Here is a 144,179-nt window from a genome sequence, read left to right on the forward strand (position 1 = left end):
GACTCTCTGGACTCTCTGGACCCTCTGGATTCTCTGGATTCTCTGGACTCTCTGGATTCTCTGGACTCACTGGACTCTCTGGACCCTCTGGACCCTCTGGACCTTCTGGACCCTCTGGACTCTCTGGATTCTCTGGACTCTCTGGACTCTTTGGATTCCCTGGACTCTCTGGACTCTCTGGATTCTCTGGACCCTCTGGACCCTCTGGACTCTCTGGATTCTCTGGACTCTCTGGACTCTGTGGACTCTCTGGACCCTCTGGACTCTCTGGACTCTCTGGATTCTCTGGACTCTCTGGTCTCTCTGGACTCTCTGGGTTCTCTGGACTCTCTGTATTCTCTGGACCCTCTGGGCTCTCTGGGCTCTCTGAATCCATTGGACTCTCTGGACTCTCTGGACTCTCTGGGTTCTCTGGACCCTCTGGACCCTCTGGACTCTCTGGACTCTCTGGATTCTCTGGACTCTCTGGTCTCTCTGGACTCTCTGGATACTCTGGATTCTCTGGACTCTCTGGAACCTCTGGACCCTCTGGATTCTCTGGACTCTCTGGATTCTCTGGACTCTGGGTTCTCTGGACTCTCTGGACTCTCTGGACCCTCTTGATTCTCTGGATTCTCTGGACCCTCTGGACTCTCTGGACTCTCTGGATTCTCTGGACCCTCTGGACTCTCTGGATTCTCTGGACTCTCTGCATTCTCTGGACTCTCTGGACTCTCTGGGTTCTCCAGACTCTCTGGACTCTCTGGATTCTCTGGACTCTCTGGATTCTCTGGACTCTCTGGACCCTCTGGACCCTCTGGACCCTCTGGACTCTCTGGACTCTTTGGATTCTCTGGACTCTCTGGACTCTCTTGATTCTCTAGACCCTCTGGACCCTCTGGACTCTCTGGTTTCTCTGGACTCTCTGGACTCTGTGGACTCTCTGGACCCTTTGGACTCTCTGGACTCTCTGGATTCTCTGGATTCTCTGGATTCTCTGGATTCTCTGGGCTCTCTGGACTCTCTGGACTCTCTGGACTCTCTGAACTCTCTGGACTCTCTGGACTCTCTGGACCCTCTGGACCCTCTGGACTCTCTGGATTCTCTGGACTCTCTGGACTCTCTGGACTCTCTGGACCCTCTGGACCCTCTGGACCTTCTGGACCCTCTGGACTCTCTGGACCCTCTGGATTCTCTGGACTCTCTGGACTCTTTGGATTCCCTGGACTCTCTGGATTCTCTGGACCCTCTGGACCCTCTGGACTCTCTGGATTCTCTGGACTCTCTGGACCCTGTGGACTCTCTGGACCCTCTGGATTCTCTGGACTCTCTGGATTCTCTGGACTCTCTGGTCTCTCTGGACTCTCTGGGTTCTCTGGACTCTCTGTATTCTCTGGACCCTCTGGGCTCTCTGGGCTCTCTGGACCCATTGGACTCTCTGGACTCTCTGGACTCTCTGGGTTCTCTGGACCCTCTGGACTCTCTGGACTCTCTGGACCCTCTTGATTCTCTGTATTCTCTGGACCCTCTGGACTCTCTGGACTCTCTGGATTCTCTGGACCCTCTGGACTCTCTGGATTCTCTGGACTCTCTGCATTCTCTGGACTCTCTGGACTCTCTGGTTCTCCAGACTCTCTGGATTCTCTGGACTCTCTGGACCCTCTGGACCCTCTGGACCCTCTGGACTCTCTGGACCCTCTGGATTCCCTGGAATCTCTGGACTCTCTGGACTCTTTGGATTCTCTGGATTCTCTGGACTCTCTGGACTCTGTGGACTCTCTGGACCCTCTGGACTCTCTGGACTCTCTGGATTCTCTGGACTCTCTGGACTCTCTGGATTCTCTGGACTCTCTGGTCTCTCTGGACTCTCTGGGTTCTCTGGACTCTCTGTATTCTCTGGACCCTCTGGGCTCTCTGGGCTCTCTGGACCCATTGGACTCTCTGGACTCTCTGGGTTCTCTGGACCCTCTGGACCCTCTGGATTCTCTGGAATCTCTGGACTCTCTGGACCCTCTGGACTCTCTGGACTCTCTGGATTCTCTGGACCCTCTGGACTCTCTGGATTCTCTGGACTCTCATGATTCTCTGGACTCTCTGGACTCTCTGGGTTCTACAGACTCTCTGGACTCGCTGGACCCTCTGGACTCTCTGGATTCTCTGGACTCTCTGGATTCTCTGGACTCTCTGGACCCTCTGGACCCTCTGGACCCTCTGGACCCTCTGGACTGTCTGGACTCTCTGGACCCTCTGGACTCTCTGGACTCTCTGGATTCTCTGGACTCTCTGGATTCTCTGGACTCTCTGGACCCTCTGGACCCTCTGGACCCTCTGGACTCTCTGGACTCTCTGGACCCTCTGGACTCTCTGGACCCTCTGGACTCTCTGGACTCTCTGGTCTCTCTGGACTCTCTGGGTTCTCTGGACTCTCTGTATTCTCTGGACCCTCTGGGCTCTCTGGGCTCTCTGGACACCTTGGACTCTCTGGACTCTCTGGACGCTCTGGGTTCTCTGGACCCTCTGGATTCTCTGGACCCTCTGGACTCTCTGGACTCTCTGGACCCTCTGGATTCTCTGGACCCTCTGGGCTCTCTGGGCTCTCTGGACCCATTGGACTCTCTGGACTCTCTGGGTTCTCTGGACCCTCTGGACCCTCTGGATTCTCTGGACTCTCTGGATTCACTGGACCCTCTTGACTATCTGGACTCTCTGGATTCTCTGGACTATCTGGACTCTCTGGATTCTCTGGACCCTCTGGATTCTCTGGACTCTCTGGGTTCTCTAGACTCTCTGGATTCTCTGGACTCTCTGGACTCTCTGGATTCTCTGGACTCTCTGGACTCTCTGGATTCTCTAGACTCTCTGTATTCTCTGGACTCTCTGGACTCTCTGGACTCTCTGGATTCTCTGGACTCTCTAGACTCTCTGGATTCTCTGGACTCTCTGGACTCTCTGGATTCTCTGGACTCTCTGGATTCTCTGGACCCTCTGTACTCTCTGGACTCTCTGGATTCTCTGGACCCTCTGGACCCACTGGACCCTCTGGATTCTCTGGACTCTCTGGACTCTCTGGATTCTCTGGATTCTCTGGACTCTCTGGATTCTCTGGACTCTCTGGACTCTCTGGATTCTCTGGATTCTCTGGACTCTCTGGAACCTCTGGACCCTCTGGATTCTCTGGACTCTCTGGATTCTCTGGACTCTGGGTTCTCTGGACTCTCTGGACTCTCTGGACCCTCTGGATTCTCTGGATTCTCTGGACTCTCTGGATTCTCTGGACTCACTGGACTCTCTGGACCCTCTGGACCCTCTGGACCTTCTGGACCCTCTGGACTCTCTGGATTCTCTGGACTCTCTGGACTCTTTGGATTCCCTGGACTCTCTGGACTCTCTGGATTCTCTGGACCCTCTGGACCCTCTGGACTCTCTGGATTCTCTGGACTCTCTGGACTCTGTGGACTCTCTGGACCCTCTGGACTCTCTGGACTCTCTGGATTCTCTGGACTCTCTGGTCTCTCTGGACTCTCTGGGTTCTCTGGACTCTCTGTATTCTCTGGACCCTCTGGGCTCTCTGGGCTCTCTGAATCCATTGGACTCTCTGGACTCTCTGGACTCTCTGGGTTCTCTGGACCCTCTGGACTCTCTGGACTCTCTGGACCCTCTTGATTCTCTGGATTCTCTGGACCCTCTGGACTCTCTGGACTCTCTGGATTCTCTGGACCCTCTGGACCCTCTGGACTCTCTGGATTCTCTGGACTCTCTGCATTCTCTGGACTCTCTGGACTCTCTGGGTTCTCCAGACTCTCTGGACTCTCTGGATTCTCTGGACTCTCTGGATTCTCTGGACTCTCTGGACCCTCTGGACCCTCTGGACCCTCTGGACCCTCTGGACTCTCTGGACCCTCTGGATTCCCTGGAATCTCTGGACTCTCTGGACTCTTTGGATTCTCTGGACTCTCTGGACTCTCTGGACTCTCTGGATTCTCTAGACCCTCTGGACCCTCTGGACTCTCTGGTTTCTCTGGACTCTCTGGACTCTCTGGACCCTTTGGACTCTCTGGACTCTCTGGACTCTCTGGAACCTCTGGACCCTCTGGATTCTCTGGACTCTCTGGATTCTCTGGACTCTGGGTTCTCTGGACTCTCTGGACTCTCTGGACCCTCTGGATTCTCTGGATTCTCTGGACTCTCTGGATTCTCTGGACTCTCTGGACTCTCTGGACCCTCTGGACCCTCTGGACCTTCTGGACCCTCTGGACTCTCTGGATTCTCTGGACTCTCTGGACTCTTTGGATTCCCTGGACTCTCTGGACTCTCTGGATTCTCTGGACCCTCTGGACCCTCTGGACTCTCTGGATTCTCTGGACTCTCTGGACTCTCTGGACTCTCTGGACCCTCTGGACCCTCTGGACCTTCTGGACCCTCTGGACTCTCTGGACCCTCTGGATTCTCTGGACTCTCTGGACTCTTTGGATTCCCTGGACTCTCTGGACTCTCTGGATTCTCTGGACCCTCTGGACCCTCTGGACTCTCTGGATTCTCTGGACTCTCTGGACTCTGTGGACTCTCTGGACCCTCTGGACTCTCTGGACTCTCTGGATTCTCTGGACTCTCTGGTCTCTCTGGACTCTCTGGATTCTCTGGACCCTCTGGACCCTCTGGATTCTCTGGACTCTCTGGACTCTCTGAATTCTCTAGACTCTCTGTATTCTCTGGACTCTCTGGACTCTCTGGACTCTCTGGATTCTCTGGACTCTCTGGACTCTCTGGATTCTCTGGACTCTCTGGACTCTCTGGATTCTCTGGACTCTCTGGATTCTCTGGACTTTCTGGACTCCCTGGATTCTCTGGACCCTCTGGACTCTCTGGACTCTCTGGATTCTCTGGACCCTCTGGACTCTCTGGATTCTCTGGATTCTCTGGACTTTCTGGACTCCCTGGATTCTCTGGACCCTCTGGACCCACTGGACCCTCTGGATTCTCTGGACTCTCTGGACTCTCTGGATTCTCTGGATTCTTTGGACTCTCTGGATTCTCTGGACTATCTGGACTCTCTGGATTCTCTGGATTCTCTGGACTCTCTGGAACCTCTGGACCCTCTGGATTCTCTGGACTCTCTGGATTCTCTGGACTCTGGGTTCTCTGGACTCTCTGGACTCTCTGGACCCTCTGGATTCTCTGGATTCTCTGGACTCTCTGGATTCTCTGGACTCTCTGGACTCTCTGGGTTCTCTGGACCCTCTGGACTCTCTGGACTCTCTGGACCCTCTTGATTCTCTGGATTCTCTGGACCCTCTGGACTCTCTGGACTCTCTGGATTCTCTGGACCCTCTGGACTCTCTGGATTCTCTGGACTCTCTGGATTCTCTGGACTCTCTGGACCCTCTGGACCCTCTGGACCCTCTGGACTCTCTGGACTCTTTGGATTCTCTGGACTCTCTGGACTCTCTTGATTCTCTAGACCCTCTGGACCCTCTGGACTCTCTGGTTTCTCTGGACTCTCTGGACTCTGTGGACTCTCTGGACCCTTTGGACTCTCTGGACTCTCTGGATTCTCTGGATTCTCTGGATTCTCTGGATTCTCTGGGCTCTCTGGACTCTCTGGACTCTCTGGACTCTCTGAACTCTCTGGACTCTCTGGACTCTCTGGACCCTCTGGACCCTCTGGACTCTCTGGATTCTCTGGACTCTCTGGACTCTCTGGACCCTCTGGACCCTCTGGACCTTCTGGACCCTCTGGACTCTCTGGACCCTCTGGATTCTCTGGACTCTCTGGACTCTTTGGATTCCCTGGACTCTCTGGATTCTCTGGACCCTCTGGACCCTCTGGACTCTCTGGATTCTCTGGACTCTCTGGACCCTGTGGACTCTCTGGACCCTCTGGATTCTCTGGACTCTCTGGATTCTCTGGACTCTCTGGTCTCTCTGGACTCTCTGGGTTCTCTGGACTCTCTGTATTCTCTGGACCCTCTGGGCTCTCTGGGCTCTCTGGACCCATTGGACTCTCTGGACTCTCTGGACTCTCTGGGTTCTCTGGACCCTCTGGACTCTCTGGACTCTCTGGACCCTCTTGATTCTCTGTATTCTCTGGACCCTCTGGACTCTCTGGACTCTCTGGATTCTCTGGACCCTCTGGACCCTCTGGACCCTCTGGATTCTCTGGAATCTCTGGACTCTCTGGACCCTCTGGACTCTCTGGACTCTCTGGATTCTCTGGACCCTCTGGACTCTCTGTATTCTCTGGACCCTCTGGGCTCTCTGGGCTCTCTGGACCCATTGGACTCTCTGGACTCTCTGGGTTCTCTGGACCCTCTGGACCCTCTGGATTCTCTGGAATCTCTGGACTCTCTGGACCCTCTGGACTCTCTGGACTCTCTGGATTCTCTGGACCCTCTGGACTCTCTGGATTCTCTGGACTCTCATGATTCTCTGGACTCTCTGGACTCTCTGGGTTCTACAGACTCTCTGGACTCGCTGGACCCTCTGGACTCTCTGGATTCTCTGGACTCTCTGGATTCTCTGGACTCTCTGGACCCTCTGGACCCTCTGGACCCTCTGGACCCTCTGGACTGTCTGGACTCTCTGGACCCTCTGGACTCTCTGGACTCTCTGGATTCTCTGGACTCTCTGGATTCTCTGGACTCTCTGGACCCTCTGGACCCTCTGGACCCTCTGGACTCTCTGGACTCTCTGGACCCTCTGGACTCTCTGGACCCTCTGGACTCTCTGGACTCTCTGGTCTCTCTGGACTCTCTGGGTTCTCTGGACTCTCTGTATTCTCTGGACCCTCTGGGCTCTCTGGGCTCTCTGGACACCTTGGACTCTCTGGACTCTCTGGACGCTCTGGGTTCTCTGGACCCTCTGGACCCTCTGGATTCTCTGGACCCTCTGGACTCTCTGGACTCTCTGGACCCTCTGGATTCTCTGGACCCTCTGGGCTCTCTGGGCTCTCTGGACCCATTGGACTCTCTGGACTCTCTGGGTTCTCTGGACCCTCTGGACCCTCTGGATTCTCTGGACTCTCTGGATTCACTGGACCCTCTTGACTATCTGGACTCTCTGGATTCTCTGGACTATCTGGACTCTCTGGATTCTCTGGACCCTCTGGATTCTCTGGACTCTCTGGGTTCTCTAGACTCTCTGGATTCTCTGGACTCTCTGGACTCTCTGGATTCTCTGGACTCTCTGGACTCTCTGGATTCTCTAGACTCTCTGTATTCTCTGGACTCTCTGGACTCTCTGGACTCTCTGGATTCTCTGGACTCTCTAGACTCTCTGGATTCTCTGGACTCTCTAGACTCTCTGGATTCTCTGGACTCTCTGGACTCTCTGGAACCTCTGGACCCTCTGGATTCTCTGGACTCTCTGGATTCTCTGGACTCTGGGTTCTCTGGACTCTCTGGACTCTCTGGACCCTCTGGATTCTCTGGATTCTCTGGACTCTCTGGATTCTCTGGACTCACTGGACTCTCTGGACCCTCTGGACCCTCTGGACCTTCTGGACCCTCTGGACTCTCTGGATTCTCTGGACTCTCTGGACTCTTTGGATTCCCTGGACTCTCTGGACTCTCTGGATTCTCTGGACCCTCTGGACCCTCTGGACTCTCTGGATTCTCTGGACTCTCTGGACTCTGTGGACTCTCTGGACCCTCTGGACTCTCTGGACTCTCTGGATTCTCTGGACTCTCTGGTCTCTCTGGACTCTCTGGGTTCTCTGGACTCTCTGTATTCTCTGGACCCTCTGGGCTCTCTGGGCTCTCTGAATCCATTGGACTCTCTGGACTCTCTGGACTCTCTGGGTTCTCTGGACCCTCTGGACTCTCTGGACTCTCTGGACCCTCTTGATTCTCTGGATTCTCTGGACCCTCTGGACTCTCTGGACTCTCTGGATTCTCTGGACCCTCTGGACCCTCTGGACTCTCTGGATTCTTTGGACTCTCTGCATTCTCTGGACTCTCTGGACTCTCTGGGTTCTCCAGACTCTCTGGACTCTCTGGATTCTCTGGACTCTCTGGATTCTCTGGACTCTCTGGACCCTCTGGACCCTCTGGACCCTCTGGACCCTCTGGACTCTCTGGACCCTCTGGATTCCCTGGAATCTCTGGACTCTCTGGACTCTTTGGATTCTCTGGACTCTCTGGACTCTCTGGACTCTCTGGATTCTCTAGACCCTCTGGACCCTCTGGACTCTCTGGTTTCTCTGGACTCTCTGGAACCTCTGGACCCTCTGGATTCTCTGGACTCTCTGGATTCTCTGGACTCTGGGTTCTCTGGACTCTCTGGACTCTCTGGACCCTCTGGATTCTCTGGATTCTCTGGACTCTCTGGATTCTCTGGACTCTCTGGACTCTCTGGACCCTCTGGACCCTCTGGACCTTCTGGACCCTCTGGACTCTCTGGATTCTCTGGACTCTCTGGACTCTTTGGATTCCCTGGACTCTCTGGACTCTCTGGATTCTCTGGACCCTCTGGACCCTCTGGACTCTCTGGATTCTCTGGACTCTCTGGACTCTCTGGACTCTCTGGACCCTCTGGACCCTCTGGACCTTCTGGACCCTCTGGACTCTCTGGACCCTCTGGATTCTCTGGACTCTCTGGACTCTTTGGATTCCCTGGACTCTCTGGACTCTCTGGATTCTCTGGACCCTCTGGACCCTCTGGACTCTCTGGATTCTCTGGACTCTCTGGACTGTGTGGACTCTCTGGACCCTCTGGACTCTCTGGACTCTCTGGATTCTCTGGACTCTCTGGTCTCTCTGGACTCTCTGGATTCTCTGGACCCTCTGGACCCTCTGGATTCTCTGGACTCTCTGGACTCTCTGAATTCTCTAGACTCTCTGTATTCTCTGGACTCTCTGGACTCTCTGGACTCTCTGGATTCTCTGGACTCTCTGGACTCTCTGGATTCTCTGGACTCTCTGGACTCTCTGGATTCTCTGGACTCTCTGGATTCTCTGGACTTTCTGGACTCCCTGGATTCTCTGGACCCTCTGGACTCTCTGGACTCTCTGGATTCTCTGGACCCTCTGGACTCTCTGGATTCTCTGGATTCTCTGGACTTTCTGGACTCCCTGGATTCTCTGGACCCTCTGGACCCACTGGACCCTCTGGATTCTCTGGACTCTCTGGACTCTCTGGATTCTCTGGATTCTTTGGACTCTCTGGATTCTCTGGACTATCTGGACTCTCTGGATTCTCTGGATTCTCTGGACTCTCTGGAACCTCTGGACCCTCTGGATTCTCTGGACTCTCTGGATTCTCTGGACTCTGGGTTCTCTGGACTCTCTGGACTCTCTGGACCCTCTGGATTCTCTGGATTCTCTGGACTCTCTGGATTCTCTGGACTCTCTGGACTCTCTGGGTTCTCTGGACCCTCTGGACTCTCTGGACTCTCTGGACCCTCTTGATTCTCTGGATTCTCTGGACCCTCTGGACTCTCTGGACTCTCTGGATTCTCTGGACCCTCTGGACTCTCTGGATTCTCTGGACTCTCTGGATTCTCTGGACTCTCTGGACCCTCTGGACCCTCTGGACCCTCTGGACTCTCTGGACTCTTTGGATTCTCTGGACTCTCTGGACTCTCTTGATTCTCTAGACCCTCTGGACCCTCTGGACTCTCTGGTTTCTCTGGACTCTCTGGACTCTGTGGACTCTCTGGACCCTTTGGACTCTCTGGACTCTCTGGATTCTCTGGATTCTCTGGATTCTCTGGATTCTCTGGGCTCTCTGGACTCTCTGGACTCTCTGGACTCTCTGAACTCTCTGGACTCTCTGGACTCTCTGGACCCTCTGGACCCTCTGGACTCTCTGGATTCTCTGGACTCTCTGGACTCTCTGGACCCTCTGGACCCTCTGGACCTTCTGGACCCTCTGGACTCTCTGGACCCTCTGGATTCTCTGGACTCTCTGGACTCTTTGGATTCCCTGGACTCTCTGGATTCTCTGGACCCTCTGGACCCTCTGGACTCTCTGGATTCTCTGGACTCTCTGGACCCTGTGGACTCTCTGGACCCTCTGGATTCTCTGGACTCTCTGGATTCTCTGGACTCTCTGGTCTCTCTGGACTCTCTGGGTTCTCTGGACTCTCTGTATTCTCTGGACCCTCTGGGCTCTCTGGGCTCTCTGGACCCATTGGACTCTCTGGACTCTCTGGACTCTCTGGGTTCTCTGGACCCTCTGGACTCTCTGGACTCTCTGGACCCTCTTGATTCTCTGTATTCTCTGGACCCTCTGGACTCTCTGGACTCTCTGGATTCTCTGGACCCTCTGGACCCTCTGGACCCTCTGGATTCTCTGGAATCTCTGGACTCTCTGGACCCTCTGGACTCTCTGGACTCTCTGGATTCTCTGGACCCTCTGGACTCTCTGGATTCTCTGGACTCTCATGATTCTCTGGACTCTCTGGACTCTCTGGGTTCTACAGACTCTCTGGACTCGCTGGACCCTCTGGACTCTCTGGATTCTCTGGACTCTCTGGATTCTCTGGACTCTCTGGACCCTCTGGACCCTCTGGACCCTCTGGACCCTCTGGACTGTCTGGACTCTCTGGACCCTCTGGACTCTCTGGACTCTCTGGATTCTCTGGACTCTCTGGATTCTCTGGACTCTCTGGACCCTCTGGACCCTCTGGACCCTCTGGACTCTCTGGACTCTCTGGACCCTCTGGACTCTCTGGACCCTCTGGACTCTCTGGACTCTCTGGTCTCTCTGGACTCTCTGGGTTCTCTGGACTCTCTGTATTCTCTGGACCCTCTGGGCTCTCTGGGCTCTCTGGACACCTTGGACTCTCTGGACTCTCTGGACGCTCTGGGTTCTCTGGACCCTCTGGACCCTCTGGATTCTCTGGACCCTCTGGACTCTCTGGACTCTCTGGACCCTCTGGATTCTCTGGACCCTCTGGGCTCTCTGGGCTCTCTGGACCCATTGGACTCTCTGGACTCTCTGGGTTCTCTGGACCCTCTGGACCCTCTGGATTCTCTGGACTCTCTGGATTCACTGGACCCTCTTGACTATCTGGACTCTCTGGATTCTCTGGACTATCTGGACTCTCTGGATTCTCTGGACCCTCTGGATTCTCTGGACTCTCTGGGTTCTCTAGACTCTCTGGATTCTCTGGACTCTCTGGACTCTCTGGATTCTCTGGACTCTCTGGACTCTCTGGATTCTCTAGACTCTCTGTATTCTCTGGACTCTCTGGACTCTCTGGACTCTCTGGATTCTCTGGACTCTCTAGACTCTCTGGATTCTCTGGACTCTCTGGATTCTCTGGACTCTCTGGATTCTCTGGACCCTCTGGACTCTCTGGATTCTCTGGACCCTCTGGACCCACTGGACCCTCTGGATTCTCTGGACTCTCTGGACTCTCTGGATTCTCTGGATTCTCTGGACTCTCTGGATTCTCTGGACTCTCTGGACTCTCTGGATTCTCTGGATTCTCTGGACTCTCTGGAACCTCTGGACCCTCTGGATTCTCTGGACTCTCTGGATTCTCTGGACTCTGGGTTCTCTGGACTCTCTGGACTCTCTGGACCCTCTGGATTCTCTGGATTCTCTGGACTCTCTGGATTCTCTGGACTCACTGGACTCTCTGGACCCTCTGGACCCTCTGGACCTTCTGGACCCTCTGGACTCTCTGGATTCTCTGGACTCTCTGGACTCTTTGGATTCCCTGGACTCTCTGGACTCTCTGGATTCTCTGGACCCTCTGGACCCTCTGGACTCTCTGGATTCTCTGGACTCTCTGGACTCTGTGGACTCTCTGGACCCTCTGGACTCTCTGGACTCTCTGGATTCTCTGGACTCTCTGGTCTCTCTGGACTCTCTGGGTTCTCTGGACTCTCTGTATTCTCTGGACCCTCTGGGCTCTCTGGGCTCTCTGAATCCATTGGACTCTCTGGACTCTCTGGACTCTCTGGGTTCTCTGGACCCTCTGGACCCTCTGGACTCTCTGGACTCTCTGGATTCTCTGGACTCTCTGGTCTCTCTGGACTCTCTGGATTCTCTGGATTCTCTGGACTCTCTGGAACCTCTGGACCCTCTGGATTCTCTGGACTCTCTGGATTCTCTGGACTCTGGGTTCTCTGGACTCTCTGGACTCTCTGGACCCTCTGGATTCTCTGGATTCTCTGGACTCTCTGGATTCTCTGGACTCTCTGGACTCTCTGGGTTCTCTGGACCCTCTGGACTCTCTGGACTCTCTGGACCCTCTTGATTCTCTGGATTCTCTGGACCCTCTGGACTCTCTGGACTCTCTGGATTCTCTGGACCCTCTGGACTCTCTGGATTCTCTGGACTCTCTGCATTCTCTGGACTCTCTGGACTCTCTGGGTTCTCCAGACTCTCTGGACTCTCTGGATTCTCTGGACTCTCTGGATTCTCTGGACTCTCTGGACCCTCTGGACCCTCTGGACCCTCTGGACTCTCTGGACTCTTTGGATTCTCTGGACTCTCTGGACTCTCTTGATTCTCTAGACCCTCTGGACCCTCTGGACTCTCTGGTTTCTCTGGACTCTCTGGACTCTGTGGACTCTCTGGACCCTTTGGACTCTCTGGACTCTCTGGATTCTCTGGATTCTCTGGATTCTCTGGATTCTCTGGGCTCTCTGGACTCTCTGGACTCTCTGGACTCTCTGAACTCTCTGGACTCTCTGGACTCTCTGGACCCTCTGGACCCTCTGGACTCTCTGGATTCTCTGGACTCTCTGGACTCTCTGGACTCTCTGGACCCTCTGGACCCTCTGGACCTTCTGGACCCTCTGGACTCTCTGGACCCTCTGGATTCTCTGGACTCTCTGGACTCTTTGGATTCCCTGGACTCTCTGGATTCTCTGGACCCTCTGGACCCTCTGGACTCTCTGGATTCTCTGGACTCTCTGGACCCTGTGGACTCTCTGGACCCTCTGGATTCTCTGGACTCTCTGGATTCTCTGGACTCTCTGGACTCTCTGGACCCACTGGACCCTCTGGATTCTCTGGACTCTCTGGACTCTCTGGATTCTCTGGATTCTCTGGACTCTCTGGATTCTCTGGACTCTCTGGACTCTCTGGATTCTCTGGATTATCTGGACTCTCTGGAACCTCTGGACCCTCTGGATTCTCTGGACTCTCTGGATTCTCTGGACTCTGGGTTCTCTGGACTCTCTGGACTCTCTGGACCCTCTGGATTCTCTGGATTCTCTGGACTCTCTGGATTCTCTGGACTCACTGGACTCTCTGGACCCTCTGGACCCTCTGGACCTTCTGGACCCTCTGGACTCTCTGGATTCTCTGGACTCTCTGGACTCTTTGGATTCCCTGGACTCTCTGGACTCTCTGGATTCTCTGGACCCTCTGGACCCTCTGGACTCTCTGGATTCTCTGGACTCTCTGGACTCTGTGGACTCTCTGGACCCTCTGGACTCTCTGGACTCTCTGGATTCTCTGGACTCTCTGGTCTCTCTGGACTCTCTGGGTTCTCTGGACTCTCTGTATTCTCTGGACCCTCTGGGCTCTCTGGGCTCTCTGAATCCATTGGACTCTCTGGACTCTCTGGACTCTCTGGGTTCTCTGGACCCTCTGGACCCTCTGGACTCTCTGGACTCTCTGGATTCTCTGGACTCTCTGGTCTCTCTGGACTCTCTGGATTCTCTGGATTCTCTGGACTCTCTGGAACCTCTGGACCCTCTGGATTCTCTGGACTCTCTGGATTCTCTGGACTCTGGGTTCTCTGGACTCTCTGGACTCTCTGGACCCTCTGGATTCTCTGGATTCTCTGGACTCTCTGGATTCTCTGGACTCTCTGGACTCTCTGGGTTCTCTGGACCCTCTGGACTCTCTGGACTCTCTGGACCCTCTTGATTCTCTGGATTCTCTGGACCCTCTGGACTCTCTGGACTCTCTGGATTCTCTGGACCCTCTGGACTCTCTGGATTCTCTGGACTCTCTGCATTCTCTGGACTCTCTGGACTCTCTGGGTTCTCCAGACTCTCTGGACTCTCTGGATTCTCTGGACTCTCTGGATTCTCTGGACTCTCTGGACCCTCTGGACCCTCTGGACCCTCTGGACTCTCTGGACTCTTTGGATTCTCTGGACTCTCTGGACTCTCTTGATTCTCTAGACCCTCTGGACCCTCTGGACTCTCTGGTTTCTCTGGACTCTCTGGACTCTGTGGACTCTCTGGACCCTTTGGACTCTCTGGACTCTCTGGATTCTCTGGATTCTCTGGATTCTCTGGATTCTCTGGGCTCTCTGGACTCTCTGGACTCTCTGGACTCTCTGAACTCTCTGGACTCTCTGGACTCTCTGGACCCTCTGGACCCTCTGGACTCTCTGGATTCTCTGGACTCTCTGGACTCTCTGGACTCTCTGGACCCTCTGGACCCTCTGGACCTTCTGGACCCTCTGGACTCTCTGGACCCTCTGGATTCTCTGGACTCTCTGGACTCTTTGGATTCCCTGGACTCTCTGGATTCTCTGGACCCTCTGGACCCTCTGGACTCTCTGGATTCTCTGGACTCTCTGGACCCTGTGGACTCTCTGGACCCTCTGGATTCTCTGGACTCTCTGGATTCTCTGGACTCTCTGGTCTCTCTGGACTCTCTGGGTTCTCTGGACTCTCTGTATTCTCTGGACCCTCTGGGCTCTCTGGGCTCTCTGGACCCATTGGACTCTCTGGACTCTCTGGACTCTCTGGGTTCTCTGGACCCTCTGGACTCTCTGGACTCTCTGGACCCTCTTGATTCTCTGTATTCTCTGGACCCTCTGGACTCTCTGGACTCTCTGGATTCTCTGGACCCTCTGGACTCTCTGGATTCTCTGGACTCTCTGCATTCTCTGGACTCTCTGGACTCTCTGGGTTCTCCAGACTCTCTGGATTCTCTGGACTCTCTGGACCCTCTGGACCCTCTGGACCCTCTGGACCCTCTGGACTCTCTGGACCCTCTGGATTCCCTGGAATCTCTGGACTCTCTGGACTCTTTGGATTCTCTGGATTCTCTGGACTCTCTGGACTCTGTGGACTCTCTGGACCCTCTGGACTCTCTGGACTCTCTGGATTCTCTGGACTCTCTGGACTCTCTGGATTCTCTGGACTCTCTGGTCTCTCTGGACTCTCTGGGTTCTCTGGACTCTCTGTATTCTCTGGACCCTCTGGGCTCTCTGGGCTCTCTGGACCCATTGGACTCTCTGGACTCTCTGGGTTCTCTGGACCCTCTGGACCCTCTGGATTCTCTGGAATCTCTGGACTCTCTGGACCCTCTGGACTCTCTGGACTCTCTGGATTCTCTGGACCCTCTGGACTCTCTGGATTCTCTGGACTCTCATGATTCTCTGGACTCTCTGGACTCTCTGGGTTCTACAGACTCTCTGGACTCGCTGGACCCTCTGGACTCTCTGGATTCTCTGGACTCTCTGGATTCTCTGGACTCTCTGGACCCTCTGGACCCTCTGGACCCTCTGGACCCTCTGGACTGTCTGGACTCTCTGGACCCTCTGGACTCTCTGGACTCTCTGGATTCTCTGGACTCTCTGGATTCTCTGGACTCTCTGGACCCTCTGGACCCTCTGGACCCTCTGGACTCTCTGGACTCTCTGGACCCTCTGGACTCTCTGGACCCTCTGGACTCTCTGGACTCTCTGGTCTCTCTGGACTCTCTGGGTTCTCTGGACTCTCTGTATTCTCTGGACCCTCTGGGCTCTCTGGGCTCTCTGGACACCTTGGACTCTCTGGACTCTCTGGACGCTCTGGGTTCTCTGGACCCTCTGGACCCTCTGGATTCTCTGGACCCTCTGGACTCTCTGGACTCTCTGGACCCTCTGGATTCTCTGGACCCTCTGGGCTCTCTGGGCTCTCTGGACCCATTGGACTCTCTGGACTCTCTGGGTTCTCTGGACCCTCTGGACCCTCTGGATTCTCTGGACTCTCTGGATTCACTGGACCCTCTTGACTATCTGGACTCTCTGGATTCTCTGGACTATCTGGACTCTCTGGATTCTCTGGACCCTCTGGATTCTCTGGACTCTCTGGGTTCTCTAGACTCTCTGGATTCTCTGGATTCTCTGGACTCTCTGGATTCTCTGGACTCTCTGGACTCTCTGGATTCTCTAGACTCTCTGTATTCTCTGGACTCTCTTGACTCTCTGGACTCTCTGGATTCTCTGGACTCTCTAGACTCTCTGGATTCTCTGGACTCTCTGGACTCTCTGGATTCTCTGGACTCTCTGGATTCTCTGGACCCTCTGGACTCTCTGGACTCTCTGGATTCTCTGGACCCTCTGGACCCACTGGACCCTCTGGATTCTCTGGACTCTCTGGACTCTCTGGATTCTCTGGATTCTCTGGACTCTCTGGATTCTCTGGACTCTCTGGACTCTCTGGATTCTCTGGATTCTCTGGACTCTCTGGAACCTCTGGACCCTCTGGATTCTCTGGACTCTCTGGATTCTCTGGACTCTGGGTTCTCTGGACTCTCTGGACTCTCTGGACCCTCTGGATTCTCTGGATTCTCTGGACTCTCTGGATTCTCTGGACTCACTGGACTCTCTGGACCCTCTGGACCCTCTGGACCTTCTGGACCCTCTGGACTCTCTGGATTCTCTGGACTCTCTGGACTCTTTGGATTCCCTGGACTCTCTGGACTCTCTGGATTCTCTGGACCCTCTGGACCCTCTGGACTCTCTGGATTCTCTGGACTCTCTGGTCTCTCTGGACTCTCTGGGTTCTCTGGACTCTCTGTATTCTCTGGACCCTCTGGGCTCTCTGGGCTCTCTGAATCCATTGGACTCTCTGGACTCTCTGGACTCTCTGGGTTCTCTGGACCCTCTGGACTCTCTGGACTCTCTGGACCCTCTTGATTCTCTGGATTCTCTGGACCCTCTGGACTCTCTGGACTCTCTGGATTCTCTGGACCCTCTGGACCCTCTGGACTCTCTGGATTCTCTGGACTCTCTGCATTCTCTGGACTCTCTGGACTCTCTGGGTTCTCCAGACTCTCTGGACTCTCTGGATTCTCTGGACTCTCTGGATTCTCTGGACTCTCTGGACCCTCTGGACCCTCTGGACCCTCTGGACCCTCTGGACTCTCTGGACCCTCTGGATTCCCTGGAATCTCTGGACTCTCTGGACTCTCTGGACTCTCTGGATTCTCTAGACCCTCTGGACCCTCTGGACTCTCTGGTTTCTCTGGACTCTCTGGACTCTCTGGACCCTTTGGACTCTCTGGACTCTCTGGACTCTCTGGATTCTCTGGATTCTCTGGACTCTCTGGAACCTCTGGACCCTCTGGATTCTCTGGACTCTCTGGATTCTCTGGACTCTGGGTTCTCTGGACTCTCTGGACTCTCTGGACCCTCTGGATTCTCTGGATTCTCTGGACTCTCTGGATTCTCTGGACTCTCTGGACTCTCTGGACCCTCTGGACCCTCTGGACCTTCTGGACCCTCTGGACTCTCTGGATTCTCTGGACTCTCTGGACTCTTTGGATTCCCTGGACTCTCTGGACTCTCTGGATTCTCTGGACCCTCTGGACCCTCTGGACTCTCTGGATTCTCTGGACTCTCTGGACTCTCTGGACTCTCTGGACCCTCTGGACCCTCTGGACCTTCTGGACCCTCTGGACTCTCTGGACCCTCTGGATTCTCTGGACTCTCTGGACTCTTTGGATTCCCTGGACTCTCTGGACTCTCTGGATTCTCTGGACCCTCTGGACCCTCTGGACTCTCTGGATTCTCTGGACTCTCTGGACTCTGTGGACTCTCTGGACCCTCTGGACTCTCTGGACTCTCTGGATTCTCTGGACTCTCTGGTCTCTCTGGACTCTCTGGATTCTCTGGACCCTCTGGACCCTCTGGATTCTCTGGACTCTCTGGACTCTCTGAATTCTCTAGACTCTCTGTATTCTCTGGACTCTCTGGACTCTCTGGACTCTCTGGATTCTCTGGACTCTCTGGATTCTCTGGACTCTCTGGACTCTCTGGATTCTCTGGACTCTCTGGATTCTCTGGACTTTCTGGACTCCCTGGATTCTCTGGACCCTCTGGACTCTCTGGACTCTCTGGATTCTCTGGACCCTCTGGACCCACTGGACCCTCTGGATTCTCTGGACTCTCTGGACTCTCTGGATTCTCTGGATTCTCTGGACTCTCTGGATTCTCTGGACTCTCTGGACTCTCTGGATTCTCTGGACTCTCTGGAACCTCTGGACCCTCTGGATTCTCTGGACTCTCTGGATTCTCTGGACTCTGGGTTCTCTGGACTCTCTGGACTCTCTGGACCCTCTGGATTCTCTGGATTCTCTGGACTCTCTGGATTCTCTGGACTCTCTGGACTCTCTGGACCCTCTGGACCCTCTGGACCTTCTGGACCCTCTGGACTCTCTGGATTCTCTGGACTCTCTGGACTCTTTGGATTCCCTGGACTCTCTGGACTCTCTGGATTCTCTGGACCATCTGGACCCTCTGGACTCTCTGGATTCTCTGGACTCTCTGGACTCTGTGGACTCTCTGGACCCTCTGGACTCTCTGGACTCTCTGGATTCTCTGGACTCTCTGGTCTCTCTGGACTCTCTGGGTTCTCTGGACTCTCTGTATTCTCTGGACCCTCTGGGCTCTCTGGGCTCTCTGGATCCATTGGACTCTCTGGACTCTCTGGACTCTCTGGGTTCTCTGGACCCTCTGGACTCTCTGGACTCTCTGGACCCTCTTGATTCTCTGGATTCTCTGGACCCTCTGGACTCTCTGGACTCTCTGGATTCTCTGGACCCTCTGGACCCTCTGGACTCTCTGGATTCTCTGGACTCTCTGCATTCTCTGGACTCTCTGGACTCTCTGGGTTCTCCAGACTCTCTGGACTCTCTGGATTCTCTGGACTCTCTGGATTCTCTGGACTCTCTGGACCCTCTGGACCCTCTGGACCCTCTGGACCCTCTGGACTCTCTGGACCCTCTGGATTCCCTGGAATCTCTGGACTCTCTGGACTCTTTGGATTCTCTGGACTCTCTGGACTCTCTGGATTCTCTAGACCCTCTGGACCCTCTGGACTCTCTGGTTTCTCTGGACTCTCTGGACTCTGTGGACTCTCTGGACCCTTTGGACTCTCTGGACTCTCTGGATTCTCTGGATTCTCTGGATTCTCTGGATTCTCTGGGCTCTCTGGACTCTCTGGACTCTCTGAACTCTCTGGACTCTCTGGACTCTCTGGACCCTCTGGACTCTCTGGATTCTCTGGACTCTCTGGACTCTCTGGACTCTCTGGACCCTCTGGACCCTCTGGACCTTCTGGACCCTCTGGACTCTCTGGACCCTCTGGACTCTCTGGATTTTCTGGACCCTCTGGACCCTCTGGACTCTCTGGATTCTCTGGACTCTCTGGACTCTGTGGACTCTCTGGACCCTCTGGACTCTCTGGGCTCTCTGGATTCTCTGGACTCTCTGGTCTCTCTGGACTCTCTGGGTTCTCTGGACTCTCTGTATTCTCTGGACCCTCTGGGCTCTCTGGGCTCTCTGGACCCATTGGACTCTCTGGACTCTCTGGACTCTCTGGGTTCTCTGGACCCTCTGGACTCTCTGGACTCTCTGGACCCTCTTGATTCTCTGTATTCTCTGGACCCTCTGGACTCTCTGGACTCTCTGGATTCTCTGGACCCTCTGGACTCTCTGGACTCTCTGGACTCTCTGCATTCTCTGGACTCTCTGGACTCTCTGGGTTCTCCAGACTCTCTGGATTCTCTGGACTCTCTGGACCCTCTGGACCCTCTGGACCCTCTGGACCCTCTGGACCCTCTGGACTCTCTGGACCCTCTGGATTCCCTGGAATCTCTGGACTCTCTGGACTCTTTGGATTCTCTGGATTCTCTGGACTCTCTGGACTCTGTGGACTCTCTGGACCCTCTGGACTCTCTGGACTCTCTGGATTCTCTGGACTCTCTGGACTCTCTGGATTCTCTGGACTCTCTGGTCTCTCTGGACTCTCTGGGTTCTCTGGACTCTCTGTATTCTCTGGACCCTCTGGGCTCTCTGGGCTCTCTGGACCCATTGGACTCTCTGGACTCTCTGGGTTCTCTGGACCCTCTGGACCCTCTGGATTCTCTGGACCCTCTGGACTCTCTGGACTCTCTGGACTCTCTGGACCCTCTGGATTCTCTGGAATCTCTGGACTCTCTGGACCCTCTGGACTCTCTGGACTCTCTGGATTCTCTGGACCCTCTGGACCCTCTGGACTCTCTGGATTCTCTGGACTCTCTGGACTCTCTGGGTTCTACAGACTCTCTGGACTCGCTGGACCCTCTGGACTCTCTGGATTCTCTGGACTCTCTGGACTCTCTGGATTCTCTGGACTCTCTGGACCCTCTGGACCCTCTGGACCCTCTGGACCCTCTGGACTCTCTGGACTCTCTGGACCCTCTGGACTCTCTGGACTCTCTGGATTCTCTGGACTCTCTGGATTCTCTGGACTCTCTGGACCCTCTGGACCCTCTGGACCCTCTGGACTCTCTGGACTCTCTGGACCCTCTGTACTCTCTGGACCCTCTGGACTCTCTGGACTCTCTGGTCTCTCTGGACTCTCTGGGTTCTCTGGACTCTCTGTATTCTCTGGACCCTCTGGGCTCTCTGGGCTCTCTGGACACCTTGGACTCTCTGGACTCTCTGGACGCTCTGGGTTCTCTGGACCCTCTGGACCCTCTGGATTCTCTGGACCCTCTGGACTCTCTGGACTCTCTGGACCCTCTGGATTCTCTGGAATCTCTGGACTCTCTGGATTCTCTGGATTCTCTGGACCCTCTGGACCCTCTGGATTCTCTGGACTCTCTGGACTCTCTGGATTCTCTGGACTATCTGGACTCTCTGGATTCTCTGGACCCTCTGGACTCTCTGGATTCTCTGGACTCTCTGGACTCTCTGGATTCTCTGGACTCTCTGGATTCACTGGACCCTCTTGACTATCTGGACTCTCTGGATTCTCTGGACTATCTGGACTCTCTGGATTCTCTGGACCCTCTGGATTCTCTGGACTCTCTGGGTTCTCTAGACTCTCTGGATTCTCTGGACTCTCTGGACTCTCTGGATTCTCTGGACTCTCTGGACTCTCTGGATTCTCTAGACTCTCTGTATTCTCTGGACTCTATGGACTCTCTGGATTCTCTGGACTCTCTGGACTCTCTGGATTCTCTGGACTCTCTGGACTCTCTGGATTCTCTGGACTCTCTGGATTCTCTGGACTTTCTGGACTCCCTGGATTCTCTGGACCCTCTGGACTCTCTGGACTCTCTGGATTCTCTGGACCCTCTGGACCCACTGGACCCTCTGGATTCTCTGGACTCTCTGGACTCTCTGGATTCTCTGGATTCTCTGGACTCTCTGGATTCTCTGGACTCTCTGGACTCTCTGGATTCTCTGGATTCTCTGGACTCTCTGGACCCTCTGGATTCTCTGGACTCTCTGGATTCTCTGGACTCTGGGTTCTCTGGACTCTCTGGACTCTCTGGACCCTCTGGATTCTCTGGATTCTCTGGACTCTCTGGATTCTCTGGACTCTCTGGACTCTCTGGACCCTCTGGACCCTCTGGACCTTCTGGACCCTCTGGACTCTCTGGATTCTCTGGACTCTCTGGACTCTTTGGATTCCCTGGACTCTCTGGACTCTCTGGATTCTCTGGACCCTCTGGACCCTCTGGACTCTCTGGATTCTCTGGACTCTGTGGACTCTCTGGACCCTCTGGACTCTCTGGACTCTCTGGATTCTCTGGACTCTCTGGACTCTCTGGTCTCTCTGGACTCTCTGGGTTCTCTGGACTCTCTGTATTCTCTGGACCCTCTGGGCTCTCTGGGCTCTCTGGACCCATTGGACTCTCTGGACTTTCTGGACTCTCTGGGTTCTCTGGACCCTCTGGACTCTCTGGACCCTCTTGATTCTCTGGATTCTCTGGACCCTCTGGACTCTCTGGACTCTCTGGATTCTCTGGACTCTTTGGATTCCCTGGACTCTCTGGACTCTCTGGATTCTCTGGACCCTCTGGACCCTCTGGACTCTCTGGATTCTCTGGACTCTGTGGACTCTCTGGACCCTCTGGACTCTCTGCATTCTCTGGACTCTCTGGACTCTCTGGGTTCTCCAGACTCTCTGGACTCTCTGGATTCTCTGGACTCTCTGGATTCTCTGGACTCTCTGGACCCTCTGGACCCTCTGGACCCTCTGGACCCTCTGGACTCTCTGGACCCTCTGGATTCCCTGGAATCTCTGGACTCTCTGGACTCTTTGGATTCTCTGGACTCTCTGGACTCTCTGGATTCTCTAGACCCTCTGGACCCTCTGGACTCTCTGGTTTCTCTGGACTCTCTGGACTCTGTGGACTCTCTGGACCCTCTGGACTCTCTGGACTCTCTGGATTCTCTGGACTCTCTGGACTCTCTGGATTCTCTGGATTCTCCGGACTCTCTGGACTCTCTGGACTCTCTGGACCCTCTGGACTCTCTGGATTTTCTGGACTCTCTGGACTCTCTGGACTCTCTGGACCCTCTGGATTCTCTGGACTCTCTGGATTCTCTGGACTCTCTGGACTCTCTGAGTTCTCTGAGTTCTCTGGACTCTCTGGACCCTCTGGATTCTCTGGACTCTCTGGATTCTCTGGACTCTCTGGGTTCTCTGAGTTCTCTGGACTCTCTGGATTCTCTGGACCCTTTGGACTCTCTGGACTCTCTGGACTCTCTGGATTCTCTGGATTCTCTGGATTATCTGGGCTCTCTGGACTCTCTGGACTCTCTGAACTCTCTGGACTCTCTGGACTCTCTGGACTCTCTGGACCCTCTGGACCTTCTGGACCCTCTGGACTCTCTGGACCCTCTGGATTCTCTGGACTCTCTGGACTCTTTGGATTCCCTGGACTCTCTGGACTCTCTGGATTCTCTGGACCCTCTGGACCCTCTGGACTCTCTGGATTCTCTGGACTCTGTGGACTCTCTGGACCCTCTGGACTCTCTGGACTCTCTGGATTCTCTGGGTTCTCTGGACTCTCTGTATTCTCTGGACCCTCTGGGCTCTCTGGGCTCTCTGGACCCATTGGACTCTCTGGACTCTCTGGACTCTCTGGGTTCTCTGAACCCTCTGGACCCTCTGGACTCTCTGGACTCTCTGGACCCTCTTGATTCTCTGGATTCTCTGGACCCTCTGGACTCTCTGGACTCTCTGGACGCTCTGGACCCTCTGGACTCTCTGGATTCTCTGGACTCTCTGCATTCTCTGGACTCTCTGGACTCTCTGGGTTCTCCAGACTCTCTGGACTCTCTGGACCCTCTGGACTCTCTGGATTCTCTGGACTCTCTGGATTCTCTGGACTCTCTGGACCCTCTGGACCCTCTGGACCCTCTGGACTCTCTGGATTCTCTGGACTCTCTGGACTCTCTGGATTCTCTGGACTCTCTAGATTCACTGGACCCTCTTGACTATCTGGACTCTCTGGATTCTCTGGACTATCTGGACTCTCTGGATTCTCTGGACCCTCTGGATTCTCTGGACTCTCTGGGTTCTCTAGACTCTCTGGATTCTCTGGACTCTCTGGACTCTCTGGATTCTCTGGACTCTCTGGACTCTCTGGATTCTCTAGACTCTCTGTATTCTCTGGACTCTCTGGACTCTCTGGACTCTCTGGATTCTCTGGACTCTCTGGACTCTCTGGATTCTCTGGACTCTCTGGACTCTCTGGATTCTCTGGACTCTCTGGATTCTCTGGACTTTCTGGACTCCCTGGATTCTCTGGACCCTCTGGACTCTCTGGACTCTCTGGATTCTCTGGACCCTCTGGACCCACTGGACCCTCTGGATTCTCTGGACTCTCTGGACTCTCTGGATTCTCTGGATTCTCTGGACTCTCTGGATTCTCTGGACTCTCTGGACTCTCTGGATTCTCTGGATTCTCTGGACTCTCTGGAACCTCTGGACCCTCTGGATTCTCTGGACTCTCTGGATTCTCTGGACTCTGGGTTCTCTGGACTCTCTGGACTCTCTGGATTCTCTGGACTCTCTGGACTCTCTGGGTTCTCTGGACCCTCTGGACTCTCTGGACTCTCTGGACCCTCTTGATTCTCTGGATTCTCTGGACCCTCTGGATTCTCTGGACCCTCTGGACCCACTGGACCCTCTGGATTCTCTGGACTCTCTGGACTCTCTGGATTCTCTGGATTCTTTGGACTCTCTGGATTCTCTGGACTCTCTGGACTCTCTGGATTCTCTGGACCCTCTGGACTCTCTGGACTCTCTGGACCCTCTTGATTCTCTGTATTCTCTGGACCCTCTGGACTCTCTGGACTCTCTGGATTCTCTGGACCCTCTGGACTCTCTGGATTCTCTGGACTCTCTGCATTCTCTGGACTCTCTGGACTCTCTGGGTTCTCCAGACTCTCTGGATTCTCTGGACTCTCTGGACCCTCTGGACCCTCTGGACCCTCTGGACCCTCTGGACTCTCTGGACCCTCTGGATTCCCTGGAATCTCTGGACTCTCTGGACTCTTTGGATTCTCTGGATTCTCTGGACTCTCTGGACTCTGTGGACTCTCTGGACCCTCTGGACTCTCTGGACTCTCTGGATTCTCTGGACTCTCTGGACTCTCTGGATTCTCTGGACTCTCTGGTCTCTCTGGACTCTCTGGGTTCTCTGGACTCTCTGTATTCTCTGGACCCTCTGGGCTCTCTGGGCTCTCTGGACCCATTGGACTCTCTGGACTCTCTGGGTTCTCTGGACCCTCTGGACCCTCTGGATTCTCTGGAATCTCTGGACTCTCTGGACCCTCTGGACTCTCTGGACTCTCTGGATTCTCTGGACCCTCTGGACTCTCTGGATTCTCTGGACTCTCATGATTCTCTGGACTCTCTGGACTCTCTGGGTTCTACAGACTCTCTGGACTCGCTGGACCCTCTGGACTCTCTGGATTCTCTGGACTCTCTGGATTCTCTGGACTCTCTGGACCCTCTGGACCCTCTGGACCCTCTGGACCCTCTGGACTGTCTGGACTCTCTGGACCCTCTGGACTCTCTGGACTCTCTGGATTCTCTGGACTCTCTGGATTCTCTGGACTCTCTGGACCCTCTGGACCCTCTGGACCCTCTGGACTCTCTGGACTCTCTGGACCCTCTGGACTCTCTGGACCCTCTGGACTCTCTGGACTCTCTGGTCTCTCTGGACTCTCTGGGTTCTCTGGACTCTCTGTATTCTCTGGACCCTCTGGGCTCTCTGGGCTCTCTGGACACCTTGGACTCTCTGGACTCTCTGGACGCTCTGGGTTCTCAGGACCCTCTGGACCCTCTGGATTCTCTGGACCCTCTGGACTCTCTGGACTCTCTGGACCCTCTGGATTCTCTGGACCCTCTGGGCTCTCTGGGCTCTCTGGACCCATTGGACTCTCTGGACTCTCTGGGTTCTCTGGACCCTCTGGACCCTCTGGATTCTCTGGACTCTCTGGATTCACTGGACCCTCTTGACTATCTGGACTCTCTGGATTCTCTGGACTATCTGGACTCTCTGGATTCTCTGGACCCTCTGGATTCTCTGGACTCTCTGGGTTCTCTAGACTCTCTGGATTCTCTGGACTCTCTGGACTCTCTGGATTCTCTGGACTCTCTGGACTCTCTGGATTCTCTAGACTCTCTGTATTCTCTGGACTCTCTGGACTCTCTGGACTCTCTGGATTCTCTGGACTCTCTAGACTCTCTGGATTCTCTGGACTCTCTGGATTCTCTGGACTCTCTGGATTCTCTGGACCCTCTGGACTCTCTGGACTCTCTGGATTCTCTGGACCCTCTGGACCCACTGGACCCTCTGGATTCTCTGGACTCTCTGGACTCTCTGGATTCTCTGGATTCTCTGGACTCTCTGGATTCTCTGGACTCTCTGGACTCTCTGGATTCTCTGGATTCTCTGGACTCTCTGGAACCTCTGGACCCTCTGGATTCTCTGGACTCTCTGGATTCTCTGGACTCTGGGTTCTCTGGACTCTCTGGACTCTCTGGACCCTCTGGATTCTCTGGATTCTCTGGACTCTCTGGATTCTCTGGACTCACTGGACTCTCTGGACCCTCTGGACCCTCTGGACCTTCTGGACCCTCTGGACTCTCTGGATTCTCTGGACTCTCTGGACTCTTTGGATTCCCTGGACTCTCTGGACTCTCTGGATTCTCTGGACCCTCTGGACCCTCTGGACTCTCTGGATTCTCTGGACTCTCTGGACTCTGTGGACTCTCTGGACCCTCTGGACTCTCTGGACTCTCTGGATTCTCTGGACTCTCTGGTCTCTCTGGACTCTCTGGGTTCTCTGGACTCTCTGTATTCTCTGGACCCTCTGGGCTCTCTGGGCTCTCTGAATCCATTGGACTCTCTGGACTCTCTGGACTCTCTGGGTTCTCTGGACCCTCTGGACCCTCTGGACTCTCTGGACTCTCTGGATTCTCTGGACTCTCTGGTCTCTCTGGACTCTCTGGATTCTCTGGATTCTCTGGACTCTCTGGAACCTCTGGACCCTCTGGATTCTCTGGACTCTCTGGATTCTCTGGACTCTGGGTTCTCTGGACTCTCTGGACTCTCTGGACCCTCTGGATTCTCTGGATTCTCTGGACTCTCTGGATTCTCTGGACTCTCTGGACTCTCTGGGTTCTCTGGACCCTCTGGACTCTCTGGACTCTCTGGACCCTCTTGATTCTCTGGATTCTCTGGACCCTCTGGACTCTCTGGACTCTCTGGATTCTCTGGACCCTCTGGACTCTCTGGATTCTCTGGACTCTCTGCATTCTCTGGACTCTCTGGACTCTCTGGGTTCTCCAGACTCTCTGGACTCTCTGGATTCTCTGGACTCTCTGGATTCTCTGGACTCTCTGGACCCTCTGGACCCTCTGGACCCTCTGGACTCTCTGGACTCTTTGGATTCTCTGGACTCTCTGGACTCTCTTGATTCTCTAGACCCTCTGGACCCTCTGGACTCTCTGGTTTCTCTGGACTCTGTGGACTCTCTGGACCCTTTGGACTCTCTGGACTCTCTGGATTCTCTGGATTCTCTGGATTCTCTGGATTCTCTGGGCTCTCTGGACTCTCTGGACTCTCTGGACTCTCTGAACTCTCTGGACTCTCTGGACTCTCTGGACCCTCTGGACCCTCTGGACTCTCTGGATTCTCTGGACTCTCTGGACTCTCTGGACTCTCTGGACCCTCTGGACCCTCTGGACCTTCTGGACCCTCTGGACTCTCTGGACCCTCTGGATTCTCTGGACTCTCTGGACTCTTTGGATTCCCTGGACTCTCTGGATTCTCTGGACCCTCTGGACCCTCTGGACTCTCTGGATTCTCTGGACTCTCTGGACCCTGTGGACTCTCTGGACCCTCTGGATTCTCTGGACTCTCTGGATTCTCTGGACTCTCTGGACTCTCTGGACCCACTGGACCCTCTGGATTCTCTGGACTCTCTGGACTCTCTGGATTCTCTGGATTCTCTGGACTCTCTGGATTCTCTGGACTCTCTGGACTCTCTGGAACCTCTGGACCCTCTGGATTCTCTGGACTCTCTGGATTCTCTGGACTCTGGGTTCTTTGGACTCTCTGGACTCTCTGGACCCTCTGGATTCTCTGGATTCTCTGGACTCTCTGGATTCTCTGGACTCACTGGACTCTCTGGACCCTCTGGACCCTCTGGACCTTCTGGACCCTCTGGACTCTCTGGATTCTCTGGACTCTCTGGACTCTTTGGATTCCCTGGACTCTCTGGACTCTCTGGATTCTCTGGACCCTCTGGACCCTCTGGACTCTCTGGATTCTCTGGACTCTCTGGACTCTGTGGACTCTCTGGACCCTCTGGACTCTCTGGACTCTCTGGATTCTCTGGACTCTCTGGTCTCTCTGGACTCTCTGGGTTCTCTGGACTCTCTGTATTCTCTGGACCCTCTGGGCTCTCTGGGCTCTCTGAATCCATTGGACTCTCTGGACTCTCTGGACTCTCTGGGTTCTCTGGACCCTCTGGACCCTCTGGACTCTCTGGACTCTCTGGATTCTCTGGACTCTCTGGTCTCTCTGGACTCTCTGGATTCTCTGGATTCTCTGGACTCTCTGGAACCTCTGGACCCTCTGGATTCTCTGGACTCTCTGGATTCTCTGGACTCTGGGTTCTCTGGACTCTCTGGACTCTCTGGACCCTCTGGATTCTCTGGATTCTCTGGACTCTCTGGATTCTCTGGACTCTCTGGACTCTCTGGGTTCTCTGGACCCTCTGGACTCTCTGGACTCTCTGGACCCTCTTGATTCTCTGGATTCTCTGGACCCTCTGGACTCTCTGGACTCTCTGGATTCTCTGGACCCTCTGGACTCTCTGGATTCTCTGGACTCTCTGGACTCTGTGGACTCTCTGGACCCTCTGGACTCTCTGGACTCTCTGGATTCTCTGGACTCTCTGGTCTCTCTGGACTCTCTGGGTTCTCTGGACTCTCTGTATTCTCTGGACCCTCTGGGCTCTCTGGGCTCTCTGAATCCATTGGACTCTCTGGACTCTCTGGACTCTCTGGACTCTGGGTTCTCTGGACTCTCTGGACTCTCTGGACCCTCTGGATTCTCTGGATTCTCTGGACTCTCTGGATTCTCTGGACTCTCTGGACTCTCTGGATTCTCTGGACCCTCTGGACTCTCTGGACTCTCTGGACTCTCTGCATTCTCTGGACTCTCTGGACTCTCTGGGTTCTCCAGACTCTCTGGATTCTCTGGACTCTCTGGACCCTCTGGACCCTCTGGACCCTCTGGACCCTCTGGACCCTCTGGACTCTCTGGACCCTCTGGATTCCCTGGAATCTCTGGACTCTCTGGACTCTTTGGATTCTCTGGATTCTCTGGACTCTCTGGACTCTGTGGACTCTCTGGACCCTCTGGACTCTCTGGACTCTCTGGATTCTCTGGACTCTCTGGACTCTCTGGATTCTCTGGACTCTCTGGTCTCTCTGGACTCTCTGGGTTCTCTGGACTCTCTGTATTCTCTGGACCCTCTGGGCTCTCTGGGCTCTCTGGACCCATTGGACTCTCTGGACTCTCTGGGTTCTCTGGACCCTCTGGACCCTCTGGATTCTCTGGACCCTCTGGACTCTCTGGACTCTCTGGACTCTCTGGACCCTCTGGATTCTCTGGAATCTCTGGACTCTCTGGACCCTCTGGACTCTCTGGACTCTCTGGATTCTCTGGACCCTCTGGACCCTCTGGACTCTCTGGATTCTCTGGACTCTCTGGACTCTCTGGGTTCTACAGACTCTCTGGACTCGCTGGACCCTCTGGACTCTCTGGATTCTCTGGACTCTCTGGACTCTCTGGATTCTCTGGACTCTCTGGACCCTCTGGACCCTCTGGACCCTCTGGACCCTCTGGACTCTCTGGACTCTCTGGACCCTCTGGACTCTCTGGACTCTCTGGATTCTCTGGACTCTCTGGATTCTCTGGACTCTCTGGACCCTCTGGACCCTCTGGACCCTCTGGACTCTCTGGACTCTCTGGACCCTCTGTACTCTCTGGACCCTCTGGACTCTCTGGACTCTCTGGTCTCTCTGGACTCTCTGGGTTCTCTGGACTCTCTGTATTCTCTGGACCCTCTGGGCTCTCTGGGCTCTCTGGACACCTTGGACTCTCTGGACTCTCTGGACGCTCTGGGTTCTCTGGACCCTCTGGACCCTCTGGATTCTCTGGACCCTCTGGACTCTCTGGACTCTCTGGACCCTCTGGATTCTCTGGAATCTCTGGACTCTCTGGATTCTCTGGATTCTCTGGACCCTCTGGACCCTCTGGATTCTCTGGACTCTCTGGACTCTCTGGATTCTCTGGACTATCTGGACTCTCTGGATTCTCTGGACCCTCTGGACTCTCTGGATTCTCTGGACTCTCTGGACTCTCTGGATTCTCTGGACTCTCTGGATTCACTGGACCCTCTTGACTATCTGGACTCTCTGGATTCTCTGGACTATCTGGACTCTCTGGATTCTCTGGACCCTCTGGATTCTCTGGACTCTCTGGGTTCTCTAGACTCTCTGGATTCTCTGGACTCTCTGGACTCTCTGGATTCTCTGGACTCTCTGGACTCTCTGGATTCTCTAGACTCTCTGTATTCTCTGGACTCTATGGACTCTCTGGATTCTCTGGACTCTCTGGACTCTCTGGATTCTCTGGACTCTCTGGACTCTCTGGATTCTCTGGACTCTCTGGATTCTCTGGACTTTCTGGACTCCCTGGATTCTCTGGACCCTCTGGACTCTCTGGACTCTCTGGATTCTCTGGACCCTCTGGACCCACTGGACCCTCTGGATTCTCTGGACTCTCTGGACTCTCTGGATTCTCTGGATTCTCTGGACTCTCTGGATTCTCTGGACTCTCTGGACTCTCTGGATTCTCTGGATTCTCTGGACTCTCTGGACCCTCTGGATTCTCTGGACTCTCTGGATTCTCTGGACTCTGGGTTCTCTGGACTCTCTGGACTCTCTGGACCCTCTGGATTCTCTGGATTCTCTGGACTCTCTGGATTCTCTGGACTCTCTGGACTCTCTGGACCCTCTGGACCCTCTGGACCTTCTGGACCCTCTGGACTCTCTGGATTCTCTGGACTCTCTGGACTCTTTGGATTCCCTGGACTCTCTGGACTCTCTGGATTCTCTGGACCCTCTGGACCCTCTGGACTCTCTGGATTCTCTGGACTCTGTGGACTCTCTGGACCCTCTGGACTCTCTGGACTCTCTGGATTCTCTGGACTCTCTGGACTCTCTGGTCTCTCTGGACTCTCTGGGTTCTCTGGACTCTCTGTATTCTCTGGACCCTCTGGGCTCTCTGGGCTCTCTGGACCCATTGGACTCTCTGGACTTTCTGGACTCTCTGGGTTCTCTGGACCCTCTGGACTCTCTGGACCCTCTTGATTCTCTGGATTCTCTGGACCCTCTGGACTCTCTGGACTCTCTGGATTCTCTGGACTCTTTGGATTCCCTGGACTCTCTGGACTCTCTGGATTCTCTGGACCCTCTGGACCCTCTGGACTCTCTGGATTCTCTGGACTCTGTGGACTCTCTGGACCCTCTGGACTCTCTGCATTCTCTGGACTCTCTGGACTCTCTGGGTTCTCCAGACTCTCTGGACTCTCTGGATTCTCTGGACTCTCTGGATTCTCTGGACTCTCTGGACCCTCTGGACCCTCTGGACCCTCTGGACCCTCTGGACTCTCTGGACCCTCTGGATTCCCTGGAATCTCTGGACTCTCTGGACTCTTTGGATTCTCTGGACTCTCTGGACTCTCTGGATTCTCTAGACCCTCTGGACCCTCTGGACTCTCTGGTTTCTCTGGACTCTCTGGACTCTGTGGACTCTCTGGACCCTCTGGACTCTCTGGACTCTCTGGATTCTCTGGACTCTCTGGACTCTCTGGATTCTCTGGATTCTCCGGACTCTCTGGACTCTCTGGACTCTCTGGACCCTCTGGACTCTCTGGATTTTCTGGACTCTCTGGACTCTCTGGACTCTCTGGACCCTCTGGATTCTCTGGACTCTCTGGATTCTCTGGACTCTCTGGACTCTCTGAGTTCTCTGAGTTCTCTGGACTCTCTGGACCCTCTGGATTCTCTGGACTCTCTGGATTCTCTGGACTCTCTGGGTTCTCTGAGTTCTCTGGACTCTCTGGATTCTCTGGACCCTTTGGACTCTCTGGACTCTCTGGACTCTCTGGATTCTCTGGATTCTCTGGATTATCTGGGCTCTCTGGACTCTCTGGACTCTCTGAACTCTCTGGACTCTCTGGACTCTCTGGACTCTCTGGACCCTCTGGACCTTCTGGACCCTCTGGACTCTCTGGACCCTCTGGATTCTCTGGACTCTCTGGACTCTTTGGATTCCCTGGACTCTCTGGACTCTCTGGATTCTCTGGACCCTCTGGACCCTCTGGACTCTCTGGATTCTCTGGACTCTGTGGACTCTCTGGACCCTCTGGACTCTCTGGACTCTCTGGATTCTCTGGGTTCTCTGGACTCTCTGTATTCTCTGGACCCTCTGGGCTCTCTGGGCTCTCTGGACCCATTGGACTCTCTGGACTCTCTGGACTCTCTGGGTTCTCTGAACCCTCTGGACCCTCTGGACTCTCTGGACTCTCTGGACCCTCTTGATTCTCTGGATTCTCTGGACCCTCTGGACTCTCTGGACTCTCTGGACGCTCTGGACCCTCTGGACTCTCTGGATTCTCTGGACTCTCTGCATTCTCTGGACTCTCTGGACTCTCTGGGTTCTCCAGACTCTCTGGACTCTCTGGACCCTCTGGACTCTCTGGATTCTCTGGACTCTCTGGATTCTCTGGACTCTCTGGACCCTCTGGACCCTCTGGACCCTCTGGACCCTCTGGACTCTCTGGATTCTCTGGACTCTCTGGACTCTCTGGATTCTCTGGACTCTCTAGATTCACTGGACCCTCTTGACTATCTGGACTCTCTGGATTCTCTGGACTATCTGGACTCTCTGGATTCTCTGGACCCTCTGGATTCTCTGGACTCTCTGGGTTCTCTAGACTCTCTGGATTCTCTGGACTCTCTGGACTCTCTGGATTCTCTGGACTCTCTGGACTCTCTGGATTCTCTAGACTCTCTGTATTCTCTGGACTCTCTGGACTCTCTGGATTCTCTGGACTCTCTGGACTCTCTGGATTCTCTGGACTCTCTGGACTCTCTGGATTCTCTGGACTCTCTGGATTCTCTGGACTTTCTGGACTCCCTGGATTCTCTGGACCCTCTGGACTCTCTGGACTCTCTGGATTCTCTGGACCCTCTGGACCCACTGGACCCTCTGGATTCTCTGGACTCTCTGGACTCTCTGGATTCTCTGGATTCTCTGGACTCTCTGGATTCTCTGGACTCTCTGGACTCTCTGGATTCTCTGGATTCTCTGGACTCTCTGGAACCTCTGGACCCTCTGGATTCTCTGGACTCTCTGGATTCTCTGGACTCTGGGTTCTCTGGACTCTCTGGACTCTCTGGATTCTCTGGACTCTCTGGACTCTCTGGGTTCTCTGGACCCTCTGGACTCTCTGGACTCTCTGGACCCTCTTGATTCTCTGGATTCTCTGGACCCTCTGGATTCTCTGGACCCTCTGGACCCACTGGACCCTCTGGATTCTCTGGACTCTCTGGACTCTCTGGATTCTCTGGATTCTTTGGACTCTCTGGATTCTCTGGACTCTCTGGACTCTCTGGATTCTCTGGACCCTCTGGACTCTCTGGACTCTCTGGACCCTCTTGATTCTCTGTATTCTCTGGACCCTCTGGACTCTCTGGACTCTCTGGATTCTCTGGACCCTCTGGACTCTCTGGATTCTCTGGACTCTCTGCATTCTCTGGACTCTCTGGACTCTCTGGGTTCTCCAGACTCTCTGGATTCTCTGGACTCTCTGGACCCTCTGGACCCTCTGGACCCTCTGGACCCTCTGGACTCTCTGGACCCTCTGGATTCCCTGGAATCTCTGGACTCTCTGGACTCTTTGGATTCTCTGGATTCTCTGGACTCTCTGGACTCTGTGGACTCTCTGGACCCTCTGGACTCTCTGGACTCTCTGGATTCTCTGGACTCTCTGGACTCTCTGGATTCTCTGGACTCTCTGGTCTCTCTGGACTCTCTGGGTTCTCTGGACTCTCTGTATTCTCTGGACCCTCTGGGCTCTCTGGGCTCTCTGGACCCATTGGACTCTCTGGACTCTCTGGGTTCTCTGGACCCTCTGGACCCTCTGGATTCTCTGGAATCTCTGGACTCTCTGGACCCTCTGGACTCTCTGGACTCTCTGGATTCTCTGGACCCTCTGGACTCTCTGGATTCTCTGGACTCTCATGATTCTCTGGACTCTCTGGACTCTCTGGGTTCTACAGACTCTCTGGACTCGCTGGACCCTCTGGACTCTCTGGATTCTCTGGACTCTCTGGATTCTCTGGACTCTCTGGACCCTCTGGACCCTCTGGACCCTCTGGACCCTCTGGACTGTCTGGACTCTCTGGACCCTCTGGACTCTCTGGACTCTCTGGATTCTCTGGACTCTCTGGATTCTCTGGACTCTCTGGACCCTCTGGACCCTCTGGACCCTCTGGACTCTCTGGACTCTCTGGACCCTCTGGACTCTCTGGACCCTCTGGACTCTCTGGACTCTCTGGTCTCTCTGGACTCTCTGGGTTCTCTGGACTCTCTGTATTCTCTGGACCCTCTGGGCTCTCTGGGCTCTCTGGACACCTTGGACTCTCTGGACTCTCTGGACGCTCTGGGTTCTCAGGACCCTCTGGACCCTCTGGATTCTCTGGACCCTCTGGACTCTCTGGACTCTCTGGACCCTCTGGATTCTCTGGACCCTCTGGGCTCTCTGGGCTCTCTGGACCCATTGGACTCTCTGGACTCTCTGGGTTCTCTGGACCCTCTGGACCCTCTGGATTCTCTGGACTCTCTGGATTCACTGGACCCTCTTGACTATCTGGACTCTCTGGATTCTCTGGACTATCTGGACTCTCTGGATTCTCTGGACCCTCTGGATTCTCTGGACTCTCTGGGTTCTCTAGACTCTCTGGATTCTCTGGACTCTCTGGACTCTCTGGATTCTCTGGACTCTCTGGACTCTCTGGATTCTCTAGACTCTCTGTATTCTCTGGACTCTCTGGACTCTCTGGACTCTCTGGATTCTCTGGACTCTCTAGACTCTCTGGATTCTCTGGACTCTCTGGATTCTCTGGACTCTCTGGATTCTCTGGACCCTCTGGACTCTCTGGACTCTCTGGATTCTCTGGACCCTCTGGACCCACTGGACCCTCTGGATTCTCTGGACTCTCTGGACTCTCTGGATTCTCTGGATTCTCTGGACTCTCTGGATTCTCTGGACTCTCTGGACTCTCTGGATTCTCTGGATTCTCTGGACTCTCTGGAACCTCTGGACCCTCTGGATTCTCTGGACTCTCTGGATTCTCTGGACTCTGGGTTCTCTGGACTCTCTGGACTCTCTGGACCCTCTGGATTCTCTGGATTCTCTGGACTCTCTGGATTCTCTGGACTCACTGGACTCTCTGGACCCTCTGGACCCTCTGGACCTTCTGGACCCTCTGGACTCTCTGGATTCTCTGGACTCTCTGGACTCTTTGGATTCCCTGGACTCTCTGGACTCTCTGGATTCTCTGGACCCTCTGGACCCTCTGGACTCTCTGGATTCTCTGGACTCTCTGGACTCTGTGGACTCTCTGGACCCTCTGGACTCTCTGGACTCTCTGGATTCTCTGGACTCTCTGGTCTCTCTGGACTCTCTGGGTTCTCTGGACTCTCTGTATTCTCTGGACCCTCTGGGCTCTCTGGGCTCTCTGAATCCATTGGACTCTCTGGACTCTCTGGACTCTCTGGGTTCTCTGGACCCTCTGGACCCTCTGGACTCTCTGGACTCTCTGGATTCTCTGGACTCTCTGGTCTCTCTGGACTCTCTGGATTCTCTGGATTCTCTGGACTCTCTGGAACCTCTGGACCCTCTGGATTCTCTGGACTCTCTGGATTCTCTGGACTCTGGGTTCTCTGGACTCTCTGGACTCTCTGGACCCTCTGGATTCTCTGGATTCTCTGGACTCTCTGGATTCTCTGGACTCTCTGGACTCTCTGGGTTCTCTGGACCCTCTGGACTCTCTGGACTCTCTGGACCCTCTTGATTCTCTGGATTCTCTGGACCCTCTGGACTCTCTGGACTCTCTGGATTCTCTGGACCCTCTGGACTCTCTGGATTCTCTGGACTCTCTGCATTCTCTGGACTCTCTGGACTCTCTGGGTTCTCCAGACTCTCTGGACTCTCTGGATTCTCTGGACTCTCTGGATTCTCTGGACTCTCTGGACCCTCTGGACCCTCTGGACCCTCTGGACTCTCTGGACTCTTTGGATTCTCTGGACTCTCTGGACTCTCTTGATTCTCTAGACCCTCTGGACCCTCTGGACTCTCTGGTTTCTCTGGACTCTGTGGACTCTCTGGACCCTTTGGACTCTCTGGACTCTCTGGATTCTCTGGATTCTCTGGATTCTCTGGATTCTCTGGGCTCTCTGGACTCTCTGGACTCTCTGGACTCTCTGAACTCTCTGGACTCTCTGGACTCTCTGGACCCTCTGGACCCTCTGGACTCTCTGGATTCTCTGGACTCTCTGGACTCTCTGGACTCTCTGGACCCTCTGGACCCTCTGGACCTTCTGGACCCTCTGGACTCTCTGGACCCTCTGGATTCTCTGGACTCTCTGGACTCTTTGGATTCCCTGGACTCTCTGGATTCTCTGGACCCTCTGGACCCTCTGGACTCTCTGGATTCTCTGGACTCTCTGGACCCTGTGGACTCTCTGGACCCTCTGGATTCTCTGGACTCTCTGGATTCTCTGGACTCTCTGGACTCTCTGGACCCACTGGACCCTCTGGATTCTCTGGACTCTCTGGACTCTCTGGATTCTCTGGATTCTCTGGACTCTCTGGATTCTCTGGACTCTCTGGACTCTCTGGATTCTCTGGATTATCTGGACTCTCTGGAACCTCTGGACCCTCTGGATTCTCTGGACTCTCTGGATTCTCTGGACTCTGGGTTCTCTGGACTCTCTGGACTCTCTGGACCCTCTGGATTCTCTGGATTCTCTGGACTCTCTGGATTCTCTGGACTCACTGGACTCTCTGGACCCTCTGGACCTTCTGGACCCTCTGGACTCTCTGGATTCTCTGGACTCTCTGGACTCTTTGGATTCCCTGGACTCTCTGGACTCTCTGGATTCTCTGGACCCTCTGGACCCTCTGGACTCTCTGGATTCTCTGGACTCTCTGGACTCTGTGGACTCTCTGGACCCTCTGGACTCTCTGGACTCTCTGGATTCTCTGGACTCTCTGGTCTCTCTGGACTCTCTGGGTTCTCTGGACTCTCTGTATTCTCTGGACCCTCTGGGCTCTCTGGGCTCTCTGAATCCATTGGACTCTCTGGACTCTCTGGACTCTCTGGGTTCTCTGGACCCTCTGGACCCTCTGGACTCTCTGGACTCTCTGGATTCTCTGGACTCTCTGGTCTCTCTGGACTCTCTGGATTCTCTGGATTCTCTGGACTCTCTGGAACCTCTGGACCCTCTGGATTCTCTGGACTCTCTGGATTCTCTGGACTCTGGGTTCTCTGGACTCTCTGGACTCTCTGGACCCTCTGGATTCTCTGGATTCTCTGGATTCTCTGGATTCTCTGGACTCTCTGGACTCTCTGGGTTCTCTGGACCCTCTGGACTCTCTGGACTCTCTGGACCCTCTTGATTCTCTGGATTCTCTGGACCCTCTGGACTCTCTGGACTCTCTGGATTCTCTGGACCCTCTGGACTCTCTGGATTCTCTGGACTCTCTGCATTCTCTGGACTCTCTGGACTCTCTGGGTTCTCCAGACTCTCTGGACTCTCTGGATTCTCTGGACTCTCTGGATTCTCTGGACTCTCTGGACCCTCTGGACCCTCTGGACCCTCTGGACTCTCTGGACTCTTTGGATTCTCTGGACTCTCTGGACTCTCTTGATTCTCTAGACCCTCTGGACCCTCTGGACTCTCTGGTTTCTCTGGACTCTCTGGACTCTGTGGACTCTCTGGACCCTTTGGACTCTCTGGACTCTCTGGATTCTCTGGATTCTCTGGATTCTCTGGATTCTCTGGGCTCTCTGGACTCTCTGGACTCTCTGGACTCTCTGAACTCTCTGGACTCTCTGGACTCTCTGGACCCTCTGGACCCTCTGGACTCTCTGGATTCTCTGGACTCTCTGGACTCTCTGGACTCTCTGGACCCTCTGGACCCTCTGGACCTTCTGGACCCTCTGGACTCTCTGGACCCTCTGGATTCTCTGGACTCTCTGGACTCTTTGGATTCCCTGGACTCTCTGGATTCTCTGGACCCTCTGGACCCTCTGGACTCTCTGGATTCTCTGGACTCTCTGGACCCTGTGGACTCTCTGGACCCTCTGGATTCTCTGGACTCTCTGGATTATCTGGACTCTCTGGTCTCTCTGGACTCTCTGGGTTCTCTGGACTCTCTGTATTCTCTGGACCCTCTGGGCTCTCTGGGCTCTCTGGACCCATTGGACTCTCTGGACTCTCTGGACTCTCTGGGTTCTCTGGACCCTCTGGACTCTCTGGACTCTCTGGACCCTCTTGATTCTCTGTATTCTCTGGACCCTCTGGACTCTCTGGACTCTCTGGATTCTCTGGACCCTCTGGACTCTCTGGATTCTCTGGACTCTATGCATTCTCTGGACTCTCTGGACTCTCTGGGTTCTCCAGACTCTCTGGATTCTCTGGACTCTCTGGACCCTCTGGACCCTCTGGACCCTCTGGACCCTCTGGACTCTCTGGACCCTCTGGATTCCCTGGAATCTCTGGACTCTCTGGACTCTTTGGATTCTCTGGATTCTCTGGACTCTCTGGACTCTGTGGACTCTCTGGACCCTCTGGACTCTCTGGACTCTCTGGATTCTCTGGACTCTCTGGACTCTCTGGATTCTCTGGACTCTCTGGTCTCTCTGGACTCTCTGGGTTCTCTGGACTCTCTGTATTCTCTGGACCCTCTGGGCTCTCTGGGCTCTCTGGACCCATTGGACTCTCTGGACTCTCTGGGTTCTCTGGACCCTCTGGACCCTCTGGATTCTCTGGAATCTCTGGACTCTCTGGACCCTCTGGACTCTCTGGACTCTCTGGATTCTCTGGACCCTCTGGACTCTCTGGATTCTCTGGACTCTCATGATTCTCTGGACTCTCTGGACTCTCTGGGTTCTACAGACTCTCTGGACTCGCTGGACCCTCTGGACTCTCTGGATTCTCTGGACTCTCTGGATTCTCTGGACTCTCTGGACCCTCTGGACCCTCTGGACCCTCTGGACCCTCTGGACTGTCTGGACTCTCTGGACCCTCTGGACTCTCTGGACTCTCTGGATTCTCTGGACTCTCTGGATTCTCTGGACTCTCTGGACCCTCTGGACCCTCTGGACCCTCTGGACTCTCTGGACTCTCTGGACCCTCTGGACTCTCTGGACCCTCTGGACTCTCTGGACTCTCTGGTCTCTCTGGACTCTCTGGGTTCTCTGGACTCTCTGTATTCTCTGGACCCTCTGGGCTCTCTGGGCTCTCTGGACACCTTGGACTCTCTGGACTCTCTGGACGCTCTGGGTTCTCTGGACCCTCTGGACCCTCTGGATTCTCTGGACCCTCTGGACTCTCTGGACTCTCTGGACCCTCTGGATTCTCTGGACCCTCTGGGCTCTCTGGGCTCTCTGGACCCATTGGACTCTCTGGACTCTCTGGGTTCTCTGGACCCTCTGGACCCTCTGGATTCTCTGGACTCTCTGGATTCACTGGACCCTCTTGACTATCTGGACTCTCTGGATTCTCTGGACTATCTGGACTCTCTGGATTCTCTGGACCCTCTGGATTCTCTGGACTCTCTGGGTTCTCTAGACTCTCTGGATTCTCTGGATTCTCTGGACTCTCTGGATTCTCTGGACTCTCTGGACTCTCTGGATTCTCTAGACTCTCTGTATTCTCTGGACTCTCTGGACTCTCTGGACTCTCTGGATTCTCTGGACTCTCTAGACTCTCTGGATTCTCTGGACTCTCTGGACTCTCTGGATTCTCTGGACTCTCTGGATTCTCTGGACCCTCTGGACTCTCTGGACTCTCTGGATTCTCTGGACCCTCTGGACCCACTGGACCCTCTGGATTCTCTGGACTCTCTGGACTCTCTGGATTCTCTGGATTCTCTGGACTCTCTGGATTCTCTGGACTCTCTGGACTCTCTGGATTCTCTGGATTCTCTGGACTCTCTGGAACCTCTGGACCCTCTGGATTCTCTGGACTCTCTGGATTCTCTGGACTCTGGGTTCTCTGGACTCTCTGGACTCTCTGGACCCTCTGGATTCTCTGGATTCTCTGGACTCTCTGGATTCTCTGGACTCACTGGACTCTCTGGACCCTCTGGACCCTCTGGACCTTCTGGACCCTCTGGACTCTCTGGATTCTCTGGACTCTCTGGACTCTTTGGATTCCCTGGACTCTCTGGACTCTCTGGATTCTCTGGACCCTCTGGACCCTCTGGACTCTCTGGATTCTCTGGACTCTCTGGACTCTGTGGACTCTCTGGACCCTCTGGACTCTCTGGACTCTCTGGATTCTCTGGACTCTCTGGTCTCTCTGGACTCTCTGGGTTCTCTGGACTCTCTGTATTCTCTGGACCCTCTGGGCTCTCTGGGCTCTCTGAATCCATTGGACTCTCTGGACTCTCTGGACTCTCTGGGTTCTCTGGACCCTCTGGACTCTCTGGACTCTCTGGACCCTCTTGATTCTCTGGATTCTCTGGACCCTCTGGACTCTCTGGACTCTCTGGATTCTCTGGACCCTCTGGACCCTCTGGACTCTCTGGATTCTCTGGACTCTCTGCATTCTCTGGACTCTCTGGACTCTCTGGGTTCTCCAGACTCTCTGGACTCTCTGGATTCTCTGGACTCTCTGGATTCTCTGGACTCTCTGGACCCTCTGGACCCTCTGGACCCTCTGGACCCTCTGGACTCTCTGGACCCTCTGGATTCCCTGGAATCTCTGGACTCTCTGGACTCTTTGGATTCTCTGGACTCTCTGGACTCTCTGGACTCTCTGGATTCTCTAGACCCTCTGGACCCTCTGGACTCTCTGGTTTCTCTGGACTCTCTGGACTCTCTGGACCCTTTGGACTCTCTGGACTCTCTGGACTCTCTGGATTCTCTGGATTCTCTGGACTCTCTGGAACCTCTGGACCCTCTGGATTCTCTGGACTCTCTGGATTCTCTGGACTCTGGGTTCTCTGGACTCTCTGGACTCTCTGGACCCTCTGGATTCTCTGGATTCTCTGGACTCTCTGGATTCTCTGGACTCTCTGGACTCTCTGGACCCTCTGGACCCTCTGGACCTTCTGGACCCTCTGGACTCTCTGGATTCTCTGGACTCTCTGGACTCTTTGGATTCCCTGGACTCTCTGGACTCTCTGGATTCTCTGGACCCTCTGGACCCTCTGGACTCTCTGGATTCTCTGGACTCTCTGGACTCTCTGGACTCTCTGGACCCTCTGGACCCTCTGGACCTTCTGGACCCTCTGGACTCTCTGGACCCTCTGGATTCTCTGGACTCTCTGGACTCTTTGGATTCCCTGGACTCTCTGGACTCTCTGGGTTCTCTGGACCCTCTGGACCCTCTGGACTCTCTGGACTCTCTGGATTCTCTGGACTCTCTGGTCTCTCTGGACTCTCTGGATTCTCTGGATTCTCTGGACTCTCTGGAACCTCTGGACCCTCTGGATTCTCTGGACTCTCTGGATTCTCTGGACTCTGGGTTCTCTGGACTCTCTGGACTCTCTGGACCCTCTGGATTCTCTGGATTCTCTGGACTCTCTGGATTCTCTGGACTCTCTGGACTCTCTGGGTTCTCTGGACCCTCTGGACTCTCTGGACTCTCTGGACCCTCTTGATTCTCTGGATTCTCTGGACCCTCTGGACTCTCTGGACTCTCTGGATTCTCTGGACCCTCTGGACTCTCTGGATTCTCTGGACTCTCTGCATTCTCTGGACTCTCTGGACTCTCTGGGTTCTCCAGACTCTCTGGACTCTCTGGATTCTCTGGACTCTCTGGATTCTCTGGACTCTCTGGACCCTCTGGACCCTCTGGACCCTCTGGACTCTCTGGACTCTTTGGATTCTCTGGACTCTCTGGACTCTCTTGATTCTCTAGACCCTCTGGACCCTCTGGACTCTCTGGTTTCTCTGGACTCTCTGGACTCTGTGGACTCTCTGGACCCTTTGGACTCTCTGGACTCTCTGGATTCTCTGGATTCTCTGGATTCTCTGGATTCTCTGGGCTCTCTGGACTCTCTGGACTCTCTGGACTCTCTGAACTCTCTGGACTCTCTGGACTCTCTGGACCCTCTGGACCCTCTGGACTCTCTGGATTCTCTGGACTCTCTGGACTCTCTGGACTCTCTGGACCCTCTGGACCCTCTGGACCTTCTGGACCCTCTGGACTCTCTGGACCCTCTGGATTCTCTGGACTCTCTGGACTCTTTGGATTCCCTGGACTCTCTGGATTCTCTGGACCCTCTGGACCCTCTGGACTCTCTGGATTCTCTGGACTCTCTGGACCCTGTGGACTCTCTGGACCCTCTGGATTCTCTGGACTCTCTGGATTCTCTGGACTCTCTGGTCTCTCTGGACTCTCTGGGTTCTCTGGACTCTCTGTATTCTCTGGACCCTCTGGGCTCTCTGGGCTCTCTGGACCCATTGGACTCTCTGGACTCTCTGGACTCTCTGGGTTCTCTGGACCCTCTGGACTCTCTGGACTCTCTGGACCCTCTTGATTCTCTGTATTCTCTGGACCCTCTGGACTCTCTGGACTCTCTGGATTCTCTGGACCCTCTGGACTCTCTGGATTCTCTGGACTCTATGCATTCTCTGGACTCTCTGGACTCTCTGGGTTCTCCAGACTCTCTGGATTCTCTGGACTCTCTGGACCCTCTGGACCCTCTGGACCCTCTGGACCCTCTGGACTCTCTGGACCCTCTGGATTCCCTGGAATCTCTGGACTCTCTGGACTCTTTGGATTCTCTGGATTCTCTGGACTCTCTGGACTCTGTGGACTCTCTGGACCCTCTGGACTCTCTGGACTCTCTGGATTCTCTGGACTCTCTGGACTCTCTGGATTCTCTGGACTCTCTGGTCTCTCTGGACTCTCTGGGTTCTCTGGACTCTCTGTATTCTCTGGACCCTCTGGGCTCTCTGGGCTCTCTGGACCCATTGGACTCTCTGGACTCTCTGGGTTCTCTGGACCCTCTGGACCCTCTGGATTCTCTGGAATCTCTGGACTCTCTGGACCCTCTGGACTCTCTGGACTCTCTGGATTCTCTGGACCCTCTGGACTCTCTGGATTCTCTGGACTCTCATGATTCTCTGGACTCTCTGGACTCTCTGGGTTCTACAGACTCTCTGGACTCGCTGGACCCTCTGGACTCTCTGGATTCTCTGGACTCTCTGGATTCTCTGGACTCTCTGGACCCTCTGGACCCTCTGGACCCTCTGGACCCTCTGGACTGTCTGGACTCTCTGGACCCTCTGGACTCTCTGGACTCTCTGGATTCTCTGGACTCTCTGGATTCTCTGGACTCTCTGGACCCTCTGGACCCTCTGGACCCTCTGGACTCTCTGGACTCTCTGGACCCTCTGGACTCTCTGGACCCTCTGGACTCTCTGGACTCTCTGGTCTCTCTGGACTCTCTGGGTTCTCTGGACTCTCTGTATTCTCTGGACCCTCTGGGCTCTCTGGGCTCTCTGGACACCTTGGACTCTCTGGACTCTCTGGACGCTCTGGGTTCTCTGGACCCTCTGGACCCTCTGGATTCTCTGGACCCTCTGGACTCTCTGGACTCTCTGGACCCTCTGGATTCTCTGGACCCTCTGGGCTCTCTGGGCTCTCTGGACCCATTGGACTCTCTGGACTCTCTGGGTTCTCTGGACCCTCTGGACCCTCTGGATTCTCTGGACTCTCTGGATTCACTGGACCCTCTTGACTATCTGGACTCTCTGGATTCTCTGGACTATCTGGACTCTCTGGATTCTCTGGACCCTCTGGATTCTCTGGACTCTCTGGGTTCTCTAGACTCTCTGGATTCTCTGGATTCTCTGGACTCTCTGGATTCTCTGGACTCTCTGGACTCTCTGGATTCTCTAGACTCTCTGTATTCTCTGGACTCTCTGGACTCTCTGGACTCTCTGGATTCTCTGGACTCTCTAGACTCTCTGGATTCTCTGGACTCTCTGGACTCTCTGGATTCTCTGGACTCTCTGGATTCTCTGGACCCTCTGGACTCTCTGGACTCTCTGGATTCTCTGGACCCTCTGGACCCACTGGACCCTCTGGATTCTCTGGACTCTCTGGACTCTCTGGATTCTCTGGATTCTCTGGACTCTCTGGATTCTCTGGACTCTCTGGACTCTCTGGATTCTCTGGATTCTCTGGACTCTCTGGAACCTCTGGACCCTCTGGATTCTCTGGACTCTCTGGATTCTCTGGACTCTGGGTTCTCTGGACTCTCTGGACTCTCTGGACCCTCTGGATTCTCTGGATTCTCTGGACTCTCTGGATTCTCTGGACTCACTGGACTCTCTGGACCCTCTGGACCCTCTGGACCTTCTGGACCCTCTGGACTCTCTGGATTCTCTGGACTCTCTGGACTCTTTGGATTCCCTGGACTCTCTGGACTCTCTGGATTCTCTGGACCCTCTGGACCCTCTGGACTCTCTGGATTCTCTGGACTCTCTGGACTCTGTGGACTCTCTGGACCCTCTGGACTCTCTGGACTCTCTGGATTCTCTGGACTCTCTGGTCTCTCTGGACTCTCTGGGTTCTCTGGACTCTCTGTATTCTCTGGACCCTCTGGGCTCTCTGGGCTCTCTGAATCCATTGGACTCTCTGGACTCTCTGGACTCTCTGGGTTCTCTGGACCCTCTGGACTCTCTGGACTCTCTGGACCCTCTTGATTCTCTGGATTCTCTGGACCCTCTGGACTCTCTGGACTCTCTGGATTCTCTGGACCCTCTGGACCCTCTGGACTCTCTGGATTCTCTGGACTCTCTGCATTCTCTGGACTCTCTGGACTCTCTGGGTTCTCCAGACTCTCTGGACTCTCTGGATTCTCTGGACTCTCTGGATTCTCTGGACTCTCTGGACCCTCTGGACCCTCTGGACCCTCTGGACCCTCTGGACCCTCTGGACTCTCTGGACCCTCTGGATTCCCTGGAATCTCTGGACTCTCTGGACTCTTTGGATTCTCTGGACTCTCTGGACTCTCTGGACTCTCTGGATTCTCTAGACCCTCTGGACCCTCTGGACTCTCTGGTTTCTCTGGACTCTCTGGACTCTCTGGACCCTTTGGACTCTCTGGACTCTCTGGACTATCTGGATTCTCTGGATTCTCTGGACTCTCTGGAACCTCTGGACCCTCTGGATTCTCTGGACTCTCTGGATTCTCTGGACTCTGGGTTCTCTGGACTCTCTGGACTCTCTGGACCCTCTGGATTCTCTGGATTCTCTGGACTCTCTGGATTCTCTGGACTCTCTGGACTCTCTGGACCCTCTGGACCCTCTGGACCTTCTGGACCCTCTGGACTCTCTGGATTCTCTGGACTCTCTGGACTCTTTGGATTCCCTGGACTCTCTGGACTCTCTGGATTCTCTGGACCCTCTGGACCCTCTGGACTCTCTGGATTCTCTGGACTCTCTGGACTCTCTGGACTCTCTGGACCCTCTGGACCCTCTGGACCTTCTGGACCCTCTGGACTCTCTGGACCCTCTGGATTCTCTGGACTCTCTGGACTCTTTGGATTCCCTGGACTCTCTGGACTCTCTGGATTCTCTGGACCCTCTGGACCCTCTGGACTCTCTGGATTCTCTGGACTCTCTGGACTCTGTGGACTCTCTGGACCCTCTGGACTCTCTGGACTCTCTGGATTCTCTGGACTCTCTGGTCTCTCTGGACTCTCTGGATTCTCTGGACCCTCTGGACCCTCTGGATTCTCTGGACTCTCTGGACTCTCTGAATTCTCTAGACTCTCTGTATTCTCTGGACTCTCTGGACTCTCTGGACTCTCTGGATTCTCTGGACTCTCTGGATTCTCTGGACTCTCTGGACTCTCTGGATTCTCTGGACTCTCTGGATTCTCTGGACTTTCTGGACTCCCTGGATTCTCTGGACCCTCTGGACTCTCTGGACTCTCTGGATTCTCTGGACCCTCTGGACCCACTGGACCCTCTGGATTCTCTGGACTCTCTGGACTCTCTGGATTCTCTGGATTCTCTGGACTCTCTGGATTCTCTGGACTCTCTGGACTCTCTGGATTCTCTGGACTCTCTGGAACCTCTGGACCCTCTGGATTCTCTGGACTCTCTGGATTCTCTGGACTCTGGGTTCTCTGGACTCTCTGGACTCTCTGGACCCTCTGGATTCTCTGGATTCTCTGGACTCTCTGGATTCTCTGGACTCTCTGGACTCTCTGGACCCTCTGGACCCTCTGGACCTTCTGGACCCTCTGGACTCTCTGGATTCTCTGGACTCTCTGGACTCTTTGGATTCCCTGGACTCTCTGGACTCTCTGGATTCTCTGGACCATCTGGACCCTCTGGACTCTCTGGATTCTCTGGACTCTCTGGACTCTGTGGACTCTCTGGACCCTCTGGACTCTCTGGACTCTCTGTATTCTCTGGACCCTCTGGGCTCTCTGGGCTCTCTGGATCCATTGGACTCTCTGGACTCTCTGGACTCTCTGGGTTCTCTGGACCCTCTGGACTCTCTGGACTCTCTGGACCCTCTTGATTCTCTGGATTCTCTGGACCCTCTGGACTCTCTGGACTCTCTGGATTCTCTGGACCCTCTGGACCCTCTGGACTCTCTGGATTCTCTGGACTCTCTGCATTCTCTGGACTCTCTGGACTCTCTGGGTTCTCCAGACTCTCTGGACTCTCTGGATTCTCTGGACTCTCTGGATTCTCTGGACTCTCTGGACCCTCTGGACCCTCTGGACCCTCTGGACCCTCTGGACTCTCTGGACCCTCTGGATTCCCTGGAATCTCTGGACTCTCTGGACTCTTTGGATTCTCTGGACTCTCTGGACTCTCTGGATTCTCTAGACCCTCTGGACCCTCTGGACTCTCTGGTTTCTCTGGACTCTCTGGACTCTGTGGACTCTCTGGACCCTTTGGACTCTCTGGACTCTCTGGATTCTCTGGATTCTCTGGATTCTCTGGATTCTCTGGGCTCTCTGGACTCTCTGGACTCTCTGAACTCTCTGGACTCTCTGGACTCTCTGGACCCTCTGGACTCTCTGGATTCTCTGGACTCTCTGGACTCTCTGGACTCTCTGGACCCTCTGGACCCTCTGGACCTTCTGGACCCTCTGGACTCTCTGGACCCTCTGGATTCTCTGGACTCTCTGGACTCTTTGGATTCCCTGGACTCTCTGGACTCTCTGGATTTTCTGGACCCTCTGGACCCTCTGGACTCTCTGGATTCTCTGGACTCTCTGGACTCTGTGGACTCTCTGGACCCTCTGGACTCTCTGGACTCTCTGGATTCTCTGGACTCTCTGGTCTCTCTGGACTCTCTGGGTTCTCTGGACTCTCTGTATTCTCTGGACCCTCTGGGCTCTCTGGGCTCTCTGGACCCATTGGACTCTCTGGACTCTCTGGACTCTCTGGGTTCTCTGGACCCTCTGGACTCTCTGGACTCTCTGGACCCTCTTGATTCTCTGTATTCTCTGGACCCTCTGGACTCTCTGGACTCTCTGGATTCTCTGGACCCTCTGGACTCTCTGGACTCTCTGGACTCTCTGCATTCTCTGGACTCTCTGGACTCTCTGGGTTCTCCAGACTCTCTGGATTCTCTGGACTCTCTGGACCCTCTGGACCCTCTGGACCCTCTGGACCCTCTGGACCCTCTGGACTCTCTGGACCCTCTGGATTCCCTGGAATCTCTGGACTCTCTGGACTCTTTGGATTCTCTGGATTCTCTGGACTCTCTGGACTCTGTGGACTCTCTGGACCCTCTGGACTCTCTGGACTCTCTGGATTCTCTGGACTCTCTGGACTCTCTGGATTCTCTGGACTCTCTGGTCTCTCTGGACTCTCTGGATTCTCTGGACCCTCTGGACCCTCTGGACTCTCTGGATTCTCTGGACTCTCTGGACTCTGTGGACTCTCTGGACCCTCTGGACTCTCTGGACTCTCTGGATTCTCTGGACTCTCTGGTCTCTCTGGACTCTCTGGGTTCTCTGGACTCTCTGTATTCTCTGGACCCTCTGGGCTCTCTGGGCTCTCTGGACCCATTGGACTCTCTGGACTCTCTGGACTCTCTGGGTTCTCTGGACCCTCTGGACTCTCTGGACTCTCTGGACCCTCTTGATTCTCTGTATTCTCTGGACCCTCTGGACTCTCTGGACTCTCTGGATTCTCTGGACCCTCTGGACTCTCTGGACTCTCTGGACTCTCTGCATTCTCTGGACTCTCTGGACTCTCTGGGTTCTCCAGACTCTCTGGATTCTCTGGACTCTCTGGACCCTCTGGACCCTCTGGACCCTCTGGACCCTCTGGACCCTCTGGACTCTCTGGACCCTCTGGATTCCCTGGAATCTCTGGACTCTCTGGACTCTTTGGATTCTCTGGATTCTCTGGACTCTCTGGACTCTGTGGACTCTCTGGACCCTCTGGACTCTCTGGACTCTCTGGATTCTCTGGACTCTCTGGACTCTCTGGATTCTCTGGACTCTCTGGTCTCTCTGGACTCTCTGGATTCTCTGGACCCTCTGGACCCTCTGGACTCTCTGGATTCTCTGGACTCTCTGGACTCTGTGGACTCTCTGGACCCTCTGGACTCTCTGGACTCTCTGGATTCTCTGGACTCTCTGGTCTCTCTGGACTCTCTGGGTTCTCTGGACTCTCTGTATTCTCTGGACCCTCTGGGCTCTCTGGGCTCTCTGAATCCATTGGACTCTCTGGACTCTCTGGACTCTCTGGGTTCTCTGGACCCTCTGGACTCTCTGGACTCTCTGGACCCTCTTGATTCTCTGGATTCTCTGGACCCTCTGGACTCTCTGGACTCTCTGGATTCTCTGGACCCTCTGGACCCTCTGGACTCTCTGGATTCTCTGGACTCTCTGCATTCTCTGGACTCTCTGGACTCTCTGGGTTCTCCAGACTCTCTGGACTCTCTGGATTCTCTGGACTCTCTGGATTCTCTGGACTCTCTGGACCCTCTGGACCCTCTGGACCCTCTGGACCCTCTGGACTCTCTGGACCCTCTGGATTCCCTGGAATCTCTGGACTCTCTGGACTCTTTGGATTCTCTGGACTCTCTGGACTCTCTGGACTCTCTGGATTCTCTAGACCCTCTGGACCCTCTGGACTCTCTGGTTTCTCTGGACTCTCTGGACTCTCTGGACCCTTTGGACTCTCTGGACTCTCTGGACTCTCTGGATTCTCTGGATTCTCTGGACTCTCTGGAACCTCTGGACCCTCTGGATTCTCTGGACTCTCTGGATTCTCTGGACTCTGGGTTCTCTGGACTCTCTGGACTCTCTGGACCCTCTGGATTCTCTGGATTCTCTGGACTCTCTGGATTCTCTGGACTCTCTGGACTCTCTGGACCCTCTGGACCCTCTGGACCTTCTGGACCCTCTGGACTCTCTGGATTCTCTGGACTCTCTGGACTCTTTGGATTCCCTGGACTCTCTGGACTCTCTGGATTCTCTGGACCCTCTGGACCCTCTGGACTCTCTGGATTCTCTGGACTCTCTGGACTCTCTGGACTCTCTGGACCCTCTGGACCCTCTGGACCTTCTGGACCCTCTGGACTCTCTGGACCCTCTGGATTCTCTGGACTCTCTGGACTCTTTGGATTCCCTGGACTCTCTGGACTCTCTGGATTCTCTGGACCCTCTGGACCCTCTGGACTCTCTGGATTCTCTGGACTCTCTGGACTCTGTGGACTCTCTGGACCCTCTGGACTCTCTGGACTCTCTGGATTCTCTGGACTCTCTGGTCTCTCTGGACTCTCTGGATTCTCTGGACCCTCTGGACCCTCTGGATTCTCTGGACTCTCTGGACTCTCTGAATTCTCTAGACTCTCTGTATTCTCTGGACTCTCTGGACTCTCTGGACTCTCTGGATTCTCTGGACTCTCTGGATTCTCTGGACTCTCTGGACTCTCTGGATTCTCTGGACTCTCTGGATTCTCTGGACTTTCTGGACTCCCTGGATTCTCTGGACCCTCTGGACTCTCTGGACTCTCTGGATTCTCTGGACCCTCTGGACCCACTGGACCCTCTGGATTCTCTGGACTCTCTGGACTCTCTGGATTCTCTGGATTCTCTGGACTCTCTGGATTCTCTGGACTCTCTGGACTCTCTGGATTCTCTGGACTCTCTGGAACCTCTGGACCCTCTGGATTCTCTGGACTCTCTGGATTCTCTGGACTCTGGGTTCTCTGGACTCTCTGGACTCTCTGGACCCTCTGGATTCTCTGGATTCTCTGGACTCTCTGGATTCTCTGGACTCTCTGGACTCTCTGGACCCTCTGGACCCTCTGGACCTTCTGGACCCTCTGGACTCTCTGGATTCTCTGGACTCTCTGGACTCTTTGGATTCCCTGGACTCTCTGGACTCTCTGGATTCTCTGGACCATCTGGACCCTCTGGACTCTCTGGATTCTCTGGACTCTCTGGACTCTGTGGACTCTCTGGACCCTCTGGACTCTCTGGACTCTCTGGATTCTCTGGACTCTCTGGTCTCTCTGGACTCTCTGGGTTCTCTGGACTCTCTGTATTCTCTGGACCCTCTGGGCTCTCTGGGCTCTCTGGATCCATTGGACTCTCTGGACTCTCTGGACTCTCTGGGTTCTCTGGACCCTCTGGACTCTCTGGACTCTCTGGACCCTCTTGATTCTCTGGATTCTCTGGACCCTCTGGACTCTCTGGACTCTCTGGATTCTCTGGACCCTCTGGACCCTCTGGACTCTCTGGATTCTCTGGACTCTCTGCATTCTCTGGACTCTCTGGACTCTCTGGGTTCTCCAGACTCTCTGGACTCTCTGGATTCTCTGGACTCTCTGGATTCTCTGGACTCTCTGGACCCTCTGGACCCTCTGGACCCTCTGGACCCTCTGGACTCTCTGGACCCTCTGGATTCCCTGGAATCTCTGGACTCTCTGGACTCTTTGGATTCTCTGGACTCTCTGGACTCTCTGGATTCTCTAGACCCTCTGGACCCTCTGGACTCTCTGGTTTCTCTGGACTCTCTGGACTCTGTGGACTCTCTGGACCCTTTGGACTCTCTGGACTCTCTGGATTCTCTGGATTCTCTGGATTCTCTGGATTCTCTGGGCTCTCTGGACTCTCTGGACTCTCTGAACTCTCTGGACTCTCTGGACTCTCTGGACCCTCTGGACTCTCTGGATTCTCTGGACTCTCTGGACTCTCTGGACTCTCTGGACCCTCTGGACCCTCTGGACCTTCTGGACCCTCTGGACTCTCTGGACCCTCTGGATTCTCTGGACTCTCTGGACTCTTTGGATTCCCTGGACTCTCTGGACTCTCTGGATTTTCTGGACCCTCTGGACCCTCTGGACTCTCTGGATTCTCTGGACTCTCTGGACTCTGTGGACTCTCTGGACCCTCTGGACTCTCTGGACTCTCTGGATTCTCTGGACTCTCTGGTCTCTCTGGACTCTCTGGGTTCTCTGGACTCTCTGTATTCTCTGGACCCTCTGGGCTCTCTGGGCTCTCTGGACCCATTGGACTCTCTGGACTCTCTGGACTCTCTGGGTTCTCTGGACCCTCTGGACTCTCTGGACTCTCTGGACCCTCTTGATTCTCTGTATTCTCTGGACCCTCTGGACTCTCTGGACTCTCTGGATTCTCTGGACCCTCTGGACTCTCTGGACTCTCTGGACTCTCTGCATTCTCTGGACTCTCTGGACTCTCTGGGTTCTCCAGACTCTCTGGATTCTCTGGACTCTCTGGACCCTCTGGACCCTCTGGACCCTCTGGACCCTCTGGACCCTCTGGACTCTCTGGACCCTCTGGATTCCCTGGAATCTCTGGACTCTCTGGACTCTTTGGATTCTCTGGATTCTCTGGACTCTCTGGACTCTGTGGACTCTCTGGACCCTCTGGACTCTCTGGACTCTCTGGATTCTCTGGACTCTCTGGACTCTCTGGATTCTCTGGACTCTCTGGTCTCTCTGGACTCTCTGGGTTCTCTGGACTCTCTGTATTCTCTGGACCCTCTGGGCTCTCTGGGCTCTCTGGACCCATTGGACTCTCTGGACTCTCTGGGTTCTCTGGACCCTCTGGACCCTCTGGATTCTCTGGACCCTCTGGACTCTCTGGACTCTCTGGACTCTCTGGACCCTCTGGATTCTCTGGAATCTCTGGACTCTCTGGACCCTCTGGACTCTCTGGACTCTCTGGATTCTCTGGACCCTCTGGACCCTCTGGACTCTCTGGATTCTCTGGACTCTCTGGACTCTCTGGGTTCTACAGACTCTCTGGACTCGCTGGACCCTCTGGACTCTCTGGATTCTCTGGACTCTCTGGACTCTCTGGATTCTCTGGACTCTCTGGACCCTCTGGACCCTCTGGACCCTCTGGACTCTCTGGACTCTCTGGACCCTCTGGACTCTCTGGACTCTCTGGATTCTCTGGACTCTCTGGATTCTCTGGACTCTCTGGACCCTCTGGACCCTCTGGACCCTCTGGACTCTCTGGACTCTCTGGACCCTCTGTACTCTCTGGACCCTCTGGACTCTCTGGACTCTCTGGTCTCTCTGGACTCTCTGGGTTCTCTGGACTCTCTGTATTCTCTGGACCCTCTGGGCTCTCTGGGCTCTCTGGACACCTTGGACTCTCTGGACTCTCTGGACGCTCTGGGTTCTCTGGACCCTCTGGACCCTCTGGATTCTCTGGACCCTCTGGACTCTCTGGACTCTCTGGACCCTCTGGATTCTCTGGAATCTCTGGACTCTCTGGATTCTCTGGATTCTCTGGACCCTCTGGACTCTCTGGATTCTCTGGACTCTCTGGACTCTCTGGATTCTCTGGACTATCTGGACTCTCTGGATTCTCTGGACCCTCTGGACTCTCTGGATTCTCTGGACTCTCTGGACTCTCTGGATTCTCTGGACTCTCTGGATTCACTGGACCCTCTTGACTATCTGGACTCTCTGGATTCTCTGGACTATCTGGACTCTCTGGATTCTCTGGACCCTCTGGATTCTCTGGACTCTCTGGGTTCTCTAGACTCTCTGGATTCTCTGGACTCTCTGGACTCTCTGGATTCTCTGGACTCTCTGGACTCTCTGGATTCTCTAGACTCTCTGTATTCTCTGGACTCTATGGACTCTCTGGATTCTCTGGACTCTCTGGACTCTCTGGATTCTCTGGACTCTCTGGACTCTCTGGATTCTCTGGACTCTCTGGATTCTCTGGACTTTCTGGACTCCCTGGATTCTCTGGACCCTCTGGACTCTCTGGACTCTCTGGATTCTCTGGACCCTCTGGACCCACTGGACCCTCTGGATTCTCTGGACTCTCTGGACTCTCTGGATTCTCTGGATTCTCTGGACTCTCTGGATTCTCTGGACTCTCTGGACTCTCTGGATTCTCTGGATTCTCTGGACTCTCTGGACCCTCTGGATTCTCTGGACTCTCTGGATTCTCTGGACTCTGGGTTCTCTGGACTCTCTGGACTCTCTGGACCCTCTGGATTCTCTGGATTCTCTGGACTCTCTGGATTCTCTGGACTCTCTGGACTCTCTGGACCCTCTGGACCCTCTGGACCTTCTGGACCCTCTGGACTCTCTGGATTCTCTGGACTCTCTGGACTCTTTGGATTCCCTGGACTCTCTGGACTCTCTGGATTCTCTGGACCCTCTGGACCCTCTGGACTCTCTGGATTCTCTGGACTCTGTGGACTCTCTGGACCCTCTGGACTCTCTGGACTCTCTGGATTCTCTGGACTCTCTGGACTCTCTGGTCTCTCTGGACTCTCTGGGTTCTCTGGACTCTCTGTATTCTCTGGACCCTCTGGGCTCTCTGGGCTCTCTGGACCCATTGGACTCTCTGGACTTTCTGGACTCTCTGGGTTCTCTGGACCCTCTGGACTCTCTGGACTCTCTGGACCCTCTTGATTCTCTGGATTCTCTGGACCCTCTGGACTCTCTGGACTCTCTGGATTCTCTGGACCCTCTGGACCCTCTGGACTCTCTGGATTCTCTGGACTCTCTGCATTCTCTGGACTCTCTGGACTCTCTGGGTTCTCCAGACTCTCTGGACTCTCTGGATTCTCTGGACTCTCTGGATTCTCTGGACTCTCTGGACCCTCTGGACCCTCTGGACCCTCTGGACCCTCTGGACTCTCTGGACCCTCTGGATTCCCTGGAATCTCTGGACTCTCTGGACTCTTTGGATTCTCTGGACTCTCTGGACTCTCTGGATTCTCTAGACCCTCTGGACCCTCTGGACTCTCTGGTTTCTCTGGACTCTCTGGACTCTGTGGACTCTCTGGACCCTCTGGACTCTCTGGACTCTCTGGATTCTCTGGACTCTCTGGACTCTCTGGATTCTCTGGATTCTCCGGACTCTCTGGACTCTCTGGACTCTCTGGACCCTCTGGACTCTCTGGATTTTCTGGACTCTCTGGACTCTCTGGACTCTCTGGACCCTCTGGATTCTCTGGACTCTCTGGATTCTCTGGACTCTCTGGACTCTCTGAGTTCTCTGAGTTCTCTGGACTCTCTGGACCCTCTGGATTCTCTGGACTCTCTGGATTCTCTGGACTCTCTGGGTTCTCTGAGTTCTCTGGACTCTCTGGATTCTCTGGACCCTTTGGACTCTCTGGACTCTCTGGACTCTCTGGATTCTCTGGATTCTCTGGATTATCTGGGCTCTCTGGACTCTCTGGACTCTCTGAACTCTCTGGACTCTCTGGACTCTCTGGACTCTCTGGACCCTCTGGACCTTCTGGACCCTCTGGACTCTCTGGACCCTCTGGATTCTCTGGACTCTCTGGACTCTTTGGATTCCCTGGACTCTCTGGACTCTCTGGATTCTCTGGACCCTCTGGACCCTCTGGACTCTCTGGATTCTCTGGACTCTGTGGACTCTCTGGACCCTCTGGACTCTCTGGACTCTCTGGATTCTCTGGGTTCTCTGGACTCTCTGTATTCTCTGGACCCTCTGGGCTCTCTGGGCTCTCTGGACCCATTGGACTCTCTGGACTCTCTGGACTCTCTGGGTTCTCTGAACCCTCTGGACCCTCTGGACTCTCTGGACTCTCTGGACCCTCTTGATTCTCTGGATTCTCTGGACCCTCTGGACTCTCTGGACTCTCTGGACGCTCTGGACCCTCTGGACTCTCTGGATTCTCTGGACTCTCTGCATTCTCTGGACTCTCTGGACTCTCTGGGTTCTCCAGACTCTCTGGACTCTCTGGACCCTCTGGACTCTCTGGATTCTCTGGACTCTCTGGATTCTCTGGACTCTCTGGACCCTCTGGACCCTCTGGACCCTCTGGACCCTCTGGACTCTCTGGATTCTCTGGACTCTCTGGACTCTCTGGATTCTCTGGACTCTCTAGATTCACTGGACCCTCTTGACTATCTGGACTCTCTGGATTCTCTGGACTATCTGGACTCTCTGGATTCTCTGGACCCTCTGGATTCTCTGGACTCTCTGGGTTCTCTAGACTCTCTGGATTCTCTGGACTCTCTGGACTCTCTGGATTCTCTGGACTCTCTGGACTCTCTGGATTCTCTAGACTCTCTGTATTCTCTGGACTCTCTGGACTCTCTGGACTCTCTGGATTCTCTGGACTCTCTGGACTCTCTGGATTCTCTGGACTCTCTGGACTCTCTGGATTCTCTGGACTCTCTGGATTCTCTGGACTTTCTGGACTCCCTGGATTCTCTGGACCCTCTGGACTCTCTGGACTCTCTGGATTCTCTGGACCCTCTGGACCCACTGGACCCTCTGGATTCTCTGGACTCTCTGGACTCTCTGGATTCTCTGGATTCTCTGGACTCTCTGGATTCTCTGGACTCTCTGGACTCTCTGGATTCTCTGGATTCTCTGGACTCTCTGGAACCTCTGGACCCTCTGGATTCTCTGGACTCTCTGGATTCTCTGGACTCTGGGTTCTCTGGACTCTCTGGACTCTCTGGATTCTCTGGACTCTCTGGACTCTCTGGGTTCTCTGGACCCTCTGGACTCTCTGGACTCTCTGGACCCTCTTGATTCTCTGGATTCTCTGGACCCTCTGGATTCTCTGGACCCTCTGGACCCACTGGACCCTCTGGATTCTCTGGACTCTCTGGACTCTCTGGATTCTCTGGATTCTTTGGACTCTCTGGATTCTCTGGACTCTCTGGACTCTCTGGATTCTCTGGATTCTCTGGACTCTCTGGAACCTCTGGACCCTCTGGATTCTCTGGACTCTCTGGATTCTCTGGACTCTGGGTTCTCTGGACTCTCTGGACTCTCTGGACCCTCTGGATTCTCTGGATTCTCTGGACTCTCTGGATTCTCTGGACTCTCTGGACTCTCTGGGTTCTCTGGACCCTCTGGACTCTCTGGACTCTCTGGACCCTCTTGATTCTCTGGATTCTCTGGACCCTCTGGACTCTCTGGACTCTCTGGATTCTCTGGACCCTCTGGACTCTCTGGATTCTCTGGACTCTCTGCATTCTCTGGACTCTCTGGACTCTCTGGGTTCTCCAGACTCTCTGGACTCTCTGGATTCTCTGGACTCTCTGGATTCTCTGGACTCTCTGGACCCTCTGGACCCTCTGGACCCTCTGGACTCTCTGGACTCTTTGGATTCTCTGGACTCTCTGGACTCTCTTGATTCTCTAGACCCTCTGGACCCTCTGGACTCTCTGGTTTCTCTGGACTCTCTGGACTCTGTGGACTCTCTGGACCCTTTGGACTCTCTGGACTCTCTGGATTCTCTGGATTCTCTGGATTCTCTGGATTCTCTGGGCTCTCTGGACTCTCTGGACTCTCTGGACTCTCTGAACTCTCTGGACTCTCTGGACTCTCTGGACCCTCTGGACCCTCTGGACTCTCTGGATTCTCTGGACTCTCTGGACTCTCTGGACTCTCTGGACCCTCTGGACCCTCTGGACCTTCTGGACCCTCTGGACTCTCTGGACCCTCTGGATTCTCTGGACTCTCTGGACTCTTTGGATTCCCTGGACTCTCTGGATTCTCTGGACCCTCTGGACCCTCTGGACTCTCTGGATTCTCTGGACTCTCTGGACCCTGTGGACTCTCTGGACCCTCTGGATTCTCTGGACTCTCTGGATTCTCTGGACTCTCTGGTCTCTCTGGACTCTCTGGGTTCTCTGGACCCTCTGGGCTCTCTGGGCTCTCTGGACCCATTGGACTCTCTGGACTCTCTGGACTCTCTGGGTTCTCTGGACCCTCTGGACTCTCTGGACTCTCTGGACCCTCTTGATTCTCTGTATTCTCTGGACCCTCTGGACTCTCTGGACTCTCTGGATTCTCTGGACCCTCTGGACTCTCTGGATTCTCTGGACTCTCTGCATTCTCTGGACTCTCTGGACTCTCTGGGTTCTCCAGACTCTCTGGATTCTCTGGACTCTCTGGACCCTCTGGACCCTCTGGACCCTCTGGACCCTCTGGACTCTCTGGACCCTCTGGATTCCCTGGAATCTCTGGACTCTCTGGACTCTTTGGATTCTCTGGATTCTCTGGACTCTCTGGACTCTGTGGACTCTCTGGACCCTCTGGACTCTCTGGACTCTCTGGATTCTCTGGACTCTCTGGACTCTCTGGATTCTCTGGACTCTCTGGTCTCTCTGGACTCTCTGGGTTCTCTGGACTCTCTGTATTCTCTGGACCCTCTGGGCTCTCTGGGCTCTCTGGACCCATTGGACTCTCTGGACTCTCTGGGTTCTCTGGACCCTCTGGACCCTCTGGATTCTCTGGAATCTCTGGACTCTCTGGACCCTCTGGACTCTCTGGACTCTCTGGATTCTCTGGACCCTCTGGACTCTCTGGATTCTCTGGACTCTCATGATTCTCTGGACTCTCTGGACTCTCTGGGTTCTACAGACTCTCTGGACTCGCTGGACCCTCTGGACTCTCTGGATTCTCTGGACTCTCTGGATTCTCTGGACTCTCTGGACCCTCTGGACCCTCTGGACCCTCTGGACCCTCTGGACTGTCTGGACTCTCTGGACCCTCTGGACTCTCTGGACTCTCTGGATTCTCTGGACTCTCTGGATTCTCTGGACTCTCTGGACCCTCTGGACCCTCTGGACCCTCTGGACTCTCTGGACTCTCTGGACCCTCTGGACTCTCTGGACCCTCTGGACTCTCTGGACTCTCTGGTCTCTCTGGACTCTCTGGGTTCTCTGGACTCTCTGTATTCTCTGGACCCTCTGGGCTCTCTGGGCTCTCTGGACACCTTGGACTCTCTGGACTCTCTGGACGCTCTGGGTTCTCTGGACCCTCTGGACCCTCTGGATTCTCTGGACCCTCTGGACTCTCTGGACTCTCTGGACCCTCTGGATTCTCTGGACCCTCTGGACCCTCTGGACTCTCTGGATTCTCTGGACTCTGTGGACTCTCTGGACCCTCTGGACTCTCTGGACTCTCTGGATTCTCTGGGTTCTCTGGACTCTCTGTATTCTCTGGACCCTCTGGGCTCTCTGGGCTCTCTGGACCCATTGGACTCTCTGGACTCTCTGGACTCTCTGGGTTCTCTGAACCCTCTGGACCCTCTGGACTCTCTGGACTCTCTGGACCCTCTTGATTCTCTGGATTCTCTGGACCCTCTGGACTCTCTGGACTCTCTGGACGCTCTGGACCCTCTGGACTCTCTGGATTCTCTGGACTCTCTGCATTCTCTGGACTCTCTGGACTCTCTGGGTTCTCCAGACTCTCTGGACTCTCTGGACCCTCTGGACTCTCTGGATTCTCTGGACTCTCTGGATTCTCTGGACTCTCTGGACCCTCTGGACCCTCTGGACCCTCTGGACCCTCTGGACTCTCTGGATTCTCTGGACTCTCTGGACTCTCTGGATTCTCTGGACTCTCTAGATTCACTGGACCCTCTTGACTATCTGGACTCTCTGGATTCTCTGGACTATCTGGACTCTCTGGATTCTCTGGACCCTCTGGATTCTCTGGACTCTCTGGGTTCTCTAGACTCTCTGGATTCTCTGGACTCTCTGGACTCTCTGGATTCTCTGGACTCTCTGGACTCTCTGGATTCTCTAGACTCTCTGTATTCTCTGGACTCTCTGGACTCTCTGGACTCTCTGGATTCTCTGGACTCTCTGGACTCTCTGGATTCTCTGGACTCTCTGGACTCTCTGGATTCTCTGGACTCTCTGGATTCTCTGGACTTTCTGGACTCCCTGGATTCTCTGGACCCTCTGGACTCTCTGGACTCTCTGGATTCTCTGGACCCTCTGGACCCACTGGACCCTCTGGATTCTCTGGACTCTCTGGACTCTCTGGATTCTCTGGATTCTCTGGACTCTCTGGATTCTCTGGACTCTCTGGACTCTCTGGATTCTCTGGATTCTCTGGACTCTCTGGAACCTCTGGACCCTCTGGATTCTCTGGACTCTCTGGATTCTCTGGACTCTGGGTTCTCTGGACTCTCTGGACTCTCTGGATTCTCTGGACTCTCTGGACTCTCTGGGTTCTCTGGACCCTCTGGACTCTCTGGACTCTCTGGACCCTCTTGATTCTCTGGATTCTCTGGACCCTCTGGATTCTCTGGACCCTCTGGACCCACTGGACCCTCTGGATTCTCTGGACTCTCTGGACTCTCTGGATTCTCTGGATTCTTTGGACTCTCTGGATTCTCTGGACTCTCTGGACTCTCTGGATTCTCTGGATTCTCTGGACTCTCTGGAACCTCTGGACCCTCTGGATTCTCTGGACTCTCTGGATTCTCTGGACTCTGGGTTCTCTGGACTCTCTGGACTCTCTGGACCCTCTGGATTCTCTGGATTCTCTGGACTCTCTGGATTCTCTGGACTCTCTGGACTCTCTGGGTTCTCTGGACCCTCTGGACTCTCTGGACTCTCTGGACCCTCTTGATTCTCTGGATTCTCTGGACCCTCTGGACTCTCTGGACTCTCTGGATTCTCTGGACCCTCTGGACTCTCTGGATTCTCTGGACTCTCTGCATTCTCTGGACTCTCTGGACTCTCTGGGTTCTCCAGACTCTCTGGACTCTCTGGATTCTCTGGACTCTCTGGATTCTCTGGACTCTCTGGACCCTCTGGACCCTCTGGACCCTCTGGACTCTCTGGACTCTTTGGATTCTCTGGACTCTCTGGACTCTCTTGATTCTCTAGACCCTCTGGACCCTCTGGACTCTCTGGTTTCTCTGGACTCTCTGGACTCTGTGGACTCTCTGGACCCTTTGGACTCTCTGGACTCTCTGGATTCTCTGGATTCTCTGGATTCTCTGGATTCTCTGGGCTCTCTGGACTCTCTGGACTCTCTGGACTCTCTGAACTCTCTGGACTCTCTGGACTCTCTGGACCCTCTGGACCCTCTGGACTCTCTGGATTCTCTGGACTCTCTGGACTCTCTGGACTCTCTGGACCCTCTGGACCCTCTGGACCTTCTGGACCCTCTGGACTCTCTGGACCCTCTGGATTCTCTGGACTCTCTGGACTCTTTGGATTCCCTGGACTCTCTGGATTCTCTGGACCCTCTGGACCCTCTGGACTCTCTGGATTCTCTGGACTCTCTGGACCCTGTGGACTCTCTGGACCCTCTGGATTCTCTGGACTCTCTGGATTCTCTGGACTCTCTGGTCTCTCTGGACTCTCTGGGTTCTCTGGACTCTCTGTATTCTCTGGACCCTCTGGGCTCTCTGGGCTCTCTGGACCCATTGGACTCTCTGGACTCTCTGGACTCTCTGGGTTCTCTGGACCCTCTGGACTCTCTGGACTCTCTGGACCCTCTTGATTCTCTGTATTCTCTGGACCCTCTGGACTCTCTGGACTCTCTGGATTCTCTGGACCCTCTGGACTCTCTGGATTCTCTGGACTCTCTGCATTCTCTGGACTCTCTGGACTCTCTGGGTTCTCCAGACTCTCTGGATTCTCTGGACTCTCTGGACCCTCTGGACCCTCTGGACCCTCTGGACCCTCTGGACTCTCTGGACCCTCTGGATTCCCTGGAATCTCTGGACTCTCTGGACTCTTTGGATTCTCTGGATTCTCTGGACTCTCTGGACTCTGTGGACTCTCTGGACCCTCTGGACTCTCTGGACTCTCTGGATTCTCTGGACTCTCTGGACTCTCTGGATTCTCTGGACTCTCTGGTCTCTCTGGACTCTCTGGGTTCTCTGGACTCTCTGTATTCTCTGGACCCTCTGGGCTCTCTGGGCTCTCTGGACCCATTGGACTCTCTGGACTCTCTGGGTTCTCTGGACCCTCTGGACCCTCTGGATTCTCTGGAATCTCTGGACTCTCTGGACCCTCTGGACTCTCTGGACTCTCTGGATTCTCTGGACCCTCTGGACTCTCTGGATTCTCTGGACTCTCATGATTCTCTGGACTCTCTGGACTCTCTGGGTTCTACAGACTCTCTGGACTCGCTGGACCCTCTGGACTCTCTGGATTCTCTGGACTCTCTGGATTCTCTGGACTCTCTGGACCCTCTGGACCCTCTGGACCCTCTGGACCCTCTGGACTGTCTGGACTCTCTGGACCCTCTGGACTCTCTGGACTCTCTGGATTCTCTGGACTCTCTGGATTCTCTGGACTCTCTGGACCCTCTGGACCCTCTGGACCCTCTGGACTCTCTGGACTCTCTGGACCCTCTGGACTCTCTGGACCCTCTGGACTCTCTGGACTCTCTGGTCTCTCTGGACTCTCTGGGTTCTCTGGACTCTCTGTATTCTCTGGACCCTCTGGGCTCTCTGGGCTCTCTGGACACCTTGGACTCTCTGGACTCTCTGGACGCTCTGGGTTCTCTGGACCCTCTGGACCCTCTGGATTCTCTGGACCCTCTGGACTCTCTGGACTCTCTGGACCCTCTGGATTCTCTGGACCCTCTGGGCTCTCTGGGCTCTCTGGACCCATTGGACTCTCTGGACTCTCTGGGTTCTCTGGACCCTCTGGACCCTCTGGATTCTCTGGACTCTCTGGATTCACTGGACCCTCTTGACTATCTGGACTCTCTGGATTCTCTGGACTATCCGGACTCTCTGGATTCTCTGGACCTTCTGGATTCTCTGGACTCTCTGGGTTCTCTAGACTCTCTGGATTCTCTGGACTCTCTGGACTCTCTGGATTCTCTGGACTCTCTGGACTCTCTGGATTCTCTAGACTCTCTGTATTCTCTGGACTCTCTGGACTCTCTGGACTCTCTGGATTCTCTGGACTCTCTAGACTCTCTGGATTCTCTGGACTCTCTGGACTCTCTGGATTCTCTGGACTCTCTGGATTCTCTGGACCCTCTGGACTCTCTGGACTCTCTGGATTCTCTGGACCCTCTGGACCCACTGGACCCTCTGGATTCTCTGGACTCTCTGGACTCTCTGGATTCTCTGGATTCTCTGGACTCTCTGGATTCTCTGGACTCTCTGGACTCTCTGGATTCTCTGGATTCTCTGGACTCTCTGGAACCTCTGGACCCTCTGGATTCTCTGGACTCTCTGGATTCTCTGGACTCTGGGTTCTCTGGACTCTCTGGACTCTCTGGACCCTCTGGATTCTCTGGATTCTCTGGACTCTCTGGATTCTCTGGACTCACTGGACTCTCTGGACCCTCTGGACCCTCTGGACCTTCTGGACCCTCTGGACTCTCTGGATTCTCTGGACTCTCTGGACTCTTTGGATTCCCTGGACTCTCTGGACTCTCTGGATTCTCTGGACCCTCTGGACCCTCTGGACTCTCTGGATTCTCTGGACTCTCTGGACTCTGTGGACTCTCTGGACCCTCTGGACTCTCTGGACTCTCTGGATTCTCTGGACTCTCTGGTCTCTCTGGACTCTCTGGGTTCTCTGGACTCTCTGTATTCTCTGGACCCTCTGGGCTCTCTGGGCTCTCTGAATCCATTGGACTCTCTGGACTCTCTGGACTCTCTGGGTTCTCTGGACCCTCTGGACCCTCTGGACTCTCTGGACTCTCTGGATTCTCTGGACTCTCTGGTCTCTCTGGACTCTCTGGATTCTCTGGATTCTCTGGACTCTCTGGAACCTCTGGACCCTCTGGATTCTCTGGACTCTCTGGATTCTCTGGACTCTGGGTTCTCTGGACTCTCTGGACTCTCTGGACCCTCTGGATTCTCTGGATTCTCTGGACTCTCTGGATTCTCTGGACTCTCTGGACTCTCTGGACTCTCTGGGTTCTACAGACTCTCTGGACTCGCTGGACCCTCTGGACTCTCTGGATTCTCTGGACTCTCTGGACTCTCTGGATTCTCTGGACTCTCTGGACCCTCTGGACCCTCTGGACCCTCTGGACCCTCTGGACTCTCTGGACTCTCTGGACCCTCTGGACTCTCTGGACTCTCTGGATTCTCTGGACTCTCTGGATTCTCTGGACTCTCTGGACCCTCTGGACCCTCTGGACCCTCTGGACTCTCTGGACTCTCTGGACCCTCTGTACTCTCTGGACCCTCTGGACTCTCTGGACTCTCTGGTCTCTCTGGACTCTCTGGGTTCTCTGGACTCTCTGTATTCTCTGGACCCTCTGGGCTCTCTGGGCTCTCTGGACACCTTGGACTCTCTGGACTCTCTGGACGCTCTGGGTTCTCTGGACCCTCTGGACCCTCTGGATTCTCTGGACCCTCTGGACTCTCTGGACTCTCTGGACCCTCTGGATTCTCTGGAATCTCTGGACTCTCTGGATTCTCTGGATTCTCTGGACCCTCTGGACTCTCTGGATTCTCTGGACTCTCTGGACTCTCTGGATTCTCTGGACTATCTGGACTCTCTGGATTCTCTGGACCCTCTGGACTCTCTGGATTCTCTGGACTCTCTGGACTCTCTGGATTCTCTGGACTCTCTGGATTCACTGGACCCTCTTGACTATCTGGACTCTCTGGATTCTCTGGACTATCTGGACTCTCTGGATTCTCTGGACCCTCTGGATTCTCTGGACTCTCTGGGTTCTCTAGACTCTCTGGATTCTCTGGACTCTCTGGACTCTCTGGATTCTCTGGACTCTCTGGATTCTCTAGACTCTCTGTATTCTCTGGACTCTCTGGACTCTCTGGACTCTCTGGATTCTCTGGACTCTCTGGACTCTCTGGATTCTCTGGACTCTCTGGACTCTCTGGATTCTCTGGACTCTCTAGATTCTCTGGACTTTCTGGACTCCCTGGATTCTCTGGACCCTCTGGACTCTCTGGACTCTCTGGATTCTCTGGACCCTCTGGACCCACTGGACCCTCTGGATTCTCTGGACTCTCTGGACTCTCTGGATTCTCTGGATTCTCTGGACTCTCTGGATTCTCTGGACTCTCTGGACTCTCTGGATTCTCTGGATTCTCTGGACTCTCTGGACCCTCTGGATTCTCTGGACTCTCTGGATTCTCTGGACTCTGGGTTCTCTGGACTCTCTGGACTCTCTGGACCCTCTGGATTCTCTGGATTCTCTGGACTCTCTGGATTCTCTGGACTCTCTGGACTCTCTGGACCCTCTGGACCCTCTGGACCTTCTGGACCCTCTGGACTCTCTGGATTCTCTGGACTCTCTGGACTCTTTGGATTCCCTGGACTCTCTGGACTCTCTGGATTCTCTGGACCCTCTGGACCCTCTGGACTCTCTGGATTCTCTGGACTCTGTGGACTCTCTGGACCCTCTGGACTCTCTGGACTCTCTGGATTCTCTGGACTCTCTGGACTCTCTGGTCTCTCTGGACTCTCTGGGTTCTCTTGACTCTCTGTATTCTCTGGACCCTCTGGGCTCTCTGGGCTCTCTGGACCCATTGGACTCTCTGGACTTTCTGGACTCTCTGGGTTCTCTGGACCCTCTGGACTCTCTGGACTCTCTGGACCCTCTTGATTCTCTGGATTCTCTGGACCCTCTGGACTCTCTGGACTCTCTGGATTCTCTGGACCCTCTGGACCCTCTGGACTCTCTGGATTCTCTGGACTCTCTGCATTCTCTGGACTCTCTGGACTCTCTGGGTTCTCCAGACTCTCTGGACTCTCTGGATTCTCTGGACTCTCTGGATTCTCTGGACTCTCTGGACCCTCTGGACCCTCTGGACCCTCTGGACCCTCTGGACTCTCTGGACCCTCTGGATTCCCTGGAATCTCTGGACTCTCTGGACTCTTTGGATTCTCTGGACTCTCTGGACTCTCTGGATTCTCTAGACCCTCTGGACCCTCTGGACTCTCTGGTTTCTCTGGACTCTCTGGACTCTGTGGACTCTCTGGACCCTCTGGACTCTCTGGACTCTCTGGATTCTCTGGACTCTCTGGACTCTCTGGATTCTCTGGATTCTCCGGACTCTCTGGACTCTCTGGACTCTCTGGACCCTCTGGACTCTCTGGATTTTCTGGACTCTCTGGACTCTCTGGACTCTCTGGACCCTCTGGATTCTCTGGACTCTCTGGATTCTCTGGACTCTCTGGACTCTCTGAGTTCTCTGGACTCTCTGGACCCTCTGGATTCTCTGGACTCTCTGGATTCTCTGGACTCTCTGGGTTCTCTGAGTTCTCTGGACTCTCTGGATTCTCTGGACCCTTTGGACTCTCTGGACTCTCTGGACTCTCTGGATTCTCTGGATTCTCTGGATTATCTGGGCTCTCTGGACTCTCTGGACTCTCTGAACTCTCTGGACTCTCTGGACTCTCTGGACTCTCTGGACCCTCTGGACCTTCTGGACCCTCTGGACTCTCTGGACCCTCTGGATTCTCTGGACTCTCTGGACTCTTTGGATTCCCTGGACTCTCTGGACTCTCTGGATTCTCTGGACCCTCTGGACCCTCTGGACTCTCTGGATTCTCTGGACTCTGTGGACTCTCTGGACCCTCTGGACTCTCTGGACTCTCTGGATTCTCTGGGTTCTCTGGACTCTCTGTATTCTCTGGACCCTCTGGGCTCTCTGGGCTCTCTGGACCCATTGGACTCTCTGGACTCTCTGGACTCTCTGGGTTCTCTGAACCCTCTGGACCCTCTGGACTCTCTGGACTCTCTGGACCCTCTTGATTCTCTGGATTCTCTGGACCCTCTGGACTCTCTGGACTCTCTGGACGCTCTGGACCCTCTGGACTCTCTGGATTCTCTGGACTCTCTGCATTCTCTGGACTCTCTGGACTCTCTGGGTTCTCCAGACTCTCTGGACTCTCTGGACCCTCTGGACTCTCTGGATTCTCTGGACTCTCTGGATTCTCTGGACTCTCTGGACCCTCTGGACCCTCTGGACCCTCTGGACCCTCTGGACTCTCTGGATTCTCTGGACTCTCTGGACTCTCTGGATTCTCTGGACTCTCTGGATTCACTGGACCCTCTTGACTATCTGGACTCTCTGGATTCTCTGGACTATCTGGACTCTCTGGATTCTCTGGACCCTCTGGATTCTCTGGACTCTCTGGGTTCTCTAGACTCTCTGGATTCTCTGGACTCTCTGGACTCTCTGGATTCTCTGGACTCTCTGGACTCTCTGGATTCTCTAGACTCTCTGTATTCTCTGGACTCTCTGGACTCTCTGGACTCTCTGGATTCTCTGGACTCTCTGGACTCTCTGGATTCTCTGGACTCTCTGGACTCTCTGGATTCTCTGGACTCTCTGGATTCTCTGGACTTTCTGGACTCCCTGGATTCTCTGGACCCTCTGGACTCTCTGGACTCTCTGGATTCTCTGGACCCTCTGGACCCACTGGACCCTCTGGATTCTCTGGACTCTCTGGACTCTCTGGATTCTCTGGATTCTCTGGACTCTCTGGATTCTCTGGACTCTCTGGACTCTCTGGATTCTCTGGATTCTCTGGACTCTCTGGAACCTCTGGACCCTCTGGATTCTCTGGACTCTCTGGATTCTCTGGACTCTGGGTTCTCTGGACTCTCTGGACTCTCTGGATTCTCTGGACTCTCTGGATTCTCTGGACTCTCTAGATTCTCTGGACTTTCTGGACTCCCTGGATTCTCTGGACCCTCTGGACTCTCTGGACTCTCTGGATTCTCTGGACCCTCTGGACCCACTGGACCCTCTGGATTCTCTGGACTCTCTGGACTCTCTGGATTCTCTGGATTCTTTGGACTCTCTGGATTCTCTGGATTCTCTGGACTCTCTGGATTCTCTGGACTCTCTGGACTCTCTGGGTTCTCTGGACCCTCTGGACTCTCTGGACTCTCTGGACCCTCTTGATTCTCTGGATTCTCTGGACCCTCTGGACTCTCTGGACTCTCTGGATTCTCTGGACCCTCTGGACTCTCTGGATTCTCTGGACTCTCTGCATTCTCTGGACTCTCTGGACTCTCTGGGTTCTCCAGACTCTCTGGACTCTCTGGATTCTCTGGACTCTCTGGATTCTCTGGACTCTCTGGACCCTCTGGACCCTCTGGACCCTCTGGACTCTCTGGACTCTTTGGATTCTCTGGACTCTCTGGACTCTCTTGATTCTCTAGACCCTCTGGACCCTCTGGACTCTCTGGTTTCTCTGGACTCTCTGGACTCTGTGGACTCTCTGGACCCTTTGGACTCTCTGGACTCTCTGGATTCTCTGGATTCTCTGGATTCTCTGGATTCTCTGGGCTCTCTGGACTCTCTGGACTCTCTGGACTCTCTGAACTCTCTGGACTCTCTGGACTCTCTGGACCCTCTGGACCCTCTGGACTCTCTGGATTCTCTGGACTCTCTGGACTCTCTGGACTCTCTGGACCCTCTGGACCCTCTGGACCTTCTGGACCCTCTGGACTCTCTGGACCCTCTGGATTCTCTGGACTCTCTGGACTCTTTGGATTCCCTGGACTCTCTGGATTCTCTGGACCCTCTGGACCCTCTGGACTCTCTGGATTCTCTTGACTCTCTGGACCCTGTGGACTCTCTGGACCCTCTGGATTCTCTGGACTCTCTGGATTCTCTGGACTCTCTGGTCTCTCTGGACTCTCTGGGTTCTCTGGACTCTCTGTATTCTCTGGACCCTCTGGGCTCTCTGGGCTCTCTGGACCCATTGGACTCTCTGGACTCTCTGGACTCTCTGGGTTCTCTGGACCCTCTGGACTCTCTGGACTCTCTGGACCCTCTTGATTCTCTGTATTCTCTGGACCCTCTGGACTCTCTGGACTCTCTGGATTCTCTGGACCCTCTGGACTCTCTGGATTCTCTGGACTCTCTGCATTCTCTGGACTCTCTGGACTCTCTGGGTTCTCCAGACTCTCTGGATTCTCTGGACTCTCTGGACCCTCTGGACCCTCTGGACCCTCTGGACTCTCTGGACCCTCTAGATTCCCTGGAATCTCTGGACTCTCTGGACTCTTTGGATTCTCTGGATTCTCTGGACTCTCTGGACTCTGTGGACTCTCTGGACCCTCTGGACTCTCTGGACTCTCTGGATTCTCTGGACTCTCTGGACTCTCTGGATTCTCTGGACTCTCTGGTCTCTCTGGACTCTCTGGGTTCTCTGGACTCTCTGTATTCTCTGGACCCTCTGGGCTCTCTGGGCTCTCTGGACCCATTGGACTCTCTGGACTCTCTGGGTTCTCTGGACCCTCTGGACCCTCTGGATTCTCTGGAATCTCTGGACTCTCTGGACCCTCTGGACTCTCTGGACTCTCTGGATTCTCTGGACCCTCTGGACTCTCTGGGTTCTACAGACTCTCTGGACTCGCTGGACCCTCTGGACTCTCTGGATTCTCTGGACTCTCTGGATTCTCTGGACTCTCTGGACCCTCTGGACCCTCTGGACCCTCTGGACCCTCTGGACTGTCTGGACTCTCTGGACCCTCTGGACTCTCTGGACTCTCTGGATTCTCTGGACTCTCTGGATTCTCTGGACTCTCTGGACCCTCTGGACCCTCTGGACCCTCTGGACTCTCTGGACTCTCTGGACCCTCTGGACTCTCTGGACCCTCTGGACTCTCTGGACTCTCTGGTCTCTCTGGACTCTCTGGGTTCTCTGGACTCTCTGTATTCTCTGGACCCTCTGGGCTCTCTGGGCTCTCTGGACACCTTGGACTCTCTGGACTCTCTGGACGCTCTGGGTTCTCTGGACCCTCTGGACCCTCTGGATTCTCTGGACCCTCTGGACTCTCTGGACTCTCTGGACCCTCTGGATTCTCTGGACCCTCTGGGCTCTCTGGGCTCTCTGGACCCATTGGACTCTCTGGACTCTCTGGGTTCTCTGGACCCTCTGGACCCTCTGGATTCTCTGGACTCTCTGGATTCACTGGACCCTCTTGACTATCTGGACTCTCTGGATTCTCTGGACTATCTGGACTCTCTGGATTCTCTGGACCCTCTGGATTCTCTGGACTCTCTGGACTCTCTGGATTCTCTGGACTCTCTGGACTCTCTGGATTCTCTAGACTCTCTGTATTCTCTGGACTCTCTGGACTCTCTGGACTCTCTGGATTCTCTGGACTCTCTAGACTCTCTGGATTCTCTGGACTCTCTGGACTCTCTGGATTCTCTGGACTCTCTGGATTCTCTGGACCCTCTGGACTCTCTGGACTCTCTGGATTCTCTGGACCCTCTGGACCCACTGGACCCTCTGGATTCTCTGGACTCTCTGGACTCTCTGGATTCTCTGGATTCTCTGGACTCTCTGGATTCTCTGGACTCTCTGGACTCTCTGGATTCTCTGGATTCTCTGGACTCTCTGGAACCTCTGGACCCTCTGGATTCTCTGGACTCTCTGGATTCTCTGGACTCTGGGTTCTCTGGACTCTCTGGACTCTCTGGACCCTCTGGATTCTCTGGATTCTCTGGACTCTCTGGATTCTCTGGACTCACTGGACTCTCTGGACCCTCTGGACCTTCTGGACCCTCTGGACTCTCTGGATTCTCTGGACTCTCTGGACTCTTTGGATTCCCTGGACTCTCTGGACTCTCTGGATTCTCTGGACCCTCTGGACCCTCTGGACTCTCTGGATTCTCTGGACTCTCTGGACTCTGTGGACTCTCTGGACCCTCTGGACTCTCTGGACTCTCTGGATTCTCTGGACTCTCTGGTCTCTCTGGACTCTCTGGGTTCTCTGGACTCTCTGTATTCTCTGGACCCTCTGGGCTCTCTGGGCTCTCTGAATCCATTGGACTCTCTGGACTCTCTGGACTCTCTGGGTTCTCTGGACCCTCTGGACCCTCTGGACTCTCTGGACTCTCTGGATTCTCTGGACTCTCTGGTCTCTCTGGACTCTCTGGATTCTCTGGATTCTCTGGACTCTCTGGAACCTCTGGACCCTCTGGATTCTCTGGACTCTCTGGATTCTCTGGACTCTGGGTTCTCTGGACTCTCTGGACTCTCTGGACCCTCTGGATTCTCTGGATTCTCTGGACTCTCTGGATTCTCTGGACTCTCTGGACTCTCTGGGTTCTCTGGACCCTCTGGACTCTCTGGACTCTCTGGACCCTCTTGATTCTCTGGATTCTCTGGACCCTCTGGACTCTCTGGACTCTCTGGATTCTCTGGACCCTCTGGACTCTCTGGATTCTCTGGACTCTCTGCATTCTCTGGACTCTCTGGACTCTCTGGGTTCTCCAGACTCTCTGGACTCTCTGGATTCTCTGGACTCTCTGGATTCTCTGGACTCTCTGGACCCTCTGGACCCTCTGGACCCTCTGGACTCTCTGGACTCTTTGGATTCTCTGGACTCTCTGGACTCTCTTGATTCTCTAGACCCTCTGGACCCTCTGGACTCTCTGGTTTCTCTGGACTCTCTGGACTCTGTGGACTCTCTGGACCCTTTGGACTCTCTGGACTCTCTGGATTCTCTGGATTCTCTGGATTCTCTGGGCTCTCTGGACTCTCTGGACTCTCTGGACTCTCTGAACTCTCTGGACTCTCTGGACTCTCTGGACCCTCTGGACCCTCTGGACTCTCTGGATTCTCTGGACTCTCTGGACTCTCTGGACTCTCTGGACCCTCTGGACCCTCTGGACCTTCTGGACCCTCTGGACTCTCTGGACCCTCTGGATTCTCTGGACTCTCTGGACTCTTTGGATTCCCTGGACTCTCTGGATTCTCTGGACCCTCTGGACCCTCTGGACTCTCTGGATTCTCTGGACTCTCTGGACCCTGTGGACTCTCTGGACCCTCTGGATTCTCTGGACTCTCTGGATTCTCTGGACTCTCTGGACTCTCTGGACCCACTGGACCCTCTGGATTCTCTGGACTCTCTGGACTCTCTGGATTCTCTGGATTCTCTGGACTCTCTGGATTCTCTGGACTCTCTGGACTCTCTGGATTCTCTGGATTCTCTGGACTCTCTGGAACCTCTGGACCCTCTGGATTCTCTGGACTCTCTGGATTCTCTGGACTCTGGGTTCTCTGGACTCTCTGGACTCTCTGGACCCTCTGGATTCTCTGGATTCTCTGGACTCTCTGGATTCTCTGGACTCACTGGACTCTCTGGACCCTCTGGACCCTCTGGACCTTCTGGACCCTCTGGACTCTCTGGATTCTCTGGACTCTCTGGACTCTTTGGATTCCCTGGACTCTCTGGACTCTCTGGATTCTCTGGACCCTCTGGACCCTCTGGACTCTCTGGATTCTCTGGACTCTCTGGACTCTGTGGACTCTCTGGACCCTCTGGACTCTCTGGACTCTCTGGATTCTCTGGACTCTCTGGTCTCTCTGGACTCTCTGGGTTCTCTGGACTCTCTGTATTCTCTGGACCCTCTGGGCTCTCTGGGCTCTCTGAATCCATTGGACTCTCTGGACTCTCTGGACTCTCTGGGTTCTCTGGACCCTCTGGACCCTCTGGACTCTCTGGACTCTCTGGATTCTCTGGACTCTCTGGTCTCTCTGGACTCTCTGGATTCTCTGGATTCTCTGGACTCTCTGGAACCTCTGGACCCTCTGGATTCTCTGGACTCTCTGGATTCTCTGGACTCTGGGTTCTCTGGACTCTCTGGACTCTCTGGACCCTCTTGATTCTCTGGATTCTCTGGACCCTCTGGACTCTCTGGACTCTCTGGACGCTCTGGACCCTCTGGACTCTCTGGATTCTCTGGACTCTCTGCATTCTCTGGACTCTCTGGACTCTCTGGGTTCTCCAGACTCTCTGGACTCTCTGGACCCTCTGGACTCTCTGGATTCTCTGGACTCTCTGGATTCTCTGGACTCTCTGGACCCTCTGGACCCTCTGGACCCTCTGGACCCTCTGGACTCTCTGGATTCTCTGGATTCTCTGGACTCTCTGGATTCTCTGGACTCTCTGGACCCTCTGGACCCTCTGGACCCTCTGGACCCTCTGGACTCTCTGGATTCTCTGGACTCTCTGGACTCTCTGGATTCTCTGGACTCTCTGGATTCACTGGACCCTCTTGACTATCTGGACTCTCTGGATTCTCTGGACTATCTGGACTCTCTGGATTCTCTGGACCCTCTGGATTCTCTGGACTCTCTGGGTTCTCTAGACTCTCTGGATTCTCTGGACTCTCTGGACTCTCTGGATTCTCTGGACTCTCTGGACTCTCTGGATTCTCTAGACTCTCTGTATTCTCTGGACTCTCTGGACTCTCTGGACTCTCTGGATTCTCTGGACTCTCTGGACTCTCTGGATTCTCTGGACTCTCTGGACTCTCTGGATTCTCTGGACTCTCTGGATTCTCTGGACTTTCTGGACTCCCTGGATTCTCTGGACCCTCTGGACTCTCTGGACTCTCTGGATTCTCTGGACCCTCTGGACCCACTGGACCCTCTGGATTCTCTGGACTCTCTGGACTCTCTGGATTCTCTGGATTCTCTGGACTCTCTGGATTCTCTGGACTCTCTGGACTCTCTGGATTCTCTGGATTCTCTGGACTCTCTGGAACCTCTGGACCCTCTGGATTCTCTGGACTCTCTGGATTCTCTGGACTCTGGGTTCTCTGGACTCTCTGGACTCTCTGGATTCTCTGGACTCTCTGGATTCTCTGGACTCTCTAGATTCTCTGGACTTTCTGGACTCCCTGGATTCTCTGGACCCTCTGGACTCTCTGGACTCTCTGGATTCTCTGGACCCTCTGGACCCACTGGACCCTCTGGATTCTCTGGACTCTCTGGACTCTCTGGATTCTCTGGATTCTTTGGACTCTCTGGATTCTCTGGATTCTCTGGACTCTCTGGATTCTCTGGACTCTCTGGACTCTCTGGGTTCTCTGGACCCTCTGGACTCTCTGGACTCTCTGGACCCTCTTGATTCTCTGGATTCTCTGGACCCTCTGGACTCTCTGGACTCTCTGGATTCTCTGGACCCTCTGGACTCTCTGGATTCTCTGGACTCTCTGCATTCTCTGGACTCTCTGGACTCTCTGGGTTCTCCAGACTCTCTGGACTCTCTGGATTCTCTGGACTCTCTGGATTCTCTGGACTCTCTGGACCCTCTGGACCCTCTGGACCCTCTGGACTCTCTGGACTCTTTGGATTCTCTGGACTCTCTGGACTCTCTTGATTCTCTAGACCCTCTGGACCCTCTGGACTCTCTGGTTTCTCTGGACTCTCTGGACTCTGTGGACTCTCTGGACCCTTTGGACTCTCTGGACTCTCTGGATTCGCTGGATTCTCTGGATTCTCTGGGCTCTCTGGACTCTCTGGACTCTCTGGACTCTCTGAACTCTCTGGACTCTCTGGACTCTCTGGACCCTCTGGACCCTCTGGACTCTCTGGATTCTCTGGACTCTCTGGACTCTCTGGACTCTCTGGACCCTCTGGACCCTCTGGACCTTCTGGACCCTCTGGACTCTCTGGACCCTCTGGATTCTCTGGACTCTCTGGACTCTTTGGATTCCCTGGACTCTCTGGATTCTCTGGACCCTCTGGACCCTCTGGACTCTCTGGATTCTCTGGACTCTCTGGACCCTGTGGACTCTCTGGACCCTCTGGATTCTCTGGACTCTCTGGATTCTCTGGACTCTCTGGTCTCTCTGGACTCTCTGGGTTCTCTGGACTCTCTGTATTCTCTGGACCCTCTGGGCTCTCTGGGCTCTCTGGACCCTCTGGGCTCTCTGGACCCTCTGGACCCTCTGGACCTTCTGGACCCTCTGGACTCTCTGGATTCTCTGGACTCTCTGGACTCTTTGGATTCCCTGGACTCTCTGGACTCTCTGGATTCTCTGGACCCTCTGGACCCTCTGGACTCTCTGGATTCTCTGGACTCTCTGGACTCTGTGGACTCTCTGGACCCTCTGGACTCTCTGGACTCTCTGGATTCTCTGGACTCTCTGGTCTCTCTGGACTCTCTGGGTTCTCTGGACTCTCTGTATTCTCTGGACCCTCTGGGCTCTCTGGGCTCTCTGAATCCATTGGACTCTCTGGACTCTCTGGACTCTCTGGGTTCTCTGGACCCTCTGGACCCTCTGGACTCTCTGGACTCTCTGGATTCTCTGGACTCTCTGGTCTCTCTGGACTCTCTGGATTCTCTGGATTCTCTGGACTCTCTGGAACCTCTGGACCCTCTGGATTCTCTGGACTCTCTGGATTCTCTGGACTCTCTGGATTCTCTGGACTCTCTGGACCCTCTGGACCCTCTGGACCCTCTGGACTCTCTGGACTCTTTGGATTCTCTGGACTCTCTGGACTCTCTTGATTCTCTAGACCCTCTGGACCCTCTGGACTCTCTGGTTTCTCTGGACTCTCTGGACTCTGTGGACTCTCTGGACCCTTTGGACTCTCTGGACTCTCTGGATTCGCTGGATTCTCTGGATTCTCTGGGCTCTCTGGACTCTCTGGACTCTCTGGACTCTCTGAACTCTCTGGACTCTCTGGACTCTCTGGACCCTCTGGACCCTCTGGACTCTCTGGATTCTCTGGACTCTCTGGACTCTCTGGACTCTCTGGACCCTCTGGACCCTCTGGACCTTCTGGACCCTCTGGACTCTCTGGACCCTCTGGATTCTCTGGACTCTCTGGACTCTTTGGATTCCCTGGACTCTCTGGATTCTCTGGACCCTCTGGACCCTCTGGACTCTCTGGATTCTCTGGACTCTCTGGACCCTGTGGACTCTCTGGACCCTCTGGATTCTCTGGACTCTCTGGATTCTCTGGACTCTCTGGTCTCTCTGGACTCTCTGGGTTCTCTGGACTCTCTGTATTCTCTGGACCCTCTGGGCTCTCTGGGCTCTCTGGACCCTCTGGGCTCTCTGGACCCTCTGGACCCTCTGGACCTTCTGGACCCTCTGGACTCTCTGGATTCTCTGGACTCTCTGGACTCTTTGGATTCCCTGGACTCTCTGGACTCTCTGGATTCTCTGGACCCTCTGGACCCTCTGGACTCTCTGGATTCTCTGGACTCTCTGGACTCTGTGGACTCTCTGGACCCTCTGGACTCTCTGGACTCTCTGGATTCTCTGGACTCTCTGGTCTCTCTGGACTCTCTGGGTTCTCTGGACTCTCTGTATTCTCTGGACCCTCTGGGCTCTCTGGGCTCTCTGAATCCATTGGACTCTCTGGACTCTCTGGACTCTCTGGGTTCTCTGGACCCTCTGGACCCTCTGGACTCTCTGGACTCTCTGGATTCTCTGGACTCTCTGGTCTCTCTGGACTCTCTGGATTCTCTGGATTCTCTGGACTCTCTGGAACCTCTGGACCCTCTGGATTCTCTGGACTCTCTGGATTCTCTGGACTCTGGGTTCTCTGGACTCTCTGGACTCTCTGGACCCTCTTGATTCTCTGGATTCTCTGGACCCTCTGGACTCTCTGGACTCTCTGGACGCTCTGGACCCTCTGGACTCTCTGGATTCTCTGGACTCTCTGCATTCTCTGGACTCTCTGGACTCTCTGGGTTCTCCAGACTCTCTGGACTCTCTGGACCCTCTGGACTCTCTGGATTCTCTGGACTCTCTGGATTCTCTGGACTCTCTGGACCCTCTGGACCCTCTGGACCCTCTGGACCCTCTGGACTCTCTGGATTCTCTGGACTCTCTGGACTCTCTGGATTCTCTGGACTCTCTGGATTCACTGGACCCTCTTGACTATCTGGACTCTCTGGATTCTCTGGACTATCTGGACTCTCTGGATTCTCTGGACCCTCTGGATTCTCTGGACTCTCTGGGTTCTCTAGACTCTCTGGATTCTCTGGACTCTCTGGACTCTCTGGATTCTCTGGACTCTCTGGACTCTCTGGATTCTCTAGACTCTCTGTATTCTCTGGACTCTCTGGACTCTCTGGACTCTCTGGATTCTCTGGACTCTCTGGACTCTCTGGATTCTCTGGACTCTCTGGACTCTCTGGATTCTCTGGACTCTCTGGATTCTCTGGACTTTCTGGACTCCCTGGATTCTCTGGACCCTCTGGACTCTCTGGACTCTCTGGATTCTCTGGACCCTCTGGACCCACTGGACCCTCTGGATTCTCTGGACTCTCTGGACTCTCTGGATTCTCTGGATTCTCTGGACTCTCTGGATTCTCTGGACTCTCTGGACTCTCTGGATTCTCTGGATTCTCTGGACTCTCTGGAACCTCTGGACCCTCTGGATTCTCTGGACTCTCTGGATTCTCTGGACTCTGGGTTCTCTGGACTCTCTGGACTCTCTGGATTCTCTGGACTCTCTGGATTCTCTGGACTCTCTAGATTCTCTGGACTTTCTGGACTCCCTGGATTCTCTGGACCCTCTGGACTCTCTGGACTCTCTGGATTCTCTGGACCCTCTGGACCCACTGGACCCTCTGGATTCTCTGGACTCTCTGGACTCTCTGGATTCTCTGGATTCTTTGGACTCTCTGGATTCTCTGGATTCTCTGGACTCTCTGGATTCTCTGGACTCTCTGGACTCTCTGGGTTCTCTGGACCCTCTGGACTCTCTGGACTCTCTGGACCCTCTTGATTCTCTGGATTCTCTGGACCCTCTGGACTCTCTGGACTCTCTGGATTCTCTGGACCCTCTGGACTCTCTGGATTCTCTGGACTCTCTGCATTCTCTGGACTCTCTGGACTCTCTGGGTTCTCCAGACTCTCTGGACTCTCTGGATTCTCTGGACTCTCTGGATTCTCTGGACTCTCTGGACCCTCTGGACCCTCTGGACCCTCTGGACTCTCTGGACTCTTTGGATTCTCTGGACTCTCTGGACTCTCTTGATTCTCTAGACCCTCTGGACCCTCTGGACTCTCTGGTTTCTCTGGACTCTCTGGACTCTGTGGACTCTCTGGACCCTTTGGACTCTCTGGACTCTCTGGATTCGCTGGATTCTCTGGATTCTCTGGGCTCTCTGGACTCTCTGGACTCTCTGGACTCTCTGAACTCTCTGGACTCTCTGGACTCTCTGGACCCTCTGGACCCTCTGGACTCTCTGGATTCTCTGGACTCTCTGGACTCTCTGGACTCTCTGGACCCTCTGGACCCTCTGGACCTTCTGGACCCTCTGGACTCTCTGGACCCTCTGGATTCTCTGGACTCTCTGGACTCTTTGGATTCCCTGGACTCTCTGGATTCTCTGGACCCTCTGGACCCTCTGGACTCTCTGGATTCTCTGGACTCTCTGGACCCTGTGGACTCTCTGGACCCTCTGGATTCTCTGGACTCTCTGGATTCTCTGGACTCTCTGGTCTCTCTGGACTCTCTGGGTTCTCTGGACTCTCTGTATTCTCTGGACCCTCTGGGCTCTCTGGGCTCTCTGGACCCATTGGACTCTCTGGACTCTCTGGACTCTCTGGGTTCTCTGGACCCTCTGGACTCTCTGGACTCTCTGGACCCTCTTGATTCTCTGTATTCTCTGGACCCTCTGGACTCTCTGGACTCTCTGGATTCTCTGGACCCTCTGGACTCTCTGGATTCTCTGGACTCTCTGCATTCTCTGGACTCTCTGGACTCTCTGGGTTCTCCAGACTCTCTGGATTCTCTGGACTCTCTGGACCCTCTGGACCCTCTGGACCCTCTGGACTCTCTGGACCCTCTAGATTCCCTGGAATCTCTGGACTCTCTGGACTCTTTGGATTCTCTGGATTCTCTGGACTCTCTGGACTCTGTGGACTCTCTGGACCCTCTGGACTCTCTGGACTCTCTGGATTCTCTGGACTCTCTGGACTCTCTGGATTCTCTGGACTCTCTGGTCTCTCTGGACTCTCTGGGTTCTCTGGACTCTCTGTATTCTCTGGACCCTCTGGGCTCTCTGGGCTCTCTGGACCCATTGGACTCTCTGGACTCTCTGGGTTCTCTGGACCCTCTGGACCCTCTGGATTCTCTGGAATCTCTGGACTCTCTGGACCCTCTGGACTCTCTGGACTCTCTGGATTCTCTGGACCCTCTGGACTCTCTGGGTTCTACAGACTCTCTGGACTCGCTGGACCCTCTGGACTCTCTGGATTCTCTGGACTCTCTGGATTCTCTGGACTCTCTGGACCCTCTGGACCCTCTGGACCCTCTGGACCCTCTGGACTGTCTGGACTCTCTGGACCCTCTGGACTCTCTGGACTCTCTGGATTCTCTGGACTCTCTGGATTCTCTGGACTCTCTGGACCCTCTGGACCCTCTGGACCCTCTGGACTCTCTGGACTCTCTGGACCCTCTGGACTCTCTGGACCCTCTGGACTCTCTGGACTCTCTGGTCTCTCTGGACTCTCTGGGTTCTCTGGACTCTCTGTATTCTCTGGACCCTCTGGGCTCTCTGGGCTCTCTGGACACCTTGGACTCTCTGGACTCTCTGGACGCTCTGGGTTCTCTGGACCCTCTGGACCCTCTGGATTCTCTGGACCCTCTGGACTCTCTGGACTCTCTGGACCCTCTGGATTCTCTGGACCCTCTGGGCTCTCTGGGCTCTCTGGACCCATTGGACTCTCTGGACTCTCTGGGTTCTCTGGACCCTCTGGACCCTCTGGATTCTCTGGACTCTCTGGATTCACTGGACCCTCTTGACTATCTGGACTCTCTGGATTCTCTGGACTATCTGGACTCTCTGGATTCTCTGGACCCTCTGGATTCTCTGGACTCTCTGGACTCTCTGGATTCTCTGGACTCTCTGGACTCTCTGGATTCTCTAGACTCTCTGTATTCTCTGGACTCTCTGGACTCTCTGGACTCTCTGGATTCTCTGGACTCTCTAGACTCTCTGGATTCTCTGGACTCTCTGGACTCTCTGGATTCTCTGGACTCTCTGGATTCTCTGGACCCTCTGGACTCTCTGGACTCTCTGGATTCTCTGGACCCTCTGGACCCACTGGACCCTCTGGATTCTCTGGACTCTCTGGACTCTCTGGATTCTCTGGATTCTCTGGACTCTCTGGATTCTCTGGACTCTCTGGACTCTCTGGATTCTCTGGATTCTCTGGACTCTCTGGAACCTCTGGACCCTCTGGATTCTCTGGACTCTCTGGATTCTCTGGACTCTGGGTTCTCTGGACTCTCTGGACTCTCTGGACCCTCTGGATTCTCTGGATTCTCTGGACTCTCTGGATTCTCTGGACTCACTGGACTCTCTGGACCCTCTGGACCTTCTGGACCCTCTGGACTCTCTGGATTCTCTGGACTCTCTGGACTCTTTGGATTCCCTGGACTCTCTGGACTCTCTGGATTCTCTGGACCCTCTGGACCCTCTGGACTCTCTGGATTCTCTGGACTCTCTGGACTCTGTGGACTCTCTGGACCCTCTGGACTCTCTGGACTCTCTGGATTCTCTGGACTCTCTGGTCTCTCTGGACTCTCTGGGTTCTCTGGACTCTCTGTATTCTCTGGACCCTCTGGGCTCTCTGGGCTCTCTGAATCCATTGGACTCTCTGGACTCTCTGGACTCTCTGGGTTCTCTGGACCCTCTGGACCCTCTGGACTCTCTGGACTCTCTGGATTCTCTGGACTCTCTGGTCTCTCTGGACTCTCTGGATTCTCTGGATTCTCTGGACTCTCTGGAACCTCTGGACCCTCTGGATTCTCTGGACTCTCTGGATTCTCTGGACTCTGGGTTCTCTGGACTCTCTGGACTCTCTGGACCCTCTGGATTCTCTGGATTCTCTGGACTCTCTGGATTCTCTGGACTCTCTGGACTCTCTGGGTTCTCTGGACCCTCTGGACTCTCTGGACTCTCTGGACCCTCTTGATTCTCTGGATTCTCTGGACCCTCTGGACTCTCTGGACTCTCTGGATTCTCTGGACCCTCTGGACTCTCTGGATTCTCTGGACTCTCTGCATTCTCTGGACTCTCTGGACTCTCTGGGTTCTCCAGACTCTCTGGACTCTCTGGATTCTCTGGACTCTCTGGATTCTCTGGACTCTCTGGACCCTCTGGACCCTCTGGACCCTCTGGACTCTCTGGACTCTTTGGATTCTCTGGACTCTCTGGACTCTCTTGATTCTCTAGACCCTCTGGACCCTCTGGACTCTCTGGTTTCTCTGGACTCTCTGGACTCTGTGGACTCTCTGGACCCTTTGGACTCTCTGGACTCTCTGGATTCTCTGGATTCTCTGGATTCTCTGGGCTCTCTGGACTCTCTGGACTCTCTGGACTCTCTGAACTCTCTGGACTCTCTGGACTCTCTGGACCCTCTGGACCCTCTGGACTCTCTGGATTCTCTGGACTCTCTGGACTCTCTGGACTCTCTGGACCCTCTGGACCCTCTGGACCTTCTGGACCCTCTGGACTCTCTGGACCCTCTGGATTCTCTGGACTCTCTGGACTCTTTGGATTCCCTGGACTCTGGATTCTCTGGACCCTCTGGACCCTCTGGACTCTCTGGATTCTCTGGACTCTCTGGACCCTGTGGACTCTCTGGACCCTCTGGATTCTCTGGACTCTCTGGATTCTCTGGACTCTCTGGACTCTCTGGACCCACTGGACCCTCTGGATTCTCTGGACTCTCTGGACTCTCTGGATTCTCTGGATTCTCTGGACTCTCTGGATTCTCTGGACTCTCTGGACTCTCTGGATTCTCTGGATTCTCTGGACTCTCTGGAACCTCTGGACCCTCTGGATTCTCTGGACTCTCTGGATTCTCTGGACTCTGGGTTCTCTGGACTCTCTGGACTCTCTGGACCCTCTGGATTCTCTGGATTCTCTGGACTCTCTGGATTCTCTGGACTCACTGGACTCTCTGGACCCTCTGGACCCTCTGGACCTTCTGGACCCTCTGGACTCTCTGGATTCTCTGGACTCTCTGGACTCTTTGGATTCCCTGGACTCTCTGGACTCTCTGGATTCTCTGGACCCTCTGGACCCTCTGGACTCTCTGGATTCTCTGGACTCTCTGGACTCTGTGGACTCTCTGGACCCTCTGGACTCTCTGGACTCTCTGGATTCTCTGGACTCTCTGGTCTCTCTGGACTCTCTGGGTTCTCTGGACTCTCTGTATTCTCTGGACCCTCTGGGCTCTCTGGGCTCTCTGAATCCATTGGACTCTCTGGACTCTCTGGACTCTCTGGGTTCTCTGGACCCTCTGGACCCTCTGGACTCTCTGGACTCTCTGGATTCTCTGGACTCTCTGGTCTCTCTGGACTCTCTGGATTCTCTGGATTCTCTGGACTCTCTGGAACCTCTGGACCCTCTGGATTCTCTGGACTCTCTGGATTCTCTGGACTCTGGGTTCTCTGGACTCTCTGGACTCTCTGGACCCTCTGGATTCTCTGGATTCTCTGGACTCTCTGGATTCTCTGGACTCTCTGGACTCTCTGGGTTCTCTGGACCCTCTGGACTCTCTGGACTCTCTGGACCCTCTTGATTCTCTGGATTCTCTGGACCCTCTGGACTCTCTGGACTCTCTGGATTCTCTGGACCCTCTGGACTCTCTGGATTCTCTGGACTCTCTGCATTCTCTGGACTCTCTGGACTCTCTGGGTTCTCCAGACTCTCTGGACTCTCTGGATTCTCTGGACTCTCTGGATTCTCTGGACTCTCTGGACCCTCTGGACCCTCTGGACCCTCTGGACTCTCTGGACTCTTTGGATTCTCTGGACTCTCTGGACTCTCTTGATTCTCTAGACCCTCTGGACCCTCTGGACTCTCTGGTTTCTCTGGACTCTCTGGACTCTGTGGACTCTCTGGACCCTTTGGACTCTCTGGACTCTCTGGATTCTCTGGATTCTCTGGATTCTCTGGATTCTCTGGGCTCTCTGGACTCTCTGGACTCTCTGGACTCTCTGAACTCTCTGGACTCTCTGGACTCTCTGGACCCTCTGGACCCTCTGGACTCTCTGGATTCTCTGGACTCTCTGGACTCTCTGGACTCTCTGGACCCTCTGGACCCTCTGGACCTTCTGGACCCTCTGGACTCTCTGGACCCTCTGGATTCTCTGGACTCTCTGGACTCTTTGGATTCCCTGGACTCTCTGGATTCTCTGGACCCTCTGGACTCTCTGGATTCTCTGGACTCTCTGGACCCTGTGGACTCTCTGGACCCTCTGGATTCTCTGGACTCTCTGGATTCTCTGGACTCTCTGGTCTCTCTGGACTCTCTGGGTTCTCTGGACTCTCTGTATTCTCTGGACCCTCTGGGCTCTCTGGGCTCTCTGGACCCATTGGACTCTCTGGACTCTCTGGACTCTCTGGGTTCTCTGGACCCTCTGGACTCTCTGGACTCTCTGGACCCTCTTGATTCTCTGTATTCTCTGGACCCTCTGGACTCTCTGGATTCTCTGGACCCTCTGGACTCTCTGGATTCTCTGGACTCTCTGCATTCTCTGGACTCTCTGGACTCTCTGGTTCTCCAGACTCTCTGGATTCTCTGGACTCTCTGGACCCTCTGGACCCTCTGGACCCTCTGGACCCTCTGGACTCTCTGGACCCTCTGGATTCCCTGGAATCTCTGGACTCTCTGGACTCTTTGGATTCTCTGGATTCTCTGGACTCTCTGGACTCTGTGGACTCTCTGGACCCTCTGGACTCTCTGGACTCTCTGGATTCTCTGGACTCTCTGGACTCTCTGGATTCTCTGGACTCTCTGGTCTCTCTGGACTCTCTGGGTTCTCTGGACTCTCTGTATTCTCTGGACCCTCTGGGCTCTCTGGGCTCTCTGGACCCATTGGACTCTCTGGACTCTCTGGGTTCTCTGGACCCTCTGGACCCTCTGGATTCTCTGGAATCTCTGGACTCTCTGGACCCTCTGGACTCTCTGGACTCTCTGGATTCTCTGGACCCTCTGGACTCTCTGGATTCTCTGGACTCTCATGATTCTCTGGACTCTCTGGACTCTCTAGGTTCTACAGACTCTCTGGACTCGCTGGACCCTCTGGACTCTCTGGATTCTCTGGACTCTCTGGATTCTCTGGACTCTCTGGACCCTCTGGACCCTCTGGACCCTCTGGACCCTCTGGACTGTCTGGACTCTCTGGACCCTCTGGACTCTCTGGACTCTCTGGATTCTCTGGACTCTCTGGATTCTCTGGACTCTCTGGACCCTCTGGACCCTCTGGACCCTCTGGACTCTCTGGACTCTCTGGACCCTCTGGACTCTCTGGACCCTCTGGACTCTCTGGACTCTCTGGTCTCTCTGGACTCTCTGGGTTCTCTGGACTCTCTGTATTCTCTGGACCCTCTGGGCTCTCTGGGCTCTCTGGACACCTTGGACTCTCTGGACTCTCTGGACGCTCTGGGTTCTCTTGACCCTCTGGACCCTCTGGATTCTCTGGACCCTCTGGACTCTCTGGACTCTCTGGACCCTCTGGATTCTCTGGACCCTCTGGGCTCTCTGGGCTCTCTGGACCCATTGGACTCTCTGGACTCTCTGGGTTCTCTGGACCCTCTGGACCCTCTGGATTCTCTGGACTCTCTGGATTCACTGGACCCTCTTGACTATCTGGACTCTCTGGATTCTCTGGACTATCTGGACTCTCTGGATTCTCTGGACCCTCTGGATTCTCTGGACTCTCTGGGTTCTCTAGACTCTCTGGATTCTCTGGACTCTCTGGACTCTCTGGATTCTCTGGACTCTCTGGACTCTCTGGATTCTCTAGACTCTCTGTATTCTCTGGACTCTCTGGACTCTCTGGACTCTCTGGATTCTCTGGACTCTCTAGACTCTCTGGATTCTCTGGACTCTCTGGACTCTCTGGATTCTCTGGACTCTCTGGATTCTCTGGACCCTCTGGACTCTCTGGACTCTCTGGATTCTCTGGACCCTCTGGACCCACTGGACCCTCTGGATTCTCTGGACTCTCTGGACTCTCTGGATTCTCTGGATTCTCTGGACTCTCTGGATTCTCTGGACTCTCTGGACTCTCTGGATTCTCTGGATTCTCTGGACTCTCTGGAACCTCTGGACCCTCTGGATTCTCTGGACTCTCTGGATTCTCTGGACTCTGGGTTCTCTGGACTCTCTGGACTCTCTGGACCCTCTGGATTCTCTGGATTCTCTGGACTCTCTGGATTCTCTGGACTCACTGGACTCTCTGGACCCTCTGGACCCTCTGGACCTTCTGGACCCTCTGGACTCTCTGGATTCTCTGGACTCTCTGGACTCTTTGGATTCCCTGGACTCTCTGGACTCTCTGGATTCTCTGGACCCTCTGGACCCTCTGGACTCTCTGGATTCTCTGGACTCTCTGGACTCTGTGGACTCTCTGGACCCTCTGGACTCTCTGGACTCTCTGGATTCTCTGGACTCTCTGGTCTCTCTGGACTCTCTGGGTTCTCTGGACTCTCTGTATTCTCTGGACCCTCTGGGCTCTCTGGGCTCTCTGAATCCATTGGACTCTCTGGACTCTCTGGACTCTCTGGGTTCTCTGGACCCTCTGGACTCTCTGGACTCTCTGGACCCTCTTGATTCTCTGGATTCTCTGGACCCTCTGGACTCTCTGGACTCTCTGGATTCTCTGGACCCTCTGGACCCTCTGGACTCTCTGGATTCTCTGGACTCTCTGCATTCTCTGGACTCTCTGGACTCTCTGGGTTCTCCAGACTCTCTGGACTCTCTGGATTCTCTGGACTCTCTGGATTCTCTGGACTCTCTGGACCCTCTGGACCCTCTGGACCCTCTGGACCCTCTGGACTCTCTGGACCCTCTGGATTCCCTGGAATCTCTGGACTCTCTGGACTCTTTGGATTCTCTGGACTCTCTGGACTCTCTGGACTCTCTGGATTCTCTAGACCCTCTGGACCCTCTGGACTCTCTGGTTTCTCTGGACTCTCTGGACTCTCTGGACCCTTTGGACTCTCTGGACTCTCTGGACTCTCTGGATTCTCTGGATTCTCTGGACTCTCTGGAACCTCTGGACCCTCTGGATTCTCTGGACTCTCTGGATTCTCTGGACTCTGGGTTCTCTGGACTCTCTGGACTCTCTGGACCCTCTGGATTCTCTGGATTCTCTGGACTCTCTGGATTCTCTGGACTCTCTGGACTCTCTGGACCCTCTGGACCCTCTGGACCTTCTGGACCCTCTGGACTCTCTGGATTCTCTGGACTCTCTGGACTCTTTGGATTCCCTGGACTCTCTGGACTCTCTGGATTCTCTGGACCCTCTGGACCCTCTGGACTCTCTGGATTCTCTGGACTCTCTGGACTCTCTGGACTCTCTGGACCCTCTGGACCCTCTGGACCTTCTGGACCCTCTGGACTCTCTGGACCCTCTGGATTCTCTGGACTCTCTGGACTCTTTGGATTCCCTGGACTCTCTGGACTCTCTGGATTCTCTGGACCCTCTGGACCCTCTGGACTCTCTGGATTCTCTGGACTCTCTGGACTCTGTGGACTCTCTGGACCCTCTGGACTCTCTGGACTCTCTGGATTCTCTGGACTCTCTGGTCTCTCTGGACTCTCTGGATTCTCTGGACCCTCTGGACCCTCTGGATTCTCTGGACTCTCTGGACTCTCTGAATTCTCTAGACTCTCTGTATTCTCTGGACTCTCTGGACTCTCTGGACTCTCTGGATTCTCTGGACTCTCTGGACTCTCTGGATTCTCTGGACTCTCTGGACTCTCTGGATTCTCTGGACTCTCTGGATTCTCTGGACTTTCTGGACTCCCTGGATTCTCTGGACCCTCTGGACTCTCTGGACTCTCTGGATTCTCTGGACCCTCTGGACTCTCTGGATTCTCTGGATTCTCTGGACTTTCTGGACTCCCTGGATTCTCTGGACCCTCTGGACCCACTGGACCCTCTGGATTCTCTGGACTCTCTGGACTCTCTGGATTCTTTGGACTCTCTGGATTCTCTGGACTCTCTGGACTCTCTGGATTCTCTGGATTCTCTGGACTCTCTGGAACCTCTGGACCCTCTGGATTCTCTGGACTCTCTGGATTCTCTGGACTCTGGGTTCTCTGGACTCTCTGGACTCTCTGGACCCTCTGGATTCTCTGGATTCTCTGGACTCTCTGGATTCTCTGGACTCTCTGGACTCTCTGGGTTCTCTGGACCCTCTGGACTCTCTGGACTCTCTGGACCCTCTTGATTCTCTGGATTCTCTGGACCCTCTGGACTCTCTGGACTCTCTGGATTCTCTGGACCCTCTGGACTCTCTGGATTCTCTGGACTCTCTGGATTCTCTGGACTCTCTGGACCCTCTGGACCCTCTGGACCCTCTGGACTCTCTGGACTCTTTGGATTCTCTGGACTCTCTGGACTCTCTTGATTCTCTAGACCCTCTGGACCCTCTGGACTCTCTGGTTTCTCTGGACTCTCTGGACTCTGTGGACTCTCTGGACCCTTTGGACTCTCTGGACTCTCTGGATTCTCTGGATTCTCTGGATTCTCTGGATTCTCTGGGCTCTCTGGACTCTCTGGACTCTCTGGACTCTCTGAACTCTCTGGACTCTCTGGACTCTCTGGACCCTCTGGACCCTCTGGACTCTCTGGATTCTCTGGACTCTCTGGACTCTCTGGACTCTCTGGACCCTCTGGACCCTCTGGACCTTCTGGACCCTCTGGACTCTCTGGACCCTCTGGATTCTCTGGACTCTCTGGACTCTTTGGATTCCCTGGACTCTCTGGATTCTCTGGACCCTCTGGACCCTCTGGACTCTCTGGATTCTCTGGACTCTCTGGACCCTGTGGACTCTCTGGACCCTCTGGATTCTCTGGACTCTCTGGATTCTCTGGACTCTCTGGTCTCTCTGGACTCTCTGGGTTCTCTGGACTCTCTGTATTCTCTGGACCCTCTGGGCTCTCTGGGCTCTCTGGACCCATTGGACTCTCTGGACTCTCTGGACTCTCTGGGTTCTCTGGACCCTCTGGACTCTCTGGACTCTCTGGACCCTCTTGATTCTCTGTATTCTCTGGACCCTCTGGACTCTCTGGACTCTCTGGATTCTCTGGACCCTCTGGACTCTCTGGATTCTCTGGACTCTCTGCATTCTCTGGACTCTCTGGACTCTCTGGGTTCTCCAGACTCTCTGGATTCTCTGGACTCTCTGGACCCTCTGGACCCTCTGGACCCTCTGGACCCTCTGGACTCTCTGGACCCTCTGGATTCCCTGGAATCTCTGGACTCTCTGGACTCTTTGGATTCTCTGGATTCTCTGGACTCTCTGGACTCTGTGGACTCTCTGGACCCTCTGGACTCTCTGGACTCTCTGGATTCTCTGGACTCTCTGGACTCTCTGGATTCTCTGGACTCTCTGGTCTCTCTGGACTCTCTGGGTTCTCTGGACTCTCTGTATTCTCTGGACCCTCTGGGCTCTCTGGGCTCTCTGGACCCATTGGACTCTCTGGACTCTCTGGGTTCTCTGGACCCTCTGGACCCTCTGGATTCTCTGGAATCTCTGGACTCTCTGGACCCTCTGGACTCTCTGGACTCTCTGGATTCTCTGGACCCTCTGGACTCTCTGGATTCTCTGGACTCTCATGATTCTCTGGACTCTCTGGACTCTCTGGGTTCTACAGACTCTCTGGACTCGCTGGACCCTCTGGACTCTCTGGATTCTCTGGACTCTCTGGATTCTCTGGACTCTCTGGACCCTCTGGACCCTCTGGACCCTCTGGACCCTCTGGACTGTCTGGACTCTCTGGACCCTCTGGACTCTCTGGACTCTCTGGATTCTCTGGACTCTCTGGATTCTCTGGACTCTCTGGACCCTCTGGACCCTCTGGACCTTTTGGACTCTCTGGACTCTCTGGACCCTCTGGACTCTCTGGACCCTCTGGACTCTCTGGACTCTCTGGTCTCTCTGGACTCTCTGGGTTCTCTGGACTCTCTGTATTCTCTGGACCCTCTGGGCTCTCTGGGCTCTCTGGACACCTTGGACTCTCTGGACTCTCTGGACGCTCTGGGTTCTCTGGACCCTCTGGACCCTCTGGATTCTCTGGACCCTCTGGACTCTCTGGACTCTCTGGACCCTCTGGATTCTCTGGACCCTCTGGGCTCTCTGGGCTCTCTGGACCCATTGGACTCTCTGGACTCTCTGGGTTCTCTGGACCCTCTGGACCCTCTGGATTCTCTGGACTCTCTGGATTCACTGGACCCTCTTGACTATCTGGACTCTCTGGATTCTCTGGACTATCTGGACTCTCTGGATTCTCTGGACCCTCTGGATTCTCTGGACTCTCTGGGTTCTCTAGACTCTCTGGATTCTCTGGACTCTCTGGACTCTCTGGATTCTCTGGACTCTCTGGACTCTCTGGATTCTCTAGACTCTCTGTATTCTCTGGACTCTCTGGACTCTCTGGACTCTCTGGATTCTCTGGACTCTCTAGACTCTCTGGATTCTCTGGACTCTCTGGATTCTCTGGACCCTCTGGACTCTCTGGACTCTCTGGATTCTCTGGACCCTCTGGACCCACTGGACCCTCTGGATTCTCTGGACTCTCTGGACTCTCTGGATTCTCTGGATTCTCTGGACTCTCTGGATTCTCTGGACTCTCTGGACTCTCTGGATTCTCTGGATTCTCTGGACTCTCTGGAACCTCTGGACCCTCTGGATTCTCTGGACTCTCTGGATTCTCTGGACTCTGGGTTCTCTGGACTCTCTGGACTCTCTGGACCCTCTGGATTCTCTGGATTCTCTGGACTCTCTGGATTCTCTGGACTCACTGGACTCTCTGGACCCTCTGGACCCTCTGGACCTTCTGGACCCTCTGGACTCTCTGGATTCTCTGGACTCTCTGGACTCTTTGGATTCCCTGGACTCTCTGGACTCTCTGGATTCTCTGGACCCTCTGGACCCTCTGGACTCTCTGGATTCTCTGGACTCTCTGGACTCTGTGGACTCTCTGGACTCTCTGGACTCTCTGGATTCTCTGGACTCTCTGGTCTCTCTGGACTCTCTGGGTTCTCTGGACTCTCTGTATTCTCTGGACCCTCTGGGCTCTCTGGGCTCTCTGAATCCATTGGACTCTCTGGACTCTCTGGACTCTCTGGGTTCTCTGGACCCTCTGGACCCTCTGGACTCTCTGGACTCTCTGGATTCTCTGGACTCTCTGGTCTCTCTGGACTCTCTGGATTCTCTGGATTCTCTGGACTCTCTGGAACCTCTGGACCCTCTGGATTCTCTGGACTCTCTGGATTCTCTGGACTCTGGGTTCTCTGGACTCTCTGGACTCTCTGGACCCTCTGGATTCTCTGGATTCTCTGGACTCTCTGGATTCTCTGGACTCTCTGGACTCTCTGGGTTCTCTGGACCCTCTGGACTCTCTGGACTCTCTGGACCCTCTTGATTCTCTGGATTCTCTGGACCCTCTGGACTCTCTGGACTCTCTGGATTCTCTGGACCCTCTGGACCCTCTGGACTCTCTGGATTCTCTGGACTCTCTGGACTCTGTGGACTCTCTGGACCCTCTGGACTCTCTGGACTCTCTGGATTCTCTGGACTCTCTGGTCTCTCTGGACTCTCTGGGTTCTCTGGACTCTCTGTATTCTCTGGACCCTCTGGGCTCTCTGGGCTCTCTGAATCCATTGGACTCTCTGGACTCTCTGGACTCTCTGGGTTCTCTGGACCCTCTGGACTCTCTGGACTCTCTGGACCCTCTTGATTCTCTGGATTCTCTGGACCCTCTGGACTCTCTGGACTCTCTGGATTCTCTGGACCCTCTGGACCCTCTGGACTCTCTGGATTCTCTGGACTCTCTGCATTCTCTGGACTCTCTGGACTCTCTGGGTTCTCCAGACTCTCTGGACTCTCTGGATTCTCTGGACTCTCTGGATTCTCTGGACTCTCTGGACCCTCTGGACCCTCTGGACCCTCTGGACCCTCTGGACTCTCTGGACCCTCTGGATTCCCTGGAATCTCTGGACTCTCTGGACTCTTTGGATTCTCTGGACTCTCTGGACTCTCTGGACTCTCTGGATTCTCTAGACCCTCTGGACCCTCTGGACTCTCTGGTTTCTCTGGACTCTCTGGACTCTCTGGACCCTTTGGACTCTCTGGACTCTCTGGACTCTCTGGATTCTCTGGATTCTCTGGACTCTCTGGAACCTCTGGACCCTCTGGATTCTCTGGACTCTCTGGATTCTCTGGACTCTGGGTTCTCTGGACTCTCTGGACTCTCTGGACCCTCTGGATTCTCTGGATTCTCTGGACTCTCTGGATTCTCTGGACTCTCTGGACTCTCTGGACCCTCTGGACCCTCTGGACCTTCTGGACCCTCTGGACTCTCTGGATTCTCTGGACTCTCTGGACTCTTTGGATTCCCTGGACTCTCTGGACTCTCTGGATTCTCTGGACCCTCTGGACCCTCTGGACTCTCTGGATTCTCTGGACTCTCTGGACTCTCTGGACTCTCTGGACCCTCTGGACCCTCTGGACCTTCTGGACCCTCTGGACTCTCTGGACCCTCTGGATTCTCTGGACTCTCTGGACTCTTTGGATTCCCTGGACTCTCTGGACTCTCTGGATTCTCTGGACCCTCTGGACCCTCTGGACTCTCTGGGTTCTCTGGACTCTCTGTATTCTCTGGACCCTCTGGGCTCTCTGGGCTCTCTGAATCCATTGGACTCTCTGGACTCTCTGGACTCTCTGGGTTCTCTGGACCCTCTGGACCCTCTGGACTCTCTGGACTCTCTGGATTCTCTGGACTCTCTGGTCTCTCTGGACTCTCTGGATTCTCTGGATTCTCTGGACTCTCTGGAACCTCTGGACCCTCTGGATTCTCTGGACTCTCTGGATTCTCTGGACTCTGGGTTCTCTGGACTCTCTGGACTCTCTGGACCCTCTGGATTCTCTGGATTCTCTGGACTCTCTGGATTCTCTGGACTCTCTGGACTCTCTGGGTTCTCTGGACCCTCTGGACTCTCTGGACTCTCTGGACCCTCTTGATTCTCTGGATTCTCTGGACCCTCTGGACTCTCTGGACTCTCTGGATTCTCTGGACCCTCTGGACTCTCTGGATTCTCTGGACTCTCTGCATTCTCTGGACTCTCTGGACTCTCTGGGTTCTCCAGACTCTCTGGACTCTCTGGATTCTCTGGACTCTCTGGATTCTCTGGACTCTCTGGACCCTCTGGACCCTCTGGACCCTCTGGACTCTCTGGACTCTTTGGATTCTCTGGACTCTCTGGACTCTCTTGATTCTCTAGACCCTCTGGACCCTCTGGACTCTCTGGTTTCTCTGGACTCTCTGGACTCTGTGGACTCTCTGGACCCTTTGGACTCTCTGGACTCTCTGGATTCTCTGGATTCTCTGGATTCTCTGGATTCTCTGGGCTCTCTGGACTCTCTGGACTCTCTGGACTCTCTGAACTCTCTGGACTCTCTGGACTCTCTGGACCCTCTGGACCCTCTGGACTCTCTGGATTCTCTGGACTCTCTGGACTCTCTGGACTCTCTGGACCCTCTGGACCCTCTGGACCTTCTGGACCCTCTGGACTCTCTGGACCCTCTGGATTCTCTGGACTCTCTGGACTCTTTGGATTCCCTGGACTCTCTGGATTCTCTGGACCCTCTGGACTCTCTGGATTCTCTGGACTCTCTGGACCCTGTGGACTCTCTGGACCCTCTGGATTCTCTGGACTCTCTGGATTCTCTGGACTCTCTGGTCTCTCTGGACTCTCTGGGTTCTCTGGACTCTCTGTATTCTCTGGACCCTCTGGGCTCTCTGGGCTCTCTGGACCCATTGGACTCTCTGGACTCTCTGGACTCTCTGGGTTCTCTGGACCCTCTGGACTCTCTGGACTCTCTGGACCCTCTTGATTCTCTGTATTCTCTGGACCCTCTGGACTCTCTGGATTCTCTGGACCCTCTGGACTCTCTGGATTCTCTGGACTCTCTGCATTCTCTGGACTCTCTGGACTCTCTGGTTCTCCAGACTCTCTGGATTCTCTGGACTCTCTGGACCCTCTGGACCCTCTGGACCCTCTGGACCCTCTGGACTCTCTGGACCCTCTGGATTCCCTGGAATCTCTGGACTCTCTGGACTCTTTGGATTCTCTGGATTCTCTGGACTCTCTGGACTCTGTGGACTCTCTGGACCCTCTGGACTCTCTGGACTCTCTGGATTCTCTGGACTCTCTGGACTCTCTGGATTCTCTGGACTCTCTGGTCTCTCTGGACTCTCTGGGTTCTCTGGACTCTCTGTATTCTCTGGACCCTCTGGGCTCTCTGGGCTCTCTGGACCCATTGGACTCTCTGGACTCTCTGGGTTCTCTGGACCCTCTGGACCCTCTGGATTCTCTGGAATCTCTGGACTCTCTGGACCCTCTGGACTCTCTGGACTCTCTGGATTCTCTGGACCCTCTGGACTCTCTGGATTCTCTGGACTCTCATGATTCTCTGGACTCTCTGGACTCTCTAGGTTCTACAGACTCTCTGGACTCGCTGGACCCTCTGGACTCTCTGGATTCTCTGGACTCTCTGGATTCTCTGGACTCTCTGGACCCTCTGGACCCTCTGGACCCTCTGGACCCTCTGGACTGTCTGGACTCTCTGGACCCTCTGGACTCTCTGGACTCTCTGGATTCTCTGGACTCTCTGGATTCTCTGGACTCTCTGGACCCTCTGGACCCTCTGGACCCTCTGGACTCTCTGGACTCTCTGGACCCTCTGGACTCTCTGGACCCTCTGGACTCTCTGGACTCTCTGGTCTCTCTGGACTCTCTGGGTTCTCTGGACTCTCTGTATTCTCTGGACCCTCTGGGCTCTCTGGGCTCTCTGGACACCTTGGACTCTCTGGACTCTCTGGACGCTCTGGGTTCTCTGGACCCTCTGGACCCTCTGGATTCTCTGGACCCTCTGGACTCTCTGGACTCTCTGGACCCTCTGGATTCTCTGGACCCTCTGGGCTCTCTGGGCTCTCTGGACCCATTGGACTCTCTGGACTCTCTGGGTTCTCTGGACCCTCTGGACCCTCTGGATTCTCTGGACTCTCTGGATTCACTGGACCCTCTTGACTATCTGGACTCTCTGGATTCTCTGGACTATCTGGACTCTCTGGATTCTCTGGACCCTCTGGATTCTCTGGACTCTCTGGGTTCTCTAGACTCTCTGGATTCTCTGGACTCTCTGGACTCTCTGGATTCTCTGGACTCTCTGGACTCTCTGGATTCTCTAGACTCTCTGTATTCTCTGGACTCTCTGGACTCTCTGGACTCTCTGGATTCTCTGGACTCTCTAGACTCTCTGGATTCTCTGGACTCTCTGGACTCTCTGGATTCTCTGGACTCTCTGGATTCTCTGGACCCTCTGGACTCTCTGGACTCTCTGGATTCTCTGGACCCTCTGGACCCACTGGACCCTCTGGATTCTCTGGACTCTCTGGACTCTCTGGATTCTCTGGATTCTCTGGACTCTCTGGATTCTCTGGACTCTCTGGACTCTCTGGATTCTCTGGATTCTCTGGACTCTCTGGAACCTCTGGACCCTCTGGATTCTCTGGACTCTCTGGATTCTCTGGACTCTGGGTTCTCTGGACTCTCTGGACTCTCTGGACCCTCTGGATTCTCTGGATTCTCTGGACTCTCTGGATTCTCTGGACTCACTGGACTCTCTGGACCCTCTGGACCCTCTGGACCTTCTGGACCCTCTGGACTCTCTGGATTCTCTGGACTCTCTGGACTCTTTGGATTCCCTGGACTCTCTGGACTCTCTGGATTCTCTGGACCCTCTGGACCCTCTGGACTCTCTGGATTCTCTGGACTCTCTGGACTCTGTGGACTCTCTGGACCCTCTGGACTCTCTGGACTCTCTGGATTCTCTGGACTCTCTGGTCTCTCTGGACTCTCTGGGTTCTCTGGACTCTCTGTATTCTCTGGACCCTCTGGGCTCTCTGGGCTCTCTGAATCCATTGGACTCTCTGGACTCTCTGGACTCTCTGGGTTCTCTGGACCCTCTGGACTCTCTGGACTCTCTGGACCCTCTTGATTCTCTGGATTCTCTGGACCCTCTGGACTCTCTGGACTCTCTGGATTCTCTGGACCCTCTGGACCCTCTGGACTCTCTGGATTCTCTGGACTCTCTGCATTCTCTGGACTCTCTGGACTCTCTGGGTTCTCCAGACTCTCTGGACTCTCTGGATTCTCTGGACTCTCTGGATTCTCTGGACTCTCTGGACCCTCTGGACCCTCTGGACCCTCTGGACCCTCTGGACTCTCTGGACCCTCTGGATTCCCTGGAATCTCTGGACTCTCTGGACTCTTTGGATTCTCTGGACTCTCTGGACTCTCTGGACTCTCTGGATTCTCTAGACCCTCTGGACCCTCTGGACTCTCTGGTTTCTCTGGACTCTCTGGACTCTCTGGACCCTTTGGACTCTCTGGACTCTCTGGACTCTCTGGATTCTCTGGATTCTCTGGACTCTCTGGAACCTCTGGACCCTCTGGATTCTCTGGACTCTCTGGATTCTCTGGACTCTGGGTTCTCTGGACTCTCTGGACTCTCTGGACCCTCTGGATTCTCTGGATTCTCTGGACTCTCTGGATTCTCTGGACTCTCTGGACTCTCTGGACCCTCTGGACCCTCTGGACCTTCTGGACCCTCTGGACTCTCTGGATTCTCTGGACTCTCTGGACTCTTTGGATTCCCTGGACTCTCTGGACTCTCTGGATTCTCTGGACCCTCTGGACCCTCTGGACTCTCTGGATTCTCTGGACTCTCTGGACTCTCTGGACTCTCTGGACCCTCTGGACCCTCTGGACCTTCTGGACCCTCTGGACTCTCTGGACCCTCTGGATTCTCTGGACTCTCTGGACTCTTTGGATTCCCTGGACTCTCTGGACTCTCTGGATTCTCTGGACCCTCTGGACCCTCTGGACTCTCTGGATTCTCTGGACTCTCTGGACTCTGTGGACTCTCTGGACCCTCTGGACTCTCTGGACTCTCTGGATTCTCTGGACTCTCTGGTCTCTCTGGACTCTCTGGATTCTCTGGACCCTCTGGACCCTCTGGATTCTCTGGACTCTCTGGACTCTCTGAATTCTCTAGACTCTCTGTATTCTCTGGACTCTCTGGACTCTCTGGACTCTCTGGATTCTCTGGACTCTCTGGACTCTCTGGATTCTCTGGACTCTCTGGACTCTCTGGATTCTCTGGACTCTCTGGATTCTCTGGACTTTCTGGACTCCCTGGATTCTCTGGACCCTCTGGACTCTCTGGACTCTCTGGATTCTCTGGACCCTCTGGACTCTCTGGATTCTCTGGATTCTCTGGACTTTCTGGACTCCCTGGATTCTCTGGACCCTCTGGACCCACTGGACCCTCTGGATTCTCTGGACTCTCTGGACTCTCTAGATTCTCTGGATTCTTTGGACTCTCTGGATTCTCTGGACTCTCTGGACTCTCTGGATTCTCTGGATTCTCTGGACTCTCTGGAACCTCTGGACCCTCTGGATTCTCTGGACTCTCTGGATTCTCTGGACTCTGGGTTCTCTGGACTCTCTGGACTCTCTGGACCCTCTGGATTCTCTGGATTCTCTGGACTCTCTGGATTCTCTGGACTCTCTGGACTCTCTGGGTTCTCTGGACCCTCTGGACTCTCTGGACTCTCTGGACCCTCTTGATTCTCTGGATTCTCTGGACCCTCTGGACTCTCTGGACTCTCTGGATTCTCTGGACCCTCTGGACTCTCTGGATTCTCTGGACTCTCTGGATTCTCTGGACTCTCTGGACCCTCTGGACCCTCTGGACCCTCTGGACTCTCTGGACTCTTTGGATTCTCTGGACTCTCTGGACTCTCTTGATTCTCTAGACCCTCTGGACCCTCTGGACTCTCTGGTTTCTCTGGACTCTCTGGACTCTGTGGACTCTCTGGACCCTTTGGACTCTCTGGACTCTCTGGATTCTCTGGATTCTCTGGATTCTCTGGATTCTCTGGGCTCTCTGGACTCTCTGGACTCTCTGGACTCTCTGAACTCTCTGGACTCTCTGGACTCTCTGGACCCTCTGGACCCTCTGGACTCTCTGGATTCTCTGGACTCTCTGGACTCTCTGGACTCTCTGGACCCTCTGGACCCTCTGGACCTTCTGGACCCTCTGGACTCTCTGGACCCTCTGGATTCTCTGGACTCTCTGGACTCTTTGGATTCCCTGGACTCTCTGGATTCTCTGGACCCTCTGGACCCTCTGGACTCTCTGGATTCTCTGGACTCTCTGGACCCTGTGGACTCTCTGGACCCTCTGGATTCTCTGGACTCTCTGGATTCTCTGGACTCTCTGGTCTCTCTGGACTCTCTGGGTTCTCTGGACTCTCTGTATTCTCTGGACCCTCTGGGCTCTCTGGGCTCTCTGGACCCATTGGACTCTCTGGACTCTCTGGACTCTCTGGGTTCTCTGGACCCTCTGGACTCTCTGGACTCTCTGGACCCTCTTGATTCTCTGTATTCTCTGGACCCTCTGGACTCTCTGGACTCTCTGGATTCTCTGGACCCTCTGGACTCTCTGGATTCTCTGGACTCTCTGCATTCTCTGGACTCTCTGGACTCTCTGGGTTCTCCAGACTCTCTGGATTCTCTGGACTCTCTGGACCCTCTGGACCCTCTGGACCCTCTGGACCCTCTGGACTCTCTGGACCCTCTGGATTCCCTGGAATCTCTGGACTCTCTGGACTCTTTGGATTCTCTGGATTCTCTGGACTCTCTGGACTCTGTGGACTCTCTGGACCCTCTGGACTCTCTGGACTCTCTGGATTCTCTGGACTCTCTGGACTCTCTGGATTCTCTGGACTCTCTGGTCTCTCTGGACTCTCTGGGTTCTCTGGACTCTCTGTATTCTCTGGACCCTCTGGGCTCTCTGGGCTCTCTGGACCCATTGGACTCTCTGGACTCTCTGGGTTCTCTGGACCCTCTGGACCCTCTGGATTCTCTGGAATCTCTGGACTCTCTGGACCCTCTGGACTCTCTGGACTCTCTGGATTCTCTGGACCCTCTGGACTCTCTGGATTCTCTGGACTCTCATGATTCTCTGGACTCTCTGGACTCTCTGGGTTCTACAGACTCTCTGGACTCGCTGGACCCTCTGGACTCTCTGGATTCTCTGGACTCTCTGGATTCTCTGGACTCTCTGGACCCTCTGGACCCTCTGGACCCTCTGGACCCTCTGGACTGTCTGGACTCTCTGGACCCTCTGGACTCTCTGGACTCTCTGGATTCTCTGGACTCTCTGGATTCTCTGGACTCTCTGGACCCTCTGGACCCTCTGGACCTTTTGGACTCTCTGGACTCTCTGGACCCTCTGGACTCTCTGGACCCTCTGGACTCTCTGGACTCTCTGGTCTCTCTGGACTCTCTGGGTTCTCTGGACTCTCTGTATTCTCTGGACCCTCTGGGCTCTCTGGGCTCTCTGGACACCTTGGACTCTCTGGACTCTCTGGACGCTCTGGGTTCTCTGGACCCTCTGGACCCTCTGGATTCTCTGGACCCTCTGGACTCTCTGGACTCTCTGGACCCTCTGGATTCTCTGGACCCTCTGGGCTCTCTGGGCTCTCTGGACCCATTGGACTCTCTGGACCCTCTGGACTCTCTGGACTCTCTGGTCTCTCTGGACTCTCTGGGTTCTCTGGACTCTCTGTATTCTCTGGACCCTCTGGGCTCTCTGGGCTCTCTGGACACCTTGGACTCTCTGGACTCTCTGGACGCTCTGGGTTCTCTGGACCCTCTGGACCCTCTGGATTCTCTGGACCCTCTGGACTCTCTGGACTCTCTGGACCCTCTGGATTCTCTGGACCCTCTGGGCTCTCTGGGCTCTCTGGACCCATTGGACTCTCTGGACTCTCTGGGTTCTCTGGACCCTCTGGACCCTCTGGATTCTCTGGACTCTCTGGATTCACTGGACCCTCTTGACTATCTGGACTCTCTGGATTCTCTGGACTATCTGGACTCTCTGGATTCTCTGGACCCTCTGGATTCTCTGGACTCTCTGGACTCTCTGGATTCTCTGGACTCTCTGGACTCTCTGGATTCTCTAGACTCTCTGTATTCTCTGGACTCTCTGGACTCTCTGGACTCTCTGGATTCTCTGGACTCTCTAGACTCTCTGGATTCTCTGGACTCTCTGGACTCTCTGGATTCTCTGGACTCTCTGGATTCTCTGGACCCTCTGGACTCTCTGGACTCTCTGGATTCTCTGGACCCTCTGGACCCACTGGACCCTCTGGATTCTCTGGACTCTCTGGACTCTCTGGATTCTCTGGATTCTCTGGACTCTCTGGATTCTCTGGACTCTCTGGACTCTCTGGATTCTCTGGATTCTCTGGACTCTCTGGAACCTCTGGACCCTCTGGATTCTCTGGACTCTCTGGATTCTCTGGACTCTGGGTTCTCTGGACTCTCTGGACTCTCTGGACCCTCTGGATTCTCTGGATTCTCTGGACTCTCTGGATTCTCTGGACTCACTGGACTCTCTGGACCCTCTGGACCTTCTGGACCCTCTGGACTCTCTGGATTCTCTGGACTCTCTGGACTCTTTGGATTCCCTGGACTCTCTGGACTCTCTGGATTCTCTGGACCCTCTGGACCCTCTGGACTCTCTGGATTCTCTGGACTCTCTGGACTCTGTGGACTCTCTGGACCCTCTGGACTCTCTGGACTCTCTGGATTCTCTGGACTCTCTGGTCTCTCTGGACTCTCTGGGTTCTCTGGACTCTCTGTATTCTCTGGACCCTCTGGGCTCTCTGGGCTCTCTGAATCCATTGGACTCTCTGGACTCTCTGGACTCTCTGGGTTCTCTGGACCCTCTGGACCCTCTGGACTCTCTGGACTCTCTGGATTCTCTGGACTCTCTGGTCTCTCTGGACTCTCTGGATTCTCTGGATTCTCTGGACTCTCTGGAACCTCTGGACCCTCTGGATTCTCTGGACTCTCTGGATTCTCTGGACTCTGGGTTCTCTGGACTCTCTGGACTCTCTGGACCCTCTGGATTCTCTGGATTCTCTGGACTCTCTGGATTCTCTGGACTCTCTGGACTCTCTGGGTTCTCTGGACCCTCTGGACTCTCTGGACTCTCTGGACCCTCTTGATTCTCTGGATTCTCTGGACCCTCTGGACTCTCTGGACTCTCTGGATTCTCTGGACCCTCTGGACTCTCTGGATTCTCTGGACTCTCTGCATTCTCTGGACTCTCTGGACTCTCTGGGTTCTCCAGACTCTCTGGACTCTCTGGATTCTCTGGACTCTCTGGATTCTCTGGACTCTCTGGACCCTCTGGACCCTCTGGACCCTCTGGACTCTCTGGACTCTTTGGATTCTCTGGACTCTCTGGACTCTCTTGATTCTCTAGACCCTCTGGACCCTCTGGACTCTCTGGTTTCTCTGGACTCTCTGGACTCTGTGGACTCTCTGGACCCTTTGGACTCTCTGGACTCTCTGGATTCTCTGGATTCTCTGGATTCTCTGGGCTCTCTGGACTCTCTGGACTCTCTGGACTCTCTGGACTCTCTGGACCCTCTGGACCCTCTGGACTCTCTGGATTCTCTGGACTCTCTGGACTCTCTGGACTCTCTGGACCCTCTGGACCCTCTGGACCTTCTGGACCCTCTGGACTCTCTGGACCCTCTGGATTCTCTGGACTCTCTGGACTCTTTGGATTCCCTGGACTCTCTGGATTCTCTGGACCCTCTGGACCCTCTGGACTCTCTGGATTCTCTGGACTCTCTGGACCCTGTGGACTCTCTGGACCCTCTGGATTCTCTGGACTCTCTGGATTCTCTGGACTCTCTGGACTCTCTGGACCCACTGGACCCTCTGGATTCTCTGGACTCTCTGGACTCTCTGGATTCTCTGGATTCTCTGGACTCTCTGGATTCTCTGGACTCTCTGGACTCTCTGGATTCTCTGGATTCTCTGGACTCTCTGGAACCTCTGGACCCTCTGGATTCTCTGGACTCTCTGGATTCTCTGGACTCTGGGTTCTCTGGACTCTCTGGACTCTCTGGACCCTCTGGATTCTCTGGATTCTCTGGACTCTCTGGATTCTCTGGACTCACTGGACTCTCTGGACCCTCTGGACCCTCTGGACCTTCTGGACCCTCTGGACTCTCTGGATTCTCTGGACTCTCTGGACTCTTTGGATTCCCTGGACTCTCTGGACTCTCTGGATTCTCTGGACCCTCTGGACCCTCTGGACTCTCTGGATTCTCTGGACTCTCTGGACTCTGTGGACTCTCTGGACCCTCTGGACTCTCTGGACTCTCTGGATTCTCTGGACTCTCTGGTCTCTCTGGACTCTCTGGGTTCTCTGGACTCTCTGTATTCTCTGGACCCTCTGGGCTCTCTGGGCTCTCTGAATCCATTGGACTCTCTGGACTCTCTGGACTCTCTGGGTTCTCTGGACCCTCTGGACCCTCTGGACTCTCTGGACTCTCTGGATTCTCTGGACTCTCTGGTCTCTCTGGACTCTCTGGATTCTCTGGATTCTCTGGACTCTCTGGAACCTCTGGACCCTCTGGATTCTCTGGACTCTCTGGATTCTCTGGACTCTGGGTTCTCTGGACTCTCTGGACTCTCTGGACCCTCTGGATTCTCTGGATTCTCTGGACTCTCTGGATTCTCTGGACTCTCTGGACTCTCTGGGTTCTCTGGACCCTCTGGACTCTCTGGACTCTCTGGACCCTCTTGATTCTCTGGATTCTCTGGACCCTCTGGACTCTCTGGACTCTCTGGATTCTCTGGACCCTCTGGACTCTCTGGATTCTCTGGACTCTCTGCATTCTCTGGACTCTCTGGACTCTCTGGGTTCTCCAGACTCTCTGGACTCTCTGGATTCTCTGGACTCTCTGGATTCTCTGGACTCTCTGGACCCTCTGGACCCTCTGGACCCTCTGGACTCTCTGGACTCTTTGGATTCTCTGGACTCTCTGGACTCTCTTGATTCTCTAGACCCTCTGGACCCTCTGGACTCTCTGGTTTCTCTGGACTCTCTGGACTCTGTGGACTCTCTGGACCCTTTGGACTCTCTGGACTCTCTGGATTCTCTGGATTCTCTGGATTCTCTGGATTCTCTGGGCTCTCTGGACTCTCTGGACTCTCTGGACTCTCTGAACTCTCTGGACTCTCTGGACTCTCTGGACCCTCTGGACCCTCTGGACTCTCTGGATTCTCTGGACTCTCTGGACTCTCTGGACTCTCTGGACCCTCTGGACCCTCTGGACCTTCTGGACCCTCTGGACTCTCTGGACCCTCTGGATTCTCTGGACTCTCTGGACTCTTTGGATTCCCTGGACTCTCTGGATTCTCTGGACCCTCTGGACTCTCTGGATTCTCTGGACTCTCTGGACCCTGTGGACTCTCTGGACCCTCTGGATTCTCTGGACTCTCTGGATTCTCTGGACTCTCTGGTCTCTCTGGACTCTCTGGGTTCTCTGGACTCTCTGTATTCTCTGGACCCTCTGGGCTCTCTGGGCTCTCTGGACCCATTGGACTCTCTGGACTCTCTGGACTCTCTGGGTTCTCTGGACCCTCTGGACTCTCTGGACTCTCTGGACCCTCTTGATTCTCTGTATTCTCTGGACCCTCTGGACTCTCTGGATTCTCTGGACCCTCTGGACTCTCTGGATTCTCTGGACTCTCTGCATTCTCTGGACTCTCTGGACTCTCTGGTTCTCCAGACTCTCTGGATTCTCTGGACTCTCTGGACCCTCTGGACCCTCTGGACCCTCTGGACCCTCTGGACTCTCTGGACCCTCTGGATTCCCTGGAATCTCTGGACTCTCTGGACTCTTTGGATTCTCTGGATTCTCTGGACTCTCTGGACTCTGTGGACTCTCTGGACCCTCTGGACTCTCTGGACTCTCTGGATTCTCTGGACTCTCTGGACTCTCTGGATTCTCTGGACTCTCTGGTCTCTCTGGACTCTCTGGGTTCTCTGGACTCTCTGTATTCTCTGGACCCTCTGGGCTCTCTGGACCCATTGGACTCTCTGGACTCTCTGGGTTCTCTGGACCCTCTGGACCCTCTGGATTCTCTGGAATCTCTGGACTCTCTGGACCCTCTGGACTCTCTGGACTCTCTGGATTCTCTGGACCCTCTGGACTCTCTGGATTCTCTGGACTCTCATGATTCTCTGGACTCTCTGGACTCTCTAGGTTCTACAGACTCTCTGGACTCGCTGGACCCTCTGGACTCTCTGGATTCTCTGGACTCTCTGGATTCTCTGGACTCTCTGGACCCTCTGGACCCTCTGGACCCTCTGGACCCTCTGGACTGTCTGGACTCTCTGGACCCTCTGGACTCTCTGGACTCTCTGGATTCTCTGGACTCTCTGGATTCTCTGGACTCTCTGGACCCTCTGGACCCTCTGGACCCTCTGGACTCTCTGGACTCTCTGGACCCTCTGGACTCTCTGGACCCTCTGGACTCTCTGGACTCTCTGGTCTCTCTGGACTCTCTGGGTTCTCTGGACTCTCTGTATTCTCTGGACCCTCTGGGCTCTCTGGGCTCTCTGGACACCTTGGACTCTCTGGACTCTCTGGACGCTCTGGGTTCTCTGGACCCTCTGGACCCTCTGGATTCTCTGGACCCTCTGGACTCTCTGGACTCTCTGGACCCTCTGGATTCTCTGGACCCTCTGGGCTCTCTGGGCTCTCTGGACCCATTGGACTCTCTGGACTCTCTGGGTTCTCTGGACCCTCTGGACCCTCTGGATTCTCTGGACTCTCTGGATTCACTGGACCCTCTTGACTATCTGGACTCTCTGGATTCTCTGGACTATCTGGACTCTCTGGATTCTCTGGACCCTCTGGATTCTCTGGACTCTCTGGGTTCTCTAGACTCTCTGGATTCTCTGGACTCTCTGGACTCTCTGGATTCTCTGGACTCTCTGGACTCTCTGGATTCTCTAGACTCTCTGTATTCTCTGGACTCTCTGGACTCTCTGGACTCTCTGGATTCTCTGGACTCTCTAGACTCTCTGGATTCTCTGGACTCTCTGGACTCTCTGGATTCTCTGGACTCTCTGGATTCTCTGGACCCTCTGGACTCTCTGGACTCTCTGGATTCTCTGGACCCTCTGGACCCACTGGACCCTCTGGATTCTCTGGACTCTCTGGACTCTCTGGATTCTCTGGATTCTCTGGACTCTCTGGATTCTCTGGACTCTCTGGACTCTCTGGATTCTCTGGATTCTCTGGACTCTCTGGAACCTCTGGACCCTCTGGATTCTCTGGACTCTCTGGATTCTCTGGACTCTGGGTTCTCTGGACTCTCTGGACTCTCTGGACCCTCTGGATTCTCTGGATTCTCTGGACTCTCTGGATTCTCTGGACTCACTGGACTCTCTGGACCCTCTGGACCCTCTGGACCTTCTGGACCCTCTGGACTCTCTGGATTCTCTGGACTCTCTGGACTCTTTGGATTCCCTGGACTCTCTGGACTCTCTGGATTCTCTGGACCCTCTGGACCCTCTGGACTCTCTGGATTCTCTGGACTCTCTGGACTCTGTGGACTCTCTGGACCCTCTGGACTCTCTGGACTCTCTGGATTCTCTGGACTCTCTGGTCTCTCTGGACTCTCTGGGTTCTCTGGACTCTCTGTATTCTCTGGACCCTCTGGGCTCTCTGGGCTCTCTGAATCCATTGGACTCTCTGGACTCTCTGGACTCTCTGGGTTCTCTGGACCCTCTGGACTCTCTGGACTCTCTGGACCCTCTTGATTCTCTGGATTCTCTGGACCCTCTGGACTCTCTGGACTCTCTGGATTCTCTGGACCCTCTGGACCCTCTGGACTCTCTGGATTCTCTGGACTCTCTGCATTCTCTGGACTCTCTGGACTCTCTGGGTTCTCCAGACTCTCTGGACTCTCTGGATTCTCTGGACTCTCTGGATTCTCTGGACTCTCTGGACCCTCTGGACCCTCTGGACCCTCTGGACCCTCTGGACTCTCTGGACCCTCTGGATTCCCTGGAATCTCTGGACTCTCTGGACTCTTTGGATTCTCTGGACTCTCTGGACTCTCTGGACTCTCTGGATTCTCTAGACCCTCTGGACCCTCTGGACTCTCTGGTTTCTCTGGACTCTCTGGACTCTCTGGACCCTTTGGACTCTCTGGACTCTCTGGACTCTCTGGATTCTCTGGATTCTCTGGACTCTCTGGAACCTCTGGACCCTCTGGATTCTCTGGACTCTCTGGATTCTCTGGACTCTGGGTTCTCTGGACTCTCTGGACTCTCTGGACCCTCTGGATTCTCTGGATTCTCTGGACTCTCTGGATTCTCTGGACTCTCTGGACTCTCTGGACCCTCTGGACCCTCTGGACCTTCTGGACCCTCTGGACTCTCTGGATTCTCTGGACTCTCTGGACTCTTTGGATTCCCTGGACTCTCTGGACTCTCTGGATTCTCTGGACCCTCTGGACCCTCTGGACTCTCTGGATTCTCTGGACTCTCTGGACTCTCTGGACTCTCTGGACCCTCTGGACCCTCTGGACCTTCTGGACCCTCTGGACTCTCTGGACCCTCTGGATTCTCTGGACTCTCTGGACTCTTTGGATTCCCTGGACTCTCTGGACTCTCTGGATTCTCTGGACCCTCTGGACCCTCTGGACTCTCTGGATTCTCTGGACTCTCTGGACTCTGTGGACTCTCTGGACCCTCTGGACTCTCTGGACTCTCTGGATTCTCTGGACTCTCTGGTCTCTCTGGACTCTCTGGATTCTCTGGACCCTCTGGACCCTCTGGATTCTCTGGACTCTCTGGACTCTCTGAATTCTCTAGACTCTCTGTATTCTCTGGACTCTCTGGACTCTCTGGACTCTCTGGATTCTCTGGACTCTCTGGATTCTCTGGACTCTCTGGACTCTCTGGATTCTCTGGACTCTCTGGATTCTCTGGACTTTCTGGACTCCCTGGATTCTCTGGACCCTCTGGACTCTCTGGACTCTCTGGATTCTCTGGACCCTCTGGACTCTCTGGATTCTCTGGATTCTCTGGACTTTCTGAACTCCCTGGATTCTCTGGACCCTCTGGACCCACTGGACCCTCTGGATTCTCTGGACTCTCTGGACTCTCTGGATTCTCTGGATTCTTTGGACTCTCTGGATTCTCTGGACTCTCTGGACTCTCTGGATTCTCTGGATTCTCTGGACTCTCTGGAACCTCTGGACCCTCTGGATTCTCTGGACTCTCTGGATTCTCTGGACTCTGGGTTCTCTGGACTCTCTGGACTCTCTGGACCCTCTGGATTCTCTGGATTCTCTGGACTCTCTGGATTCTCTGGACTCTCTGGACTCTCTGGGTTCTCTGGACCCTCTGGACTCTCTGGACTCTCTGGACCCTCTTGATTCTCTGGATTCTCTGGACCCTCTGGACTCTCTGGACTCTCTGGATTCTCTGGACCCTCTGGACTCTCTGGATTCTCTGGACTCTCTGGATTCTCTGGACTCTCTGGACCCTCTGGACCCTCTGGACCCTCTGGACTCTCTGGACTCTTTGGATTCTCTGGACTCTCTGGACTCTCTTGATTCTCTAGACCCTCTGGACCCTCTGGACTCTCTGGTTTCTCTGGACTCTCTGGACTCTGTGGACTCTCTGGACCCTTTGGACTCTCTGGACTCTCTGGATTCTCTGGATTCTCTGGATTCTCTGGATTCTCTGGGCTCTCTGGACTCTCTGGACTCTCTGGACTCTCTGAACTCTCTGGACTCTCTGGACTCTCTGGACCCTCTGGACCCTCTGGACTCTCTGGATTCTCTGGACTCTCTGGACTCTCTGGACTCTCTGGACCCTCTGGACCCTCTGGACCTTCTGGACCCTCTGGACTCTCTGGACCCTCTGGATTCTCTGGACTCTCTGGACTCTTTGGATTCCCTGGACTCTCTGGATTCTCTGGACCCTCTGGACCCTCTGGACTCTCTGGATTCTCTGGACTCTCTGGACCCTGTGGACTCTCTGGACCCTCTGGATTCTCTGGACTCTCTGGATTCTCTGGACTCTCTGGTCTCTCTGGACTCTCTGGGTTCTCTGGACTCTCTGTATTCTCTGGACCCTCTGGGCTCTCTGGGCTCTCTGGACCCATTGGACTCTCTGGACTCTCTGGACTCTCTGGGTTCTCTGGACCCTCTGGACTCTCTGGACTCTCTGGACCCTCTTGATTCTCTGTATTCTCTGGACCCTCTGGACTCTCTGGACTCTCTGGATTCTCTGGACCCTCTGGACTCTCTGGATTCTCTGGACTCTCTGCATTCTCTGGACTCTCTGGACTCTCTGGGTTCTCCAGACTCTCTGGATTCTCTGGACTCTCTGGACCCTCTGGACCCTCTGGACCCTCTGGACCCTCTGGACTCTCTGGACCCTCTGGATTCCCTGGAATCTCTGGACTCTCTGGACTCTTTGGATTCTCTGGATTCTCTGGACTCTCTGGACTCTGTGGACTCTCTGGACCCTCTGGACTCTCTGGACTCTCTGGATTCTCTGGACTCTCTGGACTCTCTGGATTCTCTGGACTCTCTGGTCTCTCTGGACTCTCTGGGTTCTCTGGACTCTCTGTATTCTCTGGACCCTCTGGGCTCTCTGGGCTCTCTGGACCCATTGGACTCTCTGGACTCTCTGGGTTCTCTGGACCCTCTGGACCCTCTGGATTCTCTGGAATCTCTGGACTCTCTGGACCCTCTGGACTCTCTGGACTCTCTGGATTCTCTGGACCCTCTGGACTCTCTGGATTCTCTGGACTCTCATGATTCTCTGGACTCTCTGGACTCTCTGGGTTCTACAGACTCTCTGGACTCGCTGGACCCTCTGGACTCTCTGGATTCTCTGGACTCTCTGGATTCTCTGGACTCTCTGGACCCTCTGGACCCTCTGGACCCTCTGGACCCTCTGGACTGTCTGGACTCTCTGGACCCTCTGGACTCTCTGGACTCTCTGGATTCTCTGGACTCTCTGGATTCTCTGGACTCTCTGGACCCTCTGGACCCTCTGGACCTTTTGGACTCTCTGGAATCTCTGGACCCTCTGGACTCTCTGGACCCTCTGGACTCTCTGGACTCTCTGGTCTCTCTGGACTCTCTGGGTTCTCTGGACTCTCTGTATTCTCTGGACCCTCTGGGCTCTCTGGGCTCTCTGGACACCTTGGACTCTCTGGACTCTCTGGACGCTCTGGGTTCTCTGGACCCTCTGGACCCTCTGGATTCTCTGGACCCTCTGGACTCTCTGGACCCTCTGGATTCTCTGGACCCTCTGGGCTCTCTGGGCTCTCTGGACCCATTGGACTCTCTGGACTCTCTGGGTTCTCTGGACCCTCTGGACCCTCTGGATTCTCTGGACTCTCTGGATTCACTGGACCCTCTTGACTATCTGGACTCTCTGGATTCTCTGGACTATCTGGACTCTCTGGATTCTCTGGACCCTCTGGATTCTCTGGACTCTCTGGGTTCTCTAGACTCTCTGGATTCTCTGGACTCTCTGGACTCTCTGGATTCTCTGGACTCTCTGGACTCTCTGGATTCTCTAGACTCTCTGTATTCTCTGGACTCTCTGGACTCTCTGGACTCTCTGGATTCTCTGGACTCTCTAGACTCTCTGGATTCTCTGGACTCTCTGGATTCTCTGGACCCTCTGGACTCTCTGGACTCTCTGGATTCTCTGGACCCTCTGGACCCACTGGACCCTCTGGATTCTCTGGACTCTCTGGACTCTCTGGATTCTCTGGATTCTCTGGACTCTCTGGATTCTCTGGACTCTCTGGACTCTCTGGATTCTCTGGATTCTCTGGACTCTCTGGAACCTCTGGACCCTCTGGATTATCTGGACTCTCTGGATTCTCTGGACTCTGGGTTCTCTGGACTCTCTGGACTCTCTGGACCCTCTGGATTCTCTGGATTCTCTGGACTCTCTGGATTCTCTGGACTCACTGGACTCTCTGGACCCTCTGGACCCTCTGGACCTTCTGGACCCTCTGGACTCTCTGGATTCTCTGGACTCTCTGGACTCTTTGGATTCCCTGGACTCTCTGGACTCTCTGGATTCTCTGGACCCTCTGGACCCTCTGGACTCTCTGGATTCTCTGGACTCTCTGGACTCTGTGGACTCTCTGGACTCTCTGGACTCTCTGGATTCTCTGGACTCTCTGGTCTCTCTGGACTCTCTGGGTTCTCTGGACTCTCTGTATTCTCTGGACCCTCTGGGCTCTCTGGGCTCTCTGAATCCATTGGACTCTCTGGACTCTCTGGACTCTCTGGGTTCTCTGGACCCTCTGGACCCTCTGGACTCTCTGGACTCTCTGGATTCTCTGGACTCTCTGGTCTCTCTGGACTCTCTGGATTCTCTGGATTCTCTGGACTCTCTGGAACCTCTGGACCCTCTGGATTCTCTGGACTCTCTGGATTCTCTGGACTCTGGGTTCTCTGGACTCTCTGGACTCTCTGGACCCTCTGGATTCTCTGGATTCTCTGGACTCTCTGGATTCTCTGGACTCTCTGGACTCTCTGGGTTCTCTGGACCCTCTGGACTCTCTGGACTCTCTGGACCCTCTTGATTCTCTGGATTCTCTGGACCCTCTGGACTCTCTGGACTCTCTGGATTCTCTGGACCCTCTGGACCCTCTGGACTCTCTGGATTCTCTGGACTCTCTGGACTCTGTGGACTCTCTGGACCCTCTGGACTCTCTGGACTCTCTGGATTCTCTGGACTCTCTGGTCTCTCTGGACTCTCTGGGTTCTCTGGACTCTCTGTATTCTCTGGACCCTCTGGGCTCTCTGGATTCTCTGAATCCATTGGACTCTCTGGACTCTCTGGACTCTCTGGGTTCTCTGGACCCTCTGGACTCTCTGGACTCTCTGGACCCTCTTGATTCTCTGGATTCTCTGGACCCTCTGGACTCTCTGGACTCTCTGGATTCTCTGGACCCTCTGGACCCTCTGGACTCTCTGGATTCTCTGGACTCTCTGCATTCTCTGGACTCTCTGGACTCTCTGGGTTCTCCAGACTCTCTGGACTCTCTGGATTCTCTGGACTCTCTGGATTCTCTGGACTCTCTGGACCCTCTGGACCCTCTGGACCCTCTGGACCCTCTGGACTCTCTGGACCCTCTGGATTCCCTGGAATCTCTGGACTCTCTGGACTCTTTGGATTCTCTGGACTCTCTGGACTCTCTGGACTCTCTGGATTCTCTAGACCCTCTGGACCCTCTGGACTCTCTGGTTTCTCTGGACTCTCTGGACTCTCTGGACCCTTTGGACTCTCTGGACTCTCTGGACTCTCTGGATTCTCTGGATTCTCTGGACTCTCTGGAACCTCTGGACCCTCTGGATTCTCTGGACTCTCTGGATTCTCTGGACTCTGGGTTCTCTGGACTCTCTGGACTCTCTGGACCCTCTGGATTCTCTGGATTCTCTGGACTCTCTGGATTCTCTGGACTCTCTGGACTCTCTGGACCCTCTGGACCCTCTGGACCTTCTGGACCCTCTGGACTCTCTGGATTCTCTGGACTCTCTGGACTCTTTGGATTCCCTGGACTCTCTGGACTCTCTGGATTCTCTGGACCCTCTGGACCCTCTGGACTCTCTGGATTCTCTGGACTCTCTGGACTCTCTGGACTCTCTGGACCCTCTGGACCCTCTGGACCTTCTGGACCCTCTGGACTCTCTGGACCCTCTGGATTCTCTGGACTCTCTGGACTCTTTGGATTCCCTGGACTCTCTGGACTCTCTGGATTCTCTGGACCCTCTGGACCCTCTGGACTCTCTGGGTTCTCTGGACTCTCTGTATTCTCTGGACCCTCTGGGCTCTCTGGGCTCTCTGAATCCATTGGACTCTCTGGACTCTCTGGACTCTCTGGGTTCTCTGGACCCTCTGGACCCTCTGGACTCTCTGGACTCTCTGGATTCTCTGGACTCTCTGGTCTCTCTGGACTCTCTGGATTCTCTGGATTCTCTGGACTCTCTGGAACCTCTGGACCCTCTGGATTCTCTGGACTCTCTGGATTCTCTGGACTCTGGGTTCTCTGGACTCTCTGGACTCTCTGGACCCTCTGGATTCTCTGGATTCTCTGGACTCTCTGGATTCTCTGGACTCTCTGGACTCTCTGGGTTCTCTGGACCCTCTGGACTCTCTGGACTCTCTGGACCCTCTTGATTCTCTGGATTCTCTGGACCCTCTGGACTCTCTGGACTCTCTGGATTCTCTGGACCCTCTGGACTCTCTGGATTCTCTGGACTCTCTGCATTCTCTGGACTCTCTGGACTCTCTGGGTTCTCCAGACTCTCTGGACTCTCTGGATTCTCTGGACTCTCTGGATTCTCTGGACTCTCTGGACCCTCTGGACCCTCTGGACCCTCTGGACTCTCTGGACTCTTTGGATTCTCTGGACTCTCTGGACTCTCTTGATTCTCTAGACCCTCTGGACCCTCTGGACTCTCTGGTTTCTCTGGACTCTCTGGACTCTGTGGACTCTCTGGACCCTTTGGACTCTCTGGACTCTCTGGATTCTCTGGATTCTCTGGATTCTCTGGATTCTCTGGGCTCTCTGGACTCTCTGGACTCTCTGGACTCTCTGAACTCTCTGGACTCTCTGGACTCTCTGGACCCTCTGGACCCTCTGGACTCTCTGGATTCTCTGGACTCTCTGGACTCTCTGGACTCTCTGGACCCTCTGGACCCTCTGGACCTTCTGGACCCTCTGGACTCTCTGGACCCTCTGGATTCTCTGGACTCTCTGGACTCTTTGGATTCCCTGGACTCTCTGGATTCTCTGGACCCTCTGGACTCTCTGGATTCTCTGGACTCTCTGGACCCTGTGGACTCTCTGGACCCTCTGGATTCTCTGGACTCTCTGGATTCTCTGGACTCTCTGGTCTCTCTGGACTCTCTGGGTTCTCTGGACTCTCTGTATTCTCTGGACCCTCTGGGCTCTCTGGGCTCTCTGGACCCATTGGACTCTCTGGACTCTCTGGACTCTCTGGGTTCTCTGGACCCTCTGGACTCTCTGGACTCTCTGGACCCTCTTGATTCTCTGTATTCTCTGGACCCTCTGGACTCTCTGGATTCTCTGGACCCTCTGGACTCTCTGGATTCTCTGGACTCTCTGCATTCTCTGGACTCTCTGGACTCTCTGGTTCTCCAGACTCTCTGGATTCTCTGGACTCTCTGGACCCTCTGGACCCTCTGGACCCTCTGGACCCTCTGGACTCTCTGGACCCTCTGGATTCCCTGGAATCTCTGGACTCTCTGGACTCTTTGGATTCTCTGGATTCTCTGGACTCTCTGGACTCTGTGGACTCTCTGGACCCTCTGGACTCTCTGGACTCTCTGGATTCTCTGGACTCTCTGGACTCTCTGGATTCTCTGGACTCTCTGGTCTCTCTGGACTCTCTGGGTTCTCTGGACTCTCTGTATTCTCTGGACCCTCTGGGCTCTCTGGGCTCTCTGGACCCATTGGACTCTCTGGACTCTCTGGGTTCTCTGGACCCTCTGGACCCTCTGGATTCTCTGGAATCTCTGGACTCTCTGGACCCTCTGGACTCTCTGGACTCTCTGGATTCTCTGGACCCTCTGGACTCTCTGGATTCTCTGGACTCTCATGATTCTCTGGACTCTCTGGACTCTCTAGGTTCTACAGACTCTCTGGACTCGCTGGACCCTCTGGACTCTCTGGATTCTCTGGACTCTCTGGATTCTCTGGACTCTCTGGACCCTCTGGACCCTCTGGACCCTCTGGACCCTCTGGACTGTCTGGACTCTCTGGACCCTCTGGACTCTCTGGACTCTCTGGATTCTCTGGACTCTCTGGATTCTCTGGACTCTCTGGACCCTCTGGACCCTCTGGACCCTCTGGACTCTCTGGACTCTCTGGACCCTCTGGACTCTCTGGACCCTCTGGACTCTCTGGACTCTCTGGTCTCTCTGGACTCTCTGGGTTCTCTGGACTCTCTGTATTCTCTGGACCCTCTGGGCTCTCTGGGCTCTCTGGACACCTTGGACTCTCTGGACTCTCTGGACGCTCTGGGTTCTCTGGACCCTCTGGACCCTCTGGATTCTCTGGACCCTCTGGACTCTCTGGACTCTCTGGACCCTCTGGATTCTCTGGACCCTCTGGGCTCTCTGGGCTCTCTGGACCCATTGGACTCTCTGGACTCTCTGGGTTCTCTGGACCCTCTGGACCCTCTGGATTCTCTGGACTCTCTGGATTCACTGGACCCTCTTGACTATCTGGACTCTCTGGATTCTCTGGACTATCTGGACTCTCTGGATTCTCTGGACCCTCTGGATTCTCTGGACTCTCTGGGTTCTCTAGACTCTCTGGATTCTCTGGACTCTCTGGACTCTCTGGATTCTCTGGACTCTCTGGACTCTCTGGATTCTCTAGACTCTCTGTATTCTCTGGACTCTCTGGACTCTCTGGACTCTCTGGATTCTCTGGACTCTCTAGACTCTCTGGATTCTCTGGACTCTCTGGACTCTCTGGATTCTCTGGACTCTCTGGATTCTCTGGACCCTCTGGACTCTCTGGACTCTCTGGATTCTCTGGACCCTCTGGACCCACTGGACCCTCTGGATTCTCTGGACTCTCTGGACTCTCTGGATTCTCTGGATTCTCTGGACTCTCTGGATTCTCTGGACTCTCTGGACTCTCTGGATTCTCTGGATTCTCTGGACTCTCTGGAACCTCTGGACCCTCTGGATTCTCTGGACTCTCTGGATTCTCTGGACTCTGGGTTCTCTGGACTCTCTGGACTCTCTGGACCCTCTGGATTCTCTGGATTCTCTGGACTCTCTGGATTCTCTGGACTCACTGGACTCTCTGGACCCTCTGGACCCTCTGGACCTTCTGGACCCTCTGGACTCTCTGGATTCTCTGGACTCTCTGGACTCTTTGGATTCCCTGGACTCTCTGGACTCTCTGGATTCTCTGGACCCTCTGGACCCTCTGGACTCTCTGGATTCTCTGGACTCTCTGGACTCTGTGGACTCTCTGGACCCTCTGGACTCTCTGGACTCTCTGGATTCTCTGGACTCTCTGGTCTCTCTGGACTCTCTGGGTTCTCTGGACTCTCTGTATTCTCTGGACCCTCTGGGCTCTCTGGGCTCTCTGAATCCATTGGACTCTCTGGACTCTCTGGACTCTCTGGGTTCTCTGGACCCTCTGGACTCTCTGGACTCTCTGGACCCTCTTGATTCTCTGGATTCTCTGGACCCTCTGGACTCTCTGGACTCTCTGGATTCTCTGGACCCTCTGGACCCTCTGGACTCTCTGGATTCTCTGGACTCTCTGCATTCTCTGGACTCTCTGGACTCTCTGGGTTCTCCAGACTCTCTGGACTCTCTGGATTCTCTGGACTCTCTGGATTCTCTGGACTCTCTGGACCCTCTGGACCCTCTGGACCCTCTGGACCCTCTGGACTCTCTGGACCCTCTGGATTCCCTGGAATCTCTGGACTCTCTGGACTCTTTGGATTCTCTGGACTCTCTGGACTCTCTGGACTCTCTGGATTCTCTAGACCCTCTGGACCCTCTGGACTCTCTGGTTTCTCTGGACTCTCTGGACTCTCTGGACCCTTTGGACTCTCTGGACTCTCTGGACTCTCTGGATTCTCTGGATTCTCTGGACTCTCTGGAACCTCTGGACCCTCTGGATTCTCTGGACTCTCTGGATTCTCTGGACTCTGGGTTCTCTGGACTCTCTGGACTCTCTGGACCCTCTGGATTCTCTGGATTCTCTGGACTCTCTGGATTCTCTGGACTCTCTGGACTCTCTGGACCCTCTGGACCCTCTGGACCTTCTGGACCCTCTGGACTCTCTGGATTCTCTGGACTCTCTGGACTCTTTGGATTCCCTGGACTCTCTGGACTCTCTGGATTCTCTGGACCCTCTGGACCCTCTGGACTCTCTGGATTCTCTGGACTCTCTGGACTCTCTGGACTCTCTGGACCCTCTGGACCCTCTGGACCTTCTGGACCCTCTGGACTCTCTGGACCCTCTGGATTCTCTGGACTCTCTGGACTCTTTGGATTCCCTGGACTCTCTGGACTCTCTGGATTCTCTGGACCCTCTGGACCCTCTGGACTCTCTGGATTCTCTGGACTCTCTGGACTCTGTGGACTCTCTGGACCCTCTGGACTCTCTGGACTCTCTGGATTCTCTGGACTCTCTGGTCTCTCTGGACTCTCTGGATTCTCTGGACCCTCTGGACCCTCTGGATTCTCTGGACTCTCTGGACTCTCTGAATTCTCTAGACTCTCTGTATTCTCTGGACTCTCTGGACTCTCTGGACTCTCTGGATTCTCTGGACTCTCTGGACTCTCTGGATTCTCTGGACTCTCTGGACTCTCTGGATTCTCTGGACTCTCTGGATTCTCTGGACTTTCTGGACTCCCTGGATTCTCTGGACCCTCTGGACTCTCTGGACTCTCTGGATTCTCTGGACCCTCTGGACTCTCTGGATTCTCTGGATTCTCTGGACTTTCTGGACTCCCTGGATTCTCTGGACCCTCTGGACCCACTGGACCCTCTGGATTCTCTGGACTCTCTGGACTCTCTGGATTCTCTGGATTCTTTGGACTCTCTGGATTCTCTGGACTCTCTGGACTCTCTGGATTCTCTGGATTCTCTGGACTCTCTGGAACCTCTGGACCCTCTGGATTCTCTGGACTCTCTGGATTCTCTGGACTCTGGGTTCTCTGGACTCTCTGGACTCTCTGGACCCTCTGGATTCTCTGGATTCTCTGGACTCTCTGGATTCTCTGGACTCTCTGGACTCTCTGGGTTCTCTGGACCCTCTGGACTCTCTGGACTCTCTGGACCCTCTTGATTCTCTGGATTCTCTGGACCCTCTGGACTCTCTGGACTCTCTGGATTCTCTGGACCCTCTGGACTCTCTGGATTCTCTGGACTCTCTGGATTCTCTGGACTCTCTGGACCCTCTGGACCCTCTGGACCCTCTGGACTCTCTGGACTCTTTGGATTCTCTGGACTCTCTGGACTCTCTTGATTCTCTAGACCCTCTGGACCCTCTGGACTCTCTGGTTTCTCTGGACTCTCTGGACTCTGTGGACTCTCTGGACCCTTTGGACTCTCTGGACTCTCTGGATTCTCTGGATTCTCTGGATTCTCTGGATTCTCTGGGCTCTCTGGACTCTCTGGACTCTCTGGACTCTCTGAACTCTCTGGACTCTCTGGACTCTCTGGACCCTCTGGACCCTCTGGACTCTCTGGATTCTCTGGACTCTCTGGACTCTCTGGACTCTCTGGACCCTCTGGACCCTCTGGACCTTCTGGACCCTCTGGACTCTCTGGACCCTCTGGATTCTCTGGACTCTCTGGACTCTTTGGATTCCCTGGACTCTCTGGATTCTCTGGACCCTCTGGACCCTCTGGACTCTCTGGATTCTCTGGACTCTCTGGACCCTGTGGACTCTCTGGACCCTCTGGATTCTCTGGACTCTCTGGATTCTCTGGACTCTCTGGTCTCTCTGGACTCTCTGGGTTCTCTGGACTCTCTGTATTCTCTGGACCCTCTGGGCTCTCTGGGCTCTCTGGACCCATTGGACTCTCTGGACTCTCTGGACTCTCTGGGTTCTCTGGACCCTCTGGACTCTCTGGACTCTCTGGACCCTCTTGATTCTCTGTATTCTCTGGACCCTCTGGACTCTCTGGACTCTCTGGATTCTCTGGACCCTCTGGACTCTCTGGATTCTCTGGACTCTCTGCATTCTCTGGACTCTCTGGACTCTCTGGGTTCTCCAGACTCTCTGGATTCTCTGGACTCTCTGGACCCTCTGGACCCTCTGGACCCTCTGGACCCTCTGGACTCTCTGGACCCTCTGGATTCCCTGGAATCTCTGGACTCTCTGGACTCTTTGGATTCTCTGGATTCTCTGGACTCTCTGGACTCTGTGGACTCTCTGGACCCTCTGGACTCTCTGGACTCTCTGGATTCTCTGGACTCTCTGGACTCTCTGGATTCTCTGGACTCTCTGGTCTCTCTGGACTCTCTGGGTTCTCTGGACTCTCTGTATTCTCTGGACCCTCTGGGCTCTCTGGGCTCTCTGGACCCATTGGACTCTCTGGACTCTCTGGGTTCTCTGGACCCTCTGGACCCTCTGGATTCTCTGGAATCTCTGGACTCTCTGGACCCTCTGGACTCTCTGGACTCTCTGGATTCTCTGGACCCTCTGGACTCTCTGGATTCTCTGGACTCTCATGATTCTCTGGACTCTCTGGACTCTCTGGGTTCTACAGACTCTCTGGACTCGCTGGACCCTCTGGACTCTCTGGATTCTCTGGACTCTCTGGATTCTCTGGACTCTCTGGACCCTCTGGACCCTCTGGACCCTCTGGACCCTCTGGACTGTCTGGACTCTCTGGACCCTCTGGACTCTCTGGACTCTCTGGATTCTCTGGACTCTCTGGATTCTCTGGACTCTCTGGACCCTCTGGACCCTCTGGACCTTTTGGACTCTCTGGACTCTCTGGACCCTCTGGACTCTCTGGACCCTCTGGACTCTCTGGACTCTCTGGTCTCTCTGGACTCTCTGGGTTCTCTGGACTCTCTGTATTCTCTGGACCCTCTGGGCTCTCTGGGCTCTCTGGACACCTTGGACTCTCTGGACTCTCTGGACGCTCTGGGTTCTCTGGACCCTCTGGACCCTCTGGATTCTCTGGACCCTCTGGACTCTCTGGACTCTCTGGACCCTCTGGATTCTCTGGACCCTCTGGGCTCTCTGGGCTCTCTGGACCCATTGGACTCTCTGGACTCTCTGGGTTCTCTGGACCCTCTGGACCCTCTGGATTCTCTGGACTCTCTGGATTCACTGGACCCTCTTGACTATCTGGACTCTCTGGATTCTCTGGACTATCTGGACTCTCTGGATTCTCTGGACCCTCTGGATTCTCTGGACTCTCTGGGTTCTCTAGACTCTCTGGATTCTCTGGACTCTCTGGACTCTCTGGATTCTCTGGACTCTCTGGACTCTCTGGATTCTCTAGACTCTCTGTATTCTCTGGACTCTCTGGACTCTCTGGACTCTCTGGATTCTCTGGACTCTCTAGACTCTCTGGATTCTCTGGACTCTCTGGATTCTCTGGACCCTCTGGACTCTCTGGACTCTCTGGATTCTCTGGACCCTCTGGACCCACTGGACCCTCTGGATTCTCTGGACTCTCTGGACTCTCTGGATTCTCTGGATTCTCTGGACTCTCTGGATTCTCTGGACTCTCTGGACTCTCTGGATTCTCTGGATTCTCTGGACTCTCTGGAACCTCTGGACCCTCTGGATTCTCTGGACTCTCTGGATTCTCTGGACTCTGGGTTCTCTGGACTCTCTGGACTCTCTGGACCCTCTGGATTCTCTGGATTCTCTGGACTCTCTGGATTCTCTGGACTCACTGGACTCTCTGGACCCTCTGGACCCTCTGGACCTTCTGGACCCTCTGGACTCTCTGGATTCTCTGGACTCTCTGGACTCTTTGGATTCCCTGGACTCTCTGGACTCTCTGGATTCTCTGGACCCTCTGGACCCTCTGGACTCTCTGGATTCTCTGGACTCTCTGGACTCTGTGGACTCTCTGGACTCTCTGGACTCTCTGGATTCTCTGGACTCTCTGGTCTCTCTGGACTCTCTGGGTTCTCTGGACTCTCTGTATTCTCTGGACCCTCTGGGCTCTCTGGGCTCTCTGAATCCATTGGACTCTCTGGACTCTCTGGACTCTCTGGGTTCTCTGGACCCTCTGGACCCTCTGGACTCTCTGGACTCTCTGGATTCTCTGGACTCTCTGGTCTCTCTGGACTCTCTGGATTCTCTGGATTCTCTGGACTCTCTGGAACCTCTGGACCCTCTGGATTCTCTGGACTCTCTGGATTCTCTGGACTCTGGGTTCTCTGGACTCTCTGGACTCTCTGGACCCTCTGGATTCTCTGGATTCTCTGGACTCTCTGGATTCTCTGGACTCTCTGGACTCTCTGGGTTCTCTGGACCCTCTGGACTCTCTGGACTCTCTGGACCCTCTTGATTCTCTGGATTCTCTGGACCCTCTGGACTCTCTGGACTCTCTGGATTCTCTGGACCCTCTGGACCCTCTGGACTCTCTGGATTCTCTGGACTCTCTGGACTCTCTGGACTCTCTGGACCCTCTGGACCCTCTGGACCTTCTGGACCCTCTGGACTCTCTGGACCCTCTGGATTCTCTGGACTCTCTGGACTCTTTGGATTCCCTGGACTCTCTGGACTCTCTGGATTCTCTGGACCCTCTGGACCCTCTGGACTCTCTGGATTCTCTGGACTCTCTGGACTCTGTGGACTCTCTGGACCCTCTGGACTCTCTGGACTCTCTGGATTCTCTGGACTCTCTGGTCTCTCTGGACTCTCTGGATTCTCTGGACCCTCTGGACCCTCTGGATTCTCTGGACTCTCTGGACTCTCTGAATTCTCTAGACTCTCTGTATTCTCTGGACTCTCTGGACTCTCTGGACTCTCTGGATTCTCTGGACTCTCTGGACTCTCTGGATTCTCTGGACTCTCTGGACTCTCTGGATTCTCTGGACTCTCTGGATTCTCTGGACTTTCTGGACTCCCTGGATTCTCTGGACCCTCTGGACTCTCTGGACTCTCTGGATTCTCTGGACCCTCTGGACTCTCTGGATTCTCTGGATTCTCTGGACTTTCTGGACTCCCTGGATTCTCTGGACCCTCTGGACCCACTGGACCCTCTGGATTCTCTGGACTCTCTGGACTCTCTGGATTCTCTGGATTCTTTGGACTCTCTGGATTCTCTGGACTCTCTGGACTCTCTGGATTCTCTGGATTCTCTGGACTCTCTGGAACCTCTGGACCCTCTGGATTCTCTGGACTCTCTGGATTCTCTGGACTCTGGGTTCTCTGGACTCTCTGGACTCTCTGGACCCTCTGGATTCTCTGGATTCTCTGGACTCTCTGGATTCTCTGGACTCTCTGGACTCTCTGGGTTCTCTGGACCCTCTGGACTCTCTGGACTCTCTGGACCCTCTTGATTCTCTGGATTCTCTGGACCCTCTGGACTCTCTGGACTCTCTGGATTCTCTGGACCCTCTGGACTCTCTGGATTCTCTGGACTCTCTGGATTCTCTGGACTCTCTGGACCCTCTGGACCCTCTGGACCCTCTGGACTCTCTGGACTCTTTGGATTCTCTGGACTCTCTGGACTCTCTTGATTCTCTAGACCCTCTGGACCCTCTGGACTCTCTGGTTTCTCTGGACTCTCTGGACTCTGTGGACTCTCTGGACCCTTTGGACTCTCTGGACTCTCTGGATTCTCTGGATTCTCTGGATTCTCTGGATTCTCTGGGCTCTCTGGACTCTCTGGACTCTCTGGACTCTCTGAACTCTCTGGACTCTCTGGACTCTCTGGACCCTCTGGACCCTCTGGACTCTCTGGATTCTCTGGACTCTCTGGACTCTCTGGACTCTCTGGACCCTCTGGACCCTCTGGACCTTCTGGACCCTCTGGACTCTCTGGACCCTCTGGATTCTCTGGACTCTCTGGACTCTTTGGATTCCCTGGACTCTCTGGATTCTCTGGACCCTCTGGACCCTCTGGACTCTCTGGATTCTCTGGACTCTCTGGACCCTGTGGACTCTCTGGACCCTCTGGATTCTCTGGACTCTCTGGATTCTCTGGACTCTCTGGTCTCTCTGGACTCTCTGGGTTCTCTGGACTCTCTGTATTCTCTGGACCCTCTGGGCTCTCTGGGCTCTCTGGACCCATTGGACTCTCTGGACTCTCTGGACTCTCTGGGTTCTCTGGACCCTCTGGACTCTCTGGACTCTCTGGACCCTCTTGATTCTCTGTATTCTCTGGACCCTCTGGACTCTCTGGACTCTCTGGATTCTCTGGACCCTCTGGACTCTCTGGATTCTCTGGACTCTCTGCATTCTCTGGACTCTCTGGACTCTCTGGGTTCTCCAGACTCTCTGGATTCTCTGGACTCTCTGGACCCTCTGGACCCTCTGGACCCTCTGGACCCTCTGGACTCTCTGGACCCTCTGGATTCCCTGGAATCTCTGGACTCTCTGGACTCTTTGGATTCTCTGGATTCTCTGGACTCTCTGGACTCTGTGGACTCTCTGGACCCTCTGGACTCTCTGGACTCTCTGGATTCTCTGGACTCTCTGGACTCTCTGGATTCTCTGGACTCTCTGGTCTCTCTGGACTCTCTGGGTTCTCTGGACTCTCTGTATTCTCTGGACCCTCTGGGCTCTCTGGGCTCTCTGGACCCATTGGACTCTCTGGACTCTCTGGGTTCTCTGGACCCTCTGGACCCTCTGGATTCTCTGGAATCTCTGGACTCTCTGGACCCTCTGGACTCTCTGGACTCTCTGGATTCTCTGGACCCTCTGGACTCTCTGGATTCTCTGGACTCTCATGATTCTCTGGACTCTCTGGACTCTCTGGGTTCTACAGACTCTCTGGACTCGCTGGACCCTCTGGACTCTCTGGATTCTCTGGACTCTCTGGATTCTCTGGACTCTCTGGACCCTCTGGACCCTCTGGACCCTCTGGACCCTCTGGACTGTCTGGACTCTCTGGACCCTCTGGACTCTCTGGACTCTCTGGATTCTCTGGACTCTCTGGATTCTCTGGACTCTCTGGACCCTCTGGACCCTCTGGACCTTTTGGACTCTCTGGACTCTCTGGACCCTCTGGACTCTCTGGACCCTCTGGACTCTCTGGACTCTCTGGTCTCTCTGGACTCTCTGGGTTCTCTGGACTCTCTGTATTCTCTGGACCCTCTGGGCTCTCTGGGCTCTCTGGACACCTTGGACTCTCTGGACTCTCTGGACGCTCTGGGTTCTCTGGACCCTCTGGACCCTCTGGATTCTCTGGACCCTCTGGACTCTCTGGACTCTCTGGACCCTCTGGATTCTCTGGACCCTCTGGGCTCTCTGGGCTCTCTGGACCCATTGGACTCTCTGGACTCTCTGGGTTCTCTGGACCCTCTGGACCCTCTGGATTCTCTGGACTCTCTGGATTCACTGGACCCTCTTGACTATCTGGACTCTCTGGATTCTCTGGACTATCTGGACTCTCTGGATTCTCTGGACCCTCTGGATTCTCTGGACTCTCTGGGTTCTCTAGACTCTCTGGATTCTCTGGACTCTCTGGACTCTCTGGATTCTCTGGACTCTCTGGACTCTCTGGATTCTCTAGACTCTCTGTATTCTCTGGACTCTCTGGACTCTCTGGACTCTCTGGATTCTCTGGACTCTCTAGACTCTCTGGATTCTCTGGACTCTCTGGATTCTCTGGACCCTCTGGACTCTCTGGACTCTCTGGATTCTCTGGACCCTCTGGACCCACTGGACCCTCTGGATTCTCTGGACTCTCTGGACTCTCTGGATTCTCTGGATTCTCTGGACTCTCTGGATTCTCTGGACTCTCTGGACTCTCTGGATTCTCTGGATTCTCTGGACTCTCTGGAACCTCTGGACCCTCTGGATTCTCTGGACTCTCTGGATTCTCTGGACTCTGGGTTCTCTGGACTCTCTGGACTCTCTGGACCCTCTGGATTCTCTGGATTCTCTGGACTCTCTGGATTCTCTGGACTCACTGGACTCTCTGGACCCTCTGGACCCTCTGGACCTTCTGGACCCTCTGGACTCTCTGGATTCTCTGGACTCTCTGGACTCTTTGGATTCCCTGGACTCTCTGGACTCTCTGGATTCTCTGGACCCTCTGGACCCTCTGGACTCTCTGGATTCTCTGGACTCTCTGGACTCTGTGGACTCTCTGGACTCTCTGGACTCTCTGGATTCTCTGGACTCTCTGGTCTCTCTGGACTCTCTGGGTTCTCTGGACTCTCTGTATTCTCTGGACCCTCTGGGCTCTCTGGGCTCTCTGAATCCATTGGACTCTCTGGACTCTCTGGACTCTCTGGGTTCTCTGGACCCTCTGGACCCTCTGGACTCTCTGGACTCTCTGGATTCTCTGGACTCTCTGGTCTCTCTGGACTCTCTGGATTCTCTGGATTCTCTGGACTCTCTGGAACCTCTGGACCCTCTGGATTCTCTGGACTCTCTGGATTCTCTGGACTCTGGGTTCTCTGGACTCTCTGGACTCTCTGGACCCTCTGGATTCTCTGGATTCTCTGGACTCTCTGGATTCTCTGGACTCTCTGGACTCTCTGGGTTCTCTGGACCCTCTGGACTCTCTGGACTCTCTGGACCCTCTTGATTCTCTGGATTCTCTGGACCCTCTGGACTCTCTGGACTCTCTGGATTCTCTGGACCCTCTGGACCCTCTGGACTCTCTGGATTCTCTGGACTCTCTGGACTCTGTGGACTCTCTGGACCCTCTGGACTCTCTGGACTCTCTGGATTCTCTGGACTCTCTGGTCTCTCTGGACTCTCTGGGTTCTCTGGACTCTCTGTATTCTCTGGACCCTCTGGGCTCTCTGGGCTCTCTGAATCCATTGGACTCTCTGGACTCTCTGGACTCTCTGGGTTCTCTGGACCCTCTGGACTCTCTGGACTCTCTGGACCCTCTTGATTCTCTGGATTCTCTGGACCCTCTGGACTCTCTGGACTCTCTGGATTCTCTGGACCCTCTGGACCCTCTGGACTCTCTGGATTCTCTGGACTCTCTGCATTCTCTGGACTCTCTGGACTCTCTGGGTTCTCCAGACTCTCTGGACTCTCTGGATTCTCTGGACTCTCTGGATTCTCTGGACTCTCTGGACCCTCTGGACCCTCTGGACCCTCTGGACCCTCTGGACTCTCTGGACCCTCTGGATTCCCTGGAATCTCTGGACTCTCTGGACTCTTTGGATTCTCTGGACTCTCTGGACTCTCTGGACTTTCTGGATTCTCTAGACCCTCTGGACCCTCTGGACTCTCTGGTTTCTCTGGACTCTCTGGACTCTCTGGACCCTTTGGACTCTCTGGACTCTCTGGACTCTCTGGATTCTCTGGATTCTCTGGACTCTCTGGAACCTCTGGACCCTCTGGATTCTCTGGACTCTCTGGATTCTCTGGACTCTGGGTTCTCTGGACTCTCTGGACTCTCTGGACCCTCTGGATTCTCTGGATTCTCTGGACTCTCTGGATTCTCTGGACTCTCTGGACTCTCTGGACCCTCTGGACCCTCTGGACCTTCTGGACCCTCTGGACTCTCTGGATTCTCTGGACTCTCTGGACTCTTTGGATTCCCTGGACTCTCTGGACTCTCTGGATTCTCTGGACCCTCTGGACCCTCTGGACTCTCTGGATTCTCTGGACTCTCTGGACTCTCTGGACTCTCTGGACCCTCTGGACCCTCTGGACCTTCTGGACCCTCTGGACTCTCTGGACCCTCTGGATTCTCTGGACTCTCTGGACTCTTTGGATTCCCTGGACTCTCTGGACTCTCTGGATTCTCTGGACCCTCTGGACCCTCTGGACTCTCTGGATTCTCTGGACTCTCTGGACTCTGTGGACTCTCTGGACCCTCTGGACTCTCTGGACTCTCTGGATTCTCTGGACTCTCTGGTCTCTCTGGACTCTCTGGATTCTCTGGACCCTCTGGACCCTCTGGATTCTCTGGACTCTCTGGACTCTCTGAATTCTCTAGACTCTCTGTATTCTCTGGACTCTCTGGACTCTCTGGACTCTCTGGATTCTCTGGACTCTCTGGACTCTCTGGATTCTCTGGACTCTCTGGACTCTCTGGATTCTCTGGACTCTCTGGATTCTCTGGACTTTCTGGACTCCCTGGATTCTCTGGACCCTCTGGACTCTCTGGACTCTCTGGATTCTCTGGACCCTCTGGACTCTCTGGATTCTCTGGATTCTCTGGACTTTCTGGACTCCCTGGATTCTCTGGACCCTCTGGACCCACTGGACCCTCTGGATTCTCTGGACTCTCTGGACTCTCTGGATTCTCTGGATTCTTTGGACTCTCTGGATTCTCTGGACTCTCTGGACTCTCTGGATTCTCTGGATTCTCTGGACTCTCTGGAACCTCTGGACCCTCTGGATTCTCTGGACTCTCTGGATTCTCTGGACTCTGGGTTCTCTGGACTCTCTGGACTCTCTGGACCCTCTGGATTCTCTGGATTCTCTGGACTCTCTGGATTCTCTGGACTCTCTGGACTCTCTGGGTTCTCTGGACCCTCTGGACTCTCTGGACTCTCTGGACCCTCTTGATTCTCTGGATTCTCTGGACCCTCTGGACTCTCTGGACTCTCTGGATTCTCTGGACCCTCTGGACTCTCTGGATTCTCTGGACTCTCTGGATTCTCTGGACTCTCTGGACCCTCTGGACCCTCTGGACCCTCTGGACTCTCTGGACTCTTTGGATTCTCTGGACTCTCTGGACTCTCTTGATTCTCTAGACCCTCTGGACCCTCTGGACTCTCTGGTTTCTCTGGACTCTCTGGACTCTGTGGACTCTCTGGACCCTTTGGACTCTCTGGACTCTCTGGATTCTCTGGATTCTCTGGATTCTCTGGATTCTCTGGGCTCTCTGGACTCTCTGGACTCTCTGGACTCTCTGAACTCTCTGGACTCTCTGGACTCTCTGGACCCTCTGGACCCTCTGGACTCTCTGGATTCTCTGGACTCTCTGGACTCTCTGGACTCTCTGGACCCTCTGGACCCTCTGGACCTTCTGGACCCTCTGGACTCTCTGGACCCTCTGGATTCTCTGGACTCTCTGGACTCTTTGGATTCCCTGGACTCTCTGGATTCTCTGGACCCTCTGGACCCTCTGGACTCTCTGGATTCTCTGGACTCTCTGGACCCTGTGGACTCTCTGGACCCTCTGGATTCTCTGGACTCTCTGGATTCTCTGGACTCTCTGGTCTCTCTGGACTCTCTGGGTTCTCTGGACTCTCTGTATTCTCTGGACCCTCTGGGCTCTCTGGGCTCTCTGGACCCATTGGACTCTCTGGACTCTCTGGACTCTCTGGGTTCTCTGGACCCTCTGGACTCTCTGGACTCTCTGGACCCTCTTGATTCTCTGTATTCTCTGGACCCTCTGGACTCTCTGGACTCTCTGGATTCTCTGGACCCTCTGGACTCTCTGGATTCTCTGGACTCTCTGCATTCTCTGGACTCTCTGGACTCTCTGGGTTCTCCAGACTCTCTGGATTCTCTGGACTCTCTGGACCCTCTGGACCCTCTGGACCCTCTGGACCCTCTGGACTCTCTGGACCCTCTGGATTCCCTGGAATCTCTGGACTCTCTGGACTCTTTGGATTCTCTGGATTCTCTGGACTCTCTGGACTCTGTGGACTCTCTGGACCCTCTGGACTCTCTGGACTCTCTGGATTCTCTGGACTCTCTGGACTCTCTGGATTCTCTGGACTCTCTGGTCTCTCTGGACTCTCTGGGTTCTCTGGACTCTCTGTATTCTCTGGACCCTCTGGGCTCTCTGGGCTCTCTGGACCCATTGGACTCTCTGGACTCTCTGGGTTCTCTGGACCCTCTGGACCCTCTGGATTCTCTGGAATCTCTGGACTCTCTGGACCCTCTGGACTCTCTGGACTCTCTGGATTCTCTGGACCCTCTGGACTCTCTGGATTCTCTGGACTCTCATGATTCTCTGGACTCTCTGGACTCTCTGGGTTCTACAGACTCTCTGGACTCGCTGGACCCTCTGGACTCTCTGGATTCTCTGGACTCTCTGGATTCTCTGGACTCTCTGGACCCTCTGGACCCTCTGGACCCTCTGGACCCTCTGGACTGTCTGGACTCTCTGGACCCTCTGGACTCTCTGGACTCTCTGGATTCTCTGGACTCTCTGGATTATCTGGACTCTCTGGACCCTCTGGACCCTCTGGACCTTTTGGACTCTCTGGACTCTCTGGACCCTCTGGACTCTCTGGACCCTCTGGACTCTCTGGACTCTCTGGTCTCTCTGGACTCTCTGGGTTCTCTGGACTCTCTGTATTCTCTGGACCCTCTGGGCTCTCTGGGCTCTCTGGACACCTTGGACTCTCTGGACTCTCTGGACGCTCTGGGTTCTCTGGACCCTCTGGACCCTCTGGATTCTCTGGACCCTCTGGACTCTCTGGACTCTCTGGACCCTCTGGATTCTCTGGACCCTCTGGGCTCTCTGGGCTCTCTGGACCCATTGGACTCTCTGGACTCTCTGGGTTCTCTGGACCCTCTGGACCCTCTGGATTCTCTGGACTCTCTGGATTCACTGGACCCTCTTGACTATCTGGACTCTCTGGATTCTCTGGACTATCTGGACTCTCTGGATTCTCTGGACCCTCTGGATTCTCTGGACTCTCTGGGTTCTCTAGACTCTCTGGATTCTCTGGACTCTCTGGACTCTCTGGATTCTCTGGACTCTCTGGACTCTCTGGATTCTCTAGACTCTCTGTATTCTCTGGACTCTCTGGACTCTCTGGATTCTCTGGACTCTCTAGACTCTCTGGATTCTCTGGACTCTCTGGATTCTCTGGACCCTCTGGACTCTCTGGACTCTCTGGATTCTCTGGACCCTCTGGACCCACTGGACCCTCTGGATTCTCTGGACTCTCTGGACTCTCTGGATTCTCTGGATTCTCTGGACTCTCTGGATTCTCTGGACTCTCTGGACTCTCTGGATTCTCTGGATTCTCTGGACTCTCTGGAACCTCTGGACCCTCTGGATTCTCTGGACTCTCTGGATTCTCTGGACTCTGGGTTCTCTGGACTCTCTGGACTCTCTGGACCCTCTGGATTCTCTGGATTCTCTGGACTCTCTGGATTCTCTGGACTCACTGGACTCTCTGGACCCTCTGGACCCTCTGGACCTTCTGGACCCTCTGGACTCTCTGGATTCTCTGGACTCTCTGGACTCTTTGGATTCCCTGGACTCTCTGGACTCTCTGGATTCTCTGGACCCTCTGGACCCTCTGGACTCTCTGGATTCTCTGGACTCTCTGGACTCTCTGGATTCTCTGGACTCTCTGGTCTCTCTGGACTCTCTGGGTTCTCTGGACTCTCTGTATTCTCTGGACCCTCTGGGCTCTCTGGGCTCTCTGAATCCATTGGACTCTCTGGACTCTCTGGACTCTCTGGGTTCTCTGGACCCTCTGGACCCTCTGGACTCTCTGGACTCTCTGGATTCTCTGGACTCTCTGGTCTCTCTGGACTCTCTGGATTCTCTGGATTCTCTGGACTCTCTGGAACCTCTGGACCCTCTGGATTCTCTGGACTCTCTGGATTCTCTGGACTCTGGGTTCTCTGGACTCTCTGGACTCTCTGGACCCTCTGGATTCTCTGGATTCTCTGGACTCTCTGGATTCTCTGGACTCTCTGGACTCTCTGGGTTCTCTGGACCCTCTGGACTCTCTGGACTCTCTGGACCCTCTTGATTCTCTGGATTCTCTGGACCCTCTGGACTCTCTGGACTCTCTGGATTCTCTGGACCCTCTGGACTCTCTGGATTCTCTGGACTCTCTGCATTCTCTGGACTCTCTGGACTCTCTGGGTTCTCCAGACTCTCTGGACTCTCTGGATTCTCTGGACTCTCTGGATTCTCTGGACTCTCTGGACCCTCTGGACCCTCTGGACCCTCTGGACTCTCTGGACTCTTTGGATTCTCTGGACTCTCTGGACTCTCTTGATTCTCTAGACCCTCTGGACCCTCTGGACTCTCTGGTTTCTCTGGACTCTCTGGACTCTGTGGACTCTCTGGACCCTTTGGACTCTCTGGACTCTCTGGATTCTCTGGATTCTCTGGATTCTCTGGGCTCTCTGGACTCTCTGGACTCTCTGGACTCTCTGAACTCTCTGGACTCTCTGGACTCTCTGGACCCTCTGGACCCTCTGGACTCTCTGGATTCTCTGGACTCTCTGGACTCTCTGGACTCTCTGGACCCTCTGGACCCTCTGGACCTTCTGGACCCTCTGGACTCTCTGGACCCTCTGGATTCTCTGGACTCTCTGGACTCTTTGGATTCCCTGGACTCTCTGGATTCTCTGGACCCTCTGGACCCTCTGGACTCTCTGGATTCTCTGGACTCTCTGGACCCTGTGGACTCTCTGGACCCTCTGGATTCTCTGGACTCTCTGGATTCTCTGGACTCTCTGGACTCTCTGGACCCACTGGACCCTCTGGATTCTCTGGACTCTCTGGACTCTCTGGATTCTCTGGATTCTCTGGACTCTCTGGATTCTCTGGACTCTCTGGACTCTCTGGATTCTCTGGATTCTCTGGACTCTCTGGACCCTCTGGACTCTCTGGATTCTCTGGATTCTCTGGACTCTGTGGACTCTCTGGACCCTCTGGACTCTCTGGACTCTCTGGATTCTCTGGACTCTCTGGTCTCTCTGGACTCTCTGGGTTCTCTGGACTCTCTGTATTCTCTGGACCCTCTGGGCTCTCTGGGCTCTCTGAATCCATTGGACTCTCTGGACTCTCTGGACTCTCTGGGTTCTCTGGACCCTCTGGACCCTCTGGACTCTCTGGACTCTCTGGATTCTCTGGACTCTCTGGTCTCTCTGGACTCTCTGGATTCTCTGGATTCTCTGGACTCTCTGGATTCTCTGGACTCTCTGGACTCTCTGGGTTCTCTGGACCCTCTGGACTCTCTGGACCCTCTTGATTCTCTGGATTCTCTGGACCCTCTGGACTCTCTGGACTCTCTGGATTCTCTGGACCCTCTGGACTCTCTGGATTCTCTGGACTCTCTGCATTCTCTGGACTCTCTGGACTCTCTGGGTTCTCCAGACTCTCTGGACTCTCTGGATTCTCTGGACTCTCTGGATTCTCTGGACTCTCTGGACCCTCTGGACCCTCTGGACCCTCTGGACTCTCTGGACTCTTTGGATTCTCTGGACTCTCTGGACTCTCTTGATTCTCTAGACCCTCTGGACCCTCTGGACTCTCTGGTTTCTCTGGACTCTCTGGACTCTGTGGACTCTCTGGACCCTTTGGACTCTCTGGACTCTCTGGATTCTCTGGATTCTCTGGATTCTCTGGATTCTCTGGGCTCTCTGGACTCTCTGGACTCTCTGGACTCTCTGAACTCTCTGGACTCTCTGGACTCTCTGGACCCTCTGGACCCTCTGGACTCTCTGGATTCTCTGGACTCTCTGGACTCTCTGGACTCTCTGGACCCTCTGGACCCTCTGGACCTTCTGGACCCTCTGGACTCTCTGGACCCTCTGGATTCTCTGGACTCTCTGGACTCTTTGGATTCCCTGGACTCTCTGGATTCTCTGGACCCTCTGGACCCTCTGGACTCTCTGGATTCTCTGGACTCTCTGGACCCTGTGGACTCTCTGGACCCTCTGGATTCTCTGGACTCTCTGGATTCTCTGGACTCTCTGGTCTCTCTGGACTCTCTGGGTTCTCTGGACTCTCTGTATTCTCTGGACCCTCTGGGCTCTCTGGGCTCTCTGGACCCATTGGACTCTCTGGACTCTCTGGACTCTCTGGGTTCTCTGGACCCTCTGGACTCTCTGGACTCTCTGGACCCTCTTGATTCTCTGTATTCTCTGGACCCTCTGGACTCTCTGGACTCTCTGGATTCTCTGGACCCTCTGGACTCTCTGGATTCTCTGGACTCTCTGCATTCTCTGGACTCTCTGGACTCTCTGGGTTCTCCAGACTCTCTGGATTCTCTGGACTCTCTGGACCCTCTGGACCCTCTGGACCCTCTGGACCCTCTGGACTCTCTGGACCCTCTGGATTCCCTGGAATCTCTGGACTCTCTGGACTCTTTGGATTCTCTGGATTCTCTGGACTCTCTGGCCTCTGTGGACTCTCTGGACCCTCTGGACTCTCTGGACTCTCTGGATTCTCTGGACTCTCTGGACTCTCTGGATTCTCTGGACTCTCTGGTCTCTCTGGACTCTCTGGGTTCTCTGGACTCTCTGTATTCTCTGGACCCTCTGGGCTCTCTGGGCTCTCTGGACCCATTGGACTCTCTGGACTCTCTGGGTTCTCTGGACCCTCTGGACCCTCTGGACCCTCTGGATTCTCTGGAATCTCTGGACTCTCTGGACCCTCTGGACTCTCTGGACTCTCTGGATTCTCTGGACCCTCTGGACTCTCTGGATTCTCTGGACTCTCATGATTCTCTGGACTCTCTGGACTCTCTGGGTTCTACAGACTCTCTGGACTCGCTGGACCCTCTGGACTCTCTGGATTCTCTGGACTCTCTGGATTCTCTGGACTCTCTGGACCCTCTGGACCCTCTGGACCCTCTGGACCCTCTGGACTGTCTGGACTCTCTGGACCCTCTGGACTCTCTGGACTCTCTGGATTCTCTGGACTCTCTGGATTCTCTGGACTCTCTGGACCCTCTGGACCCTCTGGACCCTCTGGACTCTCTGGACTCTCTGGACCCTCTGGACTCTCTGGACCCTCTGGACTCTCTGGACTCTCTGGTCTCTCTGGACTCTCTGGGTTCTCTGGACTCTCTGTATTCTCTGGACCCTCTGGGCTCTCTGGGCTCTCTGGACACCTTGGACTCTCTGGACTCTCTGGACGCTCTGGGTTCTCTGGACCCTCTGGACCCTCTGGATTCTCTGGACCCTCTGGACTCTCTGGACTCTCTGGACCCTCTGGATTCTCTGGACCCTCTGGGCTCTCTGGGCTCTCTGGACCCATTGGACTCTCTGGACTCTCTGGGTTCTCTGGACCCTCTGGACCCTCTGGATTCTCTGGACTCTCTGGATTCACTGGACCCTCTTGACTATCTGGACTCTCTGGATTCTCTGGACTATCTGGACTCTCTGGATTCTCTGGACCCTCTGGATTCTCTGGACTCTCTGGGTTCTCTAGACTCTCTGGATTCTCTGGACTCTCTGGACTCTCTGGATTCTCTGGACTCTCTGGACTCTCTGGATTCTCTAGACTCTCTGTATTCTCTGGACTCTCTGGACTCTCTGGACTCTCTGGATTCTCTGGACTCTCTAGACTCTCTGGATTCTCTGGACTCTCTGGACTCTCTGGATTCTCTGGACTCTCTGGATTCTCTGGACCCTCTGGACTCTCTGGACTCTCTGGATTCTCTGGACCCTCTGGACCCACTGGACCCTCTGGATTCTCTGGACTCTCTGGACTCTCTGGATTCTCTGGATTCTCTGGACTCTCTGGATTCTCTGGACTCTCTGGATTCTCTGGATTCTCTGGACTCTCTGGAACCTCTGGACCCTCTGGATTCTCTGGACTCTCTGGATTCTCTGGACTCTGGGTTCTCTGGACTCTCTGGACTCTCTGGACCCTCTGGATTCTCTGGATTCTCTGGACTCTCTGGATTCTCTGGACTCACTGGACTCTCTGGACCCTCTGGACCCTCTGGACCTTCTGGACCCTCTGGACTCTCTGGATTCTCTGGACTCTCTGGACTCTTTGGATTCCCTGGACTCTCTGGACTCTCTGGATTCTCTGGACCCTCTGGACCCTCTGGACTCTCTGGATTCTCTGGACTCTCTGGACTCTGTGGACTCTCTGGACCCTCTGGACTCTCTGGACTCTCTGGATTCTCTGGACTCTCTGGTCTCTCTGGACTCTCTGGGTTCTCTGGACTCTCTGTATTCTCTGGACCCTCTGGGCTCTCTGGGCTCTCTGAATCCATTGGACTCTCTGGACTCTCTGGACTCTCTGGGTTCTCTGGACCCTCTGGACTCTCTGGACTCTCTGGACCCTCTTGATTCTCTGGATTCTCTGGACCCTCTGGACTCTCTGGATTCTCTGGACCCTCTGGACCCTCTGGACTCTCTGGATTCTCTGGACTCTCTGCATTCTCTGGACTCTCTGGACTCTCTGGGTTCTCCAGACTCTCTGGACTCTCTGGATTCTCTGGACTCTCTGGATTCTCTGGACTCTCTGGACCCTCTGGACCCTCTGGACCCTCTGGACCCTCTGGACTCTCTGGACCCTCTGGATTCCCTGGAATCTCTGGACTCTCTGGACTCTTTGGATTCTCTGGACTCTCTGGACTCTCTGGACTCTCTGGATTCTCTAGACCCTCTGGACCCTCTGGACTCTCTGGTTTCTCTGGACTCTCTGGACTCTCTGGACCCTTTGGACTCTCTGGACTCTCTGGACTCTCTGGATTCTCTGGATTCTCTGGACTCTCTGGAACCTCTGGACCCTCTGGATTCTCTGGACTCTCTGGATTCTCTGGACTCTGGGTTCTCTGGACTCTCTGGACTCTCTGGACCCTCTGGATTCTCTGGATTCTCTGGACTCTCTGGATTCTCTGGACTCTCTGGACTCTCTGGACCCTCTGGACCCTCTGGACCTTCTGGACCCTCTGGACTCTCTGGATTCTCTGGACTCTCTGGACTCTTTGGATTCCCTGGACTCTCTGGACTCTCTGGATTCTCTGGACCCTCTGGACCCTCTGGACTCTCTGGATTCTCTGGACTCTCTGGACTCTCTGGACTCTCTGGACCCTCTGGACCCTCTGGACCTTCTGGACCCTCTGGACTCTCTGGACCCTCTGGATTCTCTGGACTCTCTGGACTCTTTGGATTCCCTGGACTCTCTGGACTCTCTGGATTCTCTGGACCCTCTGGACCCTCTGGACTCTCTGGATTCTCTGGACTCTCTGGACTCTGTGGACTCTCTGGACCCTCTGGACTCTCTGGACTCTCTGGATTCTCTGGACTCTCTGGTCTCTCTGGACTCTCTGGATTCTCTGGACCCTCTGGACCCTCTGGATTCTCTGGACTCTCTGGACTCTCTGAATTCTCTAGACTCTCTGTATTCTCTGGACTCTCTGGACTCTCTGGACTCTCTGGATTCTCTGGACTTTCTGGACTCCCTGGATTCTCTGGACCCTCTGGACTCTCTGGACTCTCTGGATTCTCTGGACCCTCTGGACCCACTGGACCCTCTGGATTCTCTGGACTCTCTGGACTCTCTGGATTCTCTGGATTCTCTGGACTCTCTGGATTCTCTGGACTCTCTGGACTCTCTGGATTCTCTGGACTCTCTGGAACCTCTGGACCCTCTGGATTCTCTGGACTCTCTGGATTCTCTGGACTCTGGGTTCTCTGGACTCTCTGGACTCTCTGGACCCTCTGGATTCTCTGGATTCTCTGGACTCTCTGGATTCTCTGGACTCTCTGGACTCTCTGGACCCTCTGGACCCTCTGGACCTTCTGGACCCTCTGGACTCTCTGGATTCTCTGGACTCTCTGGACTCTTTGGATTCCCTGGACTCTCTGGACTCTCTGGACCCTCTGGACTCTCTGGACTCTCTGGATTCTCTGGACTCTCTGGACTCTCTGGATTCTCTGGACTCTCTGGTCTCTCTGGACTCTCTGGGTTCTCTGGACTCTCTGTATTCTCTGGACCCTCTGGGCTCTCTGGGCTCTCTGGACCCATTGGACTCTCTGGACTCTCTGGGTTCTCTGGACCCTCTGGACCCTCTGGATTCTCTGGAATCTCTGGACTCTCTGGACCCTCTGGACTCTCTGGACTCTCTGGATTCTCTGGACCCTCTGGACTCTCTGGATTCTCTGGACTCTCATGATTCTCTGGACTCTCTGGACTCTCTGGGTTCTACAGACTCTCTGGACTCGCTGGACCCTCTGGACTCTCTGGATTCTCTGGACTCTCTGGATTCTCTGGACTCTCTGGACCCTCTGGACCCTCTGGACCCTCTGGACCCTCTGGACTGTCTGGACTCTCTGGACCCTCTGGACTCTCTGGACTCTCTGGATTCTCTGGACTCTCTGGATTCTCTGGACTCTCTGGACCCTCTGGACCCTCTGGACCCTCTGGACTCTCTGGACTCTCTGGACCCTCTGGACTCTCTGGACCCTCTGGACTCTCTGGACTCTCTGGTCTCTCTGGACTCTCTGGGTTCTCTGGACTCTCTGTATTCTCTGGACCCTCTGGGCTCTCTGGGCTCTCTGGACACCTTGGACTCTCTGGACTCTCTGGACGCTCTGGGTTCTCTGGACCCTCTGGACCCTCTGGATTCTCTGGACCCTCTGGACTCTCTGGACTCTCTGGATTCTCTAGACTCTCTGTATTCTCTGGACTCTCTGGACTCTCTGGACTCTCTGGATTCTCTGGACTCTCTAGACTCTCTGGATTCTCTGGACTCTCTGGATTCTCTGGACTCTCTGGATTCTCTGGACCCTCTGGACTCTCTGGATTCTCTGGACCCTCTGGACCCACTGAACCCTCTGGATTCTCTGGACTCTCTGGACTCTCTGGATTCTCTGGATTCTCTGGACTCTCTGGATTCTCTGGACTCTCTGGACTCTCTGGATTCTCTGGATTCTCTGGACTCTCTGGAACCTCTGGACCCTCTGGATTCTCTGGACTCTCTGGATTCTCTGGACTCTGGGTTCTCTGGACTCTCTGGACTCTCTGGACCCTCTGGATTCTCTGGATTCTCTGGACTCTCTGGATTCTCTGGACTCACTGGACTCTCTGGACCCTCTGGACCTTCTGGACCCTCTGGACTCTCTGGATTCTCTGGACTCTCTGGACTCTTTGGATTCCCTGGACTCTCTGGACTCTCTGGATTCTCTGGACCCTCTGGACCCTCTGGACTCTCTGGATTCTCTGGACTCTCTGGACTCTGTGGACTCTCTGGACCCTCTGGACTCTCTGGATTCTCTGGACTCTCTGGTCTCTCTGGACTCTCTGGGTTCTCTGGACTCTCTGTATTCTCTGGACCCTCTGGGCTCTCTGGGCTCTCTGAATCCATTGGACTCTCTGGACTCTCTGGACTCTCTGGGTTCTCTGGACCCTCTGGACCCTCTGGACTCTCTGGACTCTCTGGATTCTCTGGACTCTCTGGTCTCTCTGGACTCTCTGGATTCTCTGGATTCTCTGGACTCTCTGGAACCTCTGGACCCTCTGGATTCTCTGGACTCTCTGGATTCTCTGGACTCTGGGTTCTCTGGACTCTCTGGACTCTCTGGACCCTCTGGATTCTCTGGATTCTCTGGACTCTCTGGATTCTCTGGACTCTCTGGACTCTCTGGGTTCTCTGGACCCTCTGGACTCTCTGGACTCTCTGGACCCTCTTGATTCTCTGGATTCTCTGGACCCTCTGGACTCTCTGGACTCTCTGGATTCTCTGGACCCTCTGGACTCTCTGGATTCTCTGGACTCTCTGCATTCTCTGGACTCTCTGGACTCTCTGGGTTCTCCAGACTCTCTGGACTCTCTGGATTCTCTGGACTCTCTGGATTCTCTGGACTCTCTGGACTCTCTGGACTCTCTGAACTCTCTGGACTCTCTGGACTCTCTGGACCCTCTGGACCCTCTGGACTCTCTGGACTCTCTGAACTCTCTAGACTCTCTGGATTCTCTGGACTCTCTGGACTCTCTGGATTCTCTGGACTCTCTGGACTCTCTGGATTCTCTAGACTCTCTGTATTCTCTGGACTCTCTGGACTCTCTGGACTCTCTGGATTCTCTGGACTCTCTACACTCTCTGGATTCTCTGGACTCTCTGGACTCTCTGGATTCTCTGGACTCTCTGGATTCTCTGGACCCTCTGGACTCTCTGGACTCTCTGGATTCTCTGGACCCTCTGGACCCACTGGACCCTCTGGATTCTCTGGACTCTCTGGACTCTCTGGATTCTCTGGATTCTCTGGACTCTCTGGATTCTCTGGACTCTCTGGACTCTCTGGATTCTCTGGATTCTCTGGACTCTCTGGAACCTCTGGACCCTCTGGATTCTCTGGACTCTCTGGATTCTCTGGACTCTGGGTTCTCTGGACTCTCTGGACTCTCTGGACCCTCTGGATTCTCTGGATTCTCTGGACTCTCTGGATTCTCTGGACTCACTGGACTCTCTGGACCCTCTGGACCCTCTGGACCTTCTGGACCCTCTGGACTCTCTGGATTCTCTGGACTCACTGGACTCTTTGGATTCCCTGGACTCTCTGGACTCTCTGGATTCTCTGGACCCTCTGGACCCTCTGGACTCTCTGGATTCTCTGGACTCTCTGGACTCTGTGGACTCTCTGGACCCTCTGGACTCTCTGGACTCTCTGGATTCTCTGGACTCTCTGGTCTCTCTGGACTCTCTGGGTTCTCTGGACTCTCTGTATTCTCTGGACCCTCTGGGCTCTCTGGGCTCTCTGAATCCATTGGACTCTCTGGACTCTCTGGACTCTCTGGGTTCTCTGGACCCTCTGGACCCTCTGGACTCTCTGGACTCTCTGGATTCTCTGGACTCTCTGGTCTCTCTGGACTCTCTGGATTCTCTGGATTCTCTGGACTCTCTGGAACCTCTGGACCCTCTGGATTCTCTGGACTCTCTGGATTCTCTGGACTCTGGGTTCTCTGGACTCTCTGGACTCTCTGGACCCTCTGGATTCTCTGGATTCTCTGGACTCTCTGGATTCTCTGGACTCTCTGGACTCTCTGGGTTCTCTGGACCCTCTGGACTCTCTGGACTCTCTGGACCCTCTTGATTCTCTGGATTCTCTGGACCCTCTGGACTCTCTGGACTCTCTGGATTCTCTGGACCCTCTGGACTCTCTGGATTCTCTGGACTCTCTGCATTCTCTGGACTCTCTGGACTCTCTGGGTTCTCCAGACTCTCTGGACTCTCTGGATTCTCTGGACTCTCTGGATTCTCTGGACTCTCTGGACCCTCTGGACCCTCTGGACCCTCTGGACTCTCTGGACTCTTTGGATTCTCTGGACTCTCTGGACTCTCTTGATTCTCTAGACCCTCTGGACCCTCTGGACTCTCTGGTTTCTCTGGACTCTCTGGACTCTGTGGACTCTCTGGACCCTTTGGACTCTCTGGACTCTCTGGATTCTCTGGATTCTCTGGATTCTCTGGATTCTCTGGGCTCTCTGGACTCTCTGGACTCTCTGGACTCTCTGAACTCTCTGGACTCTCTGGACTCTCTGGACCCTCTGGACCCTCTGGACTCTCTGGATTCTCTGGACTCTCTGGACTCTCTGGACTCTCTGGACCCTCTGGACCCTCTGGACCTTCTGGACCCTCTGGACTCTCTGGACCCTCTGGATTCTCTGGACTCTCTGGACTCTTTGGATTCCCTGGACTCTCTGGATTCTCTGGACCCTCTGGACCCTCTGGACTCTCTGGATTCTCTGGACTCTCTGGACCCTGTGGACTCTCTGGACCCTCTGGATTCTCTGGACTCTCTGGATTCTCTGGACTCTCTGGTCTCTCTGGACTCTCTGGGTTCTCTGGACTCTCTGTATTCTCTGGACCCTCTGGGCTCTCTGGGCTCTCTGGACCCATTGGACTCTCTGGACTCTCTGGACTCTCTGGGTTCTCTGGACCCTCTGGACTCTCTGGACTCTCTGGACCCTCTTGATTCTCTGTATTCTCTGGACCCTCTGGACTCTCTGGACTCTCTGGATTCTCTGGACCCTCTGGACTCTCTGGATTCTCTGGACTCTCTGCATTCTCTGGACTCTCTGGACTCTCTGGGTTCTCCAGACTCTCTGGATTCTCTGGACTCTCTGGACTCTCTGGACCCTCTGGACCCTCTGGACCCTCTGGACCCTCTGGACTCTCTGGACCCTCTGGATTCCCTGGAATCTCTGGACTCTCTGGACTCTTTGGATTCTCTGGATTCTCTGGACTCTCTGGACTCTGTGGACTCTCTGGACCCTCTGGACTCTCTGGACTCTCTGGATTCTCTGGACTCTCTGGACTCTCTGGATTCTCTGGACTCTCTGGTCTCTCTGGACTCTCTGGGTTCTCTGGACTCTCTGTATTCTCTGGACCCTCTGGGCTCTCTGGGCTCTCTGGACCCATTGGACTCTCTGGACTCTCTGGGTTCTCTGGACCCTCTGGACCCTCTGGATTCTCTGGAATCTCTGGACTCTCTGGACCCTCTGGACTCTCTGGACTCTCTGGATTCTCTGGACCCTCTGGACTCTCTGGATTCTCTGGACTCTCATGATTCTCTGGACTCTCTGGACTCTCTGGGTTCTACAGACTCTCTGGACTCGCTGGACCCTCTGGACTCTCTGGATTCTCTGGACTCTCTGGATTCTCTGGACTCTCTGGACCCTCTGGACCCTCTGGACCCTCTGGACCCTCTGGACTGTCTGGACTCTCTGGACCCTCTGGACTCTCTGGACTCTCTGGATTCTCTGGACTCTCTGGATTCTCTGGACTCTCTGGACCCTCTGGACCCTCTGGACCCTCTGGACTCTCTGGACTCTCTGGACCCTCTGGACTCTCTGGACCCTCTGGACTCTCTGGACTCTCTGGTCTCTCTGGACTCTCTGGGTTCTCTGGACTCTCTGTATTCTCTGGACCCTCTGGGCTCTCTGGGCTCTCTGGACACCTTGGACTCTCTGGACTCTCTGGACGCTCTGGGTTCTCTGGACCCTCTGGACCCTCTGGATTCTCTGGACCCTCTGGACTCTCTGGACTCTCTGGACCCTCTGGATTCTCTGGACCCTCTGGGCTCTCTGGGCTCTCTGGACCCATTGGACTCTCTGGACTCTCTGGGTTCTCTGGACCCTCTGGACCCTCTGGATTCTCTGGACTCTCTGGACCCTCTGGACTCTTTGGATTCTCTGGACTCTCTGGACTCTCTGGATTCTCTGGACCCTCTGGACCCTCTGGACTCTCTGGATTCTCTGGACTCTCTGGACTCTCTGGACTCTCTGGACCCTCTGGACCCTCTGGACCTTCTGGACTCTCTGGACCCTCTGGATTCTCTGGACTCTCTGGACTCTTTGGATTCCCTGGACTCTCTGGACTCTCTGGATTCTCTGGACCCTCTGGACCCTCTGGACTCTCTGGATTCTCTGGACTCTCTGGACTCTGTGGACTCTCTGGACCCTCTGGACTCTCTGGACTCTCTGGATTCTCTGGACTCTCTGGTCTCTCTGGACTCTCTGGATTCTCTGGACCCTCTGGACCCTCTGGATTCTCTGGACTCTCTGGACTCTCTGAATTCTCTAGACTCTCTGTATTCTCTGGACTCTCTGGACTCTCTGGACTCTCTGGATTCTCTGGACTTTCTGGACTCCCTGGATTCTCTGGACCCTCTGGACTCTCTGGACTCTCTGGATTCTCTGGACCCTCTGGACCCACTGGACCCTCTGGATTCTCTGGACTCTCTGGACTCTCTGGATTCTCTGGATTCTCTGGACTCTCTGGATTCTCTGGACTCTCTGGACTCTCTGGATTCTCTGGACTCTCTGGAACCTCTGGACCCTCTGGATTCTCTGGACTCTCTGGATTCTCTGGACTCTGGGTTCTCTGGACTCTCTGGACTCTCTGGACCCTCTGGATTCTCTGGATTCTCTGGACTCTCTGGATTCTCTGGACTCTCTGGACTCTCTGGACCCTCTGGACCCTCTGGACCTTCTGGACCCTCTGGACTCTCTGGATTCTCTGGACTCTCTGGACTCTTTGGATTCCCTGGACTCTCTGGACTCTCTGGACCCTCTGGACTCTCTGGACTCTCTGGATTCTCTGGACTCTCTGGACTCTCTGGATTCTCTGGACTCTCTGGTCTCTCTGGACTCTCTGGGTTCTCTGGACTCTCTGTATTCTCTGGACCCTCTGGGCTCTCTGGGCTCTCTGGACCCATTGGACTCTCTGGACTCTCTGGGTTCTCTGGACCCTCTGGACCCTCTGGATTCTCTGGAATCTCTGGACTCTCTGGACCCTCTGGACTCTCTGGACTCTCTGGATTCTCTGGACCCTCTGGACTCTCTGGATTCTCTGGACCCTCTGGACTCTCTGGATTCTCTGGACTCTCTGCATTCTCTGGACTCTCTGGACTCTCTGGGTTCTCCAGACTCTCTGGATTCTCTGGACTCTCTGGACCCTCTGGACCCTCTGGACCCTCTGGACCCTCTGGACTCTCTGGACCCTCTGGATTCCCTGGAATCTCTGGACTCTCTGGACTCTTTGGATTCTCTGGATTCTCTGGACTCTCTGGCCTCTGTGGACTCTCTGGACCCTCTGGACTCTCTGGACTCTCTGGATTCTCTGGACTCTCTGGACTCTCTGGATTCTCTGGACTCTCTGGTCTCTCTGGACTCTCTGGGTTCTCTGGACTCTCTGTATTCTCTGGACCCTCTGGGCTCTCTGGGCTCTCTGGACCCATTGGACTCTCTGGACTCTCTGGGTTCTCTGGACCCTCTGGACCCTCTGGATTCTCTGGAATCTCTGGACTCTCTGGACCCTCTGGACTCTCTGGACTCTCTGGATTCTCTGGACCCTCTGGACTCTCTGGATTCTCTGGACTCTCATGATTCTCTGGACTCTCTGGACTCTCTGGGTTCTACAGACTCTCTGGACTCGCTGGACCCTCTGGACTCTCTGGATTCTCTGGACTCTCTGGATTCTCTGGACTCTCTGGACCCTCTGGACCCTCTGGACCCTCTGGACCCTCTGGACTGTCTGGACTCTCTGGACCCTCTGGACTCTCTGGACTCTCTGGATTCTCTGGACTCTCTGGATTCTCTGGACTCTCTGGACCCTCTGGACCCTCTGGACCCTCTGGACTCTCTGGACTCTCTGGACCCTCTGGACTCTCTGGACCCTCTGGACTCTCTGGACTCTCTGGTCTCTCTGGACTCTCTGGGTTCTCTGGACTCTCTGTATTCTCTGGACCCTCTGGGCTCTCTGGGCTCTCTGGACACCTTGGACTCTCTGGACTCTCTGGACGCTCTGGGTTCTCTGGACCCTCTGGACCCTCTGGATTCTCTGGACCCTCTGGACTCTCTGGACTCTCTGGACCCTCTGGATTCTCTGGACCCTCTGGGCTCTCTGGGCTCTCTGGACCCATTGGACTCTCTGGACTCTCTGGGTTCTCTGGACCCTCTGGACCCTCTGGATTCTCTGGACTCTCTGGATTCACTGGACCCTCTTGACTATCTGGACTCTCTGGATTCTCTGGACTATCTGGACTCTCTGGATTCTCTGGACCCTCTGGATTCTCTGGACTCTCTGGGTTCTCTAGACTCTCTGGATTCTCTGGACTCTCTGGACTCTCTGGATTCTCTGGACTCTCTGGACTCTCTGGATTCTCTAGACTCTCTGTATTCTCTGGACTCTCTGGACTCTCTGGATTCTCTGGACTCTCTAGACTCTCTGGATTCTCTGGACTCTCTGGACTCTCTGGATTCTCTGGACTCTCTGGATTCTCTGGACCCTCTGGACTCTCTGGACTCTCTGGATTCTCTGGACCCTCTGGACCCACTGGACCCTCTGGATTCTCTGGACTCTCTGGACTCTCTGGATTCTCTGGATTCTCTGGACTCTCTGGATTCTCTGGACTCTCTGGATTCTCTGGATTCTCTGGACTCTCTGGAACCTCTGGACCCTCTGGATTCTCTGGACTCTCTGGATTCTCTGGACTCTGGGTTCTCTGGACTCTCTGGACTCTCTGGACCCTCTGGATTCTCTGGATTCTCTGGACTCTCTGGATTCTCTGGACTCACTGGACTCTCTGGACCCTCTGGACCCTCTGGACCTTCTGGACCCTCTGGACTCTCTGGATTCTCTGGACTCTCTGGACTCTTTGGATTCCCTGGACTCTCTGGACTCTCTGGATTCTCTGGACCCTCTGGACCCTCTGGACTCTCTGGATTCTCTGGACTCTCTGGACTCTGTGGACTCTCTGGACCCTCTGGACTCTCTGGACTCTCTGGATTCTCTGGACTCTCTGGTCTCTCTGGACTCTCTGGGTTCTCTGGACTCTCTGTATTCTCTGGACCCTCTGGGCTCTCTGGGCTCTCTGAATCCATTGGACTCTCTGGACTCTCTGGACTCTCTGGGTTCTCTGGACCCTCTGGACTCTCTGGACTCTCTGGACCCTCTTGATTCTCTGGATTCTCTGGACCCTCTGGACTCTCTGGACTCTCTGGATTCTCTGGACCCTCTGGACCCTCTGGACTCTCTGGATTCTCTGGACTCTCTGCATTCTCTGGACTCTCTGGACTCTCTGGGTTCTCCAGACTCTCTGGACTCTCTGGATTCTCTGGACTCTCTGGATTCTCTGGACTCTCTGGACCCTCTGGACCCTCTGGACCCTCTGGACCCTCTGGACTCTCTGGACCCTCTGGATTCCCTGGAATCTCTGGACTCTCTGGACTCTTTGGATTCTCTGGACTCTCTGGACTCTCTGGACTCTCTGGATTCTCTAGACCCTCTGGACCCTCTGGACTCTCTGGTTTCTCTGGACTCTCTGGACTCTCTGGACCCTTTGGACTCTCTGGACTCTCTGGACTCTCTGGATTCTCTGGATTCTCTGGACTCTCTGGAACCTCTGGACCCTCTGGATTCTCTGGACTCTCTGGATTCTCTGGACTCTGGGTTCTCTGGACTCTCTGGACTCTCTGGACCCTCTGGATTCTCTGGATTCTCTGGACTCTCTGGATTCTCTGGACTCTCTGGACTCTCTGGACCCTCTGGACCCTCTGGACCTTCTGGACCCTCTGGACTCTCTGGATTCTCTGGACTCTCTGGACTCTTTGGATTCCCTGGACTCTCTGGACTCTCTGGATTCTCTGGACCCTCTGGACCCTCTGGACTCTCTGGATTCTCTGGACTCTCTGGACTCTCTGGACTCTCTGGACCCTCTGGACCCTCTGGACCTTCTGGACCCTCTGGACTCTCTGGACCCTCTGGATTCTCTGGACTCTCTGGACTCTTTGGATTCCCTGGACTCTCTGGACTCTCTGGATTCTCTGGACCCTCTGGACCCTCTGGACTCTCTGGATTCTCTGGACTCTCTGGACTCTGTGGACTCTCTGGACCCTCTGGACTCTCTGGACTCTCTGGATTCTCTGGACTCTCTGGTCTCTCTGGACTCTCTGGATTCTCTGGACCCTCTGGACCCTCTGGATTCTCTGGACTCTCTGGACTCTCTGAATTCTCTAGACTCTCTGTATTCTCTGGACTCTCTGGACTCTCTGGACTCTCTGGATTCTCTGGACTTTCTGGACTCCCTGGATTCTCTGGACCCTCTGGACTCTCTGGACTCTCTGGATTCTCTGGACCCTCTGGACCCACTGGACCCTCTGGATTCTCTGGACTCTCTGGACTCTCTGGATTCTCTGGATTCTCTGGACTCTCTGGATTCTCTGGACTCTCTGGACTCTCTGGATTCTCTGGACTCTCTGGAACCTCTGGACCCTCTGGATTCTCTGGACTCTCTGGATTCTCTGGACTCTGGGTTCTCTGGACTCTCTGGACTCTCTGGACCCTCTGGATTCTCTGGATTCTCTGGACTCTCTGGATTCTCTGGACTCTCTGGACTCTCTGGATTCTCTGGACTCTCTGGTCTCTCTGGACTCTCTGGGTTCTCTGGACTCTCTGTATTCTCTGGACCCTCTGGGCTCTCTGGGCTCTCTGGACCCATTGGACTCTCTGGACTCTCTGGGTTCTCTGGACCCTCTGGACCCTCTGGATTCTCTGGAATCTCTGGACTCTCTGGACCCTCTGGACTCTCTGGACTCTCTGGATTCTCTGGACCCTCTGGACTCTCTGGATTCTCTGGACTCTCATGATTCTCTGGACTCTCTGGACTCTCTGGGTTCTACAGACTCTCTGGACTCGCTGGACCCTCTGGACTCTCTGGATTCTCTGGACTCTCTGGATTCTCTGGACTCTCTGGACCCTCTGGACCCTCTGGACCCTCTGGACTGTCTGGACTCTCTGGACCCTCTGGACTCTCTGGACTCTCTGGATTCTCTGGACTCTCTGGATTCTCTGGACTCTCTGGACCCTCTGGACCCTCTGGACCCTCTGGACTCTCTGGACTCTCTGGACCCTCTGGACTCTCTGGACCCTCTGGACTCTCTGGACTCTCTGGTCTCTCTGGACTCTCTGGGTTCTCTGGACTCTCTGTATTCTCTGGACCCTCTGGGCTCTCTGGGCTCTCTGGACACCTTGGACTCTCTGGACTCTCTGGACGCTCTGGGTTCTCTGGACCCTCTGGACCCTCTGGATTCTCTGGACCCTCTGGACTCTCTGGACTCTCTGGATTCTCTAGACTCTCTGTATTCTCTGGACTCTCTGGACTCTCTGGACTCTCTGGATTCTCTGGACTCTCTAGACTCTCTGGATTCTCTGGACTCTCTGGATTCTCTGGACTCTCTGGATTCTCTGGACCCTCTGGACTCTCTGGATTCTCTGGACCCTCTGGACCCACTGAACCCTCTGGATTCTCTGGACTCTCTGGACTCTCTGGATTCTCTGGATTCTCTGGACTCTCTGGATTCTCTGGACTCTCTGGACTCTCTGGATTCTCTGGATTCTCTGGACTCTCTGGAACCTCTGGACCCTCTGGATTCTCTGGACTCTCTGGATTCTCTGGACTCTGGGTTCTCTGGACTCTCTGGACTCTCTGGACCCTCTGGATTCTCTGGATTCTCTGGACTCTCTGGATTCTCTGGACTCACTGGACTCTCTGGACCCTCTGGACCTTCTGGACCCTCTGGACTCTCTGGATTCTCTGGACTCTCT

Source organism: Eucyclogobius newberryi, unplaced genomic scaffold (genome assembly GCF_026437365.1).
Source record: "Eucyclogobius newberryi isolate DKJ021-1_F unplaced genomic scaffold, fEucNew1.0.hap1 SCAF_6, whole genome shotgun sequence".
Classification (NCBI taxonomy): domain Eukaryota; kingdom Metazoa; phylum Chordata; class Actinopteri; order Gobiiformes; family Gobiidae; genus Eucyclogobius; species Eucyclogobius newberryi.